This window comes from Rhipicephalus sanguineus, chromosome 1 (genome assembly GCF_013339695.2).
Source record: "Rhipicephalus sanguineus isolate Rsan-2018 chromosome 1, BIME_Rsan_1.4, whole genome shotgun sequence".
Lineage (NCBI taxonomy): Eukaryota > Metazoa > Arthropoda > Arachnida > Ixodida > Ixodidae > Rhipicephalus > Rhipicephalus sanguineus.
Window position 1 is genome coordinate 274,516,995 of NC_051176.1, and position 134,241 is coordinate 274,651,235.

The following is a 134,241-nucleotide window of genomic DNA, read 5'->3' on the forward strand; positions in this document are numbered from 1 at the left end:
GCTTTCGCATCTAAAAGGAAAATGACAAAGGAAAGCGCTTCTTACTGGAAATACACTGACGCTGCAGTCGAACGGATTCACATATGCCTGCATAGCTGCACGATGAGGGCCTGTCTGTTCAGCCAACAGCATCTCGTCGCCGTCAGATTTTATCGCGTTTGTGTCGTGGGGTGTTTTTTGCCATGTGACTTAACCTTAGCTGGGCGTGGTTACTGCAACTCGTGACAGCGCTCGGTTTTGGTATCGCGCTGAACATGAGTCAGCACTCTTTGAGCGAGCGTGCTTCCTGATAAAGACTTCCTGATATGTTTCAAAAGATTATTGTCCATGAGCTAACCTTCCGCTACAAACGCCCTGTCGGCATTGATAGCCAAGGAATGATAATTAAAAGTTGGGTAGATGATTTTTGGTCAGTTAAGGCTCATTCACATCTGCGACTAGCACCGGTCGCGCGACCATTTGCGACTGGCGACCAAAAAGCGACCGATGTTCACACCTGCGTGAGACTTATATTCGTCACCACATAGAATCCACGCCTGCTCATATATAGCTCGCATTGTCATTGCCCCGTAAAATAAGCTGACGTCCTGCTCCTGCGCACGTGATTGGCTCAGAGCTTTGCGACTGCAGTCGCGCGACTGAACAATCGAGCAGCGAAGCGACTGAGCCGAAGCAGTCGCTTTGCGACCAAAACGGCCATTTGCGATCATAATAATAATATCTGGGGTTTAACGGCCCAAAACCACGATATGATAATGAGAGAGGCCGTAGTGGATGGCTCTGGAAATTTCGACCACCTGGGGTTCTTTGACGTGCACCTAAATCTAAGTACACGGGCCTCAAACATTTTCGCCTTCATCGAAAATGCAGCCGCCGCGGCCGGGATTCGATCCCGCGACCTTCGGATCAGCAGTCGAGCGCCATAACCACTAGACCACCGTGGCGGGGCGCCATTTGCGACCAGTCGCAAAGCTTGGTCGCGCGACCGTTGTTAGTCGCCGGTGTGAACGAACCTTTTGGCTAAGTGATCTGTCAGGAGGATTTCTTTTGGTCAGTCTTGTTATGCTCACCTTTTCCTGTAAAAAGTATAATTGCGTCTGAAATTTCTCTTTTTTTTTGTAAGTTAACTCACAGTGGTCGCTGAAACACCCGGTACACATGCTGGAACTCGAGCTGTTCGCAAGGCCCTGTTAGCGCGCGAATAACAGACGCTCACCTATTCTTCGGTCGCTTGTACGTGGCCGCCACATTTACGTTCTGCCTCTTTCCATGTTCCTTATTCTTTTTTTATTTCTTTTTCTGCGCATCAACTGTAACCATCACTGGTTACGTAGCTTCATAAGTTGCTAAAACTTACCAATTAACTGATTGTCCGTAAATGAAAGCGCCGCGACGCCGTCTCGAGCGAAGTCTGCGCTGGACACCAGCGATGATGTCAAGGGCGCTCAGCTTTGCGCCACCCAAATGTACCACCCTCTTTTCCGACCACACCTCCGCATTTTTGTCTCCCGCGCTCACTTACGGGCATGTCGGTCGATTGCGCACATCGCGCCGAACTTTCGCGCCTTGCGTCAGCGTCTGGCATTTATTATCTCGTATGGCTGACTTTCCTTATCTGCATTAGTAACGCCGGCTGATGGGAACATGGACACGAAGGCCAGCAGCGGCGCATTGCTCGGCGCGACCGGCGCCGTTCTTCGTATACAGAAAGAACAGCACGCGCGAGAGAGACGCCATGCGTGACCGGCCGCATATCGCGGTGCACTCTGGAAGTTGAATGCTTGCGACATGTTTCACAGGCCGCAGCCGGCCCCGGTTTGGACACCATTGTGGCGGCGCGCCTGATTCTAGGATTGCGCCTCGCGAGCGTATAGCAAGCTCGCTACGGTGCTTGCCACACACACATATATGAGTACAGAGAGAAAAGGAACTCTGTTGTATAATTTCGATGATGGATGTTCCGGGGCCGGTGGTGCGCGCAAGCAGCTGAGCATACGGCGAGCGATATCGTGAGCAAAAAGAGACGCGGGCGCATCGGCGGCAGTGTTGCGGAATCCGGCGGCGCGGCTGTGAAGAAGTACTCTCAACAAGAAAAAAAGAAAGAAAAGTGGACTATACGTTTCAGCAAACCTACATGATCAGTAGCAGCGGTTGTAACGTGTCTGTATATAACGCTATTGTATTGAACCAAGGAAAAAAAAAAGATGGTGAGCTTTGCCGTGCCGTCTTGCTGTCTACACAAGCTCGTGTGCTTGTTTTGCGGCGGAAAACTGAGACCGTATTTTAGCTTTAGAAGCGCAAAAGTGACACCATTGATGGTGTCACTTTTGCGTGATGTTGCGTCCCGTGTGACCGCTTGCCGGAGTGATCGACGGGCGTTCTGCTCATTAACATGGTCAATCAGAATAGAGTAAAAATGATATCGGCGACAACGATCGATCAAAAATACGGTGACTGAATTGTGCTGCCTTGATGTAACGTGAAGTTGCACAAGATGAGTGGCGTTGAATGGGCATTGACATCACATGCCTGATGTATCATGAGGTCCACTGCCGAGGAATGTGATGCCTCGATATAATTAATTATTATTATGAGGTTTTATGTGCCAAAACCACGATATCATTGTGAGGTACGCCGTAGTGGGGCGACTCCGGATAAATTTTGGCCACTTAGGGCTCTTTGACGCGCGCCCACATCCAAGTGCACGGTGGGCATAGGCGTATTTACCGGGGGGGGGGGGGGGGCAAGGGGGGTTCTAGCCCCCCCACTGAGGAATGTTAGGGGACGGAGCCCCCCCCCCCCCCTCCACTTTCGACAGTGGTCATTGTCGGCCGCGGATTGGGAAACTAACAAGTGAGGCAAAGTTTTACTTGAACGCAGCAATAAACTAATTATGTAATAAAATTTGTTCTCCGATTAAGCTGTGACGACTGTCCTCTGTGTGTCATGACCACGCACTGTAGGCTCTCCGCTGTGCGGGCTGCCTATTCCACGCTTTCGCACCTTACGCTCGAGCATTGCAGAGGAGGCTATCACTCAGCAGCTGCTCTATGGCATTACAGCAATCTGTCATGATTTTATTTTGTTCTGCCTGGCCTGAAATTTAAGTAATCGGTGAGGCAAATATGGGCAGGAACCAGTAAACGTTCTGTAGCCCGATCAAACGCTCTCCTCTTTCAGGAAATTTAGTTCCTTTCTTTGAAAACGATTAGCATCGCCACTGCTCCATATCCAAGCTGCTGTGAGTTCATGAGTGTGCAGAAGTGTCGGGTATTTTAGTTGTGCTTAACCAGGACAGCTAAAATAGATTCCCACTTTAGTCTCCGATTAGCCTGCTTCACTTTGCTTATCATATGGTAGCCTGCAGCGATCGAGGCGGCTTGTAACAAGGCAGTGAACTCGATCACATTGAGAAGCCCGGCTTTCAAGTTTGCCGCGTCACTTGATCTACCCCACCAGGGAGATGATCAGCGTCCACGGTTTTCTGGACTAAGAAGGCTGTCAACCTGCAAAGGATTGTGTCTGTTCCTGAAAAATCGGCAGATCCCACGCAGTGTGGGAATCGATGTAATGCGAAGCAGCCAGCAAAGAGCTGCATACTTCGTCTTCTTTGTCATTGAGGGTAATGAAGTCATTCATGTCGTGACATCTAGTTCGCCATATATCGCGACATTGTCATACATGCATGCGTGTACATTTTGGTATATGCCATGCTAATGAAACATATATTCTGCTACATATATAGGATGCGTGACCTGCTATTCCAGCGCACCATGAGCGTGGCACGTAAGTCGTGCTGTACATGACATGCGTGTCATGATTTTCATGTTACACCTGTTATTTGTGTTCGTCACACAGTCACGTCGCGCGATACCAATTTTGGTATATATCAAGCTAGCGAAACGACCGCCAGCGCACCATGAGCGTGGCACGTAAGTCATGATGTACATGACATGCGTGTCATGATTTTCATGTTAATTCCTGTTATTTATGTTCGTCACACAGTTACGTCGCGAGATACCTATTTTGGTGTATATCAAGCTAGCGAAACGACCGCCAGCGCACCATGAGCGTGGCACGCAAGTCATGCTGTACATGACATGCGTGTCACGATTTGCACGTTAGGACCTGTCACTTATGTTCGTCATACACTCTTGTCACGCCAAACCAATTTTGGTATATAGCAAACTAATGAAACGGCCGCAAGAGCACCAAAACAGTGGCATGCAAATCATGTCGTTCATGACATGGATATCATGATTTTCATGTTATGACCTGCCATTTATGTTCGTCATGTTTCGCCATACCAATTTTGGTGTAAATCCAGTCAACAAAACGGCCAGGAGAGCACAAATTTGTAGGCGGCTAGATAGATAGATAGATAGATACGCTCAAAGTCGCAGAAGTTCGCTAAGAAATGCCTCGCATTTAAAAATGTTTATTTCTCTCTCTACCTCTTTGTCAGCAACGATGAGCTCACAGAGAGTTGTACACGAGCAAAAACAGCTCAACATCGTCATACTACAACAGAAAGTATCTATTATACACATATGAATCCATCTCGCCCGCTGCTGTAAGCAGCCGCTGCCAATATGATTGGCAGGCAGCCTTCTTAAATTACGTTCAGAAAGAGACACTGACTGGTTATTCTGAAAAAAATGAGTTATTGTTCAGCACAGTAACGTGCTGCATGCTTATTGTGCACACTTTATTTTAACGCCGCGAGTTTTCGCAGACTTGTGACGTCGCGTAACAAGGAGGCGATTTTATGGCACATTGAAAATTTTTGACGAATAGCGAAGAACCAATGACAAACGACACGCCGTATTGAAAATAGTTCATTATTATTTTTTTACGCAGTCATGCGTAAGTGGTATTTACGCGGTAGATAACTTACGCGTTATTTGTTGCGTCGTTTTACGGGCAGGTGCTGTGAGCATGAACCAGAAAATTTCGACCAATCATTAACATTCAGAAGCCACGGTTGTGGCTACTTCGCACAAAGGAGCAACAAGGGAAGGGTTCAGGGGAGCGCAAACTTTCGACTGCTTATTCCAAATTTACTGCAGTGCTATATATATGCAAACGCATGCGCGGAAAAGCAAGGCATACATCGAACAGATAACGTTTTGTGCAATGCAATACATAGGTACAGACATGCGCAAAAGGGCAGACTCACAACGATCGGAAACATCTTAACCACAGCCTGCGATGCAAGAACGTGCTCTGTGCCTGCGAAAGGAACAATGAAGTGTCACTAATGCATAATAAACCTAGTGCTTTTATGTGAAAAAGCTTCCAACAGTTCTCGAGCAGTGGTGTCTCTGCTTCTCCCCAGAATCTGAATTTTATGCAGATACGGCTCACACTTGTGGGAATTGCAGTGGGCCGGCAAATGTGCCCCATTTTTACCATTTAGTGACAGCTCGTGTTCCCGCGCACGCTCATTCACGCACCTTCCCGTCTGGCCGACATATGTCTTGCCGCAGGAGAGCGGAAATTCGTAAACACCGGTGGCACATTTTGTGTATGAGTTTGCGTGCTTCTTGCCACAGCCACTTTTTTTGTTCCCATCATTTAGTATACGTGGGCAAAGCTGAGATAGCTTCCGTGGCGCGAAAAAAAACAATTGGCACGCCGTGCCTGTTTGCAACCTTCTTGAGGTTGTGTGAAATCCGGTGCATATACGGGACGACCTTAGGTCTCACCGTTCCCCGCCCTTGCTTAACCCCAGCACTGCGGTGTTCACATTTGAACTTCTGGAGGAGCGACTCGGCGACGGCATTGAGGAGCGTGCGAGGGAAACCAGCCAAGGTCAACCGATCCAATTGGTTTTGAAAGCACTTCTGCATGACGTGTGAGCACGACCTGCTAGTGCGGACTCTAGACAGTGTTTGGCTATGGCCCTCTTCACGGTCTTAGAATGCGCCGACTCGTACGGCAGCAATTCTTTTTTTTTTTGACCTAGGCGGATAAAGCCGAAAGGCGTGGCGCTCCTGCAGGTTGATGCTCAAATCCAGAAACTGCAAGGCACCATCGGTCGGCAACTCGTGTGTAAACGCCAATCCCTTCCCGAGACGAAAGTTTGCGCTCCCCTGAACCTTTCCCTTGTTGTTTCTTTGCGCGAAATAGCCACAGCCGTGGCTTCTGAATGAACATGAACCGACTAGCCCAACAACGTGTGCTTCTCAATCATTAACAGCCAACGACCTATACGGAAGGAAACAATGCGGGGTAGTTTAAAGTTATAATCGCCCACATTTATTAAAAGAAAATTTGAGCTTACACAGTTTACGTAGGTGATTTACTTGGAGGAACGGAGGGGAGGAGTAAAGGGCCACTCCACCGCTTCCCCCCCCCCCCCCCAAGCTGGGAAAAGTAGGAGGGCAAGGAACGACACCTAGTATATAATTTCGTAGTCATTTATAATCTTATAACTATACACAACCAGCTCAAAGTGGTTTGCTTAAGTATTAATCGACTGAACTTGGTCTTCTTCTTAAGAAAGACTTTATATTAGAGTGCTCTAATAGTAAAGAAATTGGCACTCTGCTTATCCTGAAGACTTCTGCGAAGTACCTTGCTTTGTCAGCCACATGTTTTGTTCAATAAGTGAGAATTTAAATACTACAGTCATAGCAGGTTCTTCATACTCATCGTATCTACAGCGCCAAACTAAGACTGGGAAGTTTGCCGATGCAATGCTCAGATGATCAGGTTAAATTTGAGTGTACTTTATAAACTTCACTGTAATATACATATATATATATAATATATATATATATATATATATATATATATATATATATATATATATATATATATATATATATATATATAGGATGGATAACGGAGAACTTCTTCTGGCTACCGTAATAAAAAATTGTGAAAGATTTCGTACTACAATATAGGAAACAAATATTTATTTTACCCTGACAGTTTCGGCTGGAGGACCAGCCTTCTTCAAAGGATGTAAGTGAAATGAAACGGCCATTGCCGAACCCGCTGCACAAGGGCCGCCCACCCAGTTTGGGAGCCAGACAATACTTTCAAAAAAAGAGAGAGAGAAAAAGGAAGCGAGAACTCACGAAGGAAGCAACAGTGACAAAACGAGGGAGGGAAAGAACAGCGGCAGGAGAGGCGGCGGGCTATGTCCGTCTTATCTTCGTACGGTAGATAAGAAGCGGCGTGAGCAAGTGGCAAAGACAAATGTCGCTTCTATATATACCGGGTGTCCCAGCTATCTTTAGCCAAGGGTTAAAAAATACAATATTAGAGGCAGGCGAGTGAAATCAGTTGCAAATTGCTGACAGCCACCTTGCGCACTACAGACAATTTTTTGTTTTGTAATTAACTAATTTGTTAATTAGGATTATTTAACTAAATTGCTAAATATTGACTCTAGGCAAGAAATGCTGCTTGCAAAGATCGAGGGCGTCTTCAGAAACCCCAACTGCACTATTTGCGATAAAGAAAGTCTCACGTATACCATTTTTCCCAAGCTGCAAAGAAAGCCCGCGAAATACAAAAAGAACCACGTGACTAGCGCATTCGCGCGCCGCAAGAATGCTGCCCTCAGCCGTGGTTTGAGCGAACGAAATCAGCTGCAGCGGCGACTCGCCGTCTCCGTTGCAGCGGTAGGCCGATAAGTTAACGGTGGTTTCTTGGCCCGTTGCCAGCAAGTTGGCGCGCGTGACGGTGCAAGATGTAGCGAGCGCGGGCCAAGAAACCACCCTTAACTTATCGGCCTACCGCTGCAGCGGAGCCGGCGTGTCGCGGCCGCAGCTGATTTCGTTCGCTCAAACCACGGCTGAGGGCAGCATTCTTGCGGCGCGCGAATGCGCTAGTCACGTGGTCCTTTTTGTATTTCGCGGGCTTTCTTTGCAGCTTGGGAAAAATGGTTTACGTGAGACTTTCTTTATTGCAAATAGTGCAGTTGGGGTTTCTGAAGACGCCCTCGAACTTTGCAAGCAGCATTTCTTGCCTAAAATCAATATTTAGCAATTTAGGTAAATAATCCTAATTAACGAATTAGTTAATTACAAAACAAAAAATTGTCCGTAGTGCGCAAGGTGGTTGTGAGCAATTTGCAACAGATTCCACTCGCCTGCCTCTAATATTGTATTTTTTAACCCTTGGCTAAAGATAGCTGGGACACCCTGTATATATATATAATGTGTGTGTGTGTGTGTGTCGCTGACAGAGTGAGCGACGCCAGCCCCCCCACTCGCGAACGAGTTGGTACGCCACTGTGCACGGGTGTTCTTGCATTTCGTCCCCATCGAAATGCGGTCGCCGTGGCCGTGAATTGAACCTGCGTCCTCGAGTTTAGCGCGAGACGATACCTTCCAATATAATATTGCACGACAACTGAGTTAAACAGGCATTGAATAAAGCGCTGCTTGCGCGCCCCGTGTAAGTGCACGCTGCAGGTTGCACACTGCAGTTATTTGTGGTACGGTCGACTGAAACGCAGCGGTGCATCTATCGTGAACGGAGAGTTGAATCTATATATCGTCGTTTGCATATGCTGCTCCCGGGGTCGTGTTGCAACTCCTGAATATAAGCAAGGTCATTAATAATAGCGAGTTTTAGTATAGCGGAAAATAGCAAACGCAAGGATTTAGCGTTAGCGTTAGCGTTGCGTGCTCCTAACTGCGCATGAGCAGAACGTAAACGTAGCCCGAGCTCTTACGTACGAACGCTATTTCTGGAATATAGCGTTCAACGCTAACGCACGCAAGAGATCCCGTACGTAAGGCAAGACGGCGGTGCCTGTTGCAGCGAGAGCCGTCCATTTCGAATCTTTGTAGCCGTCGTCCTGCATTATTAAACTTATTCATTCCCTAATAATGTTCGTGTTTGATTTAGATTTGAGTAATGAGGCTTCGCCAACCGTCTACCGCCGATAAAATAGTTCCGTTTTTTGAGATACAAAGTGGATTTGCGCTGCAGAAGGCTTAGCAAGATTTGTTTGTAAGATTCGCTCATGTTTTCTGTAGCAGCGCAGAGATGGCGACGCTGTCTTTAGTCGCCTCTTTCCAAGATACGGCCACAAGTCAAGCAGATACATGTCAGGCGTCGTTTCCCTTGATGCCTTTCGCGGCAGTGCATGAATGTGACGCGTGATGCGTCCCAGCTTAAAAAGGCCAAGTAATAGGGGTCTTGAAGAATTCTCGAACGCGGCATGTCGACAGAAACCAGTGTGTCAGAACTCAACACTTCTGCAAACGCGACATGGAGACGCAACAGTGGTGACTTTGGATCAGCTCGACTTGGTGGCGCTTTTGTGGATTCTACAGTGCATTTAGTGCTTTTATGTCTAGATGGCGCCGTATGTGCTTGCGTTAGCATTAGCGGGAATGCCTTCCGCTGTACTAAAAGACCACCAGTTGGCACGCAGCGCGTTCTGTTTTAGCGTTAGCGTTGAGACGCACGCTAACGCTAACGTAAGCGTTTCCCGCTATACTAAAACTCGCTAATGTCTGGGGTTTAACGTCCCAAAACCACGATATGATTATGAGAGACGCCGTAGTGGAGGGCTCCGGAAATTTCGACCACCTGGGGTTCTTGAACGTGCACCTAAATCTAAGTACACGGGCCTCAGACATTTTCGCCTCCATCGAAAATGCAGCCGCCGCGGCCGGGATTCGATCCCGCGACCTTCGGGTCAGCAGTCGAGCGCCATAACCACTAGACCACCGTGGCGGGGCTAAGTAAGGTCATTGTCATCAACTTGTCTAGCATCTGCGCTACCAAACATCTACACTTCTGCGATAACAGATGCCCAGTCAACATTTCAGCTGGAATATTTCACCGGCTCACCATTAATAATCCGTCCCTTAAAGCACACGGCGTCGTGCCTTCGACGCTGCGTGTAACAGTGACGATGCGTCCCGCTGTCCCTCTCTCTTGTTGGCAGTCTTTCCGTCCTCATTCATCAAACAATTCGGCTGCAGTCGTGGACTCGGCTGTTCGGGCTGCCCAAGGATCCTGCTGACGTAACAAAAATTAGAAACAAAGAGCCCGGCAACAGGCGCGGAGCGCCGATATGCGGTCTTCACTGACTGAACAGCTCGCGGGCGTCGCGGAAGCTAGAACCGCGGTGAGAGGGGGGAAAAGCGTCGAAACCTGCCGGTGGCGGAATTTGCGCCCCTCTAATCGCCTGCTCCGAGCGATAATTTCGGAAACTTTGCGACCGGGCCGGGGCGTCGTCATCAGTATTCCGCGACTGCAGCAAACCGCCTTGCCTTTCTTGGTTTTTCGCTATCCGCCTCGTTGCGCCCAGCGTGTCGATTTGAAAGCGAAATGCGAAGACACGCTTTGCATCCCAATGGGGTGCGGCGGCGCGCGCGGTAGGAACCCCGAACAGGTCTAGCCGCGCGTTTTCCCGCACCTCCCCGGGCGAGCCCGAGGGCGCGAACGGCCCGAGCAAACACAACGCGCGAGAGCCGAATCCAATGAGTGGCCACGGAAGCCGCGGCCTCCATCAACGCTACTCACGTGAATTTGGCACCCGATTTCTGTATACTTGCCACCGGCGGAGGCCTTTCGCAATCTTTTCTTTTTTTAAAAAAAAGCGTGGCTTATCAGTCAATGCCTGCTGAATGGACTGAGGGGACATACGTTCAGCCTTCGAGCTTAACTATCTTCGCGTCGTCGTCCAAGGATTCTGCTGCATATAAACCACGGAAGGTGTCGCCGACATGCTCATTTGACTTTTGAATATTGAGTCACGAGGTCTCGATCGATTGAGCGGTGGTGGTTCCGGTCAAAAAGACCAAGGGGCCGAATCCGCAAAGCTTTTTCCCCACTTGAGAACTGCTTCTCATTGGCCAACATCTTACAAGCAGCTCTTTAGTGTACAAACTGATTTGTAAATGCCATTAAATATTAACAAAACACCTCTGAAGGATGGCCCTTCTATGCACGTGCATTATATTTCACTTGTAATAATAATATACCAATGCTATTCTCTCTTAACCTTAATACCAATATTGGCCGAACGTGACCAGGTGATAAGAAAGAGTCCTTTCTCGGTACCGTCCATTGATAATGTATTCACATTTTCGGGAGCAATAACTGGTAACTGCAGTGCAACGCGTCGTGTTGAGAGTGATGTGAGACGCCAGCCGCAACAGCTGCGTTAAAAACAGTCTGCGAGACGAACTGAAAGCGTGTCCACACTGAGTGTCGAGACAACGGGCGTGAATCGTTCCTTTGAGCTATAGTCTTCCTGATCATCGTGCATCAGCAGTGCTAAAACTTATGTATCCAGGTTCAGCGCTTAATACGCAATGGGACCGGTTCTGCTTCTTTCATTCCATTTTTTGTTGGTAATGTAGTGAAAAGGAATACCAAGTGCTGCAGCCTCATCGCCAGCCCTGCGCGACGCACGAACGGAGCTGCCTAGTCATTGTTTGCTGCAACGCTGACTGCGCCCGCCCAGCTCTCGCTGATACTATTCCGATGCAACGACCGCTTTTAGCCCGGTGTTTGCGTTGTATCTTGGTGGAGGTGCTGGGTATTCCTCTTCAATACAGTAAAAACTTCTATTGAGCGTCTTGCAGCTTGATGACCCGGGCTGATGTCTCCCACGTCGGGACGTCCAGGCCTTGCCTAGTCGCCGCTTCGTGGGCCTGCTGGACGGCTCAGATTTGGTGGGCGAGCTGTGAGCAGTGCAGGGCCTCGGCTCACCTCGCCGATAGAACAACGGGATTAATTCCGTTAGTATTTGCCTCACATTCCGCGAGCATTGGAACACGTGTGAGTGTAGCAGGTTCGATACCGTGCAGGTGCTGTATAGTGATAGATCTGAGGGTAGAATCTGCGATACGTTAGCCTATTTGGATTAGTACCAGTATGTAACTGCCGCCAGGTGGTAGCTCGGGCTCTGTATAACCTGTTGATAGGCGGAGTGAAACTCCGTTGGGCCAGATAGAAAGCCTTAGTTAGTTCACTGTAGCTTTTTATCATGCCTGCCCTTGTCTGCATGCATCAACCGCGAGGGCTGTTGTGTAACGGTTAATTATGTCGAGTGCAGAGGAGGGCGCCGTCACGTTAAGGTTGGTAAGTTTAGGACAGACTGCGCCCGTGCGGGTGGGGGGACCAGATCCCAGCGATCAGGTTTCCCGAGCTTTAGTTGTGCTTTGGCGAATCCGGAAAACTTCCGGCGAAATTCTTCGTTTGGCGTAATTTCGGACTGCTGTGCAATGCGAATCATTCACTGGCTCATTCCGACCATTGTTCGGTAGATTGCTATCCATCAAAATTTTGGACGTTATCAATAAAAATGAAATTAGGTGTCCCGTGGAGAAATCGAATAGCGGTCTCGCAGCACAATTATCTTACGCGACGTCACTTTTTACAGCGAAGCTTTATACCTCTCGTTGGTCTGAAAATTTCGTGGCGTCAGCACAAAACTCCTATAGCGCATATGTGCCACAGATATTGGGCAAATCCGACATGCAGAGAACACGTACCGACGGCTGTCACAACGGGGATGAAAGCATACCGAAGAAGTATTCAGATATTTTGGCGCATGACAGGAAGCAGAGGAAGCGGTACCCGCTGGCACACAAGAGTCTGAGTAGGGAGTAAGCGGAGCGGTGACCTGGAGAAGACTCCAGGCCGGAACATACCCGCATGGAACATTGATGCACGCAATGTATCCAGGGACCTACAGGCGGGACTGCAAGTTTTGCCCACCGGACACGCGCAACACCCAGCGCCACATGGTGCTGGAGTGCACGAACAATCCGGACGTACCACCGTCATCACCCCCCAAGGGAAAACGAAGAGGAAGGAGCGGATACAGATAAAGAATTAGAAGACCAGTGGGAGGCTCTGCTGGTGACGCAAGACCCTGACAACCAGCTACGATTGGTCTGGCTACCTGGACTGAGGAGGCCACCCACCTTAGAGAGGAGGAGGAAAAAACATTTATTAACAGAAAGGGGTTTGTGATGCTTGGTCCGCAAGTACCATCTAGCAGTGCTGGCTGCCCTCAGTCCAGGACGCCACAGGCAGTTGCCACCCTGCGTGCTCTGTCGATCAAACTGATCTGATCATCAAGGTTATCGCTGGCCAGCAACTCCTCCCACCACTCCACACTAGCTTGGTCAATGGGGAGCAGGCCGGGGATGGCCCGGCAAGTCCATGTAGTGTGTATTAATGTGGGTTTCTTAGAGCACCATGGGCAGCGCGCAGGATATTCTGTTGGGTGCATTTTATTGAGAAAATGTAAGTTGGGATACGTTCCGGTCTGTATTAAGCGCCAGCTGGTAGCTTCCTCCTCTGTGAGCTTCTTATGGGGGAGGGAGTAGATACGTCTGAGTCCCTTGTAGTGATTTAGGATGGCCGCATACTCACACGGGACCGGTATAGGCTCCTCGGAGGCCGGGTCATGAGGTGCTCGGTCTGTTGTGTACCCTCGAGCCACCCTGTCTGCCTCCTGGTTCCCCTCCAGCCCCATGTGACCAGGCGTCCATATTATCCTGTGCCGGATGATGGGGTTTCGTGTGTCAAGGGTGTCGTTGGGATCTGGTGCACCACGGAGAATGCTAATCGCCGCTTGACCGACTCGCCCATTCAAGAAATTTCTACAGGCCGCTTGAGAGTCCGTGAGGATATCTAGTGACCACCTTTGGTGGTTGCCGGTGGCAATGGCCAAAGCGATGGCCGTTTCTTCAGCCTCAGTAATGGAAGAGCAGCGGATTGATGCACTGGTGATTTCGCGAAGACGATGGTCGAGCACCGTGGCTACAGCCTTATTGCGATTACCAGTGTAGAGCGCTGCATCTACATATCTTGCGCTCGTCTTATTTAAGTGTTGTTTCCGTAGAGCCTCGACTCGGGCCTCCCGCCTGCCATGATGGAGTTGAGGATCCATATTACGGGGTATGGGGGCAACCTTGAGGGTTGCTTGGAGGTTTGATGGAACAGGCTGTTGTTTAGCGATATCTCGAAGGAGGCCCATATGCCCAAGGCGCCGCAGTAGGTCCCTGCCGGTAGAAGTCTGCGTGAGCCGGGAGAGTTGGGTGGCCAGTTGCGCTTCTCGTAACTCTTCAAATGTGTTGTGAACGCCGAGACTCAAAAGTTTGTTGTTAGAGGTTCCTAGAGGGAGCTTAAGGGCTGCCTTGTAAGCCCGTCGTAACGTAGCGTCCGCAGCCTCGTCGTCAGCAGAGTGACCCACCTTAGGGCTGAAGTACAAAGAGTCTGGTCAAAATAAAGTTCATTTCTCTCTCACTACTCACCACAGACGCTCGCGCGCTCCTCTGCTAGCAGATGAGCGCTCCTTGCGTTTTCACCTCGGACGCTGAGGAAGCGCATTCGGAGATGTAGACAGATGAGCCGACGAACGCAGCGTAGCGAAAGAAAGAGCGAAACGAGCGAACGCGTGCAACTCCGCTAGCGTTCCCTGTAGACTCGTGCACAACTGCAACACCACAACTAAATTTAGACCTCCGGATGGTATAGGGGCCCTTTAAAATTGAATTGAAAATGGCATATTTTTCTTTGCAATCAGGCGCACAGCATAGAGCGCAGTATTCGTTTCAATAAAGAAAACCACAAAACAAGCATCAAAACCGCATGATGGATGATAAGACACCTGTGAACATTGGGAGCAGCTCCCACGCGTTCCCCGTAAAGATTAGGTTGCAGCTGCTTTGCACTTCATGCGAGGGCTTCGAATGACGTAAAATGGCCCTTCTTTCTCTCCGCGTGAGTTTCTCGCTTTCATATATAAAAGGGAGACCCGTCTAGCAACTCATTCAGTTCATTCTAAGACTGCCATGGGTAAACCACGAAAATTAAAGACACCAAAAGAAGACCGTGAATACAATGCTCGACGGAAGGAACAAATTTGTCTTGCTGAAAACGGTCGTGGAACTAATCACGGTCTACCACAGCGACAACAAAGCGATTATCACCACCACTACTCTAAAGTAATAATAAAACATAACCCCCCTGTTTGATAGCTGTTTGGACAGCTTCGCTGGACATTCCCGTTCGCATGCAGGGCGGGATGGTGGCCAATCTTTTCTTTTGTTGTTGCTGCAGGGTTCTCTCCAGACTAAGTGATCGCCGAATGCTGTATGCATTTAAAATCCGTGTTCTACCCACGATTCCATTGGTGGCTGGACTAGAGCACTGCACGGGCCCGGGCGTTTTCCGGCGGGTCCGGGCTGTGCTCGGGCTTGAAAGTGCGGGCCTGGGCCGGGCCCGGGCTTGAGGCTGCGGGCCGGGCCGGACTCGGGCCCGCTCATTAAAAGGCCTAAGTCGCGCCGTCGAGCGCACACGAACGTTATGCATTGCATGGTCTAACGCATTCTGTGCCAAGCTGAAGTGACACGTGCAAAGAGCTGGCTCTTAGTAAAGCTTAGCAAAGAAAATAGAAAAACAGTTGAAGTTCCATTTATTTTTTTCGCCAGTATAGATACATTATACCTATACTGGTGCATTTATTTTATGCTGTATGCTCATGAATTCACCTGTATATATATATATATATGCTAAATGACCTCCTGATAGGGCAAAATCGTACGATCAAAGTAAATACATGCGCACCAGCATAAAAATAACACAACTGACAATGGACCAGATCATGGTTGTTCCCATGGGAGGAATAAAGATTTCGGTCCTCTATTTGAGGTTGACACATACAGCACATTTCATTTATATTCCTTGGTATTACGTGTCAAAACCACGATATGATTACGTGGCAGGCCGGATTAATTTCAACCACCAGGAGTTCTCTAACGTGCGTTCGAAGCTGGTCTGACGCGGCAACCTTCTGCTTCTGTGCCGGTGGATTGGCTGAGTCTTGGGTGAATTTTGCCGGTGATAGTTCAGTCACGACACATTATTTGTTTAGGCAACGGAATCCGTGCTAATGTCTAATTCGTCTCCTGGCCAAGGGCACAGCCCTTGGTCAGCCTCTTTGCCTAATGATGATTTGCCGTTGGAGTATTTCTTCCGCAGTGGTGTTAGCAGCATCCCTGTCGCGCTGGTGCCTTCGAGTGGCGGCTTTATCAGGCTCAACAACCCGAAAGCTGTCCAGGCGGAGCTTCAAGCCATGACACCACACTTCCAATCGATAAGCGACGTACGTCAGTTTGGAAGAGGTGGCGTGGTAGCATGCACCAAGGGAATCGTTCGCGGAGTAGACTCTCGACTAACACCAACTGAGACTCTGGAGAAGCTGTCTGATGCTGGGGTCATAGCGGTATACCGGTGTAACCGCACAGTGAATGGTGAGAAAGTTCCCACGGAATCGGTTATTGCTACCTTTGCCGGCACCTCTTGCCCATCAGAGTTGAAAATATGGCCACTTATTTTCAGAGTAGAACGTCTTGCTTCTCGTCCTCTTCAGTGTCGCAACTGTTGGCGGTTTGGCCACAGTGTAGGTGGTTGCAAATCAAGTTCACGCTGCCGTGTCTGTGGTGACGATCATCCGTCTAATGAATGCACTGCCGAGATAGAAAAGTGCTCTCTTTGTGGAGGAAACCATCCCGCGGATTATTCAAGTTGTACGGCAAGAGCAAATGAAGTTCAGCTGCTCGAAATAATGGACAGACGCCGGTGTTCGCGGCGAGAATCTATAGCAGTTGTTAAGGATAGGGCCTTTGGATATGCTGGAGTTACTGCGAGGCAAAACCCTTTAAATGAGACAAAACTTTTGACAATCATTGAGGCAGCAGTAGAAAAAGCAATGTCGAAGGCGATGGATCACATAATCACAACTGTAACTGAGTGTGTCTCGCAAGTGTTCTGCTCTCAAGTGACACAGCTACTTTCAACAGCTGCAGTACCGATGACCAAACCAACATCTTGTGCAGCAGCAGCAGTAGCAGCAGAGACGTCTAATTCAGCCCCACAGCGGAAACCCCGAGCAGATAAAACGGCTATTCTATCCGAGCCCTCCACCTCTATTGAAGTAGAGTCACAGGATGAGATGGACATTAGTCATGATAGCAGGCGTCATAAGCGAACTGGATCTCCAGTAAATTCTCCTTGCCGAAGTTCAAAACCCAAGAAAGGAAATGCTAATTCCAATCCAGTTATTAAAGAAAGTATCTTGGAAACGGTTGTTGCTGAAGTAATTCGTTCATCAACATAGATACCTTGAAAGTTCTACAGTGGAATTGTCGTTCTTTGTTTTCTGCTTCAGTGGATTTACTTTGCTTAGTTAACCAATTAAATCCCGACATAATAACATTGCAAGAAACCTGGCTTACTCCCAATAAAAATTATAATATTAAAAATTTTCGAACATTTCGTTTAGATCGCCCTTCACTAGGTGGTGGTGTAATGATACTGATATCGAACAAATTTTGCCACACAGCGAGCATGGCTTTTCAATTAATGTCCTCGGAGTGTGAAATTTTGGCAATAGACCTCAGCATGCCAGGATACCGACCTTTTTCCATTATAAACGCTTATTTTCCCACGGGCGTGCATAATACACAACAATTAGATAGTGTTCTAGCCAGCTGCAAGACTGAATTAATTCTTACTGGTGACTTCAACTCCCATCATGTTTCATGGGGATTTCGAACAGACTCTGCTGGTACTCTTCTGTGGGACTGGATCACACATAAAAATCTTGCCTGCCTAAATATGAGGCAGCCTACATTTCTTCGTGGTCGATCACGGTCAGTGTTAGATCTGACATTTTGTAGCTCAAGTGTTCCGCTGAAGTCTTGGAGAACAATTGATTTCGCTTCAAATAGTGACCATCTTCCTGTGTACTTTGAAATTGCATGTCCAGTGAAGTCAATTAAAAGAAAAGAGAAAACATTGGCTAATTATAAAAAGTTTAAAGACTGCTTGCGTTCTAATATTAAGGCACTCTCCAATGGTAGAAATGAGGACCTCGGTAAGAACGTTTGCTCAGTGTTAGAAATCTCGAAAAACACATCGGAATTTGTTATTGCTTCGGCCTCAACCAAGAATACTTCAACTAGTCGATGGTGGAATACGGAGTGCACACGGGACTACAGAAGAAGAAAAGCTGCATGGAAAAGTCTTATACATAATCAGAGTCCACAAAATTGGAAGGATTATCAATTCATTGCGGCCACATTTAAACGTACTGTCTCACGCGCGAAAGAGGAATATGATAAAAATCACTTTGAGTATTTGTCTAAATCGAAAAACAAACGGGCATTGTTTAATTTCCTTCGTTGTAGGAAGAGAATTCCAATACCAGGGAATTTAGATTCAATAGTTTATACCGCGCAAGAATTACAAGAATCATTAAATCTATTGGCTCAGGGACTCGAAAAGAGGTTCACAACACGCTTTCCTAATTATGTTTATACACCAGCGGTTTCGGATTACTTAGAAGTATCGACTTCCGAATTAGATCAGGCCATGTTAAAATTGCCAAGTGCAGCATCAGGCCCTGACGGAATTACAAACACAATGTTAAAGATAATATACCAGGAGTACCCGAATGACCTTTTAGGTCTTATAAACTACTCCATTAGGAAGGCATGGATACCTCATGATTGGAAGATTGCCAAAATTATACCTTTGCTTAAAAAACAAGGGGCAGGATATAATCTCGACAACATAAGACCGATTGCATTAACATCTAATGTAATGAAACTTATCGAAAGGGTCCTCCATGGTCATATAACAAAATTTATTAATGAAAAACAATTGTTGAGCCCGTGTCAAATTGGCTTTAGATCTGGATATTCAATATGGCACGCACATATAGACCTTGAAAGTCGACTTCACATTGCCCGGCACAAAAAGCAGCACGCGGCTCTAGTTACTTTGGACATATGTAAAGCATACGATAGTGTTGAGCATTCCGTTTTAATTAATCAGTTGCGGTGTCACGGTTTCCCTTCTTATATTGTAGCATGGGTGACGGAAATCTTAAGCGGAAGAGAGTTTTATTGTTTCCAAGATGGCTTTTCTTCCGGCAAACACAAGCAAACGCGAAGTGTGCCTCAGGGGTCAGTTCTTTCACCAGTATTATTTAACATCTTGATGTGTACTATCCTCATTCGACCAGGGGTGCAAACTTATGTTTATGCTGACGACATTGCGTTTTTTGCTATGGCCAATGACATACATTGTCTTTACAATATTTTGCAGGCATACTTGAGTGAACTTGAAAATTGGCTGGATGGTTTACACTTGAGTCTGAATTCTAAAAAGTGTGCTATTCTTGTTTTCCCTGTTAATGACCATGTGAACATATCTCTTAATTACAAGCTGCAGGATATTCCACAAGTGGATTCATTAAAATACCTTGGAGTTATATATAACGAACATCTAAATTGGCGCCCTCATATTGAATATGTCGCGACAAAAGGAGCACGTGCAATGGGGCTTTTGCGCAGGTTGAGCAGCCGTAGATCTGGTATGAGAAGGAACGCACTCTTGATGGTATACAAAATGTACATCCGGCCGGTTTTAGAATTCGGCTGTGTTCTTTTTTCCGGTGCGCCAGCATACAAGCTTCGGCCACTAGTTCTATTAGAGCGAGAGGCTTTACGGCTGTGCTTAGGCCTTCCAAAATACGTTGCAAATGCTGTTCTATACCTGGAAGCGCGAACGCCTCCCCTTTTATGCCGTTTTAACCTTCTTACGGTACAAACTTCCCTTAAGGTTGTACGATTCCCCTTCTAACCATACTCAAATAGTTTTCATCTCCGATCCCGACTTATTTTTCTCCGAGCATTGGCCAAGATTCCGCAAACCGCAAATTATATTTGTTCAAACGCTACTTGATTCATTAAATGTGCAAATTCGTGATGTGCTTCCTATGATTATGCAACATAACTCTCCAGTAATTGTCTACCATGATATTTTTCCGAACCACGCAAAATTACTACCTTATGGTATTTTAGATGGGCTGTTGCAAGAGCACCTAAGTACTCTACCAACGAATGTTGTTATTGCAACGGACGCATCGCAATCAGAGGAAAGAGCTGCCATAGGAATATTTTGTCCTGAACTTGACTGGTCTTTTTCATTACGGTTGCCTGATTTTCTTCCGGTTTTTCTAGCCGAATTTATGGCAATAATATTAGCTTTACGCAAGTTAAGTATTTCAGTTAAAGTAGTTGCAATTGTAACCGACTCTTTATCTGTATGCTCTTCTCTTTCCGAATCTGGTGAAACGCCCATACTAAAGCTTTTTAAGGTACTAGTTCCCGCTCATCTTCAATATGTTCATTTAATATGGGTTCCAGGACACAAAGGTTTGTTGTTAAATGAAATGGCCGATTCTTTAGCAAAGGCGTCGCTTTTGGCGCCAATTATTCCTGTTTTCCCGTTAACATCTTACATCACGATGGCAAGATTTCGCTCACTAACGTTCAGAAAAAGTTTCTCAGACTCAGCATTGACTGCTTCTCGAGAGTATAAGCACCTCTCATTTTCCTGGCGCAGCGATTTATCCACGTCAAGAATAATGGAAGTAGTCATGACGAAATTTCGTTGCCGCGTAAGCTCCCTCAATTTTTACTTACATAGAGCAGGTTTAGCGATTTCCCCACTGTGCCTCTTCTGCAATCAGGAGGAAACAATCGATCACTTCTTTTTATCCTGTCGACGGTTCACGACTCTGAGGAAAAAAATCATAGAACCACCTCTTCGAAAGCTGGGCCTGGAAGTATCGGAGCCGGTTATACTTTCTTTTGGGGCCACCACTCTGGGATACAGCAACAGGGATGTTTTCTTCGCCATTGAGGAATTCATTCGACAGTCTAAAAGAATATCTATCTAAATTCTGCCGAAGTAAATATTTCATTACCAATAATTGAAACATAAATTAATTAGATTAGTTAATAATAGCTTCTACGAACGACACCCTTAAGATAATATTAGGAAAATTCACCCTCTACTCGGCCAATCCCCTGCATTGGGTGTGAGCCATGCACAGAGGACAACAACAACAACAACAACAACAACACCTAAGATAAGTACACGGGTGTTCTTGCATTTCACCCCCATCAAAATGTGACCGCCGTGGCCGCGGGAATCGAACCCGCGTCATAGGACTTAAGAGCGAAACAGCTTAACCGCTGAGCTACCACCGCGGGCAAAGCAACATTTCGATGCATGTATAAACCGGATTTTCCGTCCATTCGCCCGCTACAAAGCGCAAGGCATCATTAATAATCATCATCAACAACTAATATCCTCTAGCGGTCCCGGGCCGGGCCTGGTCATGAACACGCGCGCCCAGGATAAGTTTAGTAATGGACGCCCGGACCGGGCTGGGCCCGGGCCGGGCCTGAGCTTGGAACCACGGGCCCGGCCGGGCTGGGGCTGGGTTCGGTCATGTCAAAATGAGGCAGAAAAATTAGTAGTACGCGATGATGGGCGGGCAACTTGAAATGAATGATGATACGGTGAGATTTGCGCGCTGCGGCTCTTATATAAGGTAGCTGAGCGAGGAATGAAAGAATTTATGTTAAGGCACGAGACTTGCAGTGCGGCGACGCAAAGAAACGGGTGACAGTCCAGATTTTGCTTTCAAAGATGAAATACTGATGTCGTATGAATAAGATGAGTGAATGAATCTAGCGGCACGATTTTGTACTGCTTCTAATGCATTGATTAAATATGCTTGATGTGGGCCCCATATGGCAGATGCGTATTCTAATTTTGGTCTAATTAGTGATTTATGCGCAGGTAATTTTACACGTGCGGGGTGTGGTGGGAGTTGAGCGTAGATGGTGCTTGAGAAAACCGAGTGTTGTATTGGATGCTGAAATTATATTAGCGATGTGGGTACCCCATGATAAATCATAAGACAAAGTTATTCCAAGATATTTATAAGATGGCACTTATTCAATTGGGGTGTTAACGATAGAATACTAGGAACGATATACGCTGTGGCATCGAGGAAATGGCACGAGCTTGAATTTAGCAGGATTAGGGGTCATTGGCCATGTATTACACCAATTAATTACGCTGTTAAGATTTGCTTGGAGATCTAGTTGATAATGCGGGTTACTGATAGTGTGATAAATGGCACAGTCGTCGGCGAACATGCGAATGCTGAAGGATACATGATCGGGCAAGTCGCTAATATATGTTAGGAATAGAAGGGGACCAGGGACAGAACCTTGGGGAACGCCTGATGTGGCTGGGAGAGAGTTAGATAGGTGACCATTAACAAAGACTGACTGGGAACGGTTAGTGAGAAACTGTTCAATCCATCAAAGAATGTTAGGGTGTAGGTGCAGCTGTGAAAGTTCTATCAAAAGTCGGCTGTGAGGAACTTGATCGAAAGATTTCGCGTAGTCTAGAAAGATTACGTCGGTCTGCATGTTACGGTCAAGGTTAGTGTGCAAGTCGTGAACGGTAATTGTGTTTCGTAGCAAAGGGCTTTACGAAACCCGTGTTGTGAAGGATGGAAGAAATTTACATGAGTTCAAGAAACTTACGGTTTTAGAGTACATGACGTGTTTCATGATCTTACAGGGTGCACTAATTGATGAAGTGGGGCGGTACTTCAAGGATGAGTCTCTGCTACCTGATTTCTACGCTGGAACGACCTTCCCCGTTTTCAGTCATCTGGAATGATTCCTGAGGTGAGTGACCGGGGAAAAAAAAAACCAAGCATATCCACGAAGTGAATGATGACGAGTGGGCGAAGCTCTGGGTATCGTACGGGTGAGTAACCGTACGTTACCCGAGCGTTGGCCCATATAATGTAATCTGGATGACATAAAGTGACATAAAGAGTCGACGACAAAGCTAGGTCCTAAGGTCCATAATGTCTACGTTGAAGTCGCCGACTAGTACAAAGGGTTTGTGCTTGTAGGTATTATATATTGTTCTGTCACAATTATGATTGATGTTCGTCTATTGTAAACCTTTCTTTTTATTCACATACATATATGTTTCGACTATAGCAACGGTTTTTGATATACCGTGACAGCGGACAGTGAGAGTCGACGACAAAGCTATAGGTCCTAAGGTCCATAATGTGTACGTTGAAGTCGCCGACTAATGTAAAGGGTTTGCGCTTGTAGGTACTTTATATTGTTTCGTCACAATTATGATTGTTATTAGTCTATTGTTCAACCTGATGTTTCGATTTGCACGGTACTGTGCCGTGCGCACGGACGCCGTATATATACGGACAAGCCTCTCCCTTAAGGTGATTCACCCCTAAAAATCAAAGATAAATATGCCGCACAAATTGATTTAACATTATTCAGTAGCTTGGAATTATTCGAGTCCATACCGGCTGAAAGTTTTTTCGCGTTATCAATTACGGATGCAATGCCTTCTTCGAAAAATGTGATCGATAGCATGAATGTTTCGATGTTAATTGATAGTGAGTGTGAAGTTGCGTCAAGTTTTTCTGGTAAAGACAGATTCGAATACGCTGTTAAGTATTCCCCCACACTCATGATCTGTGACTGGCTCGTCTGGCTCGTGCGCGTCATTAATCAATGTGATGTCATGGATGTGGTTTGGATTTAAATATTGCCAAAATTGCCTGTGGTTACTGATTAATAACTTTAGTAAGTCATTGTGATAGAATGAGTGCTTGGCGTTCCGGATGGCAAGTAAATATAATTTCTCAGCTTAAGGTATCTTTGCCAACCAGTCTGAGTGTCACTGCGTTTGGCCGAGCGGAACAACCGTTGACATAATTGGGAGGGGGGAGGGCGCTGCGACGAACCTTCGCCCCCTTGAAGGAGAACCCTGAGCACGCCTATGATAATGGCTGCCGAAGGCCCCTGGGGCGCTATGCAGGATGGCCCGAGCTTCCCGGGCGCACGAGTTTGCTCCGAGCTCGCACTACGGCGGTCATGATAGGAAGACAGTGCGAAGCGCGCGATATCAGCGTTGAAAAAAAACTCCAGGCCTGCGCGGAAAGCGCATCACAGTCACAGCGAAAGCTGGAAGAGCGGCATTTGCAGAGCCCGTTATAAACTCTATTGTGGCTACTAATACAAGTACACTAGCAATGTATCCACTCGCCACAAATAGTAATTTTTGTGAAGTTGGGAAGCACCCACCAGGACATTATTCGTCATTCTGCGGAGAAGCCAGGTACCGTCTGTAAGGCATTATGTGCACTTTGTTTATGCGACGGTTGATGACGATGAAGAATTATGGCTGAGCCCTTTGTAATGGGTTGGAAGCTTTAAACGACCCACTAGTTACGTAATTCGCAATGTGTGACGCCCGGTCGTTATTTAACTCTCCCACCACGCTTTATAACATACGTTAACTTGAGAAAGAGAGAGAGAGAGGGAATTAACTGTATTGAGACTCTGAGGAAATGGATCATGGGAGCCTTATGAATGGACTTCCTTGGCAACCAATAGAAGTACACTTGCGAGGAACCCACTATGCTATAAATTATGATAATTTTTGTGAAGTGGGGAAGCAGCCACTATGCAATTTTTCATCAATCTGCGGAGAACCGTGGTACCCGCTAAACGCCTGTAAGGCATTATGTGCACTATGTTGATGCTGTGGCTGATGACGATGAAGAATTATGCCAGAGCCCTTTATAATAGGTTGGAAGCATTCAACAACCCACTCGTTGCGCAATTCGCATTGTGTGACGCCTGGTTGTTATTTTACTCTTCTACCGCACTACATTACATATGTTAATGTGGTTCCTTGCCGATATGAAGCTGTATAGGGTCTTTTTGCAAAGCAATTTCAAGCACCCGCATGGCTCTGAGGTAGAATACTGGGCTCCCACGCACATGGCCCAGGTTCGAACATCGTTCCGTCCTGGATATTTTTTCTTATTTCGTTTTTTAGATGCGAAGCATCTCTTGCTCGGGAGTATGTCCCTCGGCGTCGGCCTGGTAGTCCGCACTCACACTACGCATGCGCAACTCTCCTCCTTCCCTATCTCCAACAGCTGCACGTTACTCTCTCCACTTCTCTACCAGCACCTGCTTGCGCTTCTCCTGCGTTCTCGCTTCTGCTCTCGCGGCGCATGCGCTACTCTCCTCCTCTAGTCTCCTCTCCTTCAAGTGGTAGAGCGCTGCGCGCGTTCAGTCCAGCGCTTGCTTCGGTTGACTCCTCTGAAATGCCGGCTCGACATGCCGAAATTCTCTCCTGCGCAGCGCCGCGATGAGCGCCAGCGCATGCTCGTCCCCTCCCCCTCTCTATGACTATGACTATGAGAGGGACAACATAGGAGAGGAGAGAGAGGGGGAGAAGACGCGCATGCGCGGGCGCTCATCGCGGCGCTGCACAGGAGAGAATTTCGGCATGTCGAGCCCGCATTCCAGAGGAGTCAACCGACAGAGGGCGAGCGGGGAACGCGGTCGACAGGCGCGCGCGAGGGGAGCAGCGTAGGAGAGAAGAGAGCACGTATACCCAGAGAAACAAGTGTATACAATGTGCATTATTTCTTTCAGTATGTGTATGCAGGTTGTGCAGACGGCCCTCAAGCACATTGTGCCAATGACGCCATAGGCTGCTCTCGGGCGTCCATACTTCCCATTGGGCCCGCCAAGCAAACTCACATTGTAACGCGAATTCATTACTCGTCGCCCTGACGTCAACGCGACAAGACTTTCGACCACTCACGAGCCACTGACATACATCTCGCATCTTGCCGCTCCCTGTGACGAGTGTCAGCTGTAAAGGCGACCACGTGCTTTGCGGCGAAGTGGCAACAAAATGAAATGCAGGGCGCGTTCGGAGGGCCAAATACAAAAATTATTTTTTTCCTTAATACAAAAAATAATTTGATTGGACTTTATTCATTACTTAACGATAAGTCTTCTATCAAACGCTGCATGACGAGGATTTTTACTTGGACCGCATCAGTATGAAAAATACGGTCAAACATGCGACAAAGCGGATATTTTCTATAATTTCACAATTTCTTTCGGGAAGATTTGAAGTCTATTTTACCCCTAAACATTTTTGCACTAAAATACACTTTCCTGAAAATTATACTATTATTAAGGTTGGTTAGGGAGGGTTCCAGATAGCTCAAGAAAAAATCACGAACATTGAAGATTTTTGTAGTTTTTGAAGATAAGTAGCTGGTAGTGAAACACAAAAATTTCGGAGTTAATGAATAGGACAACTAAACAGAACCTCTGCGATAGCGGAAGCGCGTTTTCGAAGCTCAACACACAAAAATAGATTTTATGCACATTTTTCTATTAAGCACAGTTGAACAAATACAAGCGAAATTCGAGTGGGCGCCACGGTCGTCCAAACTCTTTTCGAGCAAAAATGTTTTGCCACAATACTCCATGTGGCACAGGAAAAAGGAACAAATTTTATCAGCAAAATCTGCGATGTTCGAGCGTCACGTCTGGGACACTTGGCGTGGAATGACCCATATATATATATATATATATATATATATATATATATATATATATATATATATATATATATATATATATATATATATATATATATACAAGAATAAGTTTTTCAAGAATATAACAAGAATAAGTTTTTCAAATGCTTGTCATCAGGAAGGCGGTGCCTGATGGAGCACTTCAAAAATATCCGCAACCAGCTAAACTTGGAGCTAAAAAAAGCAATAGTGTCGTTTTACGAAGGAAGCTTGGAAAGTGATAAACCACGTTTTAAAACGTGGACACAGCGACGATATGAAATCTGAACTAACAAGTGAGAAGAAACGCCTTTCCGGATCTTGTTTAGGCGAGCACTTGAAATCGATTTTCTTTTTGTAAATATGGGAAAACCATATTTACAAAGAGGAAGGTTTTCCCAATATAATGAGTGCGAAAAATGTCTGCAAAGAAACTATTTTTTCTTGAGCCCACCGAAGAGCTGGAAATATGCCGCGTATTCATGGAGCTCAAGAACAGTATGGCGGCAGGCGTTGATAATATACAAATTTGTTCCGTAAGATATCTAGTTCGTAAAATTAGCGCACATATTTAATCGAAATATTAGCTACTAGATATTTTCTATCTGCGACGAAACGTGCTGAGGTAACTGTCATGCATAAAGGCGTCGAAAGAAGGGAATCAAGTTACTAAGCATAGAGTAATGAAAAAAAAAATAAATGTTTATCGTTTAAAAGCTGCTTTTCGCCGGGATTGTCCCCCAACGATTAGGTAGGAAGTAAAATTGTGATTGATTGATTGATTGATTGATTGATTGATTGATTGATTGATTGATTTACAGTGAGCGCATCTTGTGCAGCGCGTTATCTTTATAACGCGAATAATTTAATGAAAACATCACTCATGACAAATAAAGAAAAAAGATACGCACGGATGGCCCTATGGAACTTATTCGGCGAGCTTGTGCGAAAACCGCAGAGGCGCACTAAATATTTTTTAGCGTACTCTAATAACTTAAAACCGGTTTATACATTACAAAGATGCATCATTTTAACTATTTAGTTACCATCCCATGGCAAGTCGATGAATTTCATCGCGAGTGTTTCGGTGACGCCGTAGGGACTCTTCGATTGGCGACACAATGTGCTTTCATATGAAGACGGCAGTTTTACTTTTGGTTCGAAGGTGTATGACAGGTACGTCATACCTAAACTGGCTTCCAACGTTTCCCGCAATTCAACAATGTAAAACGGGTGCTTCAGTCAACTCGGCTACCTAATTTTTGAACGACAGCAGTACTTAACACACATAAGCATCCAGTGTCTGCACATGCTAACGAGTACGTTTTATTTTTATTGATGTTGCAGTGCAGTGACTTTTATTTTTGTGGTACGTGTTATTTTTACACATTGGCGCATTTTAGGCGTATTGAGCTTTTCCTCTCACAGGAGCGCGCAGTCTATTTTGGACCACGTACACCTTTCGCAGAATATTTACTTTCGCGCGGTTTGTCTACTCTTGCTATTTGAATGCATCCCGAGAAAATGGCCTTATTCATTACTAGAAACGCTTTACAAAGCGCGCGATGGTTTCAGCATACGGTGCACAGCGAGCCCAGCTTGCTAACATAACAAGCCGATCGAGCGATCTAATCTATCATGAGGAAGTTAATGCGTTCTCTTCAGCCTGACAGCCATTGCTCCATGAGCCTATATAAAGAATACAGAAAGGAACCAGACGCCTGTTTAAAGGAGTCAAAATAAACTTTTGCTGCTAAATAGGCACACTCTTTTGCACTGTTCCCAGCTTTCTCGCCTAGGAGGATGAGGAGGATGTCTGCAGCCTAGCATATACAGCCTTGCAAGACATGCCGGAAATTTCGCTGCCCGTACGCCCCTTTTCAGTAAGTTTTAGGATAGTTCGTCACTGTTCAGAAGCGCAGCGCCATGTGGGTGAACACGATGACGTGTGCACAGTGAGGCGGAAGCGTACACAAGCACGCCGTCTGTGAACCGTCCTGCTATACGAAAGCCATTCGTGCACGAAATAAACAATTACATCGACTATGTTCCTAAAGGGAAGCTTCAAATTGGGCTAGTTGGTACGGCATAGTAATGTAGATGCGCTGAGCGAAATGCACAAACGAGAAACGTAACAAGAGGACAGGACTAGTGGTGCGCAATAGTTTATCCTAAAGGGAAAGTTGACGGCGCATATGCTTACGATGAAAAGTTGAAAGGAATCACACGGAATGTATAGATCGGTGTTTCAAATTTCCAGCTTTCCACGTAGATCGAAACAACTTCAAACAAATACCGTCATTTCTTCAATTTCATGAAATCACGTACCACGTGGGACTGCGAACCACAGCTCGTCGTCTAAGCCCCGTCCGACGTGGAAGGTTGGTGCAAAATGAAGTTGCCATCGCGCTTCCTTCTTGCAACGAAATTAAAGCTAAATGTCACTTTATAATCAGGTCCCTGGTGCCATCATGCACAAATTTCCAGCAGCTAAAGAAAACGAAAACGAAAGATCGCGGTATGACACATTGCGCAAATCGCCAATCGAAAAATAATAATTGTTGTGGTTTAACGTCCAAAACCACGATATGACTATGACAGACGCCGTAGTGGATAGCTCCGGAAATTTCGACCACCTGGGGTTCTTTAACGTGCACCTAAATCCACATTATGTTCGACTCCTATCTACTCATCTTCAGCATTACTATCAGTCCTATGTCGGCTTACGTTTATACTCAAGTCTATTCCCACATATGTCAACACACGAGCGCTCATGCGCCACCTCAATATTTATTGATCAGAGGCTTGAGTTGGGGGGCAGGGGGTGCTGCCATGTCCACCCCCCGCGAACTGTTCACAGGAAGTTCTTGATCAAATATCTTGTGCGAGTCGCGTATTTCACAATAATGTTCTTACTGGATTGAAACTACTTTTAATACGTATTTGAACGTACAAGATCAAAAGGCGTATCGTAAAGCACCGATTATGTGAGATATTGGCGTTAAAGAGCATTGTCACCATGATCGAAAAAGCAAATTTTACATTAACGGCTCATGAGTCGACTCACTCAGACTCAAGTCAAGCCGTGAGTCTGAGTGAGTCCGGTTGAGGAAAATTTTGGTGAGTCTGAGCCCGAGTGAGCCCTCAGAGCAAAATATATTTCTTGAGTGAATCTGAATGAGCCCCACTTTTTTTACGACGAAAGTGTATCAGTGCGAGATTTGGCCCAGGAAGTGTTAGCCAGCGCCTCTCAATGTCATGGCGGTGTAAGATTGTTCGATGACCATGGAACATCCTTTTACCCAATGCCGTTATTATATAGACCAGAACTTTCGTCGCTTGCAGGGAGCAGCCATTTTTGGTACAGGGGGTCAGGCTGCAGGTCAGGTGCAACCGACGACCACGATAGCATCCGGCCTGTCCATTTCTCATGCTGGCCGCCAGCCATAGAGTTTCCTACAATACTTACTAGAGGGAACTCTGGCGCTAGTGTCTATGGGAGCTGCAATGCATCGCGCTTCAGCCAGCATGGGAATCATGGGTAGTACACGGATAAGTCTAAACTTCGTTCTTTCGGCTCCGTTTGGCTCCGCGTCGCCTACATCCGCTTTGTCGCAAAACGAAGTTCAGCAAAAGACAGCAGTTCCACTTCACCACTTTAACTTCTTTAGCCTCACCGATTCAAATCTGGTCACGAAGTTCACAACGATCCATTCTTTTATCCGAAAGAAAACCAAAACATAGCAATAAACAAAGCCACAAGTGCGTTCCGAAGCCCACAAGCACGAAGACTAGGCAAATCTGTGTACTACCCATCATTCCCATGGTGGCTGAACGATCGCAGCGCCAGAGTTCCCTCTAGGTCATTTTAGGAAACTCTATGCCGCCAGCTAGTGTTCGCTCGCCATCAGTTGTGACGTTACCAAACACGCACATGTCCAGGAATTCGGGACATCGACAACTAGCGCCATCTGTTGTGTTGGCTGCTAAGTGGCAGCGTCACTCAATGGGAACCGACCTTTAAACATTTATTGTAGTGTAACGCTTCAATATACGCTTAAATCACTTCGTCCATATAATATGGGAGTCATTAGGCCACAGTGCGAGAAGTTTTGCTTTATTACCATTAACTTCCTGGGTTCGAGAGCCACTTTTATGTGCTATGTGAAACTCCATAGGAGATAATTTAAAAATTTATATAAAAACAATGCGCCCTCACCTGCTTAAATCACTGAAGGGACCCAATCTCGATGATTCAATATTCGTACCTGTGAAGTTCGGCTGATGTTGGCGAAGTTTCTGAGGTTCGACGCGAACTTTTGTCTAAGGTGCATTGCAGCAAAGCCACCTTATAGGGGTGCATACGCTTCATAGTGTTTACGGTTGCCCTAAAACAGGTGAAAATGTCAGTGTTTTTATATAAGCTTGTTTTTCTTGAAGCTGCTAAAAATATAGAGGGTATGAATACTGTGGAGGTCTTAAGTTGTTAATTAGCAATGAGAAGTCTTAGGTTAATTAGAGCAGATGGTCAAAAATGAGAATAGCTCCTCGTAATTCAAAGTAAGTAAGAATTGACAGGATATATTGATACGGATACGAATTTTGCTCCACTGGGTGTAAGTAATCAAGGGTACTAATGAATTTAACAATTTACTTAAAACTTATTGGTGAAAGCGGTTAGTATAGAAGGACATGCATATTATATATATATTTAGATATAGTATTGCAATGCACGCCATTAATATTAGATGGCTGTCGCATGCAAGTAACTAGCAGTAGATACTGTTATAGCTATTTAGTGATCAAAGGTATGAGAGACGTGGTAATTGTACTCTGTCATTATTAATACTTACACTTTGAGGTAAATAGAAAAGGGGTAAATAAGAATCAACTAATCGAAGGATTGCGTTGTAATGTATCCCATGGAAGTGGAGACGAAGGGGATCAAAGATATAAAAATCTTAGGTTGCTAATTAGTGATTAAGGGTCTTTTAGCTTAATTACAATGGAAAATTAACAGAGTTGACAATGACCCCCAAGAATTCACGCTGAGTGAGGTTTACTCAGCAACATTATGCACATTTGCACCCTGACCATATAAGTAATCACTTGTAATGAATTCACCAATTTTAAGGATATAATAGAAATCTTTCAGTATAGAAGGATATGTACATGATATATATAGGGTATTCAATGTATGAAATTACCATCCGAGATAGATAGTAACATGCAATTATCTTTAGTGACAGTTATCGATAATTAGTAATCAGGGATAATTTGAGGAAAATCTATGGAACCTAGCAATTAAAGGTATCAAATAAAAGACATGCCAAAGATGACGATTATATTTATTAGTGATCGTTGTAGGCAGTTGCCAAGTGCGGGTATATGGTCAATAAATTAATAGCTCGACAACATAGTAATGCGTGAAATGAATGCACATAGGAAGAGGCTGAATACATTTGGAATGTTTGCTAATTTAGAAGCTCTGCAGCGTAATGCTCTGCAGCGTAATTTCTGCAGAGCATTACGCTGCAGAGCTTCGCTGCAGCGTAATTACGCTGCAGCGAAGCTCTGCAGCGTAATTTGGAATGTTTGCTAGTTAGAAGCTCTGCAGCGTAATTAATATTAATATTTTTTACAGCAGAGTTATGCACACGCTTTGTACTACTCGCGATGTAGACAAAACACAGTCATCATTATGCCGGCGCACTCAGCATAGCTGTGCCTAGTTAAGCCATGTTAATCATAGCCAATTGTAATTAAGTTTAGTTGAGCACGATGAAAACTAATTAGCCAAGCATAATACAGCCAGAAGGCTAATTAGCCCTAATTAAGCCGAGTTGAGATTTTAGTCTGCGTAGTCATGCCGAGCTCGGCAAGAGATGCCGAGCGATACCGATATATTAATTATTAATGAGCCTAATTGGTATTAATTACGTTAATTAACTCATTAGGTCTAGATCGACTTGTGGTGAAATCTCGTCGAGATGAAGCCTAGAGTATGTAGATTATACTACTTAAGCTCATTAGCGTAATTAAGCTAATTAAGATATGATTAATGCTAGCTTGACTAGAGATGCAAGTTAAGCTAGACCAAGTTCCAAATGTGCAAATTAGACCTATTACGCTAATTATTCCAATTAATCTGATTAAGCTAATTAACATATTTGGTGTTGTGACTGCCGAGCGATACCCAATCGAACCCGATCCACGCCTAGTCTATACTCGTGATTACCAATGTGACCCCGTGAACACTACGTGCATCGGCGTGTGAATGACGCCAAGAGTCAAGCCAAGACCAGCCAAGTGCCGACCAGCTCTGCTCTAGCCCAGGTGTGCGCGACTCAGTGCATGTAGGCAAATTTTTTAAATTAGGTCAGCTAAGCAGAATTCACGGTAAGAGTATCTTACTAATGTTGATCTACATTCGCACCTTGGTACACAGTGCATTACTAATGAACGGTGACAATGAATTCAACATATGTTCAATTTAGGGGTGAAAGCTGTCAGTGTAGGACATCAGTAAAATAGATAGATAGTATCTAATCTATGCAGCTATAGATCTCAATCTATGCAGTTACAGTACAATGGTGGGAAGTAGTAGAATATCATTCATTATTAGCAGTCATAAATATCATTAATTGGTAATCAATGATAATTATTCGTTTAATATAGATACCACCTATCACCGACAAGTGTCAAAAGAGACGTTCACGAGAGATGACAATTTAAAGGAGTACTGCGTTGAAAACGGCGCGAAAATTGGACGAAGGCTAAGGAAAAAACAACACGAGCGCTCGCACATTGATGAGTTATGGAGCCTGATGTAAGAGAAACAGATTGCGGAAGGGTGTCTTCAAGGGCCAGTTGCTACATGTTACTGCACTCAAAACCGCGCGAAAACGGCAGGAAGGCTAACGAACAAAGGAACAGCGCTTCTGTTGTTTGTTCGTAAGCCATCGCCCCATTTTTGCGCTGTTTGAAACGCAGTAACATGTACCAACTGACCCTTCAAGACATCCTTCTGCAATTTAAAGGAGTAAATAAATCTACTGATAGTTTTAGGAAATTAATAATTAAGTGCAGATATATGATAAAAATAAATTGAGGAATATGATTGCAAAGCATCAGATGATAGTCTAAAGAGAAAGGGTGGATGCATTTCGAGATTCTTGCTAATGAACCTTTTCAAGCAATCCCAGAAAGCCCCGCGGGAGCATGGCGCACTATGGAAAAAGTTTGTACATCGAGCGAGCCGGCCGTTCGGTCGCCCGCGGCTCGTTGGTGCCGTGGGAGCACCAAACGAAAGGAACGTACACGTCGCGGCTTGTTGAATATTCTTACATCGTAAGACTACACTTATTCAAACGCACCTGCCTGTATATCTACGCATGAAATGTGAAAGGAAAAAAGCCGGCATATCCCACGCATTTTGGGAATCGATGTAATGCGAAGCAGCCAGCAAAGAGCTGCATACATCGTCTTGTATGTCATTGAGGAAAATGCGTGTCATGGTTTTCATGTTAATTCCTATTATTTATGTTCGTCACACAGTAACGTCGCGCAATACCAACTTCGGGGTAGATCAAGCTGGTGAAACGGCCGCCAGCGCACCATGAGCGTGGCACCTAAGTCATGCTGTACATGACATACCTGTCATGATTTTCATGTTAACTCGTGTTTTTATGTTCGCCACACAGTCACGTCGCGCAATACCAATTTCTGGGTAGATCAAGCTAGCGAAACGGCCGCCAGCGCACCATGAGCGTGGCACGTAAGTCATGCTGTACATGACATGCGTGTCATGATTTTCATGTTAACTCGTGTTTTTATGTTCGTCACACAGTCACGTCGCGCAATACCATGTTCGGGGTAGATCAAGCTAGCGAAACGGCCGCCAGCTCCCCATGAGAGTGGCACGTAAGTCATGCTGTACATGACAGGCGTGTCATGATTTTCATGTTAACTCGTGTTATTTATGTTCGTCACACAGTCACGTCACAAGATACCAATTTTGGTGTATATCAAGCTAGCGAAACGGCCGCCAGCGCGCCTTGAGCGTGGCATGTAAATCATGCTGTACATGACATGCGTGTCATGATTTTCATGTTATGACTTGTCACTGATGTTCGTCATACAGTCATGTCATGTCATACCAATTTTGGTGCACATTCGATTAACCAAGCGACCAGGAGAGCACAAAGTCGTAGGCGGCTAGATAGATAGATAGATAGATAGATAGATAGATAGATAGATAGATAGATAGATAGATAGATAGATAGATAGATAGATAGATAGATAGATAGATAGATAGATAGATAGATAGATAGATAGATAGATAGATAGATAGATAGATAGATAGATAGATACGCTCAAAGTCGGAGAAGTTTGCTAAGAAATGCTTCGCATTTAATAACACAGTCAGTGTAGGTATTGCCGAGCGTATGTATATGGGACGTAGCAGTTAAGCGATATGTGCGTTATCGCGTGCCGATGCCGTCGCGACGTTCGTTTGTCAATAATGTGAGCGGAACACCGAATTCATGTTTAGTGTATGAATACTTGGAAGGTACTAATGCGAATATGTCGTATTGGAATGCCATAGAATTTTTCGCCTCAGCATTTGGTGTCATGAACACCTTGCGCTTGCTCACTGCGTTTAGCCGTTATGGAGTATTTCAAAGACAATTTCAGTGTTAGAGACTCATCTTGCGCACGACTACACATATCTACGGCATGCATTCACCTGCGAGCAAACACGTGAAAGTACAACCAGCGTTTCTAAAATGCAACAACTGCAGTTAGTATCAACAAAGGGCGCTAGAATCTTATCATTTGTTATATAGATGTATATGCGGTGCGAGCGACGCGCACGCGGTCTAATAAGTCTCTCGAGTACTCTGTAAATATCACAACCTCACCTTGCGCTCGTCGACAGTGCCGATGGACGTTGATTCCAAGTGGATGCGCGAATTGTATAGACCGCTCCTGGACTTCATCTAGGAAGCCACGTAGTATCGTTTTGCTTAATTTTTGCTGCAGGGCTGGGGTCTCAAACGTGACTCGCACGTGACTGACTTCGTCCCATCCTTTTATCGGTCATCTCTAGAACGGACGAAGCCTCAAAGGGGTCAAGAGGAAACTGCGCACAGGCAAAAACCGGACGTATGCACTAAGGGATCAGGAAGCCAAAGTCACTGTCAATATGGATAGGAAAGTTAAAATAGCTGAGGAGCTTTACAAATATCTGTAAAGTAGCCAGGACAACGAGGACGATAACGTAAGAAGTATATTAGTAGGCCAGAGGAATCGGACAACCCACCAGTAATGACATGGGAAGTAAAGAAATCCTTAGAGGGAACGCAAAGAGGCAATTGCCGCTGGTTAGGATCAGGTAACATCAGATCTGTTGAAAGACGGTGGACAGATTGTTTTAGAAAGACTGGCCACCATGTATAGAAAGGGTCTCTTGACGATGAAGGTACGAGAATCTTGGAATAATTTTAAAACCACCTTAATTCATAACAAAGACGACGTCAAGGGTTTGAAATATTACATGCCGATCTGCTTACTGTCCGTTGTCTACAAGTGATTTAAAAATATAGCAAGGTTCCGTACAGGCTTGTCGACAATAAACACATTCACACGATCAATCAAGTGATAGAGAAATGCGCGGAATATAACCATCCCCTATATAGAGCCGTCAGAGATTACGAGAAGGTATTTGATTCGGTCGAGATGGCAGCAGTCATTCAGGCACAACGGAATCAGGGCGTCGACGAACCGTATATGAAAATACTGAAAGAAATCTTAGATTTTGGTGCACGTTAAAGAACCCTAAGTGGTCAATAATTCTGCAGCACTCCAATACGGCGTCCCACATAATCATATCGTGGTTTTGGGACATTAAACGCCACTAGTACTACTACTACTAATAACAATAATAACAATTATTATTATTATTATTATTATTATTATTATTATTATTATTATTATTATTATTATTATTATTATTATTAGTAGTAGTAGTAGTAGTAGTAGTGGTAGTACTGGTAGTAGTAGTAGTAGTAGTAGTAGTAGTAGTAGTAGTAGTAGTAGTAGTAGTAGTCATTTTAACATATGGTGTAGTAGCGCAAATTCGACGGGGACAAAGAGGACAAGAAGAAACACGACACTCGCTACTAATTTTATTTCAGAAGCAGCACTTCATATATAACCCAAATCCCTAGCGACACAGAAATGAACTACGAACACTGAATCATTGCCAAAAGAACCTTTTGAGCACACTCAAGCGATAGTACACGGCAGTTATGCCTAGACACTTTAAGATGACATAATAAATAACAGCGCTGGGAACATCAATACAAAATACATTGGCGGGAATTCACACATGCTTGAAACAGAATTGAAACAACATGAAGGAATGTATGACACATGCAAACACTAACTTCAATTAAAGTCCTTCGAGGAAGCTGGCTTCTCGGTTACTTAACGAAACTGATGACTGACTAATGCAGCCATCTTTTCTTTTGTTAATGTGAAAGGCTTCGACAATTTCTCTGGTTAGTTGGCTCCCATGACGGAAGACTAAGGTTGCGTCACTGAACAGTGGCGAGCAGCCACACTGAGAACAGTGTCCCTTTATGTGAGAATGAATGTTAGTTCCCAATGATCGCTTATGTTCTAAAAGTCGGGTGTTCAAACAACGACCCATCTGGCCGATGTATACCTTTCCACATGATAGCGGCAAGCAATACACGACTGCTAAGCTACACTTAACAAACTTTGTCCTCTTTGTCCCCGTCGAATTTGCGCTACTACACCATATGTTAAAATGATATCTCACCAACTAGCCCAGCTCTCAACCCTACTCAACTTCATTTCTATTACAACGGGCCCTTTTATATGTTGTAACAACTTCAACCAGTATGAACCCAGCTCCCTGGCCACAGTCTTAGCAGTATCTGTTTACAAGGCAAGGGTGGCATCCTGGAATGCCAGATACAACGTATGCCCCAAGGAACTCGAAATAATGTGCGGTTTTCTTCAACCTTCCTCTGCACACTCAAGACGAATATGCCGGATTGTAAAATGCGAATTGTGGAGACCGGCAAGACATTTCAAGGAATCTCTGAGGATAGCATGTGTCATACGTTACGACAGGGAGCCCAACAGACGCTTCAAGGAATGGTGCAGGACGTCCAACAATTTTGCGGATTGGTTATGGGACAACACGAGACCGCACTTGCCAAAACCGAAGGCGCAACCTTCAGAAGGAAAAGTGATCGTTCTGGGGGATGTTTCAGTTCCCGAAGACTACAGAAAAATTCTTGGTCTGGGTCCGAAGTTCTGTTTCGAACCGTCGTTCTCTCCACCGGAAAAAGTGACACTGGTCAAGTCCATGGCGCGTCGTGTGTCGGATGAGGAGCGTCCAACATTAATCACCGAGTGCGTCGATGTGCTTTTCAGGACAATAACCACCGACAGAAAACAACATCACGTAAGAAATTTAGTGAACTTTGGTGTAAAAAACAGCTTGCGTTTTCTTACGTCAGATAAGGAAGGTTGTTTGGTTGTCATACCGGAAGGTCTCTTTCAAGAAAAGGCGTTGGCAGCCGTAGAAAAACATTTTGTCCGTGTAGACGTAAAAGCAAATATGGTTAAGCAAAAGGCTCTCACTTTACTGGAGAACAGTAATTTTGAACGGTTTGCATCAGCAGTGAAACGAGCAGGTAGCTTGCATCTTGAGTTATTTTTTGCGGCAGAGACTCATAAAATTGGTGTTCCATTCCGAGCCATAGTATCCGAAAGGGACTCGTGGCAGCTATGCTTGTCTTCGTATCTTCAGTGTCACCTTAAGACATTGAAGGTCTCGGATCCTTACATTCTGCCAAACTCTGAGGCGTTAGTTTCGTTTTTAAGCACGCATAACCCAGGAAGATACAGTTTCTTCAGCATAGACATACAAGATATGTATTATAACATTCCGCATCGTCCGCAATTGTCAAGTGTAAAGCAATGTATAACAGAAGAAAGCGATGAGTTAGAGTTTGTGAATAAGTGTGGTGTATCGGTGGATGCTTTTCTTGAATTGTTAACCTTTTACACTAGGTCGACATTTGTTATGTGGAACAAGGCTATGTACCGACAGAAATCCGGTATCACAATAGGCTCGAAAGTAGCCCCGGTTTTAAGCACAATTTATTTAGCAAAAATGGACAAGGCAATACATTTAAACCTTACTGGGCTTGCACTGAAAGTGTTTCGGTTTGTAGATGACTTTTTGGTTTTTATTGAATCGCATTGTCGAGATAAAATAGTCGCAGAAGTTTTGAAAGTCTTTAGGAACAATAGTCAAGGGCTTGATTTTACTTTTGAATTACCAGACAATGACAAACTGCAGTTTTTGGATGTTGAGTTAGATGCCGCAGCGGAACAGTTATGCTTGTCGTACAATCCGCGAACGGAAAAACCCTTACTTAGCTACCGTTCGGCACATTCTAAAGTCGTAAAGAGTGGCATAGCATTTTCATGTTTGAGAGCAGCCCTAAAGAAATCATGTCCAGAAAAAATTAGCGAAAGCTTCAACCAACAAATTATCAGGCTAAAAACGCTGGGTACGAAAAACACGTGTTGTGCAGATCGGCCAACAAGCTGATTAGCCACGTACACGACAACTTTCAGAAAAAAATGACAAGTAATGAAAACAGAAAGAAGATAGATAGTGTCAGTTCCATATGCGCACAAGATTGCCCATAATTTAAAAATCGTTAGGTAATCGATATGGCCTAGCACTAGTGTTTCCGGCACCCAACAAGCTTAATAAAATATGTTCCAAACTAGACCGTAAAATTTCCATAGCAGCAAAAACTAATGCCGGTAGTTGTACGATAAATCACACAGCAATGTTTGCTAAGTGTAGCTTATCAGCCGTGTATTGCTTGCCGCTGTCATGTGGAAAGGTATACATCGGCCAGAGGGGTCGTTGTTTGAACACCCGACTTTTAGAACATAAGCGATCATTGGGAACTAACATTCATTCTCACATAAAGGGACACTGTTCTCAGTGTGGCTGCTCGCCACTGTTCAGTGACACAACCGTAGTCTTCCGTCATGGGAGCCAACTAACCAGAGAAATTGTCGAAGCCTTTCACATTAACAAAAGAAAAGATGGCTGCATTAGTCAGTCATCAGTTTCGTTAAGTAACCGAGAAGCCAGCTTCCTCGAAGGACTTTAATTGAAGTTAGTGTTTGCATGTGTCATACATTGCTTCATGTTGTTTCAATTCTGTTTCAAGCACGTGTGAATTCCCGCCAATGTATTTTGTATTGATGTTACCCAGCGCTGTTATTTGTTATGTCATCTTAAAGTGTCTAGGCATAACTGCCGTGTACTATCGCTTGAGTGTGCTCAAAAGGTTCTTTTGGCAATGATTCAGTGTTCGTAGTTCATTTCTGTGTCGCTAGGGATTTGGGTTATATATGAAGTGCTGCTTCTGAAATAAAATTAGTTGCGAGTGTCGTGTTTCTTCTTGTCCTCTTTGTCCCCGTCGAATTTGCGCTACTACACCATATGTTAAAATGATATCTCACCAACTAGCCCAGCTCTCAACCCTACTAAAGTAGTAGTCGTAGTAGTAGTAGTATTACTAAGGCGTGAAACTGGTAGAGTGTTGGTTTATGTAAATTGAATTACCACAAATGAAAGCTTGAAGCATTTATATTTAACCTGTTTTATTGTTTTCTCCACGGTGCATCGGTTTAAACCACACTCGTATTAAGCGTCTAGTCGGGTTGTGGATATCACAACTTGCAATCTCACTGCAAAAAAATGTATATACAGAGACCAGGAGGAGCCATTTCTTTACTTGTACACCGCCAAAATACAGACACCGCCAAAATACGGACAGATTGCGCTGTAGCTTTTCGGATGCGAGAGCAGCCCCAGTAGATGGCCTAGCGAATAAAGCAAGCAAAACTAGAGGAATATCATAGCCTTCTCCCTTTATATCTCGATTTTTTTTATCCTGCGGCAAGAGCATGCGTAATTCCGAAGTATCCATGTGCGCATTCACATGGATACTTCCGAATTATTGATAAGCAGATGCTTGTGATGGAACATGTAGAATATTAATTTAGGCAGAACTCTGTGCGTGACACTCCCGCATTAATAATGACGCGTGTGTACGAGATTGTTTTTCATGTATTATTTTTGTTGCACCCAAGCGGCCTACGTAAGCGATAATAATTTAAGGGGCTTTACGTGCCATAACCCCATTGTCATTATCGCCAAGCCGCAGTGGGAGATTCTGTGATAGGTTTAAACACCCGGGGGTCTAGAAGGTGCATCTAACAGAACTAAGTAAGCACGTGTTCTTGAATTTCGTCCCCGCCGGAATACGACCGCCGTGGCAGGGAATAGAACACGCGACCTCGCTACTCAGCAGCGCCACACTTTATCAGCCAATTGCTTCCACGGCGTTGGCGGCGTCAACAAAAAATCATCACGTGATGACATCACGATGGGACGTTATATAACGTCACACATTCCCAAAATCACGTATTTATGACGGCATGATGACGTCACATGACGTGACTTCATCATATGACATTGTCGCATTGCACTGCCTCTGTGATCGGTTGGCCAATCACGGAGGCAGTGCAAAACCACGTTAGGTGCAGAAAGCTTTTGCACGAGGGTGGGCCAGAACAGACACATGGAATGACGACAAGAAGAAAACTTTCACCTTCGAGTAGTCTTAGTCTAATGCATAAGGGACCGAGTGCGTTTTTTTTTTTATACGAATGATAGGCCTCAGTCTACGAGAAGCACTTCTCGCAAACGTAGTCACGAGGCGCTTTCGATCTTTCCTTGGTATGGTACGAACCCACGCTTCCAAGCTCACCGCGTCACTAGGAGCTTTGAAAATCACAAGCCATAGAACACTGCCCTCTTAATTAATGATATTACTCAGCACCCTCTAGTGTTTATTGGCATTACTGTACGATTGAGACGATGGCAATGAGTGATGCGAGGAAACCGAAGAATTTCATCATATAAGATTTCTGACAAATTCGGTCCGTCACTTAGCAGGCGAATATCGTGTCTACTAAGTATGAAAATAATAAAAAAGTAGGCCATGCCTTTAAGAGGGGGGTCACACTTTCTGCGAGATGTGAGTCGCGCACTGCAACACACTGATTTCAGCGTCATTGACTGCAGCACGTGGCTTCAGTTAAGCTCCCATTGCGAGAAGCTAAATGCGGCCACTCTAGAAGCGCCACGAATTAACACAGAAAAAGAGTGGGGCTCATCACGTAAGAAAAACAGAGTATGTACATTGCCTACGGTACGTAACGAAATGCAGGGAACTCCGCTTGCAGACTTGCAGACCATCGCCGTGGTATAGGTAAGGCCTGCGTTAATAATATCCGGGATTTAACGTCCCAAAACCACGATTTGATTATGAGAGACGCCGTAGTGGAGTGCTCCGGAATACTTGACCATCCGGTGTTCTTTAACGTGCACTAACATCGCACAGTACACGGGCCCCTAGCATTTCGCATTCATCGAAATGCGACCGCCGCGGCCAGGATCGAACTCGCGACCTTCCGGTTAGCAGCCGAGCACCATATTTACTGCTACACCGATGCGGACAAGGCCTGCGTTGACAGCAATGTTTACCTTCTAGCAGCACGGTATCAGGGCAGTTCAATGCCTTGCAACTGTTATAATAGTGGGTACACCCCGCTATTGTAAGAGTTGCACACACACTAGCGATGTGTATGTGTGCTTCTTTTCGTTTTCTGTCCCCTCTCGGTGCGCTTTTTCACGCTCAACAGTGAACTAATTGACTAAAAAAAAGAAATATTCGTGGAAGGTTGCTCAGCTTGCCTTTAACAACTTTCAGTGTAATCCACTATTTGAGAAACATCGCCTCGTGAGGTGCTACGTTGTCTATCGGTAAACAAAGGCACGACACAGAGAATAAACATAAATCGGCTTTTCGAGAACCTTCCACGTCACTTGCTCACATAAGCAAAAGATTTCAACTCGTAATGAAAATATTAAATAGGTCCTGACGAGAGACTTTTTAACGAACTTTACCATGTAAAAATAGAAATAAGCTATTTTGTCCAGAATAAAACTGGCCGCAAGAACCGGGTTTGAAGCCGCGACCTCCTGCAATTCTACAGACCAGCGTAACATAATAATAATTGTTGGGGTTTAGCGTCCCAAAACCCCGATATCATTATGAGAGACGCCGTATTGGAGGGTTCCGGAAATTTCGACCACCTGGGGTTCTTTAACATACACCTAAATCTAAGTACACGGGCCTCTAGCGTTTTCGTCTCCATCGAAAATATGGCCGCCGCGGCCGGTATTCGATTCCGCGACCTGCGGGTCAGCAGTCGAGCACCTTATTCACTAGACCACCCTGAAGTGTTGCAGATCAGCATAGGCAGTCAAACAAGAAGGCGGGTTTCACGATACTTTATATCAGTCTAATCTGTTTCATCCCTCTTTCACCAACACTTAGCGGAGAGGAAAACGCGGCCTGGGTAGCATGTCATGAGCATAATGAAGTCGGTGCTTTCCGGCGTCTTTAGTTATCGACTAAAACGCGTTCTTGGGCTAGTTGGTGCATGGTCTGACAAAAATTTGGAGGCACAAAGGAACGAGGACAAGACATGACAGGACTGGTGCCAAACTAACAACTGTTTTATTGGAAAGAACATTTCATTCCTGGTAGCTTCACGCGCATGGGCGAGTCACATTGACAATCAAGGTAACAGAATGACAACCTACTTTGAGTTATCAAGACTTCTCTAAAAAGTGCAATTCGTTGCGATATAAATTCAAGGAAGGCACACTAACACATTGGGCACCCTTCTTATTTATGCAAATAGCCTCCAACAATTCTCTGGCCACCTGGTTTCGAATTTTTCCAAGCACCCTGGTTTTGAAAAACCGGGGCGCCCATGCGCAGGACTTGCAGTGCGAAGGCAAGTGTAAACCAGATACATTGTTAAGGGAGGCTTCATGTTCCATTAATCGGATATTTAAACATCGACCAGTCTGGCCGATGTATGTCCTACCACAGCTGAGGGGTATTTCGTAAACCACCCCAACTACGCATGGGCAATACGGTTTTACATGCTGTATGTCACAGGAGGCCTTATTGTTTTTCTCAGACACACGGGCGCATAGCCGCGAGAGCTTATTAGGGGCGCTGTTGGAACTAAGGTGACTTTATTAAAATGATTCTTTTTAAGAAGATCATTGAACAATATTGTGCTTGCAAAGGTGTTGTTGCTTTACCTCTGCTGGTAATTGAGCTTTAAAGAAAAATGTCTGTGGGCAGCGAATATAACACGGCAAGACGTCTTGTAAAAGCGCAAAATATTGAATTCATAAATTGAGGCCAACTGAAATTAGGGACGGCAAGCGTCTGTCTACACATTTTGAAACCCGCGATCGTCATCACCGCCTCAGAAGCTTGTATTATTTTCTGGAAGTTAGCTTTTTTCACACTAAAAAAAACAGCAGCGCTAAAGGACGTTCTTGCTTTAAAACTTTTAAGAAACCCGTGGGAGCCAACAACAATGTAATCGGACGAAATATTTTGAAGAGGCAGGGGATGCGAAGAAGGGCAGCACGCTCTTTCGAGAGTTCGTCGTTATCAAGCGCAGCCAAGCGACATGTAAGCCTCCTTTCATTGCAACAGAACTGCTGATTCACGGTCGAGCAGCCCAACCGGCCGCTGTTGCATGCGCTGCGGTTATCAGTCGTCGATTTAGGTTCGCGCTCGCTGCTTGCAGCGGATATCGTCGTCGTGCTTTTCTTATGTATTGTGGTTTTCTCGATTCGCGCGACTACGGCAAGCGTCATCGCGCGAATTTTGAACGTTGAAGGTCCATGCGCCACGTGGTGTGAAAAACGGTGAACTAGAAGCGATGTCCCGAATTCCTGGGTATGGTCCCTACGCTGGCCGCACCGACAGGTGATAAATGGGTCAAGGTTACGCATATGCTTGCCCTAACCGCGGGTGCGAGAGTAAAAGGAATCTTGTCTACAGCATGTTGTATACAAGACAGCGTTACGAATGCGTTTAAGTTTCGGGCTGTTAACGTTGCCGCTTTGTATTTGTAACAAATAAATGATTGAACGCTACTATATACGGTAGACCAATACGCACGAAAACAGCTTTACGGATGCATTCCGCGTTTTATGGCTTCGGTAATTTGACCTCACTACGTATGAAATTAAAAAAAAAATATTTGGCGTGCGTCGTCATAGTATCGGACATGCGCAGTGTCGGTTAGGTTTGTTCTCTCCCGTGAACCTCTCTCCGTCAGTCGGCAAGAGACGCGAGCCGACGGGCGCTATCGCTCGACAATTAAGCCATGGTTTAACCGCGTTCCACCACGGCCTTTTTCTTTTTGCGAGAGCCTCCACTCTGACAGATTTCTTTATTTATTCAATTGTTTATTTTTATTGTTTTTTTTTCGCTCGTTATACTTGTGGATCTAAGCGCTCGTAACGAGTCATCGACATCATGAGCGCTTGCATATTCACACCTTTAGTGAGTCCTCCTCGTTTTGAAACCTTTATCTGCTTGATCCGGAATCCCACTTTGACCCACTCACCATTACCTCTCGTTCCACGACAGCCTACAGAGGCTTGACTGGTCGTCTTGTACTCGAACTGCCGCAAGAGGGTGTCAATCTTTGGGCAAGTTGGCTATGCAGAGCAATAGGGAAACTGCGCGGCTTCTTCAGGCGGAGACAGAACCAAAGGGAACGACATGGACAAGCGCCGACTTTCAACTGAAACTTTGTTGTAAACGAAAAGTTATACGTCATGGAAAACAATTATCGTCAAAGGAACTCATTGAAGCATGACTTAAATTGCTGGCATCACTACACGTGTTCATCTATAGAAACGACAGTTCCTTCTGTGACAGACACATGGCTTACTGACACATGATCAGCCTTCATGCGCTATCTGGGCGGCTTCAATGAAGTTCGCGAGTGCGTTGATATTGGTATTCATTGGCAGACAACAAGATCAACGCACTCGCGAAATCATTGAAGCCGCCCAGATAGCGCATGAAGGCTCATCATGTGTCAGTAAGCCATCTGTCTGTCTGTCACAGAAGGAACTGTCGTTTCTAGATGAACACGTGTAATGATGCCAGCAGTTTAAGTTATGCTTCAATGGGTTCCTTTGACGATAATTGTTTTCCACGACGTAGAACTTTTCGTTCACAACAGTTTCAGTTGAAAATCAGCGCTTGTCCATGTCGTTTCCTTTGGTTCTGTCTCCGCCTGAAGAAGTCGCGTGGTTTCTTTTATATTATGTCCCCCCCCCCCAAAAAAAAAAAAAAAACAATGGCAAGAAGCGCTGCGTTTTGACGCATGTGGGTGGCGGCTCAGCTGGGAGGACCGCAGCACCCAACTTTGAAGCAACTTTCTTCAGGGTTAAAACCAAAAACTTTTAAATAAATAATTTATTTTTTTGGTGACAAACTGCCAGAAAACGCGCCACATCTCCTCCATCTTCGTGGCCAATGTTGTAGAAGCGCAATTATCGTCAATAGCCCTCGCAAATGATATTTTCATGGCAGTTTCCTTGACGTTTCTGGTCAGACGTTTCCTTTTCCGACATGATCTTTTCGCAACGGATAACGAAGCTCAGGAAAGTATGGGGAAAGTTACTCGTAATTAAAAAAAAAATGAAACTGGGTACATTATCACATCTAAGAAAACGAAATTGGACGAAAAAAAAAAGGCTTTCCGCCGGTGAGAAAGGGCCTTGAGAATCTCGAATGGTGGGTCTATTCATCGTGTTAGAATTAGTAGCAAGTGCTGCATCAGACAGACTGGCGTTGCAGATCTGTTAGTCTAAGCCTCTGGAAATACGGTCAGCATTAAATCATTTACCTTTCTCGCAAAGTTTCGTGTGCACGTATTCCCGCTGTCGCTCCCGTAGAGCCAGACTGGTACATACATTCCAAAACATGATTGAAATTATTTCAAAAATATTGATTACAGCGACCACTTGTAATCATATTCATAGCGCAAAAAACAAGACGCAGACACAAGTAACGACACAGGTCGAGCGCTAGCGCCCGTCCCGTGCATGTGTTCCTTACTTGTGTCTGCGTCTTGTTTTGTGCGTTACGAATATGATTACAAGTGATTCAAACCAGCTAGCCCGCATCACCGCCTTGAGCGACCACTTACTTCCCCAAGAAAGCAAATGACGAATTACTGGAAAGCAGTCGATTACTTCTACGTTACTTTTCTCCGAACTATTGGTGACATATGACGTACTGCAGCAAATATATAAACGAGCTGACCAGGCTATTTCACCGAGTCATCTGCGACTATTCTCGCGTTACCTTCACCATTAGACAGATGGCGACCAGTGCAATATGCCAACCCCCTTTTTCTCTTTTCCTTGCGCCCAAGTTCACTCTTCTCCTTCTCCAATGTTGAGGCTGGAGGAGAAGGATCCGTTGCAGACCTGACGACAAGTCCTCATGTCGAAACGTTGGCTCCAGTGACATTTCCTGTTCAACAGTATTTTCTCACTGCAAGCCTCCATCTTCCCCTGAACGTCTGTATTGTTTGGTTGCAGGAAATTATCTATTGAAAAACGTATTTTAATTATAATGAAGATTACTTTGAAAAGCGATCGATTCATCACAAGACCACGAAAGAGATTTGATCACGAGCAGTTAATTACACGTAATTGATATCGTACAAATCTGCGTATAGTACATACCCCTTGATGAGCTCCACGTATGTGCGAAGGGCTGTGCGGACTGTCGCTGCAGCCTTCGCGATGGGAAAGGTTTGCGCCTTGGGCAGCGAAGTACTCAGCTTATTCGCCTTGCCCTCGACGGCAGTGCCAAAGGCGAAGGCAGAGAAGGAACGGACAGCGCACGCATATTATATCAACAATACGATTCTTTCTTTAATGGCAATGTACATTAAATTATACACACTCAACGGATGCCCAGCGAACGTTGCTTAATGGCGACGGAAGTGACAACGTCTGGTGATAATTGGTAATAGCAATGACAATAGCAATATTTCTTTATATATACATAAACAAAATGTACACGACTTATGCTACACCTAAGCGAACAAAATAAATGGCGTGACAAATGAACGTGGAACATGAGCATGTATACATACACTTGTAAGTATAGCACGTACGGATAATCCTTTTTTTTTTCCCTCTTCGTCAGCGTAGACCCTGTGGTTTGTGCAAAGTGGTAGACACAGAGAAAGTGTTTGTACAGCGACGCGACTCTTTCCAAATAGAGTTGTGTAAACTGTTGGCCACTTATGATATGTTCCTTCTTCTGCTGCCATCCCGATGGCTGGGACAGCGGAACTGAGAAATTTGGCCGAGCTTCGAGGTCATTGCATTCAGACAAAGTGAATGGGCTCACGCTGAGGCGGCTCAGCTGCAGCAATACGTATGGCGTAACGAACGGCACTCGACCCAAAGGGCCTGCGGTCTGACAGAGCCCCTTGAATGACCATCGCGTTGACACTCTCGACGGCTCCTTGGGCCCAAACCGGACCGTACAAGCTCTTCGGAGATATACCTGCAGTAGGAAAGAGCTGAGATCCGAATTTTAGGAGATTGTGCGTAGCTGACGTCACAACGACAAGGCACAAAGTGTAGACGCGTAGTGGCTACACTTTGTGCCTTGTCGTTGTGACGTCAGCTACGCAGAACGTCTCCCGCTAATGCTGAATGTGGTAAGGGCCGGAGTAAATAATGGAACTGTTCTATTCTAGTTCAATTCCATTTCGTGTTTCGTATAATAGGCTCGTGTGGTCTCCCGTCTACGTTTTGTAGTAGAGGTTGCCGGCCCCCGACCAACGGATGATAATACCGGAGGGAAACTTGATGAAGAGGATTCTAACGTTGTACCACCCCGCAGCTTTCAAAACTTCTGCTGCGAAGCGCCGCGTTTTAAAAGGGCCCTGCAACATTTTCCCAAGTAATCGTCGAATGGCTTCATTACAAGAGCTTATTGCCTCACGAATCGACCTCCGCAAACATTTTTAGAATCCGTCAAGTACGAGCGGAGTTACAGGGTAGCCTTCGGTAGCCTTGTCACAGGCTGAAGTGTCTTATCTCAGAGATAACTTGCCTCATGTTCATGACTAATCACTCACGTAGAGTATTTTGTTGTTGTTGCTACTTTTGTCGCCAAGTGCATACGTGATGGTCTTTTGATATCCTTTCCCAGATGCTATTTATTCTGTTCCTTGTGAAATAAAGTTTTAGTTGCGAGTCAGCGCCGTGGTCTGTTGTTTCGTCTGTTCGTCCTCGTTCTTTGGCGCGTTTTATTCATTCAAGATGGAGTTACAGGGATTTGTCGCCCGCTTCAAGCGCTTTCTCTCTCCTCTCGCACTAGCGAGCGTGCTGAAAGCTACGCAGGGATGTCAAGGGGGCAAGAAGATGCGTCCCTTTGTCAGCGCGCATAATCACCTTGAGCAATTTCTTTTCATTTTTTCTTTGAACGCGCGGCTTACTTTCATCGCGAGCGCGCCAGCGGGCACGTTGAGGTATCCTGCGGCGGTCACGGTAACTATGCAGCTCAGGATGCTCAGATCAGCCAATGGCCGTGGTTTTTGGGTATATGGAGCAGTAATTTAGTTATATGGCATCATTTGTAGAGATAAGAGGGAGCGATTTCTAGCTGATTTTGAAAATTAATTGTAAATTCCAGTCCGCGTGCTGCGCTATAATGTTTGGCTCGCGTGTTCTGAGGAGCCTGGACTACCGATCCGCAGCCTTTTCTGACCATGCTGAAAAAGTGTTGCAGGGCCCCTTTAAGATGTAGCCATCTCCAGCTACCATCCTTTGGAAGCTATGGCAGGTGTATGCGGCTCTCGCGAGGAGCCCGGAGTACGTGCATGCAACGTTAAAATATGGCAACGTCTCTTCGTTCACTTTCCCGGTCAATGTTAAGGAAAATTAGCCAACCTCCAAAATGACATTTCACTGAATGTTTTTTGTTTCTTGTTTTTCGCAAACAGTACAATTAGAAAGCGGTGACAATTGGCGGGATTCTTGTTGGCCTAAGCTGCCATATCAAGTGTGCGCTGAACTCTTCCGAAAAGCATGTACAGATCTGACCTCGCCCATGCATCCTGTATGGATAACAAGGTGCAGCATCTGACTCCTCTATGACCCGTGCTTCATGGTGCGTCAAGGAGCGCGTCTGTCGGCGCTTGGCATAGGTGTACAAGATCGCCGCTGCTATACATACAGTAAGATTGTTGTCCGGGGTACTAGAATCAATGGCATCCGTGTCCAAGTCGTTATCAGCGTACACGGTACTGATAACGGAAAAAGGAAGCAGACACCACCGAATAACGACGAGACGTTTCACACTGGGCGGCGAATCTCCTTAGTTGTCTTTTCTTTTTTTCTACACGGAGACCACCGAATACATGAAACACATGATGCACGGACTTCGTGATAACATACAAAATGGATGTGTGTACAAAGAATAACCTATGCACATGCGGTATTTTGGCGCTGCGTTGAGCAAGTGCACAGAATATTTCCTTCTTAGAACGGCCTTCGTAGACCACTTGTCGCTTGAGCCAGCAAAATTTACCCGAGCACTGTCGAGCCTTTCTCACGTGCTCTACTTTTTGGGAAAAACATACCAGGCGAGACAGTACAGTTGAGATTGTATGGACACTAGAACGTATACTTATTTCAGCGCATTCTCTTCTTCTTCTTTTTTTTCCACAACGAGGGTGCACAATTCTCCATCTAGCATTAACATCGCAGTACACAGAACACGCGCTTCCTTGTGTCGTTTACGCTAACATCGGCCCACCGATTGCGAGATCGGAGAGACAAACAAGAGCGTTCTTCTACACACGGCTTCACCAAAGCTCGGTCGCAAAGCCTTTCGCAAACGACGCAGGCTCCGACATAGGGCTTGTGTGCGCAGAGGGGGTGAAGCGGTGTGGTAGGGGGCCGGTATACTGACGCCGTGAAATAGGTCACCCGAGGTACACAGCCCACGGCGTCGTCGCGCGCTGCATACAAATGGCAGAAGGGCCCCTCGCCCCGACGTGAAGCTTTCCAGAGACAGCGCGGACAGCCGGAGTCGCGGCGGGCATTCCTCCGTCTCCGGTTTTGAGTCAGTCGCCTTCCTCTTGGGAAGGGCGCGCGACTCGCCACGAGGTGGCATATCCGGCATATCTCCCGGGGCATTCGGTGAGACGCCCTGTCTGCGACCGCTCTCCCAAAGGTGATCGCTCTCCGACTCGAACCCAAACACCAAACACATACACCAACGCAGCCTTGCTCATGGCTCTTGGCTACTATACAGGACAGCTGACGAGGTGACCCTCTCGTTGTGAACGGCGCCGACTGCGCGCTTCGACTGCGGTAAGCTCCTACTACAGGAGATTCGGGGCGATCCAGTGACGGGTGCGCCCCAGGAGAGGAAACACTTATAATCGACACACATTTCAATCACGTATCACGCAGGGAGCGAGCCTTTGTCCACTGCGAAAAATATCCAGCAATGTGACAGAGTGCGCGCTACAGTATTGCAGAGTAAGCAGTACGAGGGTGCTACAGAAATCTAAAAGAGGGTCGAAGACCTAGACACGGATGTGCGGAAAGCGTGTTGTTCATGTAGACTGGTATTACCCACGTTAAGATCAATGCAACGTCAAGTACATATAAATAAAAATTTAAAGCATATTCTAGGAGTAGTCAGAATGGACGTAACTACCCTACACACAGCCGTAACGAACATGTCTTTTCTTTACATACACTTTTCTTCACCTCAGAGATCCATGGCTAAACATAAGCTCCCATTCTGGTCTCCATTCGAAATTCTGCAACCTCAAGTCTCATGTTTGAGCACGGAAAGGTGTGCTACCGCTTTTCAGTGGCGAACGAAGTTTTACACATCACACACGAGGTACAACAGATAGTGTGGGTGGTAGTCATTAGTGGCGTCCACGCGACTACATCAACTGCACTATGCAACATCAGCTGTAGAATCACATCAAAAATTATGTCGCGAACACGTATATGAATCTGGGACACTTGGCAAAACTGATCATACGGTTAACAGTTTCCAGCTCGGGCCCGTAGCACGCATGAAAGCTAAAGGGAGCGCTGGAAGGTTTCAGTGACAGCTTTTTGGTGGTCTCGTTAGTTACGTAACCTTTCGAACTTCATTGAGCGAAACAGTTTCGCGGACTTTCTGACAGCTGCTGCGCATCGTAGTTCGTAAGTTCAGCTGCCTTCCGCGAAAGAACAAGGATGGGCGCATGGGGCGTTTCTGCGGCACGTATTATTTCACTGACCAGCAGCGCTTGGCCTTGCGGGTGCGATATCAGAGAGCACGTGAGCCGCTGACGCTGCTGCAACATGCACTGAGAATAAGCACGGATCCGAACGGCGGACTAGACGGAAGGCGTTGGAGATGCACGCTGGTCACCTGGGGTACCAGCATGTACTCACACGTGTGACAGCGGCAACTGCTTGCCGCCATGGCTGGACAACTGTCCGATGTGACTGACCGGACTCATAGACTGTTTGAATGTCCGCACATGGGGATCTGGAAAATCACCAACGCCTCCACCGGCGACGCTGCGGCCTCGTCGGCGGCGACCTCCGCAAAGCCTGGCGTAGAAATTCCACCAGGACTCCAGCGTCTTCCCAGACCAAATCCAGAAGCCGGACGTAATGCCCACGACTAGACACATGAAGTACTTGACCATGAACATGAAGAAGTGCGGCCTGGGAGCCTCGTTGTTGCGTGGACAAGGGCAGCGCAAGCGGCGGAGCCAGGGCTCTCGGTAGTGGTGCTCGTAGAAGTAGCAGGCGATGACGACTGTAGCTGGAACCGTGTAGAGCACTGAGAAGATGCCGATGCGGATCATAAGCTTCTCGAGCTTGTCGGCCTTGGCGCGCGCCTGGGCACGAATAACGGAACGGATGCGGAAGAGTGACACGAAGCCGGCAAGCAGGAACGAGGTGCCCAACAGCAAGTAGAGGCAGAGCGGCCCGAGAACGAAGGCTCGCAGGTTGGTCAGGTCCTGGTTACCAACGTAGCAGACGCCGGCGACCGAGTCACCGTCCACGGCGCTCAACAGCACAGCCACGATGGTCTTGACAGTGGGCACGGCCCAGGCCACCATGTGGAAGTACTGGGAATAGCCCGCGATGGCCTCGTTGCCCCACTTGAGACCCGCGGCCAGCAGCCAGGTGAGCGTGAGGATGACCCACCACATGGAGCTTGCCATGCCGAAGAAGTAAAGCAGGATGAAGACGAGCGTGCAGGCGAACGGCCGGCTGCTCACGTAGTAGCGGACCACGTTGCCGTCGCAGGCGATGGGCTCGTGGCCCATGGCCAGCCGCACCAGGTAGCCGACGGACACCATGAGGTAGCAGAAGGAGAGAAATATGATGGGTCGCTCGGGATAACGGAAGCGAGCCGTGTCGATGAGGAACGTAAGCACCGTGAGGCTGGTGGACACGCAGCACAGCACGGCCCATGTGCTTACCCAGTACGTAGCGAAGGTCTGGTCGTAGCCGTTAAAGTACACCATGCGGCAGGGCAGCGCGCACTCCGGCGGCCTCGACGAGAGCCCGCGCGCGTAGAAGTGCGGATCGGACGTGTTGATGAGCGGCGCTTGACACGGGCAGTCGCAATCACCGCTCGACGCACCCCGGCCGCCGGGCTGCCGCTCGCGCTGTCGGGGCCGCGAACCTCCTCTGGGCTTGCTCGGGGGCACCGCAGGGGCCACCACGAGGCTCGTGTCGGCGCTGTCCGGTCGCGCGCCCTCCTTGGCGTCCATGCACAGCTGCTCCGTGTCGCCGTATTGCGGCAGCGCGTCACAGTTCATGCGCTCGGGCCACGCGAAGCCATACTGGCGCATAATGGGCGCGCAGCCCGCCCGCGCCCTCTCGCAGACAGAGCGGCAGGCCGGGACGCTGCCCGCATACTCTTCCATGCAGATGGGCGTGTATAGCGAGCAGAGGAAGAACTTGAGGTCGTCGGAGCATTGGATCTCCACGAGGGGCCAGAATTGGTGAACCTCCATGCCAGCCTCGTCCTGAGTGTCCTGGTTGAACTGGTTCGGCATGGACGTCTGGTTGTAGCCGATGCCCTTGCACATTGGGATAGTGATGTCCTCGCAGCGCTCCCGCGACCAGCCTCCGCCAGCCGAGGCCAGCAGCAGCAGGACAAGCACGTGCAGTCGCATGGCTCAGCGGTCAAGCATGCGGGCCCGATCACGAGTACGTCGGCCGTAAGCGCGCCTTCTTCCGGGCGCTGCACCTGCCACCTGCGAAGAACAAGCGTGTACAGCTGTCAGACAGCGCTTTCACCTGGCAAGCGCCTTGCTCGCGCTCCATGTGTGAACCACACAGTGCTCGGTCGCTGTAGCTCCGTGCGAGACACGTGCTTTCTAAGGCAAATGAAACAAATTTGGCGGGTTCTGTGATCTAAGTGCCAAGTTAAAATACAATCAAGAAGTGAAACGAAAAGGAAGTTGGGGAAGAAATCTTTTCCCACTAATACCCACAAAGATCGTGGCATTTCTACTTAAAAATTTCTGATTACTTCAAGTTCCTTCCTCATAATCTTGACTACTACCCTTCCATCGTCTACTTAATTAAAACAGGTTGCTATATCATGGAAACGGGCATAAAGGGAGTTAATGAACGAAGAATAACAATAAAGAATCATGGTTCCACTATGTTTAGTGAGTGTGGGTCTTTTCGAGGTCTGCTTGAGGCACACGTTGTGATAACTTGTGGCTAGTGCCAAACTGACACACTTAGAGAGTGTTGCAACAACAACAACAACAACAACAACAACAACAAACGAAAAAAGAAGAAAAAACGCAAGCATTACGACAAAATGTATAAGCTTCTCGCTAAATGGACCAGAACAGAATTGTACTTTGCGGCGTTGATGTGGGAAGTATAATTCTCTACGAGAGTCAAATCTGTATCTGCATCTGCTTCTTTCGCACTGTACCCAAGAACACTGCAATCTCCACTCTTTCTTTCACTGTACAGCTTAAAACTAGGCGGCAGCCACTGCGGCGCTATTTCTCGCAGACAAGCGAACGTGTTCTTTGCACTTCTTTCGCGTTTAACAAAGAAACCGATAAGCACCACACACCAAACGCAAACCATAAGCGGTCCTATTGGGTATTTGAGACGGCTTGCCGCTTTTCCTGACCATGTTCTGCTGCAACGCGCCTTTTTTCAAAAATTGTCACGTGAGCTTCCGGTCTGACGTAACAGGAATTACGGATTTTCTGCGCGCCCGGTGCGCTCACTTTCGATTTAGCCTAGGTTGAGGCCTTGAATTTCGGTGATTATTATCCAAAATTACATGTGTTTTTTTCTGCGATTTTAAAAAAAATGGGCATGTCGTAAATTGTCACGTTCTACAACTCTTCCATACAAAGGCCCTAAAGTGAATAATTAAAAACTTAAGTAAAGAAATTTTTTATTACTAATTTCAATGTAACTTTAGGTGCGGCGAAGTTTTTTCGCCGCGGCGTAGAGTTCGTTTGCGAAGACGACAGGGGCCCGACTGTCATAAAATTTTGATAAAAGATTTGTACTTTTTAAAAAGAACACCCTGTATATATATATATATATATATATATATATATATATATATATATATATATATATATATATATATATATATATATATATATATATATATATATATATATATAATGTGTGTGTTTGTGTGTGTGTGTAATCTGTGTCTGAATAAGGTGTAGTAAACGGGCAGAGGTGCTGCGTCACGAGAATGGCGACGTCTGGTCGAAATGACAGCGAGTTGTTTTGGAGACAGGATACAGGGAGGGCGGGTGCAATCGCGAGAATGAGCCGCTAAGTCCGGGGCCATTAGTGACCCCCCCCCCCCACCAGTGTCTAATCCCAGCTTATCTAAATCCGCACTTCCGCGCGATAGCGCCGTTCGGCAAATTCTCACCCGGGTAGAGAGAACCCAGGAAGCGGAAAGAGGCGTTCTGCGAGCACAGCCATCGGCGAGTGGCGCCCGCGCAGCGCGGCCGACGCCTTGGTGCACGCTCACGTGGCACTCAGCCAGATGCTGTTGCGCATGACGTCTTTACAAACGACCGAGTTTCTTCTCGCTGCTCCCGAGAAAGCCAGCGAGGTGCTTTACAAGTGTGTCACAGTGAAAACATATGAGGTGAAGAAAAAGAAATGTTTAAAAATAAACGCCAGGTCCTCGGGGCAGCCACCGAAGACTGCGTTTGGGTTTCATGCCGCCCTGCTGAACGTACTAACGGTTAATTAATCACGTCGTAACGGGGCAAGTCATGTTGAGATACCGGAACGGTTTATCATAACGTTGCCGCTCTCGTGCTTCCGTTACTTCTGCTGTTAAAGGGGACACCCGTACGTGTGACGTGCTATAGATTTAGCATGCCAGAAGTTGGCACCTATACACCAGAGCACCAGAGCACGCCTGTCTCGCACCCAGGCTGCTGGCGAGCCGAGCGGATACTCTGCACCCAGACGCGGGCTGACGGGGTGCCAAGGCGCGCGCGGGGCTGCATCAAGTAAACAGGGCAAGCTGCAGTTCTGAGGCTTGAAAGTGCGAAAAAGTACCCGTTCACGCCGCTTCTGCGTATAAGAGCTCGTCTGGGCACTACTGCGTCGTCTTTGGATGCCAAAACAAGCAGCGCAACAAGAGGATATTAGCGTTGTCTGCGACTATTACGACGCGCCACGGAAATAATGCCGGTGCGGTGTTTTCAGCTTCGCCGCGAGCGGATAACTGTGATTCAAGCAAAAAAAACTAGGAACCGAGGTGAAAATGCGCGAGTAAGTACACTAACTGCGTGTATTCTGCAGTGTGATGCCCACCTATTTCATTTTGCGAACCTAATTTGCGTGACACGCAGCTGGGTTGAAGGCAGGCGCGAGCTTTGTGTGGGGGTGCACTTCATATCTTTGAGCGTTTCCTTTGACGAAAATCTAGTGCAAGGTAGTACTTTCAAGCACAGGCAATCAGCATGCTTTGCCACTTTTAACGTAGTATTAAGCTTTAGTGCTTTCGAGGGCATCCACGCCTTCGAGATTTCGTCTTCAAAAGGTAATAAATGGCACGGTGCTCCTCAACAGCTGGCTAGAATTTCGTGCTTTCATTTCAGTGTTTGATTTCCCCAAATTTATTTGGACACGAGGCATCCAGCTGCACACAATACATATATTGGCACGTAAGTAAACAGTACTCGCGCCAGTGTCCTTTACGTCGCAGGCGTAGCTAACCGGCTTAACTAAGACGCTTGTAAAGCACCATCGTTACAAGAATAAAATCGCGCAGGTAGCTTCCAAAAGGGATCGCTGAACGATACTGCAGGTTATACTCTCTGATAGCATGCTTTTGTGAGCAAGACGCATTATTATAAGAGCGCTCGTGAAACAAAAATTACGTTCCGCGAAACTACCCGTAAAGCGTACTCTAATTATTACGCGATGCATGCTGAAATGATGAGCTTTCACAAAACTTTGTGCACAACTTGTAATACGGGGCAACGAAACATCGTTTCACTCTTTCGCGAGCTGCACTGCAATTACGATTCACGCGTACTACAGCGAGCACGTTTTTTTTTACAAATGTAACAGCGTACGTATCTGACGAGGTTGCTTCCACAGCCCACTCAGCACGTACTGTATACATTGTGGACTTGCATGAGCAAGATGTTCTTTATGTTCCAATAAAATCAGCGAAAATTTCCAGGCTAGAAAAGACGCGATACACGCTTTCCGACGGGCTGAGTTTCGGGAGTTTTACGTTTGCTCTGTGTAGCGTCTGCTGGCGTGGCAGCCCGCGCATGTTGTTTCGTTGCGTGTGCGATAGATGGCGCGACGCGCGATGCAAATATGGCGATGCGCATGGAATTCGCTGTGTTCTGGTCTATAGCTTGTACGAAAATGTGAGCCGGGGTAACGCTGTCACTGAATGCCTGCATCTGTCAATAAGGTAGGCCTGGATTATGCAGGTACCCCCTTCCCCCCCCCCCCCCCCGCCCCATTGTTTTCGCCATTATTCATTTGTTGATTTTGCATTTAAGTTCACATACACTCTCTTGCTCCAGTATCAGATAACCATCTTGAATGGGCAGCGCAAAAGACGGGGACACAAGGCAGGAAGGAACACAAAACCACAGGGCTGTTTCGCAACTAACTTTATTATATAGCACACGCGTATTTAAACCGTCACTTACACGCGCATGTCCTCACATAGATGACGATAGTTTTGTGCGCTTACAAAGATTAAACATGTACAATCTCTTACTATGTTAGGAAACGATTAGAAAAAAAAGAATTTCACTTTCATACAGTGCTACTGAAGGTATGCTTGTACATTGAGTCCCTTTTTTGTTTATGCAGTCGCCTTCAACAATATCTTTAGTTATCTGATTGTTATGTGTGTAAATACAAGTGGTATCAGCAAAGATAGGGGTGCAGCCGAGTTCAGAACAGTGCCGAGCAACATTCGAGTACGGTATCCTTTCTAGAGAAAGCTTATGTGTTGACAATATATATATATATATATATATATATATATATATATATATATATATATATATATATATATATATCTTGCGCTGCTTATTCAAGGTGTGTAACCAGTGTTCCAACTCGCCCAATTTTCGATTCTTCTGCAAGGTAACCAGCCGCATGTTATCGGGAAGCCTGCGGACACGCAGTATGTCATTCCGAATAAATACTTCATTACGACCAAGAATATTCCATTTCCGCCATTGGGCTACGGGAGAACTGCCGCGGCAGCAGTCTGTCATCGGACTCAATCATTCATTACCGTGCTCATGCTGGCTTGCACTCAAAACGTGTGAAATGTGCGCACCCGCGGACACCTTGAAACCGGGTAGCCAGCAAGAGGCTGCCATGACTCCGTCGAAAACCAAGAGAAAAGGTGTTACTGATCACCTTTTCATGCATGACCTTTCCGCTGACTCGAAACTCGTTAACCCCTTCGTTCAAAAATTGCGCGTGCGCGGCCTTCTCATGACTTTGGTGCGCCGCCTGTCCTAGCTCCGCGAATAGAACCTCCCGGTGCGCCTCTTTAGTTACAGCGTGAACTTCTAACTACGAAATTGTAAACAACGAATTCTTCGGTAATATCGAAAATTTCCTTCTCTGGCACTCTGGCATTGGCACGGACCGCTTCTTCGCTCCGTGAGAGGTCGGTAGGTTTAACTTCCTAAAGCGACTCAGGCTGTGGGAGACGCCGTAGTGAAGGGCTCCGTATAATTTCGACCACCTAGGGTATTTTAACGTGCAGCGAAATCGCACTGTACACTGGCCTCTAGCACTTCGCCTCCATCGAAATGCGACCACCACGGCCGGAATCGAACCTGCGTCTTTCGGGTCAGCAGCTAAGCATCGTAACCACCAGGCTACCGTGGCGGCGCTCCGCGACCTGGATTCACACAGCTCAATGGTTATCAATAATCTATCTCTCAAGATCTATCTCTCAAGAGGAAGGTATATAACAGCTGCATCTTACCGGTACTTACCTACGGAGCAGAAACCTGGAGACTTACAAAGAGGGTTCAACTTAAATTGAGGACGACGCAGAGAGCGATGGAAAGGAAAATGATAGGTGTAACCTTAAGAGACAGGAAGAGAGCAGAGTGGGTCAGGGAACAAACGGGGGTTAAGGATATCATAGTTGAAATTAAGAAGAAGAAATGGATATGGGCCGGCCACGTAGCACGTCGGCAGGATAACCGGTGGTCATTAAGGGTAACTGACTGGATTCCAAGAGAGGGCAAACGCGTGAGGGGAAGACAGAAAATTAGGTGGGTAGATGAGATTAAGAAGTTTGCAGGTATAACGTGGCAACAGAAAGCACAGGACCGGGTTGATTGGCGGAACATGGGAGAGGCCTTTGCCCTGCAGTGGGCGTAGACAGGCTGATGATGATGATGATGATGAATTGTTTTTCACTAGCTAGTCTATTTCGCTGATGCTGTACGCTCTATATATCACGATTGGTCGGAACTTGTTCTATAGTACTAGGAGCTGCTCTGTAACACTGGCCCGTGGTCCCGTATTCATGAAATTTCTCTCGCACAAATGTCATTTGCGATGAATCATCAACCACAACCGCGGTAAGTATGGTTATCGCCCCGACGAAGTAGTAATAGTGCGTGTAATTAGGCGAAAGCGTGCTTGTTCATACCGCGCGGAACCGTACTAAAAGAAAGAAATTCGGCAGGTCCCACGCGTTGTGGGAATCGGTTTCATGCGAAGCAGTCAGCGAGTACTTCTATGCTGCATTTTATGGCTTTGAACCAAGCGTTACGAGGTGGATCGACGTGTTTTTGTAAGTGTAGTAGCTGTGTGCACATCGTGGGCTTACCAGGCACGTCGACAACACTGGCGTTTAAAGGGTAACTTATGGTGGGACCTAACGTCAGCCCTCACGTTAGAGTACATACGTCAGTATTATCGAAACTAAGTGCACTTTATGGTGCAATCACGTGAATATTATATGTAACTTTCGTTAATGTATTCCTCCGGGGTCGAGGAAAGCTTCAATATAGCTTGCTGAATCATAGGAATATAAATGTAATGTTTATTAGACTGTTATAAAAGCGGAGCCAACACTGGAACCACGGAGGTTATACCTGATATGACGCTTGTATCGTAGGAGTACATATGTAGTGTTTATTGTTTTCTTATACAATTATACAGCCAGCACCGCAACCACAACTGATGTTCCACCGACACTACGTCTACGTAGGGTGCTTTTCCAAATCAGTTTCTAGACCTGGCGTGGCTCTATGGTAGTGTAGCCGACTGCCACGCAGAATGCTTGGGTTCGATACCTGCTGGGATGCTAATTTTTATTCTTTACATTCGTCGGGTCAACGCTGCCGATGTCGGTTTTTCTTAATGCTCTCGCATCTAAAGTGACAATGTCTGTTCTCGCCGTTTCTGGATAGATATAAACTGTCAATCACCTGTGGCGCATACCCGTACACCGCGGCCCGTGGTAAACGGGTATGTGCTACACGTGTCTGGAAAAAAGGGTTTGACGACGTACGCGACGGGATTTTCACGTTGTTCATGTCATGACCCGACAATCATATTCGTCAAATCATCTTACCCTCCCATGCCAATTTTGGTCTACACCAAGTTAAAGGGCCCCTCACCAGGCCACATAGCAAATTTTAGTTAGACGCTGGAAGTTGTTGTGTGCCGAATGAAGAGCAGTATGCCGCAAGAATTTTTCCAATCGGTTCATTACGAGCTGAGAAAAACAATAGTTTGTAACGGCGCGAAACCATGATGCGAGGAGGCGAGTTTCAAACCCTTGCCACTCGCCCCGTGTAGCCTTCGCAAGCCAAATCCCTTCCCGGCCCTCTTCACTTGACACATACGCATGAACACGTCATGCGCATGCATGGTCACGTGCGCATGACGTGCCCGAGCCAGCCCGAGCACGCGAGCGGCGTTGCACAGCCGCTACCTTTGTTTTTATGTAGCGGCCGTGGGCGTTTTGTCGGAGTTCTCTGTGGTGTACTGCCTGTTTCTGCGGGACGGGCATGAAAGTTGAGACATTTGTACGGGCACGAGAGTGGCGGTATCATGAGCCAGTGTGGCATTAACGTTTACTTGGACGCGGTAGAATAAATGAGCATAATGAATGCTCGAACGCGCCACAACATTACTTTCATTTCCAGGGCTGGCGTCTGCTCGATGCGCTAACCGCGGGGACACGAACGCATAAGAAAGGGAGGCACATTAGCCCCGCATCTCGCTGCAATTCACAAAAAAAAAATGAAAAAGACGCACACATTCCCTTTGCGTGTCTAATTATTTCTCTCAAGTTTTATTAATCTGTTCAAGCAACAAATTACACAAACTACACATGTCGTGTCAAATAATTATCGTAGTGTCACGTGCTACTGTTGGCGACGTCAGAGCACAGTCGTCTACGTAGAGGAGCGACGTCACAGCACTATACATCTACGTAGGGCCATTTTCTCATGTACGTCATCCCCTCATTCTCTAAAGCGCGCGCCCGCGAGAGGAAGGGCAAGCAGCGTTCACCTTGAAATTTGACCCATTTCCGCGGCGCGTAGCGTTGCAAATTTTGGCAGACGTGATCGTGAACGCCCAGTGTATGCATTGCGCTCGTTAGCTCAAAATTGTCAAACCTGGTGAGGGGCCCTTTAAGGAGGCGATCATGAGAGCACCTAGACGTAGGCGGCTAGATAGATAGATAGATAGATAGATAGATAGATAGATAGATAGATAGATAGATAGATAGATGGATAGATGGATAGATGGATAGATAGATAGATAGATAGATAGATAGATAGATAGATAGATAGATAGATAGATAGATAGATAGATAGATAGATAGATAGATAGATAGAAACGCTCAAAGTGCCAAAGGTTCGCTAAGAAATGCTTCGCATTTAAAACGTGTGTGAGCCGATCCCGAAGATAGTGAAGTATAAGAATATGGGCCGATCCCGAAGGTAGTTCTGTCCAAAACAATAACTTAAGTAACGAGCTCCTTGTAAGAACGGCACAAAATCAAAAGAAAATAATTTGCTGGTTTCTCGGTGATGAGGCACGCCGCAGTTGGGGGCCCCTGGTCAATTTTGCCCATCTGTTGTTCTTTACCACGTGTCTGATGCGCGGTATGCCAACTTTCTTGCATGTCTTGCAGGTGATGCATAGGTCAAGCTAAATCTACACAATGGCGGCTAATGTTGAAGAAAGATACGGCTTTCTGGCGTATAGTCTCTTTTCCCACCCGAATAACAAATTTGGAACAGCACACCATCTATGTATACAGTAATGGGCAAAACATCTTGTCTTTGTTCGATGCCAACCGTTGTTAACTCCCCTTTTCGCTAAATGGATTGACCGACTGTGAAACTCTTGCGAGTGCCAAACGCAGCGAAGCATCTAAGTTAATTCGCGTAAGTAAATGATGTAATGCAGTCCGCACTTGCAGACTGATCAAGACCGGGCAACTTGTTTTAGGCTACGACAACTTTTGTTGCATAGAGATGCAGGACCTCAGGGGTGAAGGGAAGGAGGCTTGCGAAAGCCTCGGCTCCCAAAAAGTAAAACAAACGGTGGAACAACGTTTCTTGCCACTTAAAACGTCATTAATTACTCGCGCGCTTACATAAGCTTACGCGGCTATATGTATATCGTATACATAGGGAAACTTCAGCGGCCCCAGTGAGCAGCGCATGTCGTTCCCCGTGTGGAGCACGTTGCGCGTAACAGTAAGCGAACGTATCGTGCCACGGGGCTCGCGTCGTCGCCGGGGCGGCGGCCAGGCGTGGCGGCAGGTGCCCGATCAATGCGGGACCCCGAGCGCGCGGTCGCAATCCGACGCAACCCCCTCGCTTATTTCGCGGCGCACGGTAGAGACGTGCGGGGGCCGTAAATCCAAGCCTGCGTGATTTTTACGAGCTGTTAACGTCCCGGGCCGTTTTGTCGAGCAGAACCCAACAGCGTGTGATCGCTGGCCGACGCGACGGGACGCTTTTGTTATTGGCGCTGGTCACGCTCGCCGCGACCGCGCCGCAGCCGGCGATTTATGAGGCGCGAAAGCTCGAGTAATAAGTGCTTGCTTAAGGGCACTCACGGCGCGCTTCCCTCTCCCCCGTGTCGAACACTGGTGAGAGCCAGATGAGGCAGCGGTGCGCACCCCAAATGGTTTAGGCGACAGTGTTGTTACAGTGGGTCTTGGATTCCGCTGAAAGATCGCACTAGACAGCGACTACATCATGCGAGACAAAGTGTATCAACCTGCTTGTAAACATGTATACCTGCGTGCAATCAAATATTATAAGACTGCGCGATACACAGCGCCATGAATTATAGAACTGCGTTTGTTTGTGGATTGCGAATGCATACTGGCGTGTTAGCGTCGCGATTTTGTTTGTGTGCGCGCATAAGTGGAGGTGTAATTTCAGGGAATGCAGCAGACGTGCATATCTTCGCATTCCTGAAATACGCGAGCTGGCAACGCTGGACCGCGTATTGACGCACACGTTCCCCTAGTGCAGGGGTCTCAAACACGCGGCCCGCGGACCTTTCGATAGCGTCCCGGCCTGCACATGACTGCCTTCATCCCATACTTTTTTCATTTTCTTAACAAGTACGTTCATGAGCGTTCGACTTTGCTAAATGGTACTAGCATTATTTACTCGCATATTGCAATCAATAGCGCTTTGTTCGGGTACGTTACATAGACGTGACTGATCTGAAGGATTTTTTTTTTTCGTGAGGCACCCTACGCGGTGTGGAACAAAAGCTCTATGTTTCAGAATCGGCGTCCAGATTTTTGTCATCCTGGAAATCGGTATGGTATGGCCCATATATACAATAAGGAAAAGGCCTTAGTTCAAATGTCAACGTTAGCTGACATTTTAATCAGGTTCATTTTCCAGGTTCATTTTGTGTTATATTCCATTGCTCCATAAACTGGGTTCCCTTGCCTTGTGCATCCGTTTTTTTAACCCTGTCAGATGACAGATTGTCTCTTCTACAGATTACATGGCTTGCAGCTAGTAATCGACTGCAGCGAGTCGAGCAGGTCAGAACACGTAGTGCGTGTTCTGACTTGTTTGACTCGCCGCAGTCACCAAGTAGCATGCTTAGAAAACAGAGATAGATAATGAGTGCCTTAAAGTCACATCACTTTCTCAACTTTAGTGGTGCGGCAGTTACATGAGTGAATACATTACAAGCGCGTCTATGCGGCACCTCCTTCACTGCGTAGCGCTCGCATGACTGCACACGCGCGAGCGCTTAACTTCTATGCATCCGCCTGCCTCGTCTGAACATAAGCATCCAAGGACACCTTGTACATATGGAAATATTGCATACGTCCGTTGTATGTTCTTGCTTCTTTTTATCATGATGACAAAAAAAAAAAAAGAAAAGCTGCTTTGCTTTTTTAGAAAGCGTTGAAGATGGGCCATGCTAAATCAGCCTTACTATACGACGCCCTATCTGCGAAATAAACCTCTCCTTACTTTAAACATAAAGGTGCTTGTTTTACATGCTTTAATGCATGGCCGTGCACTTCAGAACAGATCGGGATCCCGTCTGCCCTTTTGTACTGCTTTTGCTTCTTCCTTTACTAAAATTGATCAAGTTTCCCCCTGTCTAAAAGTGGCCATTTCTCCTCAGTGCCACGCGAGCAACAAAATTAAAATAAATTAAAGTAAAAAGCGTAGCCATCACAACTGCAACTTCGCAAAGCGTCGCCCACCACGGCCGCGTTCGGTTCCCGACAAGGTCGGAACGTAGACGCTCTCACTTGTTGACGGTACTTAGGCGCACGTTAAATAAAACGCAGTCAAAACCATTGCGGAAGTCTTCCCAAGAGCGTCTTTCATATCCCTTGTGTCGCGCCGTAATGCTAATGTCAATCAATCAATCAATCAATCAATCAATCAATCAATCAATCAATCAATCAATCAATCAATCAATCAATCGATCAATCGATCAAATTCGTCTCCTTGTTTATATTAATTTGAATAATACTCAAAGAAGTACAGGGCACATCATTAAAGCTGGCAGCTACCAAGCCAACGCTTTCAAGAGAAGTGAAGTTTCCACACCATGGTTGAGCACCAGGAATAATAATAATATCTGGAATTTAACGTCCCAAAACAACGATATGATTATGAGAGACGCCGTAGTGGAGGGCTCCGGAAATTTTGACCACCTGGGGTTCTTTAACGTGCACCTAAATCTGAGTACACGGGCCTCAAGCACTTTCGCCTCCATCGAAAATGCATGAGCACCAGGAAGGGGTGTGAGGTTGCATAGCGTGATCTTCCGGCACCAGGTGTGTGGAGGTCGATGACTCATCTCGAGGTCGATATTTAAGTGCGTTTCAGAATGCCGAATGCGTAGCTTCCCGCATGACGCGGAAGGCGTTTAAAAAGACCTCGCGAAAGTGACTGCATTTCACACCCGTCGGTCCGCGCGAGAGGGCCGAAAGAGGCTCGGCGCGGCAGAAACCGCTTCCCACGACATTTATCACCGCGCCGGCTGTCATCGCGCCGATCGCCGGCGGAATCCCCAACGGGTGATGGCGCAGCGGCTCCCCCCCGCTGCGCGATAAGATCGCCAACTTATCCGGCGCTGAAGCGAGCGGGTTGCTTCGCCGGCTGCGGTGAAGACACGCGCTCTTCAGCGGGGCCGCCGCCTTGGAGGATAGCGTTTATTCGCGCGTCAAATGCGAAGGTAGTGAAGACGATTGCGTCGTTACACCGGTGCCCCATCTGCTCCACGTCACAGTGCTGGAATCATAATGGGAAAGGAGCATAGAAATGCGCGCACCACCTCTTAGGTGTGGAACACATTGGATTTGCTTTCTCTCTCTCTGTCATTGTAATTCTGGACGAAGGCGTTTTCTTGAATGGCACTCGGCATGTTTTAAACTGGGATTACTATATTAGGCGACGCTAAGCCGTATAAAACAGCGTTATACCGAGTCAAGAAGCGAAAGCACTTTTGCCCACCGTAAGGCAGTTATAGTATTATTCTTTTTGACAGAGAGAGAAGAAAGACAGGGTGGTTAATTATTTCGCTACTGCGGAATGGGCAATGGGGAAATATGTACGCGTGATTAAAGGTTTGCGTGAGAAGTGTGGCAAAAAGAGGGCCAGTCTCACATAAGTGACAAGCATGAAATGTACACTCTTGCAGTTTTTTAACAGTATCGCGCGAGCGCGCGATATATTAGCGTCTAATATTCATGAAAGGTAACGAGATCTGCCGACGATGCGCAATCGAACAAAGCACACTGAACTCCGAGCGCCCTCTGCTTCGCTGCTTACTTAAACATACCTTTGAGTAATCTAAATAGCGCCGTACAACGGAGCACATCGGTGAAATGGTCAAGAGTATGCGTATGCGCGCTATGCGCAGCCAAGTGCAAGAGTCCTCGGCTGTGCTAAGCGGATTCACTTTCCGCAGCGTTATCCGCTTTTTTTTTATTTTTCATATCTTATGAACGCCTTTCACAGATAAATGCCTAAGGCCATGAGCAGCCTCGAGGTGTCGAAAGGTTCCCGCAGCTAAATAGCGTGGCAGACGGCGTTCACTCAGTGTGCTTTGTGCGCTTGCGCATCGTCGGCAGATCTCGTTACCGTTCGAGAATATTAGACGCTACCATATCCCGTGCTCAGCGCTCGCGCGATACTGGTAAAAAATTGCAAGGACGTACACCGTGAGCTCACACCTGTTTTTATGATCTCACAAGCAATGTGGGAATCGATCGCGGCATTTTGCAACTACCGTTGGCTATCCAGAAACGTTTGGAGTTCTGAAAATATACACGAGCGTCATTGCGTATACGGCGAATCATTTGTTTAGTCCGCGCAGTAAAAACTGCTCACTGCAACATTAAATTGCAGGCGATATAATGTAACGACTGTATGCCAAGTAATTCCGCTTTCGCACTTCCCGAGTGGGCTGACTAAGTATGAGGGCGTATACGCTCGATTCCAGGCCTCGGGGACCGCAATCCGGTGGGGCGAAATGCAAAGGCGTACAAAATTAAACGCTCTCTCTCAGTATACAGTGTGCCTCGTGATCATGTTGTGCTCCTAAAAGCACCCAGAATTTAGTTAATTAGTAGACCGAGCAATGCCCTGCCTTCGTTATCAGCTGCACTGACCCTTCGTTAGCGGTAGATATGAATGCCGTCGAGCCACAGGAGTCCGCTAGCAGGCGGGGAACACTGTGCGAGAGCAACGCCGGTGCCAGATGGGAAACATGCTAACACACCTTCGTATTTTCTGCGACTTATGTTCAGCTCATACATTACAGACGGATCGAAGGTTAGGCAAACTTCTCTCGCTGCTCGCTATCGCTACCAAAAAACCTTGGCTCACATACGAAAGAAAGATATAGTCCAGTATCACTTAATTCGATTTTAACATGGATTATTCTGCATAATTTCATGTCGGAAGAGACACGAAGCATTCGCTTCATAGAAGACGTCGCATATCTTATTGCCGAACGAGCAGAGTTTCACGTTTCAGCCACCAGCGGTCAAAAGGAAAGAACGCGCTCGTAAAATTCGGATGCTCATTATCTACGTGTAGTATCAGGGCTGCATTTTAGCGATGTAACACGCGACACGTGAACTTTTGTCATAATCAATTTACGTATTTTGTTATCTTGTGCACCGGGCCAGATTTTCATGCGACAGGAAGTGCTCGATGCAGTGCACAAATGGTGCAGAACAGTGGTGGAAGGAACACATTAACCAAAACTGCATGCGAGGAAGTTCAGGCAGTCAGTTGTCGGTCAAACATTATTCAGTACGAGCGCGGCACCCAAACTTTGTCTAAATCTTCAACGCGCCAGGTTTTCTAACGAAAACAAAAGGCTGTCTTAATGGATCAAGGTAGACATGGGACTTTTTCCGGAGCACGGAGATAATACCGTAATGTCCCGAACGGTTGGCATTCGCTGTACCACGCAGATGGCGTATAAAAGGAAGCAGCCAGCACGTGCGTCTTCTCGGGATCGTTCATTCGAACAGCTGAACAAGTTCGGTTTCCTGTTTGGAACTACCGCTCTTTTGTGTGGTGCATTTTCGTGTATAACATCCCACTTTCGCTTAGCAGGCGGGCGATTCCCACGAACCTCAAACGACACGCCTGCGAAGATCCTTACGCCGACCTCTCCAACTTTGCGCTTATACCAAGGCTTGGGAAAATCAGATATGGTCCAGGATTAGCTTGAGCGTTGGATGGCGACCCCACATCGGCCTCGATATCAAACGAAAAAAGAGTGACGCGCGCGCTAATAAAAGCAAAACGGTTCGGGCAGCTAAGAGCATGTGACGCCGGCAGATTTGTGAGACGGAAACGCTGATCACTCGGTGGTAATGAGTGCAGCGTCCAAATGGCGGATCCATTTCTGCGAGGCGTCCATTAGCGCGCGGCACCAAAAGCCCGCATAGACGTGGGGGCCCCCAAAACACGGCGTGGTGTGCGTGTGTGTGTGACGCGTCGCCTCCGTGGCATCGCGAGGTGCTCTTTCCTTTTTCATAAGTATCAGTAGCCACCTCGTAAAGATACGTGGGCGCACGCTGGTTCCTTGCAGCGGCCCCCCTTAAGTGGATTCTCGTGTTTGTCCCCATCGCGGGGCCGATCGGAGATGCGAGGAGGGGGTGCACGGGGCGGCGGTCAATGTCACCGCGGCTCTGCTCCCGGCACTATGACGGAGTGCTCGTCGGGTTGCGAGCGTTTCGGGCCGGTTTCTTGTTTCACTCGCTGCCGCCAAGTGCCGTAAAAGAACGCGGCTCGGGGAAGGGGCAAGAATGGAGCGTCTTAGCGCCGGATGCCCTCATTCCGATCCTATCGCAGGGGGTCCGAAAAGTCTCGCCTCCGAGCGCTGTCTCTCGGCCCATTTAGAACCTAATCATGACGCCGATGGACGGAGTCGATTTCGTGCCTCTTGTTTTAATTTTTGCCTTCAATTTTTGCACGCCACACTGTACACGTTGGGTGAAATATGCGTTCGTTAGGGAGTCTACAGCGTTTCCTCTAGGTTATGTTTACGCACACGCGCAAGTCCGACGCCACCGCTGCTTCAAGTCCATCCCAGCGAATATAATTATCACCATGTGTTTTTTACTCCTAAGAAAGCGCAATCTCTCAGTGAGAGTCGCTAGTCAAATTTAAAAGCCATTGAACTTAATAATAATAATAATTGCAAGCACACGGGCCTCAAGCATTTCTCCTCCATCCAAATGCGGCCGCCACAGCAGCGATTCGATCCCGCGACCTTCGGGTCAGCAGTCGAGCACCATAATCACTAGACCACTAGGTCAATTGAACTTTGCACGGTGTGCACGAGGAGGTTATCTGAGCTGCTGGCTTCCATGTAGCGAGATCGAAATCGTGTTGAATGACAAGGCAATGAATGACATGATATCTTTCTCACAAATTCTCAGGCTTAACCGGCCCAAAATTTGACTTGTGTTGCATGTGGGTTCACACTTAAACGGCTGTTAATAATGCCGACGAGTCCATTTCGCGCGTTGAAACGAAGTTATCGTTTTCAGCACTGCGAATCTTCTGTCTCAAGCTCCTTAAAAAAAAAATCTATGTGGGATTTCCAATAAGCATGACAAAAAGCGTGATCCGAGGCAGAAGAACCAACCAAGCGGCGGGGCCCTCTGTACTCTACACGCGGCCATAATGGCAGACATTCTTTCCCGGGACGGGGGCCCGAATCCTCGGTGTGTTCGAACACGGCGAGACGGGAGCGCTCGTGACATCTACAAAGAGGCCGCGGGACCGCGTCAGCAGAAATGGGCAACGTCACCGCGCGCGCGCGGGTGGCAGCCAGCGTCGACTGCGGCTCTGCGCCTGACACCATGGAGGCCTGACACATTCTCGCCGCCAGCCGATCCATAATGGCCCTCCGCTCAGGGTTGCCGCTAATCTCCAAAGCCGCTCGCGCCGGAACCAAACGTCTGAAGGGGTCCCGCTTTCTTTGCCGGCTCTGCTGGCTGCTCTCGCGGCTGTTTGCGCAACGGAGACAGCGGGAAAAGGACACAAGCGAGAACGGCCCTCTGGTCGTCTCCGAAACCAAGCAGACTGGCCGTTGCCATCCCAGGCAGGAACGGGTCTGCTCAAGGTCGCCAGCCTTCTAGACGAATGCGCGCCTCTCAAGAGGTTGAAGGGGCCGCGGAGCCCGCGCGCTGGGCGCTCAATGACAGCTTTGTGCGCTGCGCAGGGGCGCCCTGCGCCGGGTGTTTATCTCGCGGCCTGAAACATTTCCCTCCCTCCCCTTACCCGACCTCTTCTCCCAGGCGATGGAACCAGCCTGCAGCAAAGCGAAATCAACGGCGGGCGCAAAGTGGCGCGATTGATTGCGTATCGCGCTACGATACATTATGTTCTCGGCGCTGTTAGCGATACATATGGTATATGTATCGTCGACGCAGCGTGCGCAACCGCTACTGAAGTTGCGCCTGTACCAAAAATATACTGAAGATACCTTGAGATAACAGTGATAACACCGGCTCTGCCAACAACTGCACGAACTGCCCAGTTGACGAGTTCAGAATAATATGTAACATTCGTCCACGGACGCCAGTAACGAGAAGATCGGTGACAAGAAGGGAGGTTTGCAGCAGTTTAAAGACACGTACCGATGAATGACCGAAAGAAAACAGGCAGACCACGCGATAGAAGAGACGAAACGAGAAAAGGCCTGGGGACAACACGAGGAGGTGGAGCAAGCCTAGCTTCAAAAAAATATGATGCGCCGTATGTACCTGTCAGCGGTAATGACCGGTGGCCACGTGAAGCGAGGTGCTACCGTTGAAAGCGCTGTGCAGCGCGACATGCAATCTACGTTACCCTCGAATGCGACTTCTCCCCAGTGTTGCTTTAAGAAGTGAAACGTCATCAATGTGAGTAACTTATAAGGGCGTTTCAAGTGCTGTTTTTCAATGACTCTGTAAAAGAGTATATGGGCAATTTTGCACAAGAGACGAAGAACTGCAAACTACAATTGCAGATTCACCCAAAGAACACGCGTTTTACCGGCAATGTGAGGAAATGTATATAGCCTGAACAGTTTTTCTTCAACCGACGTTTTTGGAACCCTAGTACACCAGAAAAGTGCGTCGTAGCTAAATGGCAAAAGCTTTTATTCGTACATTTTGTACACGCAACAGTAATATGCACCTTCATATGTCTTAATCTCGCGAGAATAATCAACGAGGCACAAAGAGAAGTTGAAAACAATAAATTGAAAGGCTGGGGGATTCTGTTTTGTGTGCGAGCATCTGCCTGTCTGAGTATTAATTTCACCCGTCTTATTTCCTTCCCGCACCGCTTTCGCAATCTTCAGTGAAGGAAAGAATATATCAGTGCAGAAAGTGCTTAAAAATTTCGGTCACAGAAGCTGTGCCATCTATTGATCCGATCAGCCTCGCTGTGAAGAAGGAAGCACAACCCCCACCCCAGTGTGGGTCAAAAAATGTTCGTGCGAAGCTTGCTGAAGCGAGCATGGCGCTTTGCGAGACAGAACTTCACCGAGATCGCAAGCAAGAGATTTTCGTCCCGTACAAGCCAGCGGCTTCTTAACTGAGCCATCTTGCAAACGCGTTCCGCAAACACGGTCTCCAAACAGCACGCGGCTCTCCACACACTGCACACCTCCCTCCGGAGTCCCGCACTGGGGGCCAAGTGGTTGACGGTAACGGTATGCCATGAAGTCTCGCTACCTTGACCCCGGCGTAATAGATAGTTATACGAGATACTGCAGACCCAATTAAAGACTCGCAACTAATGCTGTTATACTGAGGCTAGACAATTTCTAACCCGCCGCGGTGGTGTTGTGGCTATGGTGCTCGACTGCTGACCAGAAGGCCGCGGGAGCGAATACTGGCCGCGGCGGCAACATTTTGATGAAGGCGAAATGTCAGAGGCCCGTGTACTTAGATTTAGGTGCACGTTAAATAACACCAGATGGTCAAAATTTCCGGAGCCCCTCATGATCATATCGTGGTTTCGGGATATCAAGCCTCAACAGTTATCGTATTATCAGATAATTTCTGCAATTGTGAAACACGTCACAATAAAGCGCGAGCTGGACGGGACACAATAATTACACAAGAACACCACGAAAGCTGGACTAAACAACTTACCTTTAATTGACACTAGGCAAGAGCCATAACGATAGAACCCTATGCCGTCGTTGAGTGCTGTACTGTATAGTCGAATACAATTTAAGGGGTCATGAAGCACCCCTTGCGCTGATTGAAAAAACACATCCTGCGGAAAGCTGACACGGCTATGAACTGCTCTGCCAAATATTACAGTCGTGCGCGCCGCGTAATGGCCACAAGCGGAGCGCGAAGTTGCCGTTTCCCCAGGCACCCTCTTTTCAAACAGAGGCCGGTTCTCACTCTCGTCGGTGGGCGGGGCGTCTGTCCGCTGTACGTAGCAAGAGACATAGCATGCTTATTGGCCGATAGCCGACGTAAATCGAGAGCGGCGTTCGGATCAGATGCGCTTCTTGCCGCGGGGTGCCGCCACTTGCCGGCGCCGCACTCCTCAGTACATGGTAGCCGCACTCGCGCAAGCGAATCACAGCGGGAGAGCGATCGCGTTTCATGACGCGCGCTGGCGTAACTTCTTTCCCCCATGCCATCCCTCCCTGTCTAGCTTCCAGTGCGCTCGCCGGCACGAGAAAAGAGAGAAAGCGCTGGGAGCGTGCGCCAAACCCCCGTAACTCCGCTGATTCTTGACGGATTCGAGAAATTTTTGCGGCAATCGATTCGGGAGGCAGTACACTCCGATACTGAGGCCATTAGATCATTACTTGGAAAAGTGGTTCATGACCCCTTTAAGAAGTCGGGAAAGACCCCGCCCAGGTGACCGGAGCGGGACAGCTGGTTGCGACTAAAGAGACAGTCCCGCTCAAAAAACTTTGGCGCGCTTCTAAAACGCGTATTTCTCGGTATAAATAAGAGTTTATATCTTCAAGACTGGATTATTGGAGCTTTCGTGATGGGAATGCTACAGAACATGTCCGATCGCGAGGAAAAATGACCCCGCGGCTGCTATACAACGCGGCGCGTCGTCTGCAGTGGTGCGAGATCGGCGACCGCGGACTGTCACGTTAAACAACCACCTTGAGTTTTTTAACGTGAACCTAAATCTGAGTACCTACACGGCTGTTCTACTTCGCCTCTATCGAAATGCGAGGTCTTGTTTACAGACGCAACGCAGCGCCTCTCATGACCGCTGCAAGCTTTCTTCGCCTGATCACGACGCCAGAGAGATCGACATAGTACACGAACACATACTATACACGTGAGCAGCGGTTTGCCAAACACCGGTACACCAGTGTTCGGGAAACTTTCATGGTTGTAACCACTGGCGTAGCCAGGGGTGTGTGGCTGTTCATCCCCCCCCCCCCCAATTCCCGTAATTATTGTGAGTATATATGTACACGCGCGCACAGAAACGCACGCACAAACAAAATATGGTTGAACCCCACCCCTCCGAAAAAAATTTCTGGCTACGCCCCTGTTTGTAACACCATTGGAGCACCAACAAAACAATACACCGTGAAACACACACGCAGGACGCTTGACTGCGGTGGCGTCTCGCAGCGTAAATCCTGTTTTCAGATAAGGTGCCTTGATGCCAGCGCTAGTTTTCACTTCAGACGCAGCACAGCGCCATCGATGCTCGCTGAAACCGTTTATCACCACTAGTCCAAACAAACTTACGCGGCACACATGGTGTGTCGTAAGCTCGCAATAATTTTCCCGGCATGGCAGAACACGATAAACAGTTGCGTAATTCACGCTGACGAGGGGCAGACAAATTCAACTGTGGCGAAACGGCGCAGTTGGAAGCGCCGGCGGTGATGGCGGAGTCACCGTGGGCGGAGTCACCGACGGTCCGGCACATGGCGTCAGTCTATATAATGCGTGCCCATTGGTTCAGGCTCCTCCTCTCCCGCTGTTGATGTGTATATTGCCGCTGACTTTAAATGTTGTATGCGACTATGGTCATTCTATAAGATTTTCCTTTTTTTTTTTTTTTTTGAGAAACCAACAGAGGGGATGCTGGCGCAATTGTCTCATGTTTGCTTATGCAAAGGTATTTGTATATGTTAGTATTTAGGGCATGTGCGTCGTAGAAAAAGCGGGTATTCTTCTTCAACAGTGATCATCGACCGGTTGTCCTTGTCCTGCTGTTTCTTCTGTATGCGTGCGGTATTTCTCTAAGCCTGTATTTCCATAGGAAATACACAGCTGTCAACTAATTAATTTCCATCATCGTGAAGACGGAAATACCTTGCGTACAAAGGAAATGTACGTCACGGAGCATTTAAAGAACGCAATTTAGAACGCAAGAGCTGACATAACAGGCATATCGCTTCTTAAATCCGTCTGATTACTTGTGATGCCTTGCTTCCGTATCCAACGTTGTTTAGTCCTCATTATTAAAAGCCCAAAGCTCTTCCTTTCTGCGGCAGTAAGTTCGCGATACGCACACCGGGAGGAGTTCAGTGCAAGGCAGAATAGGCCTGCAGTTTAGTCTCAGGATGTGGGGCAGAGCGACAGAGCGAGAAAAAGTGGTAAGGAATTAAATATATGCGCTCTGGCACTTTCCATGGCCATTTTAAGAAAGAACGGTGCCAAAATTCTTGAGAGAATAAGGATTATTGACACATGTATGATGCGACTGTGCTCGTCAGTCGATATACACCATGTACGGCACGTTACATTCGACCGCAAACCGAACCTCGTGAGCGCGTGCTAAACTATATATTCCCATACGTGCTAGAAAACGCAGGCGGGGTAGAATGGGAGGAACGTGTGGCTAGCTACAAGGACATAACACAGCGCTACAAGCTAGGAAGACACAAATACCCGCCACCACATAAAAGAATAAATAAGAAGCAGGCAGTCGCTTGGCGACAACTGCACAGACACACGTACCCGAAAGCAGTAATATTTCGTCTCTGTTACCGAGATATTTGTCCGCGCCACATAGCGGTGCTCCACCGACCGTGGCTATTCTTGTTATTCACTCGCATATCAGTTTCATGCTGCCGCGCAGCGCATTCTAAGTTGGTTGTTTTCACGCAGAGCACTCATCTGCAGAATGGTTGTCACACTTCTACATTTATAGCTTCCATATTGACAGCTGACTGTCAGTCAGCGCTCCGTGTGTGTGCCTCACGCTGTAAATATGGAAGATAGAAACCAACTCGCCCAACATATTGTTTTGCGGTACTTCGATAGCACTGTAGAAAAACTGAGCGCTCGCCAAAATCAGGAGCAGGAAGGAAACAGAAAAAGGAGAAGACAGGGAGGTTAACCAGAAACAATCAGGAGCAAAGGAAAAGAACACTCATGAAGCGAATGTACAAAAATCTGAAACGTCGGATTAAGTAGTTTTCGTTTGTTTTGCTTCTGATTTTGGCGAGTGCTTAGTTTTTCTACAATGTTCGCCCCTCGCCAGACGACATTTCGTAGAACCCTCGGCTATACTTTGATAGAAGTACAACAATCACGGCGTGCCTCGAGCGGAGCGCCGTTGGGTATGTCAGTGTGTGTGAAGGGTGGCGACTGATAAATTTGATAAATTAAATTATATATATATATATATATATATATATATATATATATATATATATATATATATATATATATATATATATATATATACACTTCCAAGACAGCAGCAAGTAATCATGAGTGCCGAAGACAAAGAGAAATATAGAGAATATTTGTGCCCAGTGAAAAAATAGGCGGACCAACAATTAAGGGAGGGATGCGTCTCAGGAGGAGCGCTGCTGTCGAGCCGCTGAGGCAGCGGAAATGTCGCGAAGAGGCTGTTGGCCACGCGCTCGTGTAATCCGTAAATTTTGCGTTTGCCTGTACGTGCTTCCCTTATTCGCCTCGAGATCTCTGAGTGGCGCCCTCTCGCGTGTGACGTCAGAGAGGGGACTCTGGTGCCGCTCTTCGCGCGCGCTCGCTACGTGAAGGCTGCTCTACGCTGTCGGCCAGTCTGTACTGCTCGAGTTATTAGAGAGTTTTAGTGCTTGGTTCCCGCGGGCTTGGGGGCGTGCGGGCCCTTGCGCTCTTTTGTATTCTCGGTGGATGCGGCTGGGAGTACAAAGGAACGCAAGAGCGTGCGCACGCAGGTGGCTTGGGGTCCCCAGCCCTAAAACTCTCTATTGAAACATTAGTGGGCAAGTTCATAAAGCAAGTTCTACTGAATGTTCAAGCAAAATGCCCAGCGAAATCGAGCGGAGTTGCCGTAAGAGCACGATCAGTGTCGATTGCTCCTGGTGTCGTCTGCTAGCCATCAAAGTGTACATCTGCATGTATGGCGACGATTTCTTTTCGCGACTGTTCGATGGCCGTGGCGCACTCAAAACGACTTTCCGGCCCGTTTTCGATCACCGACTTCAGCGTTCGGGCTACGGCTTCTGTGTCTGCACTAAAGCGCAATATACGTATACCGCGTGCTGCGCGTGTTCGGTTGCGAAGCCTGCTCCTTCGGTTCAAATCCTTTGTGCGGAGTTTAAAGCGCACGACAAACAACGTGTGGTCATTCAAATAAATTAAGTGGTCGTTACAGGCAACAACTTTTGATTAAATCGATGTTTTCAGCAGCTGCCATGTAAGCGCGTCGTAAGTACTTGAAATTTAAACAAGAAAAAAAAAAGGTTGAGAGCACGTGTCAAACGGGGACGCACGACGGTGATATGAAATATTGGTAGGTTGTGCAGAGTTGTTTTTTTTTTGCTTTATTTTAATTTGTTTTATTTTAATCCCTACGTTAATAAATCAGCATTTGCTGACTCGTTCAAGGTCGTTTGAAAGTATGCTGAACAGAAATAGTGTAATCATACTAACGTAGATAAATACAAAGCTTTCGCATGGAAAGTCGTAACAGGATGTATTTGCAACAAAATAGTCTCTCAACGGTCGACTCCTGATAGGGCGTGATGCGGTCACTGTACTAAAATGACTCACAGGGTCCCTTATGCATTTGCCTGAGATAACTCGCAGGCGAAAGCCATCTTCTTTTTCTTCAGTAGATGTATTGTTCCTTCCCCGCCCACCTCCGAATGCTTTCTGGACATAACGTGGTTTTGCACTGCCTCCAGGATCGGAGGCATTGCAGGCTTTCTTACACATCACCTGGTTTTGCATTGCCTCCGTGATCGACCCACCGAGCACGGAGGCAATGCAAACCGACGATGTCATGTTATGGCGTCATCCGTAGAGTTTCTCACAATAATACCTAGAGGGAAATCTGGCGCCACCGTATATATGCGAATTTAGCGAGGCTTCGGCTGAAAAGCGGATACGGCTGCGCAAATAAAGCTATGCGAATTTCTTAAGGGGTGCCGTTGCCGCGATGGGAATGGCGGTATATGTTGAGCGAGGCTTCGGCTGAAAGCGAATACGGCTGCACGCGTATTATATTCTAGAATAAAAGTCCACCCACCTGTACGGCATAACCAAACAACGAAAGAAAGAAACAGACGACGAGCAGTTGCAAAGCGAATGCTGGCTTTGTCGCCTGCCTTGCAAGTTTAGCGGGCGTTCGTTACTTCTTACGCTTCGTAAAATTGTACATCAACGCACATGTTTCTGAACCTAAATAGAACTCGTTTCTGTGCAATGATAAAAAAGACTACGTGCTCCTTCTGTACGAAATCAACCATTCTGACGCAAGGAACGCGTTGAAGCCAGGCGCGTCTTCGAGGTGTCCGGGCTCTTCGTAAACGATACCAATCGGAGCCAAGTCTGAAGCTCACTTATCCCAGCATTCCCATGCGTCCAACAGCTCGCAGCGCCAGTTTTCCCTCTAGGTAAATGTAGGAAACTCTATGGCGTCATCATATGACGTGAGGTTATGACGTCACAAATTTTGGCGGTCTATGATGTCATGAGGACGTCATAAGGTGACGTCATCATGTGACAATTTTTTGCATCACGTGTTGACGCTGCCGACTCAGGACGCAGACGGTCAGTTTTCGCGTTTGACCAGGAATCCAAGGTTTTCACCTTAAAATATTCAATCTTCTTAAAGCGCAGTAAAGAATAGCAATTAGTAGCCAAAGGGGCCAAAATAATGGTGGGAAAGAGCTCTCTTTCACCTCTTCCTGGACATATTTTCCGATTCTTCCTAAGGTATACCAAGCTGTACTATCGGTGACAAATGAAATACGAACAGCTGAGCGCGTTCCCCAAGCATTAGGAACTGTATAAACGCGCCGTCCTGTCATCACCATTGACAGGCACACACACCCGATTAGACAGCATTGCGCAATCGAAAGCATGAATCTGGCTCACGAGCGGCAAACCGAAAGAGCATATCTATCTCTCATAAGAGTGCAAACTGTACCACGCGCACCACTGCTGGTGCTTCATTTGGAGCCGATAGTTCGTGTAACAAGTTTTAATGTGCATCCAACTCGCCCAATCTGCGCTAGTTGTCCGCAGTAACCAGCTGGTCAATGAAGTTACCAATTTTATTTTGTCGGCAAATGTTTTGTCTGCACAGGTTCACATGACTACAATTGGGAGTGTAGTGTGAATTTTCGTTCAAGTCTGTTTACATAACGAAAACTTTTGCGAATAAGCCGTAAAATTGATCGCGCTTCGCTTCCAAAGCAGGGTAGACACTAACTCGCTTGGCGGGACGTTCGCGCTTTCACGTAAGCTATTTCAACGCCATCCAGCCCAGTGAGTGACGCTACGAACCCGGGGGCACGATCCTGAGCGCGATGCCTCTGTGTATATAGAAGATACATTAAATGTTAACGTTTCTTAACCTCCTGTAATGCTAGCAGCCACCTGAAGAACTATCAGTACAAGAAAATACAGCTAGTAGTCGAGGAACGCCGTGCGACGAGAGCGAACTATAACGAATATGCTGCTGTTCTAGCGAGAGCGTAGCAGAAGACAAAAGCCGAATCCCCGCCTTTGCGTCACCAGAGCGCCGTTCGCAGTGCCGCCAGCGATGGCGCACGCGAGGCGAATGCACTTAAGAGTAAAAGAAAAAAATACGAAATCCATTCCGCGGTCTCTTTTGAACAAATTAAGAAATTTTCGTGATACCATGCACTCTATACAAGCGTATCGGCTTCGACATGTCCAGCTTGCAGCATACGGTGACTGTTGACAAGCGGGCACTGGAACGGTCCACATTGCTGCGCTTTCGGATGGCAACAGTAGCGAAGTGACCGACAGGAGCGGAGAATGGTGCATGCGTGGAGCAGATAATATTTTCCTGTGGGAAAAAAAGCTCGGACGACGTCGCGCTGCGTGAGAATCTTTGGGCGCGCAGTCAGCATTCGGACGCCACGATTCGCGCGCACCGCGGCTCATGTTGTCATCCGATATGATGCATCGGGGGCCTCGCACGCACACCCGTCCGCCGTCGGGAAACGGCGGCCGGCACTGATAGCGCCGATTGACAGGAAGATGCACAGGCATACATTTGCTTTCGGCAAAAACAAACGCCAAGGTGCCCTTGGACGGCGGGCTCATTTGTCCTGGCTCTGGTATTCAGGCGCTCAGGACTGGATCCAGGGTAGCAACAAATGCTTGGAGACGGCCGGAAGCCTCTGTTAGGTGGTTGCGCATAGCTGTGCCGGACGCTCGCTTCCGTTCGTCCACACTTGCGCAAGTGATGATGAAAAAAAAAACTCACCGCCATATCCACGAAGTGAATGATGTTAGAGGAGCTTGCTCGGAGATGATCGGATAACCCGCGAATGCTCCGTGCACATTCCTCTACCATCATGTATAGACGTGACAAGGTTGTTATACATACATTACATCCACAATGTTTTTTTTTTTAATTTACGGTTGGATGCACTATATACATTTTGATGAAGTATATATACATTTGGATGAACTATAAACATTATATATACACAAGAGATGTTGTTTTACCAAGTTCAAGAAGGGCGTCCCTCTATGAGTTTGGGAACTGGTTTCACTTTAAAGATGATTGCTTTATGATGGTTGAACTATATGCATTACATATACACAAGAGATGTTGTTTTACAAAGTACAAGAAGGGCGTCCTTCGATGAGCTTGGGGACTCGTTTCCCTTTAAAGATGATTGCTTTATGATCAGTAAAGTATGTTGCCAAGGGGTCATCGATGACGGGACGCAATGGAAAGTTCGAGAAGGCAACATCGATACAAGTGCCCCTGATGGTGGTGGGACGTTTGCAGTCGTACGATACGCATCGGAGAGCGTAACGTGACATCATGTGTTGGCTGGTTATTGGCAAGGCGAGATCTTCCCGAGCTGCTGCTGCGTTGCGAGCCCGTCGCGCTGCTGCCGTTCATGCTGCGGTAGTGAGCTCCCGGCGAAGAGAAAGGAAGCCAGCGAAACGAGCGGTGCGGCCAGCGAGCAGTCACCTTTGCGCCGAGCGTGGTGTGTGCCACCTTGAGCGGCGGCGCCATCTATTGAGCATTCTTGAAATCACCGGAGAGAGCGCAGCTGCGCCGAGCGTGGTGTGTGCCGCCGCGCCGACGGTCACAGAGGTGAGGACAAGGCGCGAGCATAAGAAACTTGGCGAGCAAGCTCCTAAAACATTTATTATAAAAAGAAAAAGAAAGAGAGTTTGGGGGCCAAAGCATGACCCCGGTTCATGGTCGGCGTCTCTAGTCCGGGACACCGCATGACGAGGCCCCGTCTCGTGCCCGTTGCAATAGAGCCCGTTGCGGCTCCAGTGAGGAGCAGTTGAGGAGGGCAGTCTCCCATGCCTCTCGTGAAGGGGTAGGGGAAGGGGGCAGGTGGGGATTTTTTTAGTGTCGGAAGGGTGAAACGGTGGGTGCCAGTGGCGCTGTCGCTCGAGTCGGGCGCTGCACGAAATTCGCCAAGTTTGCTTCCGGTGGCATTTGTGTAACGGATGTCGCTGCAGAGTGGACATTGCGATGGCCTGACGGCCAATGCATCTCCCCTCACTCAGCGGTGCGTGTGTTCTGGCTTCTGCAGACTCGATTTCTTTGTCTCTTTTACCCGCCTCTCAGCAGCAATGGTGTTGCGTTGCTAGACTAAGGCCTCGAGTTCGATTCCCGACCGCGGCGACCGCATCCCAATTGGGCCGAAAGGCCAAAACACTAGCGTACTTCAGGTGCACGTTAAATAATGCCAATAGGTAAAAATTCGCTAATGATATCGTGGTTCTGACCGCGTAAAATCCTGAATTAATAAGTACGATCTTTCTTTTCATTTTGAAATAAAATATATATTTCTACAGCGAATTCTTTCTTTCTTTCTTTCTTTCTTTCTTTCTTTCTTTCTTTCTTTCTTTATCTGTATTTTTGGTTTACTCCTAGAGACCAGTAAATCTCTTGAACATGGCTGGTGGTGAATGTTGAATATATCGAACAGCAGACAAGTAAAATTTTTAAGCTTACTTCATGGGGTTTTACGCGCCAAAACCGCGATATGATAATGAGGCACGCCGGTTGGGGTACTCGGCATAGGAGGGGCCGCCAAAGGTTCCCAGGCCACTATCCCATATAACCATATAGGGCGCGAAATTGATCCATAGGTCCCTCTATGTGTCAGATTTTCTTTGGGCTCCGAGCACTAACCTCCAATTGATATAATACGAATTCGCACGCGCAACGTGAACGTGAAAGTCGGACCATAAGCCTCATTCGTTTGTTTGCAGCAAATTAAGAAGCTCAAACGATCGAACAACTTTTTAGCCCATGTTTCTGTACGGATCCACTGTCCGGTATGTTTTTTACTAAGCTCCCGTTTAATCTATAACGTTGCGCTCCGCTGCGGCTCCAGACATTCATCTGCATACTGTCAGTGTTTCGGAACTATTTCTTTCTCGCGTATTTCCCAATTGTGTTTCTGATTAAATAACTATACATATAGACACGCTGTCATCTCGTCCTTAAAATACAGAGTCGCTGCAATTAGTTCATGTCCCCTTTCCAGCGTGCCAAATACACTTCAACTCATCTACACAGCGGAAGATATTTTCCTTCACGAACCCGATGCACTCATTGTTGAATTCAAAGCGACGACACAAAACGTGCAGCATAAAAAAAAGGCAATGTAACACGCACTTCGCGGGACCGGTCAGACAAGGCGTCTATCAAATTTCATCGCTGTATATACAAGAAAAGGCGCGTGGTTCTTTAGTGCAGGCGCCAAGACTTCCATTCCGGAAAGCGCGCACAAGGATCGGACTTCCTTATTGCCTCGAAGGCAGCAGCACCCGGCTTTGTTTATCATCGCACGAGAAGGATCATCGGACGCGACTTTTCTCGTCGGAGCAGCATCGTTCCGCGCGCGTAGTGTAAACGGAAAGGCCGCCGCCCCGCGCGGAGAACGCGTCTGTCCACACGCGCCGTTGGTGTAAACAGGCGGCCGCTTGTCACGGGCCAGCAAAGGAAGGGGGAAGTATGCGCCGTAAATCACGCGGCCGCCGCGCAACCCCGGCAATTAACCCCTCATTTGGGGTCCGTGTAAACAGCGCCCGATAGGCAGCTCTGGCGGGCCAGTCGCCGCAGGAGACCGCCGTGTAAACAGGCAAACCCGCGGCGCGCGTGCTCGAAAGCGCAGCGACGCGCCTCCGGACAGCGCCTCGCGGCGCGCACTTTCGACGGGAAGTCCTTCGAGGCCCGCACGGAGGCACCCCGTAGAACGCCAGCGGCGTCAGGCGTCATCGCGCGAAGCTCAACGACGGAGCCTTGATCCCGAGACGAAGGAGGTGTGAGAAGGCGGCGTTCCATTACGCGTTTTGTAAATGCTCTCGCCGCGGGCCCCGTCATGGTTAGCGCTGGCTCAAGAAAGCGCCTTGAATATGGAATTAACCTCTGGCGGCTATGACTCTCTGCAAGCGCCCACTTCCCCCTTGGTTGCGCACAACGACGACGGCGTTGTTGTTTTGGATCCAAATGATGATTGTGTTGCCTCGCGCCGTCGTTCCACAAATGCCCGCGCGGCAGTGTCCGGGAATGAGCGTATAATAACAATAAACCGGATGGCCACTTTTCAAGCCTTCCCCCCTCGTTTCTTTTCGTACTGTTGGTCCTCGTGGCCTCCTTAATATTCATCCTTACACACATTCTCTCTCACGCTTGGAACCTATATACAATGAGCCTTCGTGCGTGCTCTGTCGGCACATAAGAGTTATGTGGAGGGAAGAGGCTGGTTCTCTTGTAGCACTTAAGTGGCGCTCGAGCTTTCCAGCGCCCCAGGTCGATGACCTCTTCCACTTCGCGTGGCTCGATCAAGTTCACGCATAAGCATCTGCAGTGTTGCCCCCGACGATGACAAGGGCCTCTTTCCGTGCCAACATCGTTCGAAATTCATTCTTTCCCAACCGCTCGCTGTGAAAGTTTATACACAAAGTTCAAAAACGCGGTACATGCAACTTAGCGGCTGCGTGAAACGAAGTATAGAAAAAGAAAGCACGACTGCGCGCGCGCTTATCTGCGGCGCATCGAGTGGTTAGCGCGCTTTTGCGACGACAGCTGCTTGCGTACCCGGCCTCAAAATACGCAGAACTTAGTTGCCGACCGAGTAGCAGAATTTTGCGCGTCGTTGTAGCTTCTTATACGCATTTTTTATTGCGTCAGCCTACGACTGTGCTCCGTAGCGTCAAGCACAAAATACCGGACAACGCCAGATGTGGCGACATGGCGCGTGCGTCGGCCACGTAGGCACGCGCATCGCCGGGTTCGCAGACTCGGTGTGGCACCGACGCGCAATCGAAGCTGCGGTCGCGTCGGGAGAGCCCGCAGGGACCCGTCGGACCCAGCGGGGCGGGAAACGGCGCGGTTGTCGCGCTGCATTACCTCAGCGCCTCGCGCTCTCCCCCAGGTTCGGTGATCTATTGCGCTGCGCTCAGCCGCAGAGCAGATTTTCGCCGGGGAAGCGCACCGCATTCGGTACACGCGTGTCGATGGCCGCCGGCCGTCGTGCAGCCAGCAGCCCTGCAGCGAAGCCAGACCAACGCCTTTTTGGAAGCGGATGGCGAAGGGAGGGGGGGGGGGGGGGTAGGCGGGGGGCAGTGTTGGAAGCCGTGGGTCTCAGCGCCACACAAGAACACCGCGGCTGGCCGAGGCAGAGCTCGCATTCCGCGAGCAGCGGCCAGGTAAACTCGGGAGGCTCCTCAGCTAACGGGATGATATTAAAAGGATACCGACAAAGTTTGCATCGCTTTTGTCTGCTTGTTTTTACAAGAGATGCAGAATCGCGAGTTGGGCTAGTTGGTGGATCTTCATCGTAAAATAATTGCCAACGCAACGGGTTAAACACGGACAGAAAGAAGAAAAGGACACCGCGCTGAACTCACAACTAAATTTATTTTTGAAAAGGAAGAACATATAAACAGATCAATGAGCCATCAAGACCGAGTGTCGCAACACAACATTAATCATGCCTTGTCTAAGAGATACTTGCATTCTTCATCTAGAAGAATGATTGAAGGATGACTTATGCACTTGTTGTTGCATCTAATAAAAAAGGCTTCGGCTATTTCACGCGTGCGCTGATCGACATGTCTATATTTGATAGTGGTTCTCTGCTGGTGGGTGAATAAGTAGGCCAAACGGGGCGTTGCCAAACGTACGCCTACGTGAGCATGAGTTGATGCTTTCAGGTGCCGCTGTCACGTCTCATTTGGCATCCCATTGTAGATCATCTGGATGTGTGCCCCACCAGCAGATAACCACTATCAAATATAGACATGTCGATCAGCGCACGCGTGAAATAGCCGAACCCTTTTTTATTAGATGCAACAACAAGTGCATAAGTCATCCTTCAATCATTCTTCTAGATGAAGAATAGAAGTATCGGTTATAAAAGACATGATTAATGCTGTGTTGCGACACATGTGCTCGGTCTTGATGACTCATTGACCTGTTTATATGTTCTTCCTTTTCAAAAAATAACTTTAGTTGTGAGTTCAGCGCGGTGTCCTTTTCTTCTTTCTGTCCGTGTTTAACCCGTTGCGCTGACAATTATTTTACGATTTACAAGAGATACCTGCCAATCATTTTATCGCAGTACGATGCCTCAAAAACTTGGAAGCGTGGCAAATGGTTAAATATACAGATTTTAAAAGGCCCCCCGAGGACTCACTGGGCTCGAAGGTGGTTGATTGGTTTCTTTCTCGCCTTCGCTTTTCTTCCTGCAGGCGCTATCTACTCGCAGCTTATCTGTTTTGAAAGCACGTAGACAATGTCAGCACTGGTCGTTGCGCCTATCTGGACATAGTGTATAGCCGGTATAGCTATGTCCGTTCGCGCAATACACAAGCCATTACGCGAGGTGAAATAAGTTGACCGCTCACGACCACCGAGCGATCAGACGGCAAGGAAAGCGGGCGTGCGATTGCATGGAAAATGACGTTAGCAGACAAATCAAAACCGATATCCCTCTGCTATCAACGAATCGAAAACTCACGGACTCAGGTGAATCGCCGTGTTGGCGTCACGAAGTGCGCCGAAAAGACGGGAAACGCCATGCAGAGGAGAAGAACATATAGTTTGTATTTTCTGCGGTTGTTTAGGGGCCCTTGAACGCGACCAGTTCGGAAGCACGCGGAGCAGCGAACATTGCTTCGGAATTCTGGAGACCACGGAAGTCGAAGTTATAGCTATGGTCACCTCGTGTCACAAACCATAAACAGACGGTTCGGTTTTGTGATTCACAAAAATCTCTTACGATATCGTAAAAGATTTTTGTGAATGCAGGCCAATACGTATCATCACTCTTCGCAAGAAAACCAACTGCGAGGGGACGAGCCAGTACGCATGCGCAGAATATATACTCGTGTCTGCATGCATTGTGACATCGGCGTCTAGCCAGTAGCTGACCAAGCGCTAGGCATTTGTATTTCAATTTGAAACCCATAAATAACGCCCGCTGCCCGCACGAGCGCTACTGGAACTGCGAACTGATCAAGGCCAGACAGCGCTGGACGATCAGCGTAAGGGCGACACCGATCACCTGCTCGCGCCTATTGAACTCGGGTTACTAAAGTTGATGAAAAATAATTACATAAAGCAAAGCAAGCAGCAGAAGGGAGAGACAACACGTGCCCGCGTTGGAACGCAGCACCGGACAAGCACAATCACGGCACCAAGTTTCAAGTTGCATCTGTGTGGCTGAGTCATTGTGCAAACTGCAGCCGCTTCTTTATACTATACGACGGCGTCCCGTCGCCGTCGCGCGATTTTCCCGAAGCGCTGAAGTGGCCGCACTACTTGAAGCTGCTTTTTGTGATGAGCCGCGCGAAAGACGCGGGGAGGCCGAGCTTTTGCTTCCGCTGAAGTGCGCGGCCCTCACCCGAAGAGAAGGCGGGAAGAGATCGCATTGGTTGGTGCAAAAATAGAGACTGAGCCATATGACAGAGCTGTGTTGCTTCAGATTTGATCGGCGAATACTCCCACAAGTTGGCAAGCGTTGTGCCCCTCTCAGCGGCAGTGCCCAGCCTCCTTCCACCCTATAGCTTTCTATGAGCATGCGTTTAGTATATGTGCGTCTCATAATTGCTACAGATAAGGATGCCTAAGAGTTGAAGTACGTGTTTTTACCAAAAATAAATAATGAAAATAGGTGTTTTTCTCAAATAGTCAAGGTTTTCAGCAAGTGATCCCCCCCCCCTCATCCCCGAAAAAAATTCCTGGCTACGGGCCTGGTTGCTTTTTACCATAAAGTTTGATCGACTGCACCGGAAGTAGACACGCGGTTTCTGAAACGCCGCAGCTTGACAAAGTTGCTGTAGGAGGAATGGGCTCGCGAGAGGTGACAGATTTCTTCTTTGACGCGTCTGCCGCTCGGTTTCGACGCGGACAACGGAAGCGGGGCCACCTTGGCTGCCAAGCGGGAGGCCCTAATCGTCGCGATCATCCGAGCAACGACCGCCCAGGGCGCTGTACGGGACGCGACTCCAGTGCGTTGTGCGTCGCCCACGGCCGAGCCTCGTGAAATAAGGGCGGCCAACCACCGCAAGCCGGCCAGTGCACCCGCGGGGGCCGTAAAAGCGCGCGTCGCGCGCCGCTTCCTATTTTCACGTCTCACCGCGGAGAGAGTCCACCGGCGGTGTGGAGGCGCTGAGTTATGGTCAAGGCGGGCCGCGAGAGATCGGCGCATCCAATTGCGCGCGCACACATACGTCAGGGGACAGTGCGTGTGTGTTCCCGGTGCCGGTCATAAACCTGTTGTTGGTGCGCGCTCTGGTTGGTGCCCCGGCGGGAAGCTCCGACTGTTTCTTCCTTCGTGACCGCGCTTGTTTTGCGGGCGGCACGGTGCGATGCATATCCATAAGTCTCGATTTCCGACCGGCACCAACCACTGCGCTCGCACTGGCACGCTCTTCTTCCCGCCAGGCTGCGGAAAAGTGCCGTTTCGCGTTTGCAATGGAGTGGCTGCCATCAAGTCTAGGAGATGGGACAGTCGTTCCGGTATCCGCAGCAGTTGTTGCGGAAAGGCACCTGGTCATATTGAGGAAGAAATGTTACAAGACGCTGAGCGAGGAGGCAGCCATCTTACTTCTCAATAAAGTGAGCAACGCCATCGAACGTGTGTTCATTGTTTTCTGTCATTCTTGAGTGCGACAGACTCGTGCAAATCGAAACTTGGCCATCTGCAGTGAATCCGGCATTGTTCGCTGCAAAGGTTTCAATGCAGTTGCCTTCATCAATTAATAAATTTGCCTTAGGCGATGTAAGCAAGTACGTGTCCTCGGTGGAGCAACTGTCAGGGCGAGAACATAACGGAAGAGTAGAAGCAACGGCTTAGTGTGACGCAAAAGGCCAGTGGCAGGAAAATGCCGCGGCGGTTGCATGACAGTGCAAGGGCGGATGGTAGATGGGAAAGAGAGCACTAGTTTGCCATATGCATTCCACGACACTGTACGGACACGAGAAAAAATGAGATGCGAAAAGCGAGGCGATTAACCGCAAGATAAACTTCTGGTTTGCTGCATACAACCTTAACAAAGATAAGAGGAGGAAAAAGAAAGAAAGAGGTGAAGATGGGGACGCGTAGGACTAGTCTGCCTAACAGACCGTCGTGCCAGAGGTCGGTTAAGGCGCTTATAGAGTTCGTGCCGTGTCGAGGTGGCTGTAATAAAGCAAGGGGTCATATGCACGTGTGCGTGCATGCATGATTACATAGCAATAAGTATGTTCATTGTCAATCCGTAGTGAGTTGCGTGAACGTCCACATGCAGCATAAATATCAACCGATATATGATCTTGTAATACTGTTCTATTGATATCACCAAGTTGATACAAATGCTGACCTGTGGCCCTTTTTTTTTCTTTGTAGACAAGCGGTTCATTGATGCTCCGTATATCTTTAATATAACCTCAATCAATTTCCTCACTGGCACTTACGGGCCGCTGAAGCCAAATCGCATGGTCATGAGACATGCTACCTGCTGCCGCGAGTGTAAGCTATTACGACCGATAAGCAACTGCCATAAAGTGGCGCTATACAGAAGAACAATGGATGACTTGGCCAACTCACGAAAAACTAGGGCGTCAAGATCGGTGCTGTCAATTTAAGCCACCCTCTGTACAATGAGACCCGTTGGAAACACGCCAGCGAGAGACCGTGCACGCAAACAATCTTGGCCAGAGACGCCTACGGCACAAAGATGACTCGATATCACACGCAAATGAAATAGGTCAGTCACCAACGACGGACGCTCCGTGCATCCAATGCCCGCGATGCTGCATGAACTTACGTGCGTATCTGCATTCTGTGTATTGTATAATGTAACAGGGTATCAGACCTCAGAATATCCTAGAGGCTGAAGTCAATATAACTCCCTGCACCAACGGCTCCTTCACTGAAATAAACAACGAAAAAGCGCATGTACTGTCAGAATATTGAGGAACAGTGCATCTCCGAAACATTCGGAGTTGTTTTCTCATCTTGGGCGCACGATATAGAACTAAGAGACTGAGTCCACAAGTTCATTGCGCGGCCAACGATCGAACAATAGCCTTCTTTTTTTCATCCATTTAAGCTTTGTATGCTCGAACCTGGCACAGAATGCACCCGTTTCCTTGCGAAACCTGGGAGGGGATTGGTAAACGTTCGACGAAAAGATTACAATAGTTTGTTGCCTCACAGCTGCCTAGAATCAAGCACTTTCATCGGCTGAAATAGAGTCTTCCACGGGCATTTTAGATGCGAAGTATCTTAAGGCGGAGCTCAATCCGGTGGTGGTGGTGGTGGTGGTGTGCGGCGTGACCGCCCTTACTGCGCATACCCTCTCCACACACCTCCTCTCCACTCCCCCTCTCCACATGCCCTCTCCCATACCCCTCTCCCCTCCCCCTTTCCACTCTTCCTCTGAAACGCGTGCTAGACATGCCTAAATTCTCTCCTGCGCAACGCCACGATGAGTTCGAGCGCATGCGCGTCCCCTCCTCTTCTCTCTCCTCTTCTACGCTGCCCCCCTCTCGCCCGCCTGTCGACCGCGTTCCCCGCTCGCCCTGTAAGAATTAACGGCCAGGCTAGATGGAAGATACGACGCGCGTAGCGTCCCTCTTCGCGTTCCACGACGCGAGGTCGGTATGAACGCCAACGGAACGCGATCGTGCAAGTGCTCCGGCTTCGCATCGCCTCATGATCCCCTTTAGCGGGAGATGGTGTAATTTTTTCATTGGCTACAATTTTCCCCCTGCTCCTCATCCTCCCCACCCACTTACCCCTCATTTTTTTTTTTGCGCCGCGGTGCACATGTTGAAGAAAGTAATCATGTAAGCCGTCACGGGGATCGTACTGCAAATAAAGCAGATCTACCCCAGTGGACAGGAAAACCGAATCCACAAAGCTTCGATGCATGTCGAGTTGGGGCAGCATCTGAAACGACGTGTATTTCATTGCTGCGCTTGAAAATAGCGCATCGTAATAGGCCACGGGCAAATTGAAGCTTCTAAGTGTGCAAACAACTATCATCCCGAGGAGGCGCGATATATATATATATATATATATATATATATATATATATATATTCAATGGAAAACAGGAAACTAGAAATTAAAGCAATTGGAAGTTGAGCGGGCAAGTTTAACAGCGAAGTAGTTCGAGGTGGCTGTCCCGAGAGTGTCCCGACAGGAAAAGAAAGAGATAGCAGTGCACATTTGTACATGTCTGTGCTGATATACGTACTATAGGTTTGCTGTGTAGAAATTGGCGGCAATAATTAAGTAAATAAATAAGTATATGAGTAACTGACGATGACAACAATAAAAAACAAACAACGATGTGACGCCTATATATTTAAAGCAGCAGCACTACTTATGAAAATGAAAACACAACACTCCTATAGCCAACAGTAAACGGCGACTGCTTCCTGATCGCGCCGCCTTGTATACCCTCATTCCTCGCTAAGGCCTCACCGCCTGCTGGCGTCACCCAAGGGCCGGCACTCCGAACACACAATGGGCTTCCACGGCAGTCCAGTCACCGTGCACCTTGGTTCGTATGCAAGCCGGCACATGTGTTGCGCGGAGTGGTCGCATGCATTACAGGCGGCTGCCGATCGGCCGCTAAACGACCGGGGCGGGGCCGCCAAATTACGGGAAATGAGTCGACGACGGAGCGCTGGGGCGAGAGAGGGAACGGCGAGTCGCTTCGAAGAGTGGGGCCGATAAATCGGGGCAGCCCGACGCCGCCGCGCGTGCCTCTAATCGCGCATGTGCCGGAGCGCGCTGCTTTAATTAGCAGCGCCTTGTCGGTGACGCTGGCCGCGTAAATCAGGCGCGCCGACCGCTTCGGCGACAGCGACACATGTGCGGCGCGAGCTCGCCCGCTGCTACCTGCTGTCAGCAACGAACGACAAACCGAAGAGGCCGACAGTGTTTACTTTCGCAACTTTCCAACTTGCATAGTATACTTGTCGAAATTTCTTCCAATCGCCACCTGTCATCCGTGCCTATCGTGTCGAAAGTGGTGATCGGTATGATTCTTCTCCGAGGTCGTTAAGATTCATTGCGCCATCCGCTTGTGGTGAACGGCACGACGGAGAAAGTGCGACATTATTCTCATCTTTCAATCCCTTTTCTGCGAGTAGCCAGAACCTGGTTATTTCCCTCATTCTCTACAGTTGGTCATCAGCCAACTTTCTGCGAGCCACTTGCAGCATATACACAGTGCCGTGCCATCGGCAAACTCTAGTTTTTATTCAAATAGCCACTCGCATTCCCTCACTCTATAGGTGGGAGTAGAAAGCTTTGGAAGAAAAACACACAGGTTTCCTGACAATGAACAAAGAGAGAAAGAAAGAAACGGCAGCGCTATATGTATGAAAAACCACAAATAGGCGGTTAACACGGGCGCTGACCATCGAATGGTGGTTCATTAGCTGGAAAAAAGTATGTTCAAATGAAAATATTGCATGGAGAAAATCGCCAGTCGAGCTCCGGTGCAGAGTTGTGTTAATCGTCACGAGGGGACGACCGCAGCGGCGGTCGTCCCCTCGTCCACTTATCGGGCCCGGTATTGGGTGGACGAGTGGACGACCGCCGCTGCAGCTCAGTTGGTAAGAGCATCGGACGCGTAATCCGAAGGTCGCAGGTTCGGTCCCTGCCAGCGGCAAGTTGTCTTTATGTCCACTTTCCTTTCATCACATCTATATCACAACTGTCACAATGCACTTAACACAGTACAGTTAAAACCCCCTATACCTTCCTTGGCTGCATTATCTGCTCGTTTTGTCTCTCATAATCATATCGTGGTTTTGGGACGTTAAACCCCAGATATTATTATTATCTGCTCGTTTTCATGAATATTAGGAAAGGAAGCTGACAAATTATTGCTAATAAACCAAAACACAACTCAGTTTATTGGTTAAACTATTATGCTATGAGCACTCGAAAAGCATTTTCGTATATATAGTTCTTTACCCTTTAATGCCACATCAGGGCAGTGAGTATTGCTAGCTGTAAAAATTCGGTATTATAAGAGCAACGGGAGAAAATGGGTGTAACAGCAGACGATGCATTAGCGTGATGATCGCACGCATGCGCACAAACAAACAAATAAGCAAGCAAACGAAAGAAACAAATGAACGAGCGGCCACACATAAAAAAAAAAAAAAAATCTAGGGAAAAGGCTTATTCAGTGAGCAGCGTTTCTGTCACAGACGTAAGGAAAGTTTCTCTCATTGCTTACGTTTATTTGTATATAGCATATCCGCAAACGCTGCCAGTAACGGCTAGGGGAGCGCGCACGCATCTATTTATTGTCCGAGAGGCTGCCAAACTCAAGCTAAGCTTTCCATCTCATCTATCGAGCGTAATAATTTTAAGTACAGTCTGGAATTATGGGTAGCGTGGTCGATACGGTTTGCTGTCTGGTATAGAAACACAGTGTCACTATTGCTCGTCTTATTTACCCTGGACTATAATCACCATGTGTAGTCGACAAACATGGCGCACTGCCCGTGTATGCCACTGAAGATAACCACCGCAGGCGCGCCCTTTTGGTCAATACAGAAAGATAAGGACATTTTGATAAGGAACGTTGTCAGTACGAAACTACCGCACTGTAACGCTACTGAATTTAGACAAGACAGAGGACCCCAAGAAGAGGCAGACTTGCAAGTGATCGACATCGGTCGACCAAGAAATGTTGCTGCGGAGACAGCGTTTCGACAAGGGGACTCGTTTTTCACATTTCTGAAGACGCGCCCATTGCAAGACATTGGCTCCAGCGCCACTCCTTGTTCGACCACTCTTTGTATCTGTCGGTGGCTGTTGAATTAAGCGCGTCTATAACACTCAGCTCGCCATTCTTCAGACAAGGCGCATTTCAATTTTACGCGAACGTGCTTGACTCTTTAGTTGTTTTTTTATATATATTCTTTACAACGAAGCCGTATATGCCTAGGCGATACATCCGTCCGTACGCAGCAAATCGCGAGCGCCACACACATTGGGCAAACCTCACTACTCACCACTAAGGTGTCGCGAAATGGAGAATGCGCAAAAAAGACGCATTCTGCTCAAATGGCTCCTCAAGATCGTGCACGAAACGGCAAGCGCATGTGGCAATACTTCAATATACTAGACAAAAATAAATTAAAGGCGAATCCTTTGGTTGCATTGGATGGGTTGGCCAGATTAGGTCATTTGTTTTATTCTCAGCAGAGAGCTGTCGTATTGCTTTTCTATGGACAGAGGTCTCGTTTAGAGAGGTCGTTTTAATGCAACAATTGCTCAGGAAGACAGATGTTCCGCAGTGTTAACAGGCCCGGACTCGCGAAAGCCCTTCACAATGGCTCCACCTCTTAAACGACCGCTAAACGAGCCGTATAAACGTCCAGCGTAGTCGTAAATGTCTGCTGATGGCTCTATTTTCTAACGCTTTTTACGCAGTTCAAATAATAGGGGCTCGTTTTCACGAAGCTTTTTTTTTTTTTTAACTTAAAGTGCCTAGCGCAACTGACCATAACCGGGGCGATTGTCTTGGTACCACGATAAGTGCGGCGACGATTTGTGAACGCTCGTGCGCCGTCGTCACTAAACAAACGCTGTCAGGCAAGAGGAGCTTCGTGAAGGTAGGATTTGGATTGTGTGCCAGCGTTTTCCTGCACACATTCAAATTGCGTTGGCTGCACGAGACATTAGAGAGTTTGAGAACTGGGGCTCCAAAGAGCTTGGGGACCCAAGAAGTATGAGAGCCGCCAGGGCGCATGCGCAGGACCCAAGCCACTCTTGGGCTCTTGCGTTAGCGTTGTCTCAAGACCCAAAAAATCGAAAACTAGTGTGGGTCCCCAAGACGTCTTGGGTCGCCAACGAGACGACGCAGACGCAGCGCGGTCCACGACGCGGTATGACCCGCGTCTCGCATGATTTTAATTTCGCCACGTGTGGTGCCCCGTGCGTTTCACCCCATGCAGCTTGCGTTTGTCCCAATTCTCAAACTCTGCCGCTCCTCCGAACGCAAGAGCAGCCTACCCAACGCAGCTTGGGGACCCTGCGTCTTCGGTCCCCAATTCTCAAGCTCTCTATTGGCCTTCCTCGGCTGTAGCACGTAGTATTGAGTTCCCACACGGAGCTCTGTAATGCAGATTCTCTTACATATCGTATTAATATTTTCTTTATTGGGCGGACGTTAAGGAACTCCAGGCGGTCGAAATTTCCGGAGCCTTCCACTACTGCGTCTCTCATAATCATATCGTATCGTATTATACAATTATATATACCCATTTTCTCTATTGCAACTGGCATATTATTATTATTATTATTATTATTATTATTATTATTATTATTATTATTATTATTATTATTATTATTATTATTATTATTATTAGCAGAAGAAGTAGTAACACGCAAGTCACCTTCTTCGATAGCGCGCCCAACGACAAGCTGGTGACTCAAGTGCTTCAACATTCCCTCTACTTGCTCTACTCGCCTGTCCAACTTTGACACTGTCTACAATTTCATGCTTTCGCTGGCCTGGCGCGCGCTAACAAGAACCAACGTATTCGCACGAATCAAGCGCACAGGCGGTTAAGAGCCGCCGGCCTTTTTTATCTGCCTGTGCGAGCGTCGTATGCACTCAGGCGCCTTTTTCGCTCGAAACTCGTTCGGCGCTTGGTACGAAGAACCGGTGGAACGGTGTCGCCTATCTCTCCCAACGAAGGGGACCCGAGAAAAAGTCCAGCCTGTGTCCCCTAGGCCCCCCGTTCTCTCTTTTCTCCGCTGCTCTCAGGCGGCGGCTACAGCTTGCCATGTATGGGGGGTGCGCGCGCTCCTTTTATCTTTCGCTTAATTCCAGTTTCCCGCATAATTACGCCCGATACGAAAACGAGCCGAAAACGGGAGCTCGAAAGTCGTCCGCGGACGGGGCACCCCGAATGGTGCCGCCGGACGGCCCACGCGATAGATACAAGGCGCGCAATGGCGGCATTACAGATAATTAAAACCGGGCCTCTCCTCCTCGCCGCACACCCCCCACTGCCGCGGCGATCGATAGCTCGACGCGGGTCCCGAGAACAATCGCACCGGGAGGAATGCCCGCCGATTTATCATGTCGCCGACGGCAGCGCGCGCGCACGCCGCTTTCGCCGTTGGTGGGCGCCGCGCACCTGCCGACGTAGGCCGCGCAAGCAAACACTCGGCCCGGGACTCGGTGCGGACGTCACTCGAGCGTCCCTTTTTGCCGCAAGGGTTGTCATCGGAAGGCGGTCTCGACTCGCTTGAAGTAACACGGATAACGCCCACTGTGGCATTCACTGTGGTGCATAACAATATGAGTGGCCCAAAGAAGAAGGAAACTGCGCGCAATGGCCGTGTTGCGGACGTGCGAAGGAGGAGGGCGCGCCCCTTGTTTAGAAGCTAACTACCGCCAACCAAAATAAAAAGAAATACACAACGTCAAGTAATGTGGTGTGATCAAAGTAAGTTTCGGCTTCCATACACGGAAGACTCGATCACTGAGCTGGCTCACCGTAACCTGTTCGCTAAGTTCACTACACCAATCAGGTCGGCCTTGTGAATTTCCTTGCCAATAGTGTTTACCTCCCATCGAGACGAGGTACAATGTTCAACAACTACCGATTTCAATTATCCGCTTCTTTTCGTTTCTTTCTTTTTAGACAGAGCTATGAGAGTGGAAAAGTTACGGCAGAGGAGGCATAGAAAGGCAAAGGAAAGACAGGAACGTTAGACAGCAGAATTAAGCGCGAACATGAGGCCTGGGCTTCACTGCAAAGTGACGACAGTTAATTGGAGGACATCGAAGCATAGGTCCTACATTGTCTCTACTTCGGTAGCGGCAATCGGCTTGGGAAGTTTTCAAACAGGTTACCCTCGAAGCGGTATCAAAATGTAACTCTGCCCCACCAATGAATCATGAAGGCCCTTACCGAAATGGTGTGCACTTTCATAGGGAAATGCCTTCTGCAGTTTAAATTGCGACCGTTGGATCTTCTAAGTGTATCTATTATGTTTTTACCTTTGCCCATATCCGCTAGGAAGTGCGTCTGTCGACGCGGCCAAAATGTGTGGCACTTATGTGTCTTTCAAATGCGACATGAACTTGTTAAATATTGTTCGCTTAGTTCGGGACACGACTCCTTCCTATAGCAGCCCACTCATTCAAGTATGCTGTTAGAGAGAGCGGAATGCCTTCTGGTGAAGCAATGGTGAAGTCAGACGCTTTTCAGTGAATTCCGCCATCTGTTGTCTTTCGTATCACAGGCCAGTGCGCGCGAAATTAGCTGGAAAAATAATGATCATAATAATTGTTGAGGTTCAGCATCCTAAAACCACGCCATGATTATGGGAGACACCGTAGTGGAGGGCTCCGGAAATTTCGACCACCTGTGGTTATTTAACGTGCATCTAAACCGAAGTACACGGGCTTCAAGCATTTTCGCCTCCATCGAAAATGCGGCCACCGCTGCCAGGAGCTGGAAAAATAACTCTCGCCGATGACCCCTCCCTTTTTTAACTTTTCTGGCTCTTTAACATAACCCTTTAGTATCACTAAGCACACTATAACGATCGGTAGAGCTACAAGGTTCTCGGTGATTATGTTAGAAAGTTGAAAAGACACAGGTAAGATCACGCCACAAACACTGAGGATCTACAAGCTCAAATAAAAATCTGTATACAGTGACCTAGACACATTTTCTTGGCTTCATTTTCTTTTACTTATTTATTTTTATTTAGCTTTAATAAACAGCCAACCAATCATCGTCATCATTGCCCTTCTCGACGGACCTCAGACCTCAAATAATTTCAGTTCCTTCTATTTCAGAAGGCTGCATCATATACCGTGTGTAAACAAATTTTCAGAAAACAGTTGCCCCTATGACGTGTCTGCCGTTTTGCTGCGCTTTCGTTCACCATAGAATGTGGTTTTAAATAAGCAGCAGATGAATCGCGCGATTAAGCAGTGCACATAAACAATAGACACGTTCACGCGCACGTGAAGAAAACACACACACAGGCGCTGAAGAGAACCCGAGTAACTAAGTGCCTGTGTGTGTATTTCTTCACGTGTGCTTAAACGCGTGGTTAAACCAACGAGCCCATCAGTTTCTGTTCAGGAGAAAAGATGACTTTCTGATCTTGACTATAGTCTTAAAAAAGAAGTCTTCATACTGAGCACAGTTGTCATATTTGATCAAATAGATACACGATTGGAGAATATGTGCGTATTTGAACTTGCCTACCAAAGAAGTATACTGCAAATCGTTATTTGCAGACAGGGTAATACAGAGGTGCCTTGTCAATCCTTTGTTGAACAGTTGGTTCGTAAACCGTTTATGCGAATTTAACACTTGAAGGTATTTAGTGAAGCGCGGATAAACGCTAAATATGAACTGTTAAGTTTCTGGATGCCTTGATGAAGAGTTGAAGGAAGGAATAAAGAAAAAGCGAAGATGCAGGTGTGCGAGATATACAATGCACGAGTCACGCGACACTGTCTACTGCGCTCTTAAACCGATGAAGCTGAATGGTAATCGATAGGGCTGAGCAGAAAATACCGTGCACCAAAAATAGCGATTTGAAATCGGATCTACCTGATCCAATAGCTTCTGTGGTTACGCTTCCGCGTCTGTTTGCTTTTCTTCGTATACGCATTACTGCGCTTCAACGCCTTGCGTTATTTTGCACGGAAAAGCATGGGCCGCAGAATTAAAGGAACGAAGGCAGCTTTGTCATACAGAACTCTTGCTTTTCAACCGGCATGCCTCGCTTATTGGGTACGCCGAAGACAAAAAGAGAAAAGAAAAGGAAAAAGAAGAAAAATCGTTTGTGACTGTCACTGAAAAGTTCGTGGCCGAAGCAGACACGGCTGATGGTGACCGTATGATGACAAGGAAAAGAGCTCCAACGACCACTGTCGGTTGTTTCTTTCACTATCTACGCCTTTTTAAAGTGGCAAATATGTGATGCTTATCACCACTTCATCGCCACCCCTAAACGGCCCTTGCGGGCTAGAGAAAGAGAGAGCTTACGTCATAAGGGGCAAAGGCAGCGAGACTGAACAGCCTGGGCCCAGTTGGCTACCCTTTACTGGGGAAAGAGCATGAAGAATGAGGAGTTCATACTTAACACACACACACAAAACAAACAAACATTGATCGTCCAGTTCGTGAAAAGCGGTCATGTATGTTAAAAAGCGAGCCAGCACTCTTGGTAACGATTTTCCCCGAGCAACGTTGCACGTCCGCCCCTGTTGGCTTAACGAATGTGCAGGGTCGGGCGCTTCGCTGGACGTCAGCCAAGAAAGCTCGGCTCAGATCGCAGTTTACGTTGCCAGCGCGCATCGTGTGTCGCACACCGGCGGCGATTCGCCAATTTCTGCGGTTTATATCGGTCAGTGCGCTCGCTGATGTCACATGTGTCGTGGAAGTCGCGACAGTTGCGACCTTATAGGGCGAATCGAGTTGAAAAGCGTGTTCTGTGGCGGCTCCCGACCGTTTCGCCCCTCAATCCCAGGTGACGCGGGCAGCTGACCGGGTGGCGGCCACGTCGAGCGATGGATGGGGTCCCTGGCGGAGGGAAAGCGCGCGCGCGTCGCGCCAGCCGCCGCAAGTGTCGCACAAAGGGGGCCCGCGGCGCGCAGTGTGCTCCATCACGGGACAGAGACTGCCCTCGCCTATGTCCTCCGGGTTTACGCTTCGGCCGCGAGGCGCGCGTGCGCGTGGACCCCGGGCCATTTATATGGATCAGGACGCGCATACTGCGGGCGCCTCCCGCAGGCGCGGCCGGTCGCCCGCGGTTTCCCCCTCTCAGCCGCCTCTCACTATAGGAACACGCGTCTCTCTGCCATGCCTACGTCTCCCTTTGCAAAGCGATGAAACAAAGAGAGACGCTGAGCCGTGACAAATGTATCACGCCTGCGTGAATGTAGAGAAGGCTCGTTGTTTGAAGACGTCGGCCACGTTGGGTTACACTACTGTTTGCGGAATTCGCTAAACAACCGCTCTTCCCGTGCATCAGTCGTTTCGCTTTTCTATAGTAGCTTGGAGACGGGACGGGATCTACTGGTTCGCGCTGATGTTCTGCCTGCATGAGCACTGTATTATGTTAATTAAGGCGCGTCTAAAGAGAATGGCCCTACACTATAATTCCAGTGGAAAGAATGAAAGTTCCCTCTTGCCGCAGTATCGCAATTGATTACAGAAAGAATAGAGAGAAAGACATCCTATGTACTTTGGTGGGTCGAGGCGGTTTAATCAATTACCAGCCAACCTCATGAAACCCGATTATGATTTCCTGGTATATAGGCTGCGCCACAAAGGATAGCTTAGGCCTGCAATTTTAACTTTTCCAAGGTGATACAGCGCGAAGCAGGACAAGGCACAGAGAAACGACAAAGACGTTTATCCTGCTTCGCGCTGTCCTGCTTCCCTTGTTTCACGCTGCACCACCTTAACAATGTGGAAAACCAGCCAGCCCAAACCACTATTCTTCTAAGTTTCAGTTGTAACACTTCGTGATTGGTGGATGCCCGGAAGCAAACCGCGCGAGCGCTTCTTGTGTATGGCACTGATCTATAGCGCTTGATGTCAAAGTGAGGCGATGAGGTAATCAAGGCTAGAGTACATAGCTGGTGGCCACGGCTCACGGAACTACACTGCGGCGCGCCACAAACGCGGGCGTCAAAGCCAGGCGCCGAATACGGCCCTCTGGGGAGTTGCAACACGTTGTCGGGCGTAGAAAAAAACACAAGCTCGCGAGGGCCCAACAAGCGATCTCCGTGATGCACAGCATCGTACACCGCAACATGTGCGTCAACAACAGGCTGTCCACCGGATAGCGTTGCGATAGGAATCCCTGTAGGGAGCATACGTACACCAATGCAGGCGCTATACACGACGAGGTGGAAGCTATAGGGGTTTGCCTACGTATACGCTGCTTTTAGCCGCATCACCCCAGGCAACCGACGAGCTCACAACCAACGGAAACAAGAAACGACTGACGACGCTCCATCGAATGCACCGCGGGACCTATTCCGGAAAACGAGGACACAAGAAAGAAGTCAGGACACCTGTGGTGTCCTGACTTCTTTCTTGTGTCCTTGTTTGCACGCCCTGTCTTTTTAGAATGAATACTTTCCGGAAAACGGCTGTGATCGCGCGGCAACTGAATGGCCCCACCTGATTGATCGGTGTTCGCCAGCAAACAGTCTGTGCAACAATAGAACAAAGGGCTCTGAGCCACACGATGCGCCTGTTGGCAGCGCGTCTCCTCGTATACACCCCGAGCGAATCCGCAGCGTACCCTTCTCTTGGCACCGCACCGGTATTTCACGCCGGAAACAGTATCACTTGTACAAGAAGATAGGTAGTTTTGCAATTTACACACAGCCATCCACTCATAAGAAATGTGGTTGCAGAGATCTGAAAATTACCGGAGTCTTGTATGTTTAGCTTAAGGGTCTGTGCAGCAGGGTCGGCTTCTGTTTTCGCTACTTGACCTTTGGCATCTTCGATAAGGCTATAACGCGGTAACAGTTCGTAGTCACGCTGTGCAAGACATGCCTATCAGAAACGAGACGTGATACTCAAGTTGTTGAAAGCTACTCGTAAGTTCTTTCTTTTCACGTTGCCACCGCTGTTAGCACAACATTGCTGACGAACGTGACAATGCTTCACGTGGCCGCCTCGACAAGGACAGTTCTGGTCATCAATGTAGATGTGAGCAATGTAACTTGACTTAGCATTAATGTTCGACACCAAGTGGATTTTCGTTCGATCAGCTAGCGTTTCATCCGGACTATGCCATATGGAACGCAAGTTTCGTCTCTAACAATGCGCAAGGCCCCCTCAACTCAAAATGTCGCCGAAGACGAATAAGAAAAGAGCGTCTCTAACCTCTCCACGGGATAAACAACAGAAAACATTACGCGGTTTTTCACTGCTGCTGGCGTGAATGCAGGAGGCTGTCGTGAAAGAGGCGGAACAACGCGCGCATTAAGTTTACATTTATTACATTGGATTCCTGCCATTCTGTGTGTGTTTATTCAAGGACGCGTTTAGAACACTTGTGCCACTCTCGAAGGAAGGTTGCGCACCGCCATCAAGGCACGAGCAATGCGTGGTTAAAACGCTGCAAGTGAAACAACGACTTGTATAGCAGTTTTCAATTTTCGTACTCCGTCCCATTTCGTAGACGTACTTATGCTCTCCCACAAGTCTTGTTTCTGCACTGATATTCATGCAAAGTAGACAGAAAACAGCAATAACCTTAACGTGGCGAACGTAGCACATCCGTTTTACTAAGCTCACGCTCAGTATGCGCGTGCGCCTTCCTGCAGGGCCACTCTGCCTCCTAGCTTATTCTGGATGCGCAGACATTGCAAATGTATTGCAGTTCTTCCTGTCTTATGCGTGGACTCTCTAATACGATGTTTTGGTGGCTGAGCGAAGGGAGCACTGCGGAGGAGTGTGCTGCGCGCGCGCCAGGCACGCCCGTGGATGCCTGCTTAAGAGTCGCGACGCCTTCGCCAATGCGCTCGCAGCATCCGGCGTCGCGGACTCTTCTCGGCGTTCACGAGCGCAATCGATCATCTCGTCATCCGTGTGAAACGCTTTTTATGTCCAATATCTGAGAAAGTCGCCCGAGGGGCCCCGCTTCGAGCAAGCCAAGAAGGCGACTGCGTGGACGATAGAAACTTGGGCAAACGGGAAAACCCGGGACGACACATTCATTTGAAGAAAGCGAGGATGGGGCGACGAAGAGGACGGGCTTGGTTTTTATTTCTTCCTTTTCATCTCCAGGCAGCCGTGAGTTGGTTTTCTCCGCTCACTGAAGGGGGGTCCGCCCACCGTGTTTCAAACTAAAGCGGCGCGCTGGAAGAAGACGAAGCACGTAGCGGGCGGTATTGACAACAAGAAGAAGGACGTTTATTCCGATAGAAAGGCCGAGCTGTTCGGGTCTTGGGGCTGCTTCAATCGATTTATCGATATAAGCGTGGACGGGGCTGCTTGGCTCGGGGCTCTAGCTCTCGTCGGCGCCGCGCTCGCGCCGTGCCAACGACCGCGAGCCGTGGGACGAGCCCCTCCTGCTTTGCATGCGCGCTCCCGTTAGGGCAGACAACACGCGCGGGGCCCACCACGCACTGCCTGCCCGAACAGCGCGGCTCGTCTCCCAACGTATATACCGCCACTGAGTGCGAATGACTCGCGCACTCTACGCCGCCGCCTGCAGTGTGTACACGGCCGACAGGAATAGGTTAGAGAAGTAGGAAGAAACTGCTGAAGGACAGCTTCAGCATTTTCTTTTTTACCGTGTTACAGGACAAGTGGTTTTCTAAGGTTACACATAGATCCTCCTGTCATACGTTCACAGTGTCTGTTTGCCTAGAAACACAGCATAAATAAAAAATTACCGAAAATGGACTTGAACTGTATCTCGGAGGGCCACCTTCGAGTGATGACGTTCGAGCCTTTTGTTAACTCGTTACTGCGAAGACCGTCGGCACAGCGCCGGCCCTGATTTTAGCGCCCTATAACGTATAGTACGGCTCTGTGACACCAATAGCTTCCACGAAATTTGAACATCACAAAATTAAGAAAGTCGAAGAAGCCACTATGCGCGATTTCATTGAATAGTCTGTGCGCTTTATAACACTCTTGCGCCTACATGCCTAAGAAGGGTTCTTGCAACGAAGATCGCAAACGGCAGAGCGTGCACGTCGAGAGCATGTATCAGAACATTTTAAATTCCTGTTAACTGAATCTAAATAATTTACAGTCGTACCGTTTTGCGTGCTAGACTTTCGAAGTACCAACGAGAACATTGTATAAATCTGACAGCCGTTGGCATTGAAGAATTACCGGAGTTGCACTTTAAATGCTCCGTGTGTCACAGAAGGAAATAATACGCAGCGACTATATTATAAAAGCCCGGAATTTCGAACCCGCGTGCGAAGCCCGAACCAGCACCGTTCCATTATAGCGGTGGGTGGCGCAGCAGTTGTGACATTTGCAACATGATTAGCCCGAGGAAGCGGCGCAATACCTGGACACGCCAATCACATGTGAAAGCCTATGACAGAGACAAATGTCCATGTACGGCAATTTCAATGTTTGTTAAAGAGTCATACGTAGCAAAAATTAAGACACGGTCCCCCACTGCACTTGCTCTCAAAATATCGTAAACTTAAGACCAGTGTTTAGCTATTTTACCGGCCGAATAGCGCCTGCTTTCGGGCGCCTATGCACTGACAGTACTAAAGTTACTATTCTTATTGCTGTAAAAGGGTGTACGCATGCAAAGTGAAATAACTTGATCGACGTCCATAACCCCAGATATTACTTTAATGACTACTTCTCCCTTCACCCGCTGTACTTTAAGGATTTTCTCATTTCGCGTGGCCGCAGCGTATACGTGCAGCAAGAACTATTTACCGAGTGCTCGAACACTCCATTCGTGGACTCTATATGCAACTTTGATAATGCGTCGGCAAATAGTAAATGCAATCTCCGCCTCGCGAAAGCTTTCTCTACTATAAAGTACGGCGTGTGTCCCACATATGTATTCGGCAAGAGCTGTTGCCTGAGTTGGTAATTAAAATAAAAGAGAGCGTACGAACCGTAGGAAAGATTTAAACGCGTAAGAAAGAAGAACCGCGCGCAGTTGAAGGTGGGCATGACTTCCGAGCAAAGTTTCCATCATCTCGAGAAAAGAGGGGAAAAGAAGAGCCAGGGTACTTGATACTCCGAGGCCGCCGATTTCATACGCCGGAATCAAGTTTATCGGAAGGCTGCATTTTATTGTTCGAAACCTATCCGCCTCATTTATTCAAGATATATGCATGCGCAGCGCACACGAAATGCGCGGATGTTGCGGAGTAATCTCGCAATGTCAGGCCGAGCGCCTACAAAAGCGTCTCATTCACGTTGAGGAATTTCTTCCTAAGCGAAAGAAAACAAACCCACACAGGGAGCTTTACGTCCCAAAACATATCCGTTTAATCAGGAAAACTTCTTTGTTGCTCACTAAAACCACCAGAGACGCGATACGAGCGTCAAGGAGACCCGCTCTCGTGGTTCGTGATCTCCGTTAAAGCTGATATATATGGGCGCACATCTTGTGGCGACATTCGAATAAACCACGAATATTCGCTGATTTTCCCTGTCGTAACAGTTTCGTTTCGCCCGCTTTGGTTTCGCGGCAGGCAACGCTTAAACCGACAACAGCGTGCTACGCTGGCTTGTTTGACAGGCTTTAGAGGAAATTATTTGTACATACTAGAAGGACTCCACTTGCATTCAGTTGCGCACCATGCACTTTACACGCAATGCATCGAACTTCGTTTGATAGGTAAATCATCACCGGGCCCATCTTTTTTTTTCTTTCGCTCTTTACATCTTCTTTCAATCGCCTTTACCATGCTTGCTTATTAGCATGCCAGCGACTAAACAAAGGCGGTCGGAAACGTCTTCCTTGCATTAAATAGATTTGTCTCTCCTCACTGTCTTTCAACAATGAAGAAACATAACAAGACATTTCTAAAACTTCTAGGTGCCCCTTTATCAGCACATGTACGATCTATTTACGGCGTCAAGATGTGATTATGACTTCACAAGGCAATTATATTGTATACTACTATAACACTGTGTTTCCCACGCTCTGTGCTTATAATACATGCACTTCCAACTATAGCACACTGACACTAACGTACTTCAGCCACATATTGTGTATGTGTGCGTAGCGCTAACTTTGAAACTACTAATCTTCTAATAAATCTTTCTGACGATACTTGTTATCATGTAATATAACTTGCGCGCACTGATCTTACTTTTATTCGAATATTGAGTAGTTTTTTTAATCTTTGATATTTCGAAAACATCGCAATCAATCAATAAACCAATATGCGTGTGTATTCGAAGAGAATAAAGTGTACTTAGATTTAGGTGCACGTTAAAGAACCCCAGGCGGAGCCCTCCACTGTGGCGTCTCTCATAATCATATCGTGGTTTTGGGACGCTAAACTCAACAATTATTATTGTTATTAAAGAAAATAACTCAGTTTATATAGTGCCCCGCATGTTCGCGAAGGGTTGAAATGGACAAGCGACTACGCATTCATTCGCGCGTCATCAACCTGTCATGTATCTCTATTTATTTACGCAGACAGCGAGCAATGTGATCTCCGGATGCGTGTTGCTTGCATGTTTTCGCACTGCGGCGAACCGGGGACATATAAAAACCGAGAAAAATGAATGGCGGCAAAATAACGCAGAAAGATAAAGCGCTGTTCGCCCGCAGCCACCGCTCGTGGAGCCATTGTACCGATGCTGCTGCAAGGGTATAAAAAAACAAACTCCCAGCTCCTTGCGTTACACCGAGAGGCTGTTGCATGTTTCAGTACATGAAGGCTTTTCCCGGAAGCTCCCTTTCTCCTCCCGATGCACTCGTACAAAAAGCACACGCAGACACAGGCAAAGCCATCCCGTATACGCAAGTCTCGCTTTTTCTTTTTGTGCACGTGGCATTCTCGGCTGGCATGTTTAGAAAATACGCCCTAATGAGTAATGAACTGCGTGACGTCCGCGTATTAATGGAGCGTCACTGAAGCAAGATTAATGCGCCAGTCCATGGGGCGCACCGCCGCGGACTTCCGGTGTCCGTTTCCCATTTGCGACGCGCTTCGCAGACAACGTCGCTGCATTTGGGGTCGTGCTCGCGGCGTGGGCCTTCCATTAACCTATAACGCTGGCCGGCCGACTCCCCCGCCCGGACCTCGCGCGGAAAGTAGGGCTTCCCGAAGGGCGTCTCAAATTTTCGCGAATGTGCACCAGTGGCTCGCATCACCTTTCTCAGCCTGGCCTGAACGACATGTTTGAAACAAAAGCCACGCTCGGCGCCAAAGACGGGTGGGTGTGCACGAGGCGAACTCGCCAGCCTTCGGGTAATATGCATGCGGTTATTATTAGCAATGCTGACAAGTATTCGAGAGGCTCTTGATAAGTGCTCTTCGCCATTGTCCGGCTTCCTTCGCTAATGGATTTTCAGCATCAGGATTCACGTGTTTTTCAGAAGACGGGGACCTGGTCTGCACGGTACAACACTGCATTAAATGTATACTACGTCAAAGAAACTTTGCCTTTGTTTCGGGGAAAGTTCTTCACGTGCTCCGTCCTGCTTTAAATTTAGGACACGCTGGATACTTCGTTGTTTTGATGCTTGCGATGGGTGACTATAAAATTACCGTGAATACTTTTTTTTCAGTCGCTCCTGCGAATAATTAAGGCTGTATACACCGTTCTACCGCCGAGCACGAATTAGCGGGTTCGATTCCAGGTCGTAGAGATGTAATTCCAATTGTACATCTTAAGAAGGCTCTCGTCAAAACTAATCCTCAGATCTCCACTACCACGTGTAAAAGGCTTGGGGCGTCCAGATAAATCATTCAATGCGTGTTTAAAGTGCGTTTCTCGTCGAGCGATACACTCGTCGGTGGATTTTCGGTGCGCTTCAACTATATCACTGGTCGCCACTGCTGTCGATACGCTAAATAACACTGATGCAATCGAGCTGCTGAAATGATTCGTGAAGGGCACGCGCGGAAAAGTGAAGCCATGTACTACCTCGTATGATATCGGAGCGCGCACTTGCTCGACAAGTTTTGCGTATGTTTCACTACGGTACCTCTAGCCACCATAGTTTCACATTGAAAGTTAGGTGTATTTTACTTTTGCGTATGGTTTTGAAAGTGAAAAAGTTGGGAGTAGGTGCCTGTGCACATCACCAAGCGCTGCCCGGGCTGACACATCGTGCGTGTCCAACGCCTCGCCTCGTATGAGGACAAGCTTTCAATAGCCGCAACAGAGCAAAAAGAGAGAGAGAGCGCGGGAACGAATGAAAGGTCATAGGTGCTCGTGCTACACCTGAGTGCGTGCAGTGCGGTGACAATGTGACAGCCTATTATGCGATGCCTACCTACAGTCAGCCGCGGGTGCTCGGTCACCCGTGCACCACATCTGACCTTCTGCTCCCTACAAAACTTATTTTCTCCTCAACCTACCTAAATTTCGACCCTTTGTTGTCTTCTGTATCTCTATTACGTCCGCATTTCTTCTTCTGTGTTTAAGCTTTCTATTCTGCAATATTTTCGTAGTGTTCGCATGGTTCATGAACTATATGTCAGTAGCTCATGCAGTAAAAAGAGAAGAAACATTCGAAGAAGGAGCGAGGAGGCGTTGCTTCTCTCAGTGGAAAGGTACAACCGATCCGGGAGTGCGACGGGGTGCGGAAGCGCTTTCCCGACGGTGCGGGGAAAACGCGAGATGGAAATTGGCCCCCGCTGTCGTCCGAGATATGGATGGCCGTCTTAGCCCGGACGGGTTGCGCGCCTCGGAGGCGATCGATGGTCGTTAGCGGACAGCCAGCCACGGGCCCGGCCCTCGGCAGAGCGGCTGTTTGCACACCACCCCCGGCCAACCACCCCCAAGCGGCTCATCATACGACACGCCACGCGTCTCGGCGCTCACGGAAACCCCGAGACGAGTGGGTCCGACGGAAGAAAACAAGATCCTATCACACTCAAGGCGTCCTCCCGTATGACAGCCGCGAGCGAAACTGCGATAGCGGCCGATTGTAAAAGGCGGCACCGATTTTTACTCCACCCGTGAGCGAGGGAAGTGGTAGTTCGGGCCCGGTAATCCGTGTTCGGGAGGAAAGGTTCGCCGAAAGGGGGACGTAACAAGCGAGGACCGCTAATTAGCAACTAACTCCTTACTCTTCTAACAGGAGCTGGTAAACGAGAAGTAAACGCAAAGAACAGTGAGGGGATCGAATTCGAAGCATTCAGGAGAATGGAAACGTATACCTTCAACCGACATGCGTCATTACGCGTCACGACCACTCTTAAAAAAAAGTTAGTAGAAAGGTAGTAACTGCAAGCAAATAGGTAGTAACTGCAGCGGTTACTAACTCTCTTGGACCGTTAGTAACATTTTGCTACCTGGTTACTACCTACGTCAGTAAACAGTCACTAGCGCTACCGTTAGTAACTTTTTCCTACTTGTTTACTACCTACGTTAGTACACAGTAAGTAACTGGGAGCAAATAGGCAGTTTCTGCAGTCGTTACTAGCTTTAGTGGACAGTTACTACCTTTATGCTACCCGGCCGTTAACTACACGTTAATATTGCTGTATTAATCTATAACTGGAGACGTCCCGACATATCATTTTTAATCGGACACTGACGAAGAAAATGTTCATGGATCAAGAAAAGAAAAATTATCTTTAAAACTGCGCTACTGCGACTTCTAAGCATCATTCTGCTATTGTGAAAACGGAGGAGCAAAAGTTAATGAACTATAAGCAAGTTCTATACGAGTTTTAGTACACTGTATAAATTTCAACAAACTAACATGGCAGGCGAATGGCAAGGAACCCCAGGTGGTCAAAATTAATCCGGAGTCCCTCACTGTATACGGCGTGTCTCATAATCATATCGTGGTTTTGGCACGTAAGACCTCAGAAATGATTATTATTAGTTTTTTACTGCCTATGTACTAGCCCAGAAATCCATTCAAATGCACTGAGGCTATTTTAGTGAGTTTAGTACGTTGTATCGGCCGCTGTACAAAATGCTTTGTTATGGAAGTTTTATAAAAAAATAGACATGACATAACCTTGTTTTAGCAAGGTTGATTAAAAAAGTCTTGTGCTACGTCCCCAAGCACACATATTCACGTAGTAGGGTATAGTACTCAAGGTCCACATTTGTGATAATTCATCCTAAAACACGTGGGCTCACCGGTACCAGTCACGCATCTCCAAAGTAGGGGCTATAAATACTGCGGGAGTCGCTTATGAAGTATTGTCGCGTAGTGAACTTGTTACGTCTGTGTACTATTATCGTTCACGACTCTCCGCGCAAGATTACCCCAAAGTTGTGTCATAATGTGACATTATGAATTTGACCACTATTAACAGTAGGCAAATAATGTGGCAAAATGAACATGTTAGTTGCGGTTACTACCTTTTTTTTCTTACAACCTTTATTTTACACTCTTAGATAAAAAGTTAGTAAATGGTTAGTAAATGCTTGCATTTACTAGTTTCGAACGTATTTTGCTACCTTCGTGAAATCTGTTTACTAGCCAGCAGTTAGTAAAGGTCGTAAAGTGCTGCCTTCACTAAGCAGAAAGTTTACTTGGTGTTTTTAACTAAGTAACTACTAGCCACCCACTTTGCCAGATCTTTCGTAGATGCGCAGTATACTTTGCCGTAATCGTGACGGTCTTTAGCAAAATTTGAACAAACTATAATTTTATTGATTACCTTGGAAATAAAGTTTCGTGCTACGTGATGGCACGCATATAAGCAAATATAAGGGCACACGATAATGTGTAGAAAACATCAATTATTATTCTAAATTCTATGGTTGCTAACCAGTACAGGGCGTGCTATCCCAAAGTAGGAGCATAAATAGTCTTCAAGCCACTGCTAGAGTAGATATCGGCTACGTAAAAGTCTTGATATTCTGTGTGTGCGCTTGCGTGTGTTTTCTCATTCGTGATCAATTCATGCCTCTATGTATGTTGCTGTGATGTGTACTTACCATGGTAATTACATGAAGTAATTAGCGACCGTTAGTTGATGTACGAGAACAATGCCACTTCGTTTTTTTTTAATTCTTTAGGTACTTTTGTAATAGAATCATCTTTATATGGCAATGCACACGCACATATAAACAAAATAGGCGTAAACCTCAAATTGGCTAAATGTAGTAGAGTTAATACGGTTAGTAAGTTGCTAGCGCGGTTACTAACAACTTAGTAATAGACTAGTCATTCGAGCTAGTACTATTCACTCACTAGGCTAGGTAGCAAGTTCCACTTACCTGCATTTTACTACCTTCGCTTACTAAGAGGCTAGTGTATATTGTGACAAGTAAACTGTTAGTATTTAGTTAGTGAATATGCGGACTTTTTTTTCTAAGAGTGTACTACCTATGGTTAGTAACGGCTAGGGTAGTAGCAGTTACTAATTGCTGTTAGTAACGGCAAAGGTAGTAACAGTTACTACCCTTGCTGTTACTAACTGCACTTACTAACAAGGTAGTAACATATGTGACAAGCAGTTACTACTTGAAAGTTAGCAAGTACTACTACCTTTTTTGAAGAGTGAAGAAGAGCAAGCGGAGTGAAAGGAAACGAGAAGTTAGACATGTTCTAAGGGCGGGAGCGTATGCGCTACAAACATATACAGCGTATGTTTTCAGTGTATACGCCCAGTTAATTCCGATGTCCGATTACGCGTGTGTACCCAGTACACTGAAGCATTACATAGATGTATGGGAAAATGAGGAAAAGTTGGAAAAAGGTATCCTACTTCTTCGGTATACACAAAGAAACAGCAAACCACCAAGTGAGTACAATAAAATGGTCATTTAACCTTCACGTTTATGTCTGTCCCGATCGCAGACGTCATGAAATATGATGCCCGTGGCAAAACAGACAGAAGAGGTGGTAGAAGCGCATACTGCCTGCTTTTTCCATTCGCTGTATTATAGTTCACGCGTCCATCAGATGTGTTACGGAAGCTCAAATTAAAATATGAAAGTTGCAGCCACTCCATTCGGTGAAAGTGGGTGACAAGCGGAGATGACGGGCGCACTGCCGTCTCTGATTTCGTCACTGTTATTCATAAGCGCGCGGCTCTTCACTATACGCATTCTCAAAATGCGCGTAGTATATAACATATGTACAGTACTCACGGATTCAAACGCGACATCAAAAGTTTTAGTACAAAGACTTGTATGCACAATTGCTCGAGATAACCACGTCACCAGGGGCGTAGCCTGGGGGGGGGGGGGGGAGGTTGGGGGGTTCAACCCCCCCCCCCGAAATTTTTCAGTTTTGCTTGCGTATATATACACGCGCACATACAAACGCACGCACGAACATACATAAAGTATGGCTGAACCCCCCCCCCCCCGAAAAAAATTTCTGGCTACGCCCCTGCACGTCACGTCGCGACGAATCTGGTCTCTAAAGATAATGGTGGCTCTGATCTACGCGTTGGAGTCGAAATTACGCCGATATCACCCTAACTGAAGACGGTAGAAACGAAAACATGTGCATTATTTAGCCCTAAATTGTCCTATTTCTAAACACACACTAAAAACACATATAGGTGGAGGTGAGAGTGGTTGAACACCCCCTACCCACACACACCCCATGGTTATGCCTATGTGTCATCGTTCTGTAAAAGGGGCCCGTGTAAATACGCGCAAGGTACATTAAGAGTCGTTCCTAAAGGTCACCCCCTGTAAATGCTCATACTGAATGACGCCTAACCAGGCCCCGCTAAAAATTTTGGTTAAACACCTGAAATTCTTCGGGCACAATGGAGCGTTTTGTCGGAGGAAACTCAAAGGGTTAGTTAACTATTCGAGGGGTTAACTATATATTAACTTAGTCAACCCTTTTGTATCCCAGCGTCCACATATGTGGACAAAACATATCAGTGAAGTGGGCGCCAGCCAGCGCATTGCCTTAAAAATCGATTTGAAATGTTTGCATCACGCCACCATTTCATAACATTTATTTCTGTCACCTTCTGTGAACAAACAGCAATAAGTGCGCATAGAACAATAGCGTTCTTCTCAAGTCGCCGGTACACAGGTGTATGCCTGCATTTTTTTTTTTTTTTTACAGTTCACTCTAAGTTCGTGAGAGTTTTTAAATTATTCGGCTTCATTCGAGAAAAGGAATGGTTTAGCTTCTTGTTGTGTGACTTTTGTTGCGCTGTGAACGACCAAAGTTTTCTAAGTTGAGATGTCGCTGCGGCGTCCACGTTTGTGGACGCCAGGCATACAGAGTTCGTGCAAAAAGTTGATAGAACACTGCATGGTAGTATATAGACCCGCTCCGTTGCCGTGCGGCTCTCCACATAACGTTATTTGTAATAAAGCTAAATACGCCTTTTAGAAGTTATGTTTAGAATTGTATTTGCTTTATTAGGGACGTGGATTAAGTGAGGATGACATACATGCCGTAATTTTCGAGCTGACTAGCGGAAGCGAGTGTTCCTATTTGGAGGGCACCGATAATTAGCGCGTTGAAGCAGAGCCGTCAACAAGCAAAGGCCCCTCGAACAATGCTACTGCTGATGATGAAAGCATTCAGTTTGAACGTAACCGTGAATGCATTGGTAGTGAATATCAACGAGGATAATGATGATGACGAACACGTTGAAGTAGAGCTGTGGGAAAGAAAACACGCCTTGACTGGGGATAATGATAGTGATGATGAAAGCGTTGAACATGAGGATTAAAGCGTTGATGATGGCGACGATGAACGATGATGATGAAAGTGTTGAATCAGAGCCGTTAGCAAGCGGCCATGTGAACGTTTATGATGATGATGATGATGATATTAACCCCTTGAGGGTTTTCGCCGTACATGTACGGCAGAAGCTTCCTGGTACCAAAGGGTTTTCGTCGTACATGTACGGCATAGCTTTTATTTTTAAAACGCCACCTTTTTCGATCATTTCTTTTGCTTGGCCTGTGCTGCCACACTTCTGGAATACGCGGAATTTTTTTCACGTGCCGATGTTTCTCCGTTCTTGCTTTTTTTATGCTTCGCAAAATGGCGCACCGCTTATCGCTTGCGTAACCGAGCGCGCCCGCGGAGTGATTGGTTTCAAACGCGCGCCTTCTTCGATCATTTCTCTTGCTTGGAATGTGCTGCCAGCCTGCCACGCTTCAGTAATACGTGGAATTTTAAATGCGAAGCATTTCTTAGCGAACCTCTGGCACTTTGAGCGTTTCTATCTACGTATCTATCTATCTATCTATCTATCTAGCTGCCTACGTCTGGGTGCTCTCATGATCGCCTCTTTAATTTGGTGTGGACCAAAATTGGCATGGGAGGGTAAGAGTATCTGGCGAATATGACTGTCACGTCATGACATGAATAACGTGAAAATCCTGTCGCGTACGTCGTCAAACCCTTTCCTCCAGACACGTGTGGCACATACCCGTTTACCACGGGCCCCGGTGTACGGGTATGCGCCACAGGTGATTGACAGTTCATATCTACGCAGGAACGGCGAGAACAGACATTGGTAACTTAAATGCGAGGGCGTTAGGAAAAACCGACATCGGCAGCGTTGACTCGACGAATGTAAAGAATGAAAATTGGGATCCCAGCAGGAATCGAACCCAAGCACTCTGCGTGGCAATCAGGTATTCTACCACAGAGCCACGCCAGGTGTCTAAACTGCTTTGGAAAAACAGCCTATGCAGGCGTAATATCGGTGCTACGTCAATTGCGGTTGTGGTGCTTGCTATCTAATTTTATAAGCAAGCAATAAACACTACATGATATTCCGACGATATGTACTCCTACGATACAGGCGTCATATGAGATTAACGTCTGTGGTTCCAGTGTTGACTCCGCTTTTATAGCAGTCTAATAAACATTACATTTGTATTATTATGAATAAATAAGCTATATTGAAGCATTGCTCGACCCCTGAGGAGTACATGAACGAAAGTTACGTATGATCTTCACATCACCGCACCGTAAAGTGCACTTAGTCCGTCAGGACGACGCTGTGTTCTCTTCATTTCTTGCGAGGCTGGGCGATGGCCTCATGCTGACCGAGCATGATGCCAGACTGATTGACAGCCGCTTTGTAGACTAGTCTACGTAGGCCACATACGCCCAGGTAGTCTAGGAATACGACAAGCGCCATCCACTGATGTTGGTCTACGTAGCACTATCCAGGCCTAGCAGCCTCGTCGGCCCATACCTAATCAACGCAAAAGATGACTTCAGGTTCCGACATGTCGCCGGCTCTATCGTGAGACAATTTGTTGACCAAATGACCGAGGCATCCAGGAATTCCAACAGCTCTACTATACCACATACTTCACTACACATGGATCCCTCGTCACCGCGATCACGACCGATTCCTATAACAAGTCATGACCAGCTGCTCCTGCGCGCAGATCCCGGTGTTGATGACCTTGTGCTCGCACGTTTCACACAGGTTTGTGAAACGTGCGTGTGTTCCCCATCTTAAGGGACAAGTATATGCACATCATATCAGCTTACCGCTTCTGGTGTTGGTAAGACCCACGTTGCCGTTGGCAGCGTTACCCAACTGTAAACAACTGATTATATAACACATATGCGCCTCTTCAACGTATATGTGTGCGTATAACATTTATATAAATCTTTAGTGTCATTTTGTGCCGTTTCGCCAGTAAACAAAATTGCGCCACGGTCACCTTTCCGCCGCGCGCTTCGCATAACATCGACTCCCACGGTACGTGGGATCTGCCGAATTTTTCTTAATGCGCCGATGCACCTCCGTGCAACGATGTCTCTCCGTCTTTTGTTTTTTCTTTTTTTTTTTTTTTTTGCTTTCCAAAGCGGCGCGGCGGCTTTCAATTGCGCATCAGAACGCGCGCACGAGGTCCGGCAGGTTTCGATTTCGCCCTTCGGGTGGCTTTCGCTTCTTGCGCCCGCAAAGCTGATGGCTGTTTGGTTTCTAATCTCTCAAAGGGTGACCGCTTGTTACTCTCTCGTTTATTGCTCACTATGGCGCGATTACATCTGTTTCCGTGCGGCGCTAAATTACACAAAACGACGCCGCCGTGATCGCGTTTCCTGTTTTGAGGTCTCGGAAAAACTAACTACGTCTTGTTGGCGATAAGACGAAGGATTACTGTAGCTTTTTCACTCGTTTTGCTTTCCGGACGGGCGCACAACCATAGAGTTTTCTTCCGTGCGCTCACTGACGCAGTTCAGTTACGCTTTGGAAGCGCGCCGGTTGCTCTGCTGCCGGTGAGTCGAGCAGCGATTCTTCCGATGCGGACTATTCCCCAAGTGCCGAATCGGAATCTGATTCATTGGATTTCAGTTTGTCAGACGAGGAGTTTTTGACGCGTTCTGACTCCGACGACGATCAAGGAGTGACATCTGAAAAGCGTGCGCGGCGAGCCATGCTTCAAAGACTATCACACGGTGAAAAGTTTTTAGTGTTAGAGCACGAACATTTTTAACCGGAAAAGTACTCTGGTGCGCTTATTTTTGTATGTCTGTGAGCTATGTTTATTACAATGCATAGTTTTTATTTATAAAAAACTGTTAAGTTGTTTTTTTAAGGATTTCGCTTGGTTTTACTACGAATAAACCATGTGTATGTAACAACAAAAATTATTTTTCTGTCACTTTACGGTCACGAAAAAAAATTTTAGACAATTTTTTTCTTAAATAGAATCGTCTGAAGAATTTATTTCAGCAATAAAAAAATACGCATTTTTGGAATGGATTTCGCGAAAAAATTCTACCCTCAAAGGGTTAATGATGAACGCGTTAAACTGATGATGAAGGCGTTGATTATGGTGAGTAGTCATGATGATAAGGATTATTGCGTTGAAACAGAGCCGTCGGCAAGCAAAGTTCTTATATACAATGAAGAAGGATAATGGACCCAGTGTAACTGGCGCTCCCAGCGTCAACATATGTGGAGAATTATTTTCTTCTAGAAATAAAAGCTAAATTTTCCGGGTTTCCGGTTTATTCCCACTTTGTGATGTAATTGCATATGCGCAAAAAAAATATTTACTTGCGCAACTTGATTGGCCGTGGAATACAAAGGGTTAACTATTGGAGGAGTTACAAGACGGCTTAGTGTACTGGCACCAGGAGGCGAGCTTCACTGCCAAGGCAGACGCTCTCCCTATTTGCCACTGCAAGCGTCCGCAGGCAAAGTTTTCCTCCTGCCTCCTCCTCCCATGTGCCGAGCCGAGTAACCAAGCAGGTAATATTCGCGTAAAGAGCCTCGCCACATTTTCTTTTCTTCCCTTACTATTTCGCGACACGCCGTATTTCCACTGGCGCGCATTTCGCATTAGATGACTAACCTTTAGATGACTAACCTAAGTCACGTGCCATGATCGGTGACGTTGAAAGAGCGAGTGCTGCGCAGGCCATTCGTGGGTGTGACTTTCCATGTTACATCTCTCTCGAAGCGCGGCTCTCTCGAAAGCAAGGCGCACGGTCTAGTTTCGTCGGTTTTTCACACTTTGCAAGACACGATCACCACCGATCGTTAACTATACGCGCCATGCTTGTTTGTTTGAAATGTTCAAACCTGGCATGGGGGCCCAGCGGCAATTCAGTCTTTCTGTCTGTGCCTGTAAGCTTTGATGTGTGAAAACAGTTGTGATCCTGCCTTGGTGTGTGTCTTCGTCATTGGCATCATAGTGATCTATAAAATCTTTAGAGAGATAGCGAGATTGGACATCTGATAGAGGCAAGAGCGCTGATGGAAACATAGCATCGCCAACCTTACTCTTGGCGCGCAAACCTACAGATGGAAACGTGTGAAAAAAAAGACGCGACACGCACTCCACGAAGCAACGGCGAGCAGTCGCGCCGTCTTTTTTACGACCCTTTAAGGCCGAGACAGACGGTACGATTTTCCATGCGATGCGGCGTCCGACACGGCGGTGGGAAAACCGGAATGGTGACCTTTCATAGCATCGGACAGCCACCATTCCCTCTCCCCCACCGCCGTGTCGGACGCCGCATCGCACGGAAAATCGTACCGTCTGTCTCGGCCTTTACACAGTAACAATACGTATGTGTAGCGTTCATATTTGACAGCCTATGTGCATGCGTCTTGTAACATGGTATATAGCTCCGCTAGCCGAATATAGACATTTTCATTCGCCAGTGCTCTTTGTAATTGGTGCATGCATGGTCGCAGTCGCTATTAATATGTCCAACATCGGACAGCTGGAAGGTGGCAACAAATCTAGCGTAAAAACTTCTTTTGTGAATGTGAGACCAATGATCGTATTTACAAAGCTTTTCGCTGGCTGGCCATCTCGTTTAATGTTATGCGTTCGTCACCACGAACGGTTCCAACGCGCTGTTTCATAGATATTATTCTAGAAAGGAACTTTTGTGATCCAGCGTATTGCCCCCAAACTCGTCGGCCGCTACGACTGGGTATGAAGGCGACTCTCGCATGCGCGCAGCGAGATATTTTTTTTTTTTTGTTTGTTTACGCGACAATTTGATGGCTCCTGAATGCGTACTCTGGTCACGCGCCGGCACAATGTAGCGAGTTGTCAAACAGCCGCAGTAACGATCACAGATGATTCCGCACGTCGGGCCAGAGCCGTCCGAAGCCAACACATTTTCTCCACTCGCGGCTTCCCCATTCAGCGGCGAGTATTACGCGCAAGCTGAGAACAAAGAAGAAAAAAGGACGAGAAAAAAAAAAAAAGCAATTGCTCCTGTCTCCGTCCGGGTTGATTCATCTTTTCCGGGGAGCGCAAGTTGTTTTGCTTTCGATCTGACTGCGGGGCTTCTCCGCCCCAGCTGGACCGCTCCCGTTTCGAAGGCTGCTCGTAATGTGCGTCGCCCTGTCTATATGGCCCGCTCAATAGTCGCCCAGTTGCTACTAAAAGCGCCGCCGCGGCGATGGCCCTTTGGCGGGATGAAAGAAAACAAAAGACTTTCGCTTACTTTCCAAGTCCCGATGTATTCTCTCGCTTCTCCGAGCGCACGGCGCAGCTAAGGCTCGAAATAATGAAACCCATTTCTTTTTTCTATGGCCATCTCGCGTGTCGAGAATACACCGCGTGGCTCTGGAGTGTGGACGAGCACGCGAACGAACATATACATCGCACGGGCCATTCGACAGCGTGACGACTATGAAGTCGTCGAGGGAGGGCGAGCAACAACCTGTCCACGGCGACAACAAACGGGTGCGTAAATGCTGTTTGACATATGTCGCGACAGAATCGGGCAGACGGGTACTCGATATGGCTTTTAATCAGTTTCTTTTCTTTCCAAAATGTATGCGAGCACGACAACGAGACAAGAAATGTGTAATGGCCTCGCAACGTGCCACCCACGGCAAAACAGCGGGAAGCCCGCGGAATTGCAGAAACGCGACGGGCGCGAGTGCGAACTCTCACTGCAACATAAGAGAACATCAAACGAGCTTCCTGAAGCTTCTACAGGAATACGACACGTTGTCTACATGGCTCAATTAAAAAATGGTTACAAGTTGATGGAGTTAACCGCAAAGAGTCTTGTAAAACTGGCGGACTGCGCGTCGCTTCGCGCAGTCCGGCAGTTTACAAGACTGCTCTGTGTGGAGAAGCCAACTTTTTTTGTCGTTCACGTATGTGCGGTGCGGGAGCAGTTCATTTCCAACAGAGATAACGCTTCGCACATCCTCCAGAAAGATGTTTACAGCTAATTCCAGATGGACACCCAACTTAATAAGTGTCACCCCTCTTTGTAAACCTTCGACCACTTTCCTCATTTCTGCCGAACTCATTTGGGATGAAAACAGTCGCTTACACAGCCACCTGCTGCTGTTCGGTTAGTGTTGTCCTAGCTACCGCAGAAGGCATATTACCATTTTTAAAGCCGATTCCGCACTCCACATGACATTCTCTAACATTCACTCATTTGTCTGCGCAATCCTTTGTACAGTTCAAACATTCGCGATTCCGGTTTTGCGTTAACGCCAGAAAGCCTAGTGGTTAACTCGAACTGCAATGTAGCTAGCCTGCAACGCATGTGCCGGCACTGAGAAACGATTACCGAACGTAATATATGCAAAGACATCGCCGTCGTGGTTTCGCGCCGAAGGTGTTCGCAGTCTACATAAACGTCAACTATGACGTTAATATTGGGTGAATCATTACCAACCTGGCTAGTTGGTAACAATTCATTAAATGTTCTGCAGTGCAAAACAAGGCAAGAGATACAAGGAAGCGAACTTCCGCTTGGTTTCCTTGTCACTTAAAGCGGCCTTAATATGAGCGATTTCCTTGGATTCACCTCAATACGCCGGTGCCGGTTCTGCCACCTATGATCTCGCGACCTCAATAAAAATTATTTCCGCACAAAAATGTGAGCCTAACGAGCTTAGAAAACTGCAGACAACACACAAGTCAGCAGTACGAAACTGTACCGTCTGAAAGCAGGTATCAAATTTGACTGCTACGTGCATTATTGCGCGCCCGCGCGGGAAATAATAACGTTTTACGGCGTAAGAACGAATGCAAGCAAAGCTGCCATCGTCGGCCAAACCAGGGCAATAAATTACGTTTTTATATGAGAGGAACGCCAAACATGACGCCGAAAGAAATTCGCTGGAGATTCTTGGTCCTGCGACACAACGCTGCAAAGGAGGCAGTTTATGAGAAAGTGCGTTAAGCTATCTGAAAATTTATCTGCTCAAGCTTTATCGACGACGGCATTGCAGCTATGTTTTCATGTCATCAATACCGCTTACTTTGATAATAAATGGTAACACGATTATGACCGAACCGGTAAATGACAAGGACTGAACGCGCCTGTCATCTCAAGGAAGTTTTTCGTCGCGTGCCGTTAAAAGGCCTATTTTACTTCCATAGAACTGATGAATGTGTGGCGTACTAACTCGAGCTTATTATTTACCACCGCGTTCTTTAATATCTGGCAGCTGCACAATGCGCATTGCAGCGATAATGATGAGAGCGCAAGACATACACTTCTTGTACGAACTCTCGCCGAAACAAGTCACATTTTTTGAAAAAACGAATTTAGTACGTGAGCACAACTCGACCGTTGAATGCCAGATATAGTTCGGTAATTGAGAAAATAATTTCTACCAGTGCAGCCGGAAAAACTAGACCGAAATAATGGACACAAACGTTTTACGGAGTTTCGTTACGGAACAACGCGAATCAACGGGAAAAAGATTACGACGCGCTTCATGTAAAGCTGATTTTTGTCATTTTTGCCTATCATACAAAAATGCGGAATTCAAGGACCGATTATAGCAGCCGCCATGCGAACCTAATGCAAAAGCAAAGCCATTGAAATTCTCTGGTAGTACACAACAGGCAGCCAAAGTAACGTGAGCGAAATAACTATTAACTGATTTTTGAACGAATAAACAGCGCTATAACAGGACGAAGACGAGAGGACACAAACACGGCGCTGTATGTACCATCAGTATGTACCAATCAGCCCAATTCAAGACGCTAACTATTAAACGTCGAAGGTGCCGCGGCGCGCGACAGCAGCTACACAGGTTATATTTTAAATGTTTTACGAGTTCTCTAGTGTACCGATCCAGCTCCCACGTTACCCTTCAACGCCGCTCGCTCGAAACATGCGCCAGTTTACAGGCATTCGTCGAAATAGTGCAGCCATCGAAGGTGTCACGTCTGCCGCAAATGCGCTATGTCTATCAACAACCAAAACGGTTTTCTCGAGATGAAGTGCTCGGTTGTCAGAGCCGAGTAATTCATCTTGAGAGGGTTGGCTACCGTGCAGGTACTTCCGACTAAACAAACCCTGCTGCAATCACTCTGGAACGTCCACAGCACGATGCTTTCAAAGCAGAGGGACAGGAGTCGGTGGGGGAACAGGCACAAGCTAACGCTCTAGAGCTACAGCCATAGCATTGCCATGTAGAAAAGGAAGCCGAAGTGGAGAGACGTGGGGTACGTGGGTTGAGTCGCACAGACAAGGGAAGCAGGGGCAACAACCGGTTGCGGGAAAGCAGGTACGGGATACTATTCTTCCCGCGAGGCAAACTCGTAGGACAACAACGGGCTTTACCAGGAAGGTTCCCGCGAGCGATGCGACACGAAGCACAGCACACACGGATGTCCACGTACATGCACGTCCCCAACGCGCTTGTGGTGATGTCGCAGCGGCAATGCAGGGCTTTCCAATCGGGCGCCAATTGAAGCTTCCAATGGAGTTAGCGGGAAACCGCCCTGTGACAACACCGACGCCGCTTCTCGGATCTGCGGACACGAGGAGCTGCTGAACGGATCCATTGCCGAGCGGGGTCGCGCACACGGGGCAGCGAACCCGGCGAGGAAAGCCCGGGTTGGGGACGCGCGGCCGGGAAGCGCGCGCAGCGTGGGCGACTCACCGGCATGCCACACCTTGGGCTGCTGCGGAGATCGATGGGTGCCGGCGTGCTGTGCCGCGTGCAGCAGAATAGGACAGCCTGGACCCGTGGAAGTTCGCGGTTGCCGGCGCGCACGGACGGTGGAACACTGGAGCCAGCAGAGTCGTCCCTCGCACGCGCGTTGCGGCAGCCACTCCCAGGGGCAGCGGCCACTCTGGCTGCTCAATATACCGGCCGACTCTTCTCCCAATCGCTCCGAGCGCCGGCGTCGCCCTCTCTCTCTCCCGCCGCTGTCGCCCCTAGTGTCAGGCGGCCGAGGCGGTTGCCACGGCGACCGGACGGCGGCTCCGTCGCCTAGGCAACGGCACGCCGGAGGAACCTGCATCGCTGCCGGCACAGGATGCAACCTGGATGAGGGGAGAGCACCTCGGAGAATTATTTCATTATTTATCTTTCTTTCGTCTAACGCCTCGCGCATTCGATCAAGTTCCGCGGCTCGTTTTGCCTTCACTGGCAGCGTAACGTTACGCGAGACCCCGAGTGGGCGCCCTTGTCGTGATCGTCGCATCGCGCCGACGACACTTCATCGCCGCGCGCCGACACACCCGAAGGCTTGTGTTTCGCGCGTGAGGACTGCATCTGCTTGTCACATGCGGGCAAGTACGCAGGGATCACCGAAGCAAGAAGTGTTAAACGTAAAAAAGAAAAAAAAAAAAAGATAACACTGTAGTCCTTACGCGTACACCTTTTCCACGTTTCTTTTTCTTGCAGCGGTTGGGGTGACAACAGTGGCTACATGTTACAAGACTTAATGCAAAAAAAAAAAGGTAATATGCTTTGGGTTAGCGTTAAAAAAATCTGCAGGTGCACAGAGCTGTAGTCTGGAGTACTGCACGGCTGCGCCTCTATTAAGTCCTGTATTATTATTATTATTATTATTATTATTATTATTATTATTATTATTATTATTATTATTATTATTATTATTATTATTATTATTATTATTATTATTATAATTTTTTTATTATTATTATTATTTGAGTCCAGTAGTCCTTCAGACTACTGGACTCAAATGGGGTAGAAGTGCATGCCGTCGCTGACTGTTTTGCCACGCATTTCTCATCCGTTTATAAGGCCTCAGACTCTAGCACTGATATCAGACAACAGCCCAAGGCGGTTAGCTCATCCAGTGCTTTGTCGCTGGATGAAAATCTTATCTGCTAATGCATTAAGCGCTTAAAACCATCCTTATCATGTGGGCCAGATGGCATCCCCTCCGCCATACTAAAAGCTTATGGTAGTATATTTGTCCCAGTACTAACTACGATATTTAATAACTGCCTGGACACTTCCACATTTCCAAGCATGTGGAAAACTGCTCGTGTTTTTCCAGTATTTAAGTCGAGCTCTAAAACAGATGCTTGTAATTATCGCCCGATTTCTCTACTATGTGCCACATCAAAGATCTTCGAGCTGGCTCTTCACGACATATTGTCTTTTAGTGTGAAAAACTCATTGATTCCTAATCAACATGGTTTTCTCGCTGGCCGCTCAACTACCACAAATCTTGCTAGTTTCATGACGCAGATCTCCACACCTATTTCTCAGAGAGGACAGGTTGACGTAATTTACTGTGACCTGAGCAAGGCTTTTGACGTAGTCAGCCACACGCTGATTATGGTTAAACTTGCGCACTTTGATGTTGACTTGTCAGTTGTGAATCTCCTGCAGAGCTATCTGCTCAATAGATATTGTTATGTTGCCGTAAATGGCCAAACGTCTTCTTTGTATAAAGTGACTAGTGGGGTCCCTCAAGGGTCGGAATTAGGCCCACTCCTATTTTTAATTTACGTTAATGATGTTTCTTTTGCCATTCGTAATTCTTCTTTCCTCTTGTATGCCGATGACATCAAGATTTTTAAGGAAATTCATTCAGTTAATGACTGTCGCTTGCTGCAGTCAGACTTGCGCTCTTTTTCCGAATGGTGCGACGGTAATAACCTTTCTCTGAATACCTCGAAGACAAAATTCATGTCTATCACTCGCAAAACATCTAGCGTGTCATTTCAATACTCTGTCAATTCTGTGCCGTTATGCAAGGTTTATGAAATCAGTGATCTTGGTGTTGTTGTTGACAGCGCGTTAAACTTTTCTTCTCACGTTAAGCGTGCTGCTATGCGGGGCCTTCGTTCTCTCGGATGTGTTTGTAGAATATCTCGAGAATTCAGGTCTCCCATGGCCCTACACAAATTGTACACGGCAATATGTCTTCCGCAACTTGAGTATGCGTCCGTGACATGGAATGGCATTGCTCAATCCAGCGGTAACACCATTGAACGAGTCCAGAAAAAATTCCTCAGCATATATAACCATCGCTTTGCTAAAAATGACTCTGGATCTCGTTCAAGTACTGCTGAATTATTATCACTGCCATCACTTCACTGCCGACGAAATCGCTCTGATCTCTTATTTCTTTACAAGCTAGTCCACGGTTTCATATCCTGCCCTGTACTTCTCAATTGTGTAAATTTTCGAATTCCGCGTAAGTTAACCAGAGAGAACAGACCGTTTCATGTACCCGCCTGCTTCTTCCAACACTCTACCGTTCACAGAATACAAAGTCTCTATAATGTTAATTTTCTTGATCTTGACGTTTTTCATCGCCCACAATCATTGTTTTTATCCGAGCTTTGCACTGTTTTGACATAGTGTGGCACAATGTACAAAGTCTTCCCTTCTCAGTCTTTCCACATAGTTGTATATATGCAATCTAATTTTTTATGCCCCGTCAATATTTCTCGTGTTGTCTTATTTTACTCCTCCCCTTTTGTGTTCATTTCTCTTTGTCTACGTGTTTTTGCTCTTTTTATTTCTGAAAACTGTTTGCATTGTATTGTTTTTTTTTATTGTTTTTTTTTGCGTGCGCCAGCACAAAGACCTTACCGTTGTTCCTGGGCACGTTAAATAAATCATTGATTGATTGATTGATTATTATTATTATTATTATTATTATTATTATTATTATTATTATTATTATTATTATTATTATTATTATTATTATTATTATTATTATTATTATTATTATTACGTGTTCGTGCATACTACAGGAAGAAATGTATCCGGCAAAAATTGGGTTACCTATAGCGCCATTTCTATGATATATCATAGAAGTGGAGGGGTATAGGCCGTGAATAAAAATGAGAGAAGTCGAAATTAATCACTGCACTCGGCAGTTCCTCGAACTTGCTTGAGGGCGTACAGAAGACGGTGGTAACGCCAGGTATGTGAAGGCGTGGTATAAGGAATATGGGGAAATTCGACTTTGAAACGTTCTTCGCTTTTATAACGATGACGGAACATTTCCTATAAGAGCTTAGAATAAACCATATTTAGGGGAAAAAAACAAAGAGACGCTGCTACGGTTGTCGTGTGATCACTAATGCATCCTAACAAGACCCTAGATCTTCATGAATTTCATATATGGTACTGGCCGGATCCAAGCGCATACGGTTCTCCAAATCGATCACGCCTGTGTTACGCCTATATCGTGCGCCATCAATGAGGCTACTATGGCGTGGCTGCGTGTGAACGGACACCTCCTTGCGGAGGAAGGCCGCGGTAGCAGGGCGCGGCAGGCTGATTCCACAGTAGTTAATCAAAACACTCTCCCGCTTCTGGAAGCCGTGGGCGCGACAGACCATTTCGTAACGCGCAAGTGGAACGAAGAAGCGGTGACCGCGGAGCGGGGGCGTCCGCAACCCACGAAGGCAGTGTGAGAGTTTGCGCTTTTGTGTACATGCATGTGCCTCCTCTGCGGTTGTGCTCCAGGCGGCGGGAAGACAGTGCTCTCGACCACGCGGAAGCCGTAACTTGCGGCCGCCGACAGCCGCCCGCTGACGAGCGTTTACGAGGGTCGCGGTCTTATCTCTCTGGCCAGTTTACGGACGCGGTCCCAAGCGTTCGGACCGCGGGTCGTCAAGGTGGCTGTGCGTCCACGGGCGCAGCTGGCCGACTGTGCCTCCCCGCTCGAGTTCGTGGAGGGGAGACAGTTTGGCTCTAGACGCGCAGCTGCAGAGCCACGCTCGGACGCAGGTGTTCGGCTGTCCCGCCGCGTTCGTGATGAGGAGAAAATTCGGAGGAAACGAGGTTGGCCGCGTTCGCGGGCGAGCTTCTGGTCTTTGTGTGCACCCATGCGGCGTCACGGGTCGCGTAGTTTCCGCAGTAATGCGTAACGACGTTGTTTTTTTCCTTCGCGCCGAATGCTGCCCCTTTCGGTTTCCTCGAGCGCGTCATACGCACGCGTGACCTACGGTATAATTTCAGTTAATGGCCAAATGTTTGCCTGTCAACACTTAACTGAAGAAAGACAAGTTGGATCGTATGCAGGAGGCGCGATAAGCTCTCGCGCGCGGCCCTTCTCAAACTCCTTTTCTTGCTTTGTTGTCATTACCGATTGCCCTGCATCTCCGGCCACGTCACGCTCGTATGCTGAGGATAAGTCTTATCATTCATCATTCTCAGCGCGTTTCAGTCCACTGCTGGACGAAGGCCTCTCCCAATGATCTCCCTATCCTGAACTTCTTAATTTCGTCACTCCATCTAACTCTCTGCCTTCCTCGACTGCGTTTCCCATTCCTTGGTAACCGTTGTGTTGCTCTTGCTTTCCACCAATTGTCTGTCCTGCACATTACGTGGCCAGCTCAGGTCCATTTCTTTCGCTTGATGTCAACTAGGATATCTGTTACACCTGTTTGTTTCCTGGCTCATTCTGCAATCCTCCGATCTCTTAATTTTTGCTTCCATCAGGTTTCGTCCCATTGCACGCTGCGTGGACTTTTTCTCTAGCTGCTTTGTTATCCACCATGTTTCACTCATATGTATACTGGCAGTATACAGTGATTGTACACTTTTCGCATTAATGACAGTGACAGATTTCCCGACATTATTTTGGGGTGCCCGCCAAATGCGCTCCAGCCCCTTCTTATTCTTCAGTGAATTTCCTTTTCGTGGTACATATTCTTGTATGCACTCCAATGTATGGTTTCCAATCGTCAACTCTTTCTCTTTCACTGGGTTATTCAGCACTATCTTTCTCTTCATCATATTCATCTTTCGGCCTACGTTAATACGTTCTCGATTTAATTCCTCAAACGTTTTTTTGCAGTTTGTCGCCATCGCTGCTGAAGAGTACTATGTCATCGCAGGTTGCTGGGACACTCTCCGTTTTTTTTTATTCCTGCTTCTTCCCGGTCTTAAATACTTCCTCTGCGCATCCAGTGGACAACGTTGGGGATATTGTATGTGCTTGTCTGACTCCTTTTTTATCATAATTTTATCGCTTTTTTTAAAAAGTAAGGTAACTGTGGAGTCTTTGTAGATGTCGGCTAAGACATAGACATACGTGTGAGATACTCCTTGTCGGCTTTGTGCCTTTAAGACTGCTGGTATATCTACTGAGTCGAATGCATTTTCGTAGTCTATGAAAGCTAAATAAAGGGGTTTGTTGTATTCAGCAGTTTTCTCTATTACCTGATTGATCACATGAATGTGATCCATCGTAACCGGCTTTTTCTCTAGGTAAGTTGAAGTCAAGTGTTTCTGTTGTCCTCTTTGAAGTTACCTTTGTAAATATTTTGTATATCACCGAAAGTAAGCTGGTGGGCCTATGATTTTTTAAAGTCTTTTATGTCTCCTTTCTTGTATATTACTAATATGTTGGTGTTTTTCCAACGCACAGGAACTGTTTTTGTTTTGAGACACTGAGTGTAAAGTGTAGCAGGTTTCTTCCAAATAAATTCTCATCCGCCTTTAATTAGATCGGCTGTTATTCAATCATCGCCAGCCGCTCTTCCGTGTGGCATACCACGTATGGCCTTTGTAACTTCGTCAGTAGTTACATATGGAACACCCGTAACTTGCTCGTCGTTACTTTCGCTCGTGGGGGGATCAATTATTTTCGAACTATATAGTTCAGCGTAGAATTCCTCTGCCACCCGAACTATGTCACTGAAATCGTTGATAGTACTTCCCTGCTTGTCCTTTAGAGCGTGCGTTTTATTCCTCTCTACACAGAGCCTCCTTTTCGCTGTTTTAATGCTTCTACCTTCTTTTTTTTTTATTGTTGCCTCTGTCGCTTTGACATTGTAGTTCCTTATGTGGCTGACTTTCTTGTTGATCAGCTTTATTCGCTACGTTACATCTAGGGTTCGTCTCCTTCATGTGTTGCCATTTCTTTATTAAGTCTTCGTGGATCGGGAGAGCTTGCCTACTTACCTAGGCGCTTTACCTCCAACTTCGATTGCTGCTTCAGAGATCAGTCTAGTTACTATTTCGTTAATTCCCTCGATATCAGTATTATCGTGTTGCCCTAAAGCTGCGCATTTATCCTTGATCGCATTCTTAGAGTTTTCTCATTTTATTCTTACTACGTCTAGATTGGGTTGTCTTTTGGTGGTTAATCTTGCTCGAGATCTCATGAGGTTAAGCGCTATTTTAGCCCTCTCTAACCTATGATAACCTATGAGCACTTTACCTTGCTGATGACATCAGCGTCCTGTACTATGCCTAGGTTGCCGCACAAAATAAAATCTATTTCATTCTTCCCGTTAGGGCTTTTCCATGTCCACTTCTTATTTCTACGCTTTCGGAAGAAGCTGTTCATTATATACGGAGCCAATTCCGCTCTGCGAATTCTACTAACATCTCTACTCTGTTATTTCTAGAGTCAGTACCATAGTTACCAATTGCTTCTTCCCCATTTTGTTTTCTTCCTACTTTTTCATTGATATCTGTCATGATTATGGTGTACTGGGGACGTCGCCTTTTCACTGCTAATTCAATATCCTCGTATAGTTGTTCTACTTCTTCGTCGTCATGACTGGATGTTAGAGCGTAAACATGTACTAATTTGAGTTTGTATCTCTTGTTTAGTTTTATCACGAGGCTCGCTACCCTTTCATTGATACTAGATAATTCTTCAATGATGCCTGCAAGGTCTTTGTGAATTAGACATCCCACGCCACATCCTTTCTTATTAAGGAGTCCTCTATAGCAGATGACGTGACCACTAGTTAGTACCGTATATGTTTCCCCGGCTCTTCTAACCCACTAAGGCAAAAAATATAATATATTTATAGATTTCTGGCCCTGCGCTTGACATGAGAACTCTGAGTCCTCAATAGTAATCTGGCATTCCAACCTCGACAAGGGCCTCGAAAAGGTGATCATTGCATTGATGAGTAGGAACTAAATAGACGGGCCGTGTTTATGAGCCAACCACGGTTCGCACCGAGTCATATAGAGGCGTGTAAGTTTGTCAAACTCACAATCCCTTGAATGATATGGAAACACCGTATATCATCTGAAATTACAGAAACAACAGCCAATTCTTCAATAGAGTCGCTGAATAGGACATGTGATGGCTAGACACTGACACAAAGAGGGCGATATAAAGAAGGCAGGAATGTTAACCAAGAAAAGCGTCTGTTCGGCTACGCTGAGGAAGGGGAAAAGCACAAAAGTGCTCCCACTTTCTCCTTTGCTATGATCGGTGGGGACTGTGGTTCAGTAGTGTCTGTGTGCTCAGTGGACGATCCTCTAGTTGCACGAATGTTTTGCATATTGATTGTCTTTGTATGGGAAGTAGATGACAGTGGCCCACAGTTGGGGAACTCTGCGCTGCATAGGCACCTACCCGCTTATGTTGCGTCTTCTTGGTTTCCGTAAGTGTTTGGTGCCGCCTATGCAGAGCAAAGTTCCCCGACCTCTGGTCAACATGTAAGAACTAGCCCAAAAGAGTGCTTTACATGACAGGGGCGTAGCCAGAAATTTTTTTCGGGGGGGGTTCAACCATACTTTATGTATGTTCGTGCGTGCGTTTGTATGTGTGCGTGTATATATACGCAAGCAAAACTGAAAAATTTCGGGGGGGGGGGGGGGTTGAACCCCCCCTTGGCTACGCCCCTGTTACATGACAGTGACCCAGCAAGGTAGTCTATGTTCTCCTCGCAGCCGTGGACTTCACGTGCAGGACTGTCTGCCATTACAACCAGTACAGAACAAGCTCTCGTAAAAGCGGCTTCTTCCAACCGCAATCGACAAAAAAGAGATGTCTAACGTCGGTGCACTCTTAACGAAAGGCCTGGAAAATGAGCAGTATTTGAAACCTCGATGCCTGCCTAACAATGTATGCGATCGTTCCTCTGACATGAATACAGCAACCAAATGACGTGGGAAATCGGAAAGCTTATTTGAACGAAAAAGATTTGTCTTTAGTGGTCACCCGGCCATTGCGGTATCATGTGAAGAAATGAAACTTTAAATTCTTAAATTCTACGTGCCAATACTTCGATATCATTATGAGGCACACCGTCGCACCATATCCGTTAAGCTGAATATACCATTGCGGGTGATCACTGGGAACGATGACGCAGACAAAGCGGCCCGGTCATCACATAAATAACGCCACTATGTCTCCTTACCATGAAGAACTCTCCATGCCCCCTACCACTGTCTATAGTACAGGACAGAGACTACGAATCAGCTTCATCATCGTGCATATACACTGTCGTCACCAAAGTGCACCGCACAGATTAAACCCTTCGCCGGAACTGTACCGCTGACCAGAACATGCGCAACTCGGCTACATGATGCAAAGTATCACTAATGATACAAACATACTTTTTCGCAGTAGAAGTTTGGAAGATGCTGGAATAAAAGCAAATATATGGCTGAGAGGGTTTTCCCTGTGGTTAGATGCAAATGAGTTACATCTAAACATGAAAAAAACTAAATATGTCATTTTCAGAGCTCGAAACTCGCGTATAAATACTACTTTCAACCTACGTTTTCAAGACTCATTGCTTGAAAAGACGAGCAGTATTCATTTTTTGGGAGTATTTTTTCAAGAACATTTATCGTGGAATGACCACATATCTCTCCTCCAAAACAAACTATCTCGTACAACTGGTGCACTGTGGAGAGTAGAATCTTTAATTCCAAACAGACTGAAACCAATTATATATAATGCTCTAGCTCAGTCACATCTGCACTATTGCTTATTGATCTGGGGATCTACTTCGAAAACTAATTTAAGTAAACTAGAAGTTTTGCAAAAGAGAGCCGGTCGTGCTCTTGAACGCACCCCTTTCAATGATACCACATCTCCATATAAAATTAAGTATAAAGTAGTTCCACCAAATCTTCTTTACACAGAGAAGCTCTCACTTTATATGTTCATGCAAATTAAAGAAAACTGGGCAAATTTTGAGTCCAGCTATCTTCAAACGACCACAGACCGCAACCTACGTGTGATCAACTATAAACTACCTAAGACCAGAACAAATTACGGGACGTAATGCTTGCGATATAAAATTTCTAGGCTCTTAAATTCAAACAAAGAACTGTTAGATATAATAAAAGAATCGCCCTCTTTAACGGTGTATAAAATACAAATCTGCAAATGTCGTTAAATGTGTTGCACATTGTTGTGTTGTCAGTGCCAACGACTGCAAGCTGAATAATATTGTCACGTGGTCGTGACGTCGACGAAGACAGCAGTCGGCGTTTGCAGGATGAAACTGTTTATTTGGCCGAACTTGTGGCCGGAAAATGAGAACTAGCACTACAGCAATACACGCTGTACAATGATAGCGGCGAACAGGGCGTCGTCCGTCGATCAACTGACAAGCGGTCAAGCGCGTCGGCTTATATACAGGCGCTATCGAACTTTCCAGCGATATCGCTGGTGGTTGCGCAATCTCTAGAATGAGCTCGAGCGTTCGCGTCTTGCGCGCAATCTTAACAACATCATCTACAACAATCGTGAAGCTTCTCGAAGAATGAGGCGCGGTTTGCGCTGAGCGTTGCCGACAGCCTTTGTGGGCGAATGCAGCAAAAGTGATCAGAAACGTACGTGGCAATGCCCCCCTCTGAAAAAGCATCGTCCCGATGCTTAAAAACAGAACATGAATACATGCAATACTTAACGAAAACTAAGCAGACAGAGTCCTTAGGTGCGTTAACGAGCATAGTACGGTTTAAGGCGCACCACATGCACGACCTCGGGTCGAGCTCGGCGCCTCTGAGAGTTCGTGATGCCGTCGGGGACAACCTCGTAGTCGAGTGCGCCGAGACGTCGAAGTACCTTGTACGGTCCGAAGTATCGTCGAAGAAGCTTCTCGCTCAGTCCACGTCGTCGTATCGGCGTCCAGACCCAGACACGGTCGCCGGGCTGGTACTCCACGAAGCGTCGTCGTAGATTGTAGCGACGGCTGTCGTTGTGCTGCTGGGTCTTGATGCGCAGGCGGGCGAGCTGTCGAGCTTCTTCGGCACGTTGTAAGTAAGCGGCGGCGTCGAGGTTTTCTTCGTCGGTGACGTTCGGTAGCATGGCGTCGAGTGTCGTCGCCGGGCTCCTTCCGTAGACCAACTTGTACGGCGTCATCTGCGTCGTTTCTTGGACGGCCGTGTTGTATGCGAAGGTCACGTACGGAAGGATGGCATCCCACGTCTTGTGCTCGACGTCAACGTACATGGCCAGCATGTCGGCGATGGTCTTATTTAGCCGCTCGGTGAGGCCATCGGTTTGAGGGTGGTAGGCAGTGGTCCGGCGGTGGCTTGTCTGGCTGTACCTCAAGATCGCCTGAGTTAGCTCCGCTGTAAACGCCGTACCTCTGTCGGTGATGAGGACCTCTGGGGCGCCATGACGCAGAACGATGTCTTCAACAAAGAACTTCGCTACCTCGGCAGCACTGCCTCTAGGTAGGGCCCTTGTTTCGGCGTAGCGGGTCAGGTAGTCGGTAGCTACGACGATCCACTTATTACCGCTAGTCGACGTCGGGAACGGCCCCAGGAGGTCCATCCGATCTGCTGGAACGGTCGCTTGGCATGCGAGAGGTACTGGGATCGTTACCCAGCACCTCCACCAGATGTCACGTGGTCGTGACGTCGACGAAGACAGCAGTCGGCGTTTGCAGGATGAAACTATTTGGCCGAACTTGTGGCCGGAAAATGAGAACTAGCACTACAGCAATACACGCTGTACAATGATAGCGGCGAACAGGGCATCGACCAGTCGATCAACTGACAAGCGGTCAAGCGCGTCGGCTTATATACAGGCGCTATCGAACTTTCCAGCGATATCGCTGGTGGTTGCGCAATCTCTAGAATGAGCTCGAGCGTTCGCGTCTTGCGCGCAATCTTAACAAAATCATCTACAACAATCGTGAAGCTTCTTGAAGAATGAGGCGCGGTTTGCGCTGAGCGTTGCCGACAGCCTTTGTGGGCGAATGCAGCAAAAGTGATCAGAAACGTACGTGGCAATATGTTGTACTATTCCTTATGCTACTTCCATCACTTATGTTATTTATTCGACTAATGTTGCTCATGTTGATTATGTTGTTTGTGTTACTCGATCATGTGTTCATCACACACACACACACACACACACACACACACACACACACACACACACACACACACACACACACACACACACACACCACACACGCGCGCGCGCGCGCGGTGCCACTCAACGTTGTTTATTCCGGGGAAAACATGGGGGCTATTTATGCAGACAGCGCTGTCACATTTGAACAGTGCGTATAGTCGCATTCAGAAAAAGCAGCTCTTTTGGTGATAATACTATGGAAGCCGCACTCACGCAACAGTCATCTGCTTCAACAACCTTTTTAGCCTCAATTATTAATCTAGTATACTTCTGGCGAGGCACTGCGCTCCTGTCGACTTTGATCTAACCTGAGTTATTAAGACGTATCTGGCAGTACATTATGGAAACAGACTTGTAACAACAAGTTTATAAATACATAAGTAAATAAATAAATGGGACAACATGCAATAGGAGAAACACCACCTTGAATTTAGAAGAAAAAATATAGAGCTGGCTAGGTGAGGATAAAATGGAACAAGCTCGCACAAGGTAGGGTAGCTTGGAGATCACTGAGAGAAGCCTTCGTCCTGCAGTTGACATAGAATAAGGTGATGGTGATGATGATGAGGTGACTATACTATTCGCCGCCTCGTTTCACAGGGGATGCCAATAAAGATCATGATCATCAAGTGAATGTGAAGTACTTAGTGGAGGAACATGCCAGAATACGGGGGAATAACTCACGTCGAGCATCCTGTCCTCGAACACTCAATCAATCGCGGGGGTCTCTTCAGAATGGGGGTCATCATATGTTTTTAATAACAACAGAGGCAAGCTCTCCGACGAAAACTTCGAAAAGCACTGTTTTATTAGAACCCCTTTTGAAATTTCCGAGAAAATGTTTCTAGGAAGTGTTTTCAGAGTAACGAAAGACTTTTTGTGAGTATTTAGTTGCAGTAGTCTGGCCACGGCGAGGGTAGCAAGAACCTGCCCCGTACGAAACACGCAGTTTCACTTGGCTGGCCGGCGCTTCATCTTCGTTACACTACTCAAGTTCTTTTGCGAACCGAGTATTTCAACAGCGGAGCTGTTTAAGCCGACCGTTAGTCCGTGCAGAGCGAACGCAAGACTGTCGTCATGATGAACCGGCACGTGCTCTCTTCGTCCTCTTCTGCTTCGCTCCCAGAAGACATGCGCCTATTTGTCCGGCGTCGAATGCAATAACCCTGATGGGCGAGATAACGAGTACAGAGAGAGAAAGCTATAGAAAGAAAGAGAAAGAGAGAAATTTTTGGCGAAAAAAAGTTTTCTTGAGGAGGCGGGATTCGAAACCGCGTACCCACGATCCGAAGGCGAACGTCGTAACCACTCGGCTATCCAGGCACGCAAGCAGAGCATAGCATAGCCTTGTATAGTATAGTATAGTATAGTATAGTATAGTATAGTATAGTATAGTACAGTATAGTATAGCATAGTATAGTATAGTATAGTATAGTATAGTATAGTATAGTACAGTATAGTATAGTACAGTATAGTATAGTATAGTATAGTATAGTATAGTATAGTAGTATAACAAGGGGTTGAGAAAGGGAAGTGAGGGTGAGGAGGAGAGATGCTAGGGTGAGGAGAAGGGAAAGGAGGAGGGGAGACAGCAAAGCATACCATAAAAAGAAAGAGAGAAGTAGAGAGAAAGGAAAGAAAGAGAAAAGAAAGAGAAAAAGAGAGAGATTGGAGCAAGGAGAGAGAGAAAGATAGAAAGAGCAAGGAAGAGAAAGAAATACCTAAAGTGAGAAGGAAAGAAATAGAAATAAGCGGAGACAAAGAAGACATAGAAAAAAAAAGAGAGATCAGAGAAAAGAAAGAAAGAAAGAAAGAAAGAAAGAAAGAAAGAAAGAAGAAGAAAGAAAGAAAGAAAGAAAGAAAGAAAGAAAGAAAGAAAGAAAGAAAGAAATAAAGAAAGAAAGA

General features: G+C 47.2%; 1 protein-coding gene and 1 non-coding gene across 2 annotated transcripts; one reads left to right on the top strand and one right to left on the bottom strand.

Moving 5' to 3' along the window:
• Positions 1–47,290: 47,290 nt before the first annotated feature.
• LOC119379000 (frizzled-5) lies at positions 47,291–121,250 on the bottom strand. The gene is made up of 2 exons (XM_037648124.2): positions 120,912–121,250; positions 47,291–53,701 (listed from the first exon to the last, which is right to left on the bottom strand). The coding sequence occupies exon 2, from the start codon at positions 53,618–53,620 to the stop codon at positions 51,869–51,871; it is 1,752 nt and encodes a 583-aa protein (XP_037504052.1). The 5' UTR covers positions 53,621–53,701; positions 120,912–121,250; the 3' UTR covers positions 47,291–51,868.
• On the top strand, positions 91,516–91,589 carry Trnat-cgu (transfer RNA threonine (anticodon CGU)). Its single transcript has one exon. It is a non-coding gene; the product is annotated as a tRNA-Thr (tRNA).
• Positions 121,251–134,241: the final 12,991 nt, after the last annotated feature.

Excerpts from the sequence above, each read along its gene's own strand:
- LOC119379000 (XM_037648124.2), bottom strand. The coding sequence starts at position 53,620 with ATGCGACTGCACGTGCTTGTCCTGCTGCTGCTGGCCTCGGCTGGCGGA.